Genomic DNA, 136,349 nt, shown 5'->3' with positions numbered 1-136,349 from the left:
ATAAGCTTCAAATGGGCATGGTCTAATTGACTCAACAACAAAAAGACACATATTTAGCTTTCTTAATGAACCTGAAAATCAATGGTTATTTTTGGTTGTTTAACAAAGTTAGCTGGCTAACTCATTGATCCTACTTTGTAATATACCCCTGCTACTATATTTCCACTTATAGCATCTTTAAGATTTCCACTTAAGTATCTTTTGTCTTCATCATCTCTGTTTCTGCAGTTTAAGCCTTTAAGCATCACTGACCTAAACAATGACTGTTAAACAAGCAAATCCATTGAAAAGGTCAGTTGCTATTGACCATCCTCAGTGCTGACCTTTTACTGTGTGGCTGAGCAGTTTGCAAGATGGAAACACCAGCCCAGATATCAGATGACTGACACTCAGCACTCAGACTGCTTAGACAACTCCATCGGTCGCTATGCTCCATGAATGTTCAATAACACCTCCTCTTTAACTACATTTGACATATATCCTTGGTTAGACTGAGCCTGATCTCTGCTTCACTATTCATTGCCAGCTCTTGGAGCTGTAACTCCAGTAACGAGTGCTTCAGATGACGCACAGCGATTGATGATACAATGAGAAAGGAGAAAGAGAAAGAAAGGGTGAGTAACACTTAGAGACAGAGAGAGGGAAGATCTAAGAATCTGTGTTAGAAGGTGGGATGATGGGGGGATGATGAAGGAATGGAGAGAGAGTGGGTGGGGGGTAGCTAATGAGACGGAAGTCATCCGGTAGCTGCTTCCAGGGCTCTTCTCCGCTGGTACTAAAACATGAGTTTAGTGGTGTTGTAGGGATAACACATAGGGACCACCATGTGGATGAACTTCTCAGATCATTGACTGGCCTCTGTTGATTTAATACAGTAAACCTAAACACTAGATGTATTTTACAGCAGTGATGCAATGAGTAGCAAAATGATCTACGTATGTGGTCTGATGTTTAATGCTAACATATTCCAGAATGACATAATGATTGTAAGCGTCTCCCGAGTGGTGCAGCGGTCTAAGAGAATTTGTGCTTGATCCAAAAATGTGGTCAGAGGCACCATAAGGATGGTGTGATGCAATCGCGAAGTCATGTAGAGGCCAAATTGAGCTCCGTACAGATTCGCTGTGCACCTCTCAAATTTTGTAACAATGGGGAGGGCTCCGTATAGCTCCGCATTGACATGATTGGTTGATGGTAGTTGAGGAGGTCCTGTATAAACAGGCTCCTGTATAAACAAGCTCACGTCCTTGACAACTTCTTTCACAACAGCTCTTCTCCGTGAAGAAGTATAAACACCCTGACTTCTGCAGAGACCGTATCACCATAATGCTGCACGGCCACTGCAGATGTTAGATTGACCAAGCAGCGCTTTTAAGGCACTGCATCTCAGTGCTGAGGCGCCACTACAGCCTGGGGTTCAATCCCAAGCTGTGTCACAGCTGGCCGTGACCGGGAGCCCCATAGGGCGGTGCACATTTGGCCCAGTGTCTGGGTTAGGGTAGGGTTTGCCCGGGGGCTTTTACTTGGCTCATCATGCTCTAGCGACTCCTTGTGGTGGGCGCGGTGTCGGAGAGTGACTTCGGTCGTCAGTCGAACAGTGTTTCCTCCGACACATTGATACGGCTGACTTTTGGGTTAAGCGATCGGCGTGTTAAGAAGCAGCGTGGTCTGGGGTCATGTTATGGAGGACGCATGTCTAAGCCTCCGCCTCCCGAGCCCCTTTGGGGAGTTGAAGCGATGAGACAATGTCATAACTACCAACTGGATATCACGAAATTGGGGAGAAAATGGCGTAGAATTTTTTATAAAGAATGATTGTGAGCTTGGAGTGCAATTCATGAGAATATAATGACATGTATTTCTTGTGTCCAGTCCACCATTTAATGTCTTAGCAATATTATAGCCTACTCCGTTTGACAGGCAGGATATGCAGTGATCCTTGGCATCTGCCCTTTACCCTGCCGTGTAATGCTGTCAGGGGAAGTTGTCATAAGCCAACCTGATGGAAATAACCCTCCTCCCACCCCATGTCGCCTCTGACTCCCTGGCCTCATCTGGCTTTCTCCAATAAGAGCTGGTGTCACGGCAAGTGCTCACCCATGGCTAGCCGTGCCAACGCCAATCATCTGAGCTAATCAGAAATAGACTGACCCTGCATTGACCTGGCCTTGGAGCACTGACAGTCTGAGAAGCGCTGTTGCGTACAGTGAGCTCAAGACATATCTAATCCTTTTGTTTTATCTCGTTACCTTCTCTGCCCTTGTCAGAAAGTGACCTGTGGAGATCTGTCTGTCCTACTGTTGGGGACTAGTGGCTCGTCTGGCCTGGCTTGATTAACCCTTGATGTACTCTGCATTTTCCTGTGCCAAAGGGACTTATTGTTTCGGTTGATACGTCATTCATTCACATCGATGACCTTTGCTGCTGAGAAAAATATAGAAATACAATACAATGTTTAGCTAATGTCTGCTTGAAATGGTGAACAGACCATCCCTTTGAAAAGGTTTTTTTTTAATTAAAAGATTCGTCTCGTGTTCATCTTAAGCCCACAGGAGACCAGTGGACTAAGGTCATCCTCTCCTCTGAAAGCTTTTCTCCATTTACAGTGAGGACTTCTGCAGCCATCAATCGCCATTTCTCCCAGCCTCACTGCACATGGTCAATCCAACCACTTACTGACATGACTCTGTTTCTTACTGCAGTGCACTGCAGTGGAGGACCATGGATGCAGTGGCTAAGAGGGAGACAGGGCTCGGTTTTGAGGGTTGAGGGACTCAGAAAAAGGTTGTGCTATTGGTATTCACCTTTTAATGTCACCGCTGGCCTTTCAGAGATGCTATTCCCTATTCACCTGCCGCTCCTGAATCATAAGGAAATGGTTGCCATTGCATTCACCGTGGAAGAATGTACGGCTCTTGCTCACAATCACTGAGAAATATGGATGAAGGAGTTGGTTACAGAGTGTGTTTTGGAGTGATAGGTGTGGAAATAAACGGGGTGATTTAAAAACCCTGGAAGGCTGCCTTCTGGCCAAACAACAAAAAAATATATATATTTATTTATTTATTTTTTCTCCCCAATTTCGTGGTATCCAATTGTTTTTTAGTAGCAGCTACTATCTTGTCTCATCGCTACAACTCCCATACGGGCTCGGGAGAGACAAAGGTTGAAAGTCATGCGTCCTCCGATACACAACCCAACCAAGCCGCACTGCTTCTTAACACAGCGCACATCCAACCCGGAAGCCAGCCGCACCAATGTGTCGGAGGAAACACCTTGTATCTATCAACCTTGGTTAGCGCGCACTGACCCCGTTCCGCCACAGGAGTCGCTGGTGCGGGGTGAGACAAGGATATCCCTACCGGCCAAACCCTCCCTAACCCAGACGACGCTAGGCCAATTGTGCGTCGCCCCACAGACTCCCCGGTCGCGGCCGGTTACGACAGAGCCTGGGCGCGAACCCAGAGTTCGAACCCGGGAGGCTCTACAATTTTGTTTTTACACTGATTTATGAAATGTTAATCAGTATAGTAATGAGGAACATAAGTTTATCTATGATGTCAGCTTCCTTTGCATACCAACACATTTCTGACCACAGGATTCGATCATGGAATGATGAGGTTTTGTATACAAAGTCTTCCAGGGGGATAAGCATGTTGACTTCATAAACGATTACTTTAGGAATTAAGTCAATTCTTGCCTTAAAAAAACTCATGGATAATCAACATTGTTCATCGTTCTTTCATATATAACATGGTGTTCACCAAACAAGAGTGGCTGAGTATCTTCCTCTCCCCCCCAAAAAACCTACAGATTGTGTTTTCTTAAGATGAACTAGTGTACTGTGGAAGAAAACAGTGCCACCAAGACTAGTCGGATAACAAAAGACCAAATGAAAGGATAGCAGACAAAAGTCACAGCTTTCCAAAACAACACAGTACCAATAGTCTGGGGACCCCCAGACAGTAAGATATCTCCAATTTGAATGACCTGAAAAGTCACAAAGAGCCAGTTCCAAATGTGTACTCTAATTTCAAGAGCCATTAAAAAAAAAACGTTTTTCTTTTACAAGAAGAAATTGGTGAAAAGGTCACTGGAAAAAATGACATAACCCATTGTTGTGATTCCACCACCTGCCACTCCTATGTCTACATTCATTAACATCACAAAGGGGATAAATGTTCATTCTACGTTCCTAACACCACAGTACTCTTTCCTTGGAAAAGTCAGCTGGGAAAACCTGTTGTCTCTGTGCAAAACATTTCCTTGAATTCCAGTCAGTCTGTGTGATATCTTTAGATTAAATGGGAAGGCACAGAGATAAGGCCCAAGTGTAATTGGGGGAAGTTGTACAATTATTAACAGCAATTTCCACTTGGCTTAGTAAGGGCTTGGGTCAGAGAAAAGACCTTGCAGACTCTCACACGCACAATACATGTATTTCATCCCCATGTGTCTGAATATCTGAAGTAAATCCCAGGAGACACAGTTCATTTGACTATAATCCTGCATTGACTTTTTTTTTAAGCTGTTCAAATGTGTTACCTTAAATATTTCCCTTTGATCAACGTGCCTGCTGCTAAGAGATTTTAAAGGGAAATAGTAAATGTTGTTTCATTAAATCTATTGTTTGTGATTGAAATGGTTGATATGCTTTGATCATATATATTATTGTCCAGATGAGCAAGTACTATCTCAGCCCAAGTATCCTAACTTTGTTGTTAAAAGTCATTAAGACACAACTGGACCAGACACATTTCTCTTTCCAAAGGCAGAGTCAAATAAGGATAATTTCACTGTCCACAAGTTTTAAAGTTATTACTAAAAACTATTTTTATGCTAAGAATGCAAATGACAGGAATATCGAAAGACGCTATATAGGCAGTTTCCACTGTGAGACTATTTAATAAATGATCATAGGAAGCCTACTTTAAAGTGGAGGAATGTTACCTTAGAAATGTGGGACTGCATCTCAACTCTGTTCAGGACAGATCTCTCTTCCCTCTGTCTGAATAGTGATTCATTCATCCATCCAAGTTCATTAGGAACATTTTAAAGTCACGAACTTCAGGTTTAATAATGGAAAACTATTTTTCTCCCACCATGTGACTGCTGCTGCCCATATTTCTTCCATGTCTACCTACTAGCTCTGTTTGATTGAGTTGTTCTCACTATGGGAAACGGAGTTGGGCTGACCAGCTATGGTGTTCCTCTGACCTGTCAACGTGGCCATTAACCTCATGTCTCCCTTGCATTTAGCAAGTCATTAGACATTCTCTCCAGTGTAGACCTCTAGGGTCATTTAGCCCTACGGAAGTTGAAACAAAAAACGTAAATGGGTTTGTGGTGTCACTGACTGGCATTATCTGACACATTTTCAGCTGAGTTACTGTAAATTACTGAATATGAGTCAGTGATGATGATAAAGTTGACTTTCCAACAATAAAACATGTCGTTAGCTAAGCATCTAAATCTCTGGTTTAATGGCTTCCTGTCATGCCCTGGCCATAGAGAGGCTTTTATTCTCTATTTTGGTTAGGCCAGGGTGTGACTAGGGTGGGCATTCTATGTTCATTTTCTATGTTTTGTATTTCTTTGTTGTTTGGCCGTGTGGTTCTCAATCAGAGGCAGCTGTCTATCATTGTCTCTGATTGAGAACCATACTTAGGTAGCTTTTTCCCACATGGGTTTTGTGGGTAGTTGATTTCTGTTTAGTGTTTTTCACCTTTCAGGACTGTTTTGGTTATTCCCGTTGTTATTTTTGTATTTAGTGTTCAGTGTCAATAAACAAACATGAACACGTACCACGCTGCGCTTTGGTCCTCACCTTCTACCAACAGCCGTTACACTTCCCTCTCAGACAACCATGCTTATGAAAAGCCTAACATGTTCCACTTGAAAATAACCTTTGATCAAGTTGTTTTGTTATGGGGCAAATGAAGAACAAAGGATGAATATCCACTGTGATATGCTTAACTTTAACACTGCAGTCCCAGCATCACGAAGGTGGAATTGACAAAGTATAGAGAGCTCCTCAGTGGAAATGTGTTGAGGAATGGAGGGGATCATGAAATAGTTTGATTTTAACGAGTGGTCTGATAATAAATGGTTATTTAAACAAATATCCACCATTGCAACTGTTTTATGAATATTATGATTGAAATAACAGATTGCTCACTGTTCCTGATTTATTCATTCTCATAAGCTTTGCGATGACCATGTCATTTCAATGTGGAGAATGGGTCATATTTGGTTGATACGTTGATCAATGAGATGACAACCCATTTCCATCCACTCAAAAAGTTTGTTGAATTCTCAGTGTGGTATCACAATGTATAACCATCTAAAAGCTCAAACAAATTCCAATAGGAAATCAACGTCTGATTTTTGGATTAGTTGTCACCATTTAAAATTAAGTTCAAAGGGGAACACAATGTAAGATATTTAGTTTATTTATAGAACAACTTAAGATGTGATCACTGTGCTTGTAAGCAGAACCAAATGACCTGGATCGCAACTGAAATGAAGTACTTGCTGCAAGTGGTCAACGCAGTTTGAGATTCTGCGCAGACTGTTAAAGCACTTGGGAAGATCTTCACAGACCTGCGACATTTGCATGCTATCTTGAACATGCACACTTTCTTTGATTACATTAGAATACATGTATTGTTATAGTAACCTCAAAATGTGACTAGGGATGTGTTACTCATTTTAAAGTTGAATAAATACTGTTACATTAGTTTGTAAAATAGCATTACTTTTGTAATGCAGTAAACAGCCTAAAGTAATTTTGAATTGTGTTTGGTTGACAACGCAAACAAATATCCACATTTAAAGGAGATGTATTCACTACTTAGACAGTTCCATCTGAGCCACTGGCTTTCCTATTCTTGAACATTTATTTTGGGTTGAGATGGAGAACTGAACCCAACATATCTGATAACTGGTTCGACAAACTAATAGGCTACTGTATCGCAAAAGTGATATTGAATTGTGTTTGGTTGTCAACACAACCAAATCTAAACATGTGAAGGAGATGTATCCTTGGATAGTTCTGTCTGTGCCACTGAGTCAGGCTTTAATTCCAATTTGCCTACAAATGATTAATTGATACGTGGGATTCACGTCTCTATTTCAACCAAAAATCTTTAAATGCACTTTGATTAGATTTAGTCATATTCTTTAACTTTCATTTTTGGCAGAGATGGAGACATGAATCCAACATATTTTCTTACTAACTTGTAGATTCCATTTGACATTTAATTTACATTTCATTTGCCCTGACTTTGATAGCAACAGTGAATCTTTAAGTGTATATTTCTCAAACAATCATTCTCACGATAGCACTTTGGTAACAGTCAGTGACAAATATCATAGCTAAGCAGGGTTCGGTTTTGTTAAAACCCTGAATGTGAGACCAAAGGGTACAGCTGTAGATAGATCAACTCTCCAGTAGGAAGTGCTGCCCAGCCTAGTCTTTTTCTTATAATGGATATTAGGTTGAAGAGCAGATGTTGTTTCAAGGATACAAATTCAACATATTTGTCAATGCTAAAAATTGGTTACCATAGTGACATAATACTGTGGTTGAAATTTCACCCTCAAAACAACCGTTTACGTTGATGAGTTTTTTTCAAATCCAATGTATTTTCCACATCATAATACATTGACAAAATCGATCAGAATTGCACTGATCTGTAGGAGAATTCAACAGCCAAGGCACGTAGGGGTACACTGAAATACATGCCTCTAAGATGAAGTTCTCAAAAGCATAGCTGCAGTTTATTGGGTATACTAAAGGCCTTAGAGCTAAGTTCCCAGCCTTGTAGTTAGAAGGATCTTACTGGCATCCATGTTGAGAAACCCTGAAACAGAATGAAAACAACTTGTTTCAATCGGTGCTGTTCATATAACATGTTTCCTCATAATTGGGCAAGGAGTTTAGGTCTCTGATTGCTGGGTGTGCATGGGTATTTTGACCTAACAGAGGCTCTGAGTGTTGTAGAGGTGGGTAGTAGACATCTATCGGACTCTCACCCTGGAAGATGGCTAGATATGCCAAGTAATTGGACCAAACAAGGCCCAGTCATGCCTGACTCATACACAGGGGACCCCAGAATGACAGGGACCACTATAACTGACACCGATTCAGCAGAGCCATAGGAGGGTATTCTATCTGAACTGTGGTGTGGTAGTAGTGAATGATGCTAGGTTAATAGTGTAGCTGTAAAATATGACCAATGAGAGAGACTTCCTGAGTCCTTGCAAAGTGAAGCAACTTTATACATGTCCGAGGTGACACAGTTATATCACAAGGTGAGTGCAATCTTATTCAGTCTTGTCTGAACCCTTGCTCTCTCAGGTTTCACTCCTACATACCCAAGGGATGAATAGGTAGAATCAAAGATGAAGGGTTCTACCTACTCAACATGAAATGTTACATTGAAGTAGAAAGAAAAAACACAAATACAGTATAATGGAACGTACAATGCAATCCAGTGAAATAAGTATTCATTGTCCTGGGAAAAATCTGTTGTTGAAATGACCGAAGAAAGTAAGGTTTACTTAACGAGTGTAGGCTTTGACAGACTGCATATAGACTAACATTTACCATTAAAAATGAGAAAGCATTGTTACTTTTATACTTACATCAGGGACATGTTGTCACGCCCTGACCTTAGTTATCTTTGTTTTCTGCGCCTCGGTCTCCTCGTTATGACGACCGTGACACATGTTAGAATATTTGAGAGTGTTGGAGTAAGTGTAACTGTCTGTGACATTCAGAAAGAGACACAGTTGAAGGAACGAAGAGGCAATGCAGGCACTGGAACTGAGATGCTGCTGTCCATGGTTCTGCAACTGGCTGCTCTAATGATGTATGCCTCAACAATGGGAGAAAGTCCACTTCACTCCCAGATTACGTTTAATGAAATGTCAATCCTATCCTAAGTTATTGTCTTTTCCCCAAGTGGATACAGACAAACATTAACATATGGGATTTATTTTCATTATGCAGCTTCTGTTAATTAGCGACATAGAAATGTAGATGTGTCCACGCTGTACTTAAAAACTCGAGATAATTGTTAGAAAAACAGACACGGCATGCTACTTCATAAAGAATTAGCAAACTGCTTTTGCTGTTATTGAGAGCTACAATATATTCACCACTTGTAGCAAAAGAGGAGCATTGATAATGTCCAACATTCCTACACAACAAGGCTTTCAAGGCTGTTTCGGGCTGTAGCAAATACACTTGTGCCATCATGTCAGCCCATTATACGTTTGTGAAAGTAGCTTGTTCAAAATTGTGTAAGCGTTTAAAAAGTTGTCAGTTTGTTCATGGTTGAATGCCACGCTCACCACATGACCTCACTAACTACAGTATATTTCCGCCATCTATCCCCCCTCCAAAAAATGTCCTGCTCTCCCCCAGGAGCACAATGTGCAGGGGAGGTTGTTGAGGAGACACAAGACAGAACATAATAATGGTGAATATGGGATGTATTTCAGTCAGACGCCCCAACCTGGGTGTCATTCATGTCTGCATCATTTTGTCATTAATGTAAATATAATTATATGTTTTTGGCCTAATCAATGGTTGTTAAATGAGTCATCTTTGATTGACTTGTGGAAGCAGTCTGAGAGGAGGATCTGTGAATGGAATGCAGAATAGGGCTGGGAGCTGGGAAATTGTTAATCCAGGTTGCCATGGTGATTGGAGCTGGATGCAGAATGCCTGAGGAGAGAGGTGGGCCCAGGGGCGGGGGGAGGAGGGATCGAGCCGGTTGTCACTGACTCCTGACAGCACCGATACAAAAATACTGCTCTACCTGTCTCACATACAAAATATCAACTGTCTGGGTTAGACTGGGATTTTTAAATTTATGCATGCAAAAGTAAAGAATCTCTCTCAATGAGGAACTACATTGTTGGTGCCTGTGCTCAAGAAATGTCTCAATATTATGTAATGCATATAAGAAAGAAACATGTTGTAATGATTGCCTACAAAGATGTTCAGAATTATTACGGTAATACAAGTCCCAGACACAACATTTCATAAACTTAAAATGGGAGCCGAAATATTATCTTTGTACATATCCGTTGTAGCTAATTGGATTGACATATAAAGGAAAAAATATAGAATCTCTTCAAAATACAACTCCTTTACAGACCTCATACTATGATTGGAATATCAAAAGCTAATTTCTTTAAACAGTCTGGTGTGAAGTCAGCACTGTTTACTTTCACACCTGTTACTTCCAAAGAAGGCTGATTTCTATGGTGGAAACAGAAGCTATCTGATCATACGATTATACTGGGCTTACACAAACATGTAACGCAGCATCAAAACCAAGAATTGATTCAGAAGCCTTTATTTTCTGAACTATGAATCAATTTATCAAACCCTTTGCTCCATTTTCGCTTTGTTCCTTTTGAATCCACTATATGGTCAGACCGTCGTTCCTCAGAAAGTAGGCAAATAGATAAATCAAACAAACTCTGAAGTCTTTCTTGATAATTCTCTGCACCACAAAAGATTTGCCAAGTGGCAAACATTGTGCAGCTAAGTTTGGCTTTGAGGTTTAGTTTAACACTCTATCGTGTCTTCGTTTTGGATCTGTAGCCATGGCTGTGAAAGTGATCCAAGGAAGGAGTGTCTTTATTCAGGTAGATATGCAGGTTTCCAGCCACCACCTACACACAGCTCCCCAGACAACGCTCACTAAGGAAGATCAGCAGTGACAGGCCTTACTGAGATTCAAATCTGAAAGCCATGAGTGGGTGCTTTGATTGACAGCTGGGATAAAAGTGTTGACTATTCTGATACAGCGTTACATGATATGGGGAATATTACATTGACCCTCTGAAGTGATAACTGGGTAATATTATAAGGTGGAAGCCTCAGAGTAACCCACTGCTGCCACCAATTTAATGTAAGAGGGAATAGTCTAAAGTATCCCATGAGATATTTAGGGATAATGTGTAGTATAGATCAGGGTTGATGAGCAAAAGGAACTACTTTGATTGTATATTACAAAGAAAACAGTGTAGAATCTCCATACATGCAATTACATTTCATCAGCACAATGATCAGTAAAGGTACCATACATGGCATACTGCACATTATCCAGTGTGATATAAAAGGCACATCTGACACAAGCATGTATATATGCCCCCTCTGAGTCCATTACTGATGTGTGTAGCATTGATCAGCTGTTCTCATTACTGCAGCTCCCTTCGTAGCCCATGGGTTCATTGGACAGACAGCACTATGGGCACCATCCTTACACGGGTAGTGTTGTTTGGCTGTGTTGTTCTTTATGTAGTTACAATGACTGGATCAGTGCATTTGTCATGTGCCAAGAAGAATGGCTACTGTTGTTCAAATTTGACAGCACTTTGAAGACTATTGTGTTGTTCGTGACTTTCGGTCTCATCTTTACGTACAGTACACGTCAAGAGATTTTCTTGTCCTCATCGCAGTCCCCGTGTCATACGAAGGTCGTCAGCTGTAAACGTTACTGCCACTCCACATCAGAAAGGAGAAGAGAGATGAGGGAAGAATGCAAATAGTCCCTCACTCCACCCCTCCCTCTCGTCTTCCTGACCAGACGAGCAGTGGCGTACCCAGCCACCTTTTCTTCACTCTCATTTATTTCAATTTGTCATGCTTTGATCTCCCCCTTTGAGAGAGGGAGCGAGCAGTGGAGAGAGATGGGGAGAGAAATTGGTATCTCCACTCTGGCTGTAATGAAACGTTTAGATGCAAATGCAGCTATGCCTCTGCATTAATGGTGCAGATGAAGGGAGATGGTTTTCGGCACCCTGCCCACTCCACCTAAAAACCTTTTAATCCAGGTTAAAGTGGGATACTTCTTGGTAATCAGTACTGGCACTTTCAGAGACAGTATTATGGTAAAAGCTCTCTGAGTGATGCTACAGGGTAGGGTGTGGAGAGGGGGTCTGACAGCCTAGGGAGTCAAAAGGTATATATTTGATATAGATTAATATTGACTTGTTTTTAATGTCAGAGTGGACAGTGAAAGGCTGCTCCAACTGTTCTTAAACATTGTGGAAATGTTCTGAGTTTCATACAGTTATGAATGGACTTGCAGGAGTGGTTTGAGTGCTTGTCTCTCTCCCTGCGTATGTTGATTTCAATTGTGAAACATCATATCCCTGGAAATGTGGTTACATGTATGAGTTGGTAAAGGTTTATGGGATTATAATGATGACAGAGCCATGTGAGATAGTATTTAGAATTTCGTGGTCGCACATTGACATTAGTGGCTGCAAATGTAATCAGCAAATGTGTAATTGAATTTCGCAAACTTGTATCTTGACATTTGAATACATTCAATAAGATTTGCATGTATAATTTATTTTCAGAATAATTACAAGCGATTTATGAGTATGAATATTCTGCTGTGAATCAAAAATACACTTGCAGATTTTGAATATGCACGCGCTCGGAGTTCACTACATGGCCAAAAGTATGTGGACAGCCCTTCAAATGAGTGGATTCGGCTACTTCAGCCACACCTGTTGCTGACAGCTGTCACGACTTCTGCTGAATTCGGTCCCTCTCCTTGTTCGGGTGGTGTTCGACGTCACCGACCGTCTAGCCATCATTGATCCATTTTTCATTTTCCATTGGTTTTGTCTTATCTTCCTTCACACCTGGTTCCAATCCCATTCATTACATGTGTATTTAACCCTCTGTTTCCCCTCATGTCCTTGTCAGAGATTGTTTGTTGTATGTAGGTGTGTTATTTATTCTGGTGTGCGATGGGTTTTGCACCCTTTTATGTTATTTTGTATACTTTGGTTTTCTGAGGTTTTTTTAATGTTTATTAAACAGCTCTGTTTTTACCAAGTTCATTCTCCTGCGCCTGACTTCCCTGCCACCCGCACGCACCGCATTACAACAGCTGTATAAAATCAAGCACACATCCATGCAGTTTCCATAGACAAACATTGGCAGTAGAATTGCACGTACTGAAGAGCTCAGTGACACCGTCATAGGATGCCACCTTTCCAACAAGTCAGTTTGTCAAATTACTGCCCTGCTAGAGCTTCCCTGGTCAACCGTAAGTGCTGTTATTGTGAAGTGGAAACGTCTAGGAGCAACAACGGCTCAGCCGCGAAGTGATAGGCCACACAAGCTCACAGAAAGGGACCGTCGAGCTCTGAAATGCGTAACGAGTAAAAATCATATGTCCTCGGTTGCAACACTCACTACCGAGTTCAAAACTGCCTCTAGAAGCAACGTCAGCACAATAACTGTTCGTCGAGAGCTTCATGAAATGGGTTTCACTGCCTGAGCATCCGCACACAAGCCTAAGACAACCTTGCGCAATGCCAAGCGTTGGCTGGAGTGGTGTAAAGCTCACCATCATTGGACTCTAGAGCAGTGGAAACGCGTTCTCTGGAGTGATGAATCACGCTTCACCATCTGGCAGTCCAACAGACGAATCTGAGTTTGGCGAATGACAGGAGAACGCTACCTTCCAGAATGCATAGTGACAATGGTCAAGTTTGGTGGATGAGGAATAATGGTCTAGGGCTGTTTTTTATGGTTCAGGCTAGGCCCCTTAGTTCCAGTGAAGGAAAATCTTAATGCTACAGCATACAATGACATTCTAGACAATTCTGTGCTTCCAACTTTGTGGCAACAGTTTGGGGAAGGCCCTTTCCTGTTCCAGCATGACAATGCCCCTGTGCACAATGCGAGGTCCATACAGAAATGATTTGTCGAGATCGGTGTGGAAGAACTTGACTGGCCTGCACAGAGCCCTGACCTCAACCCCATCGAACAGCTTTGGGATGAATTGGAATGCCAACTGCGAGCCAGGCCTAATCGCCCAACATCAGTGCCTGACCTCACAAATGCTTGTGTGGCTGAATGGAAGAAGGTCCCCGCTGCAATGTTCCAACATCTAGTGGACAGCCTTCCCAGAAGAGTGGAGGCTGTTATAGCAGCAAAGGGGGGTGAATTCCGGCGCCGAGGAAGGCTTCAGCCTTGGAGCTGGATTGGACACTGTTCCTGGACTGGGCACCGGCGCAGAGGAAGGCTCCTGCCATTGAGCGGGACTGGACACCGTGCCTGGACTGGGCACCGGGGCAGAGGAAGGCTCCGGCCTTGGAGCGGGACTGGACACCGTGCCTGGACTGGGGAGGCGCACTGGAGGCCTGGTGCATGGAGCCGGCACAGGTGGCACCGGACTGGTGACACGCACTTCAGGACGAGTGCGGAGAGCTGGCACAGGACATACCGGACTGGGAAGGCGCACTGGAGGCCTGGTGCGTGTAGCTGGCACAGACTTCACCAGACTGCTGACAGGCTTTTCAGGTCAAATGTTGAGCAGAACACACTTGACCAGCATCTCTCTCATCTCTCAACTTATCCATCGCCTCCACGACAGTCTCTGGCTCTTCAGGGTAAGTACGGGGAGCTGGCACAGATGGCACCGGACTGATGACCCGCTCTTCCACTCTCCGCTGCTCCGCCGACCACCCCTTGTGCCGCCCCCCCCCAAAAAATCTTGGGGTTTCTGTGGCCGCGGTCCCCGGCGTCGTTGCTGTCCTCCCACCTTCCTTGATGTCTCCTTCCAAGGAAGGGTCTCACATCTGGACATGATTTCCTCCCATGTCCAAAACTCTTTAACCTCCATGGTCCTGCGTTGGTGGGATATTCTATCACGGTCGTGTGGAAAGACGGCCCAAGGCGCAGCGTGATTTGAGTTCCACATATTTAAAACAATAAACAAACACCGACTGTGAACAAACGTAGTGCTACATGCACTCACTCAAAACAATATCCCACAAAGTAGGAGGGAGAAAGGGCTTCCTAAATATGATCCCCAATTAGAGGCAATGATTACCAGCTGCCTCTAATTGGGAACCATACAAACCAGCCACATAGAAAATAAATGACAAGAACACCCCCCAAGTCACGCTCTGACCTAAACACCATAGAGAACCGAGGGCTCTCTATGGTCAGGGCGTGACAGTTCCAGCAATCAAATCTCAGGAAGAAGCTCCCAATACGAGAGAGGATGAGGTAAATGAAACAAAAAGGATCTACTTGAAAGTAATCATCTCTTTATCTGTGTTCATCAATCTTTTTTGTGAAAAGTCATGACAGTAGTTTGCTTATCATATTAAATATAATGGTACATGTCAGACAAACTCCAGACCAGCCATTGCATTGACAGCCACTATTGCATTAGCCATCTATCATCCTAGCTTTACTATCAACCGGCTCGCTTATGTGTTTAATTAGACAAGTTACTGACTGACTAGGATTATTGTTATTCATGGTTTTGATGTTATTGCATTTCAGGTGAAGAGGGAGTAAGATCACTAGAAAGCAGCATGCTGTCAAACCACCACAAGACCCTAGAGGTATTATAGTCCATGCTTATGAACTCTTCTTTTTAGTTGAATAGCCCATTTATATCAATGACACTAACAAAATGGTTGGATTGTTCAGCAATGTACAGTAAATGCTAAAATGGCTTTTGTGGTGAAATGTACATAATGTATTTATTGTCATCTCCCGATCAGGTCACTGCATGCTGTGACAAGGGCCTGGAGGGTGACACACATCTGCTTCAAGCTGCATGCCTGAATACTGGGGCCTTCAGTAGTACCTTCCCTTTGATTACAGCAAGAGTCTTCTTATCTCTGTTTTGTAGCCATTTAACATGTAGTGTGTGTAACAACTCAAATTCATAGAAACTACTATGAACACAAGAACTGACTTATATTCACTTGTCCCTGGCTGCGTTTGGACTGGCACAGTGGCGACCTGTCATTCAGGGCAGGTTGGGCAGAGCCTGTTTGAGCCCCACCTGTTTGGCTTTTTGCATGTTATTTTGGCATTATACGTGTCACTTATCAGTTTGCAAACAATGTAAAAAAAAAAAAAGTAATAACTGAGTCAATAAAGCTGCATACAAACATGGTTTATTTTTTGCTTTCTTGAGTAAGGCAGCTCCAAAATGCTGGAGTTTTAGCCTAGCTCAGTGCTTTCTATGGTGGTGGGGCAGCCAGCAGAAAATAGAGGGTTTGGTAATGGCCTCTAGTTATGCCGTGATTGGCTCAGTGTTCAGTCACTCATGGGGACACTGTCACTGCTAAATCTACGGGGAGAGCTCAAAAATGCAAGCCCCTTGGGTGCTGCTATAAAATGACATTAGAAGTGCCAATCCAAGAAGGTTCAAGGTCGTTGGCCACACATAAAATGATGTCAAATCACGTTATAGCTACAGTATCTTTGATTGAACATGTCAACATCATCCTTTCAAATTCTCAGCTAGCAAGCTATCAGTCACCATCATGAATCACGTCAACAATCTACCGGCAAATGCTTTACAACCCTTGTCATATGAAGGGAACTGTCGATAGCTGACAACAGGGCGGCAGGTTTATTGATGTTCTGCTCTACAGTTCCATGGCACAGCAGACTCGTCCGAAAAGTTGCATAGACTATACAATCAATTAACATGTGTTTCCCCCACCAAACAGCGGTGTTGGACATGTGCTTCATGCATTTCTGTTTGAAGGTAGCCTTTATGTGTTTCAAGTTGTACCTTCATGTCTGTAACATCATTCTCACTCTCTTTGACCCGTAAGCCCTCACCTCCCATTGGCCCAGGGCATCTGGCAAAACCCTCTAATCAGTCTCTGACAGGAAGTTACTTCAGGAGTAGACAGGTTAATGGTGTATAGGGCTTCATCACTCTGCATATGCGTGGAGTATTAACTATCAACAGTGCATTTTGAAAGTATTCAGACCCCTTGACTTTCCCCACATGTTATGTTACAGCCTTATTCTAAAATTGATTAAATACATTGTTTTCCTCAATCTACATACAATACCTCATTATGACAAAGTGAAAACAGGTTTCTATACATTTTAGCAAAAAAAAAAAGACAAAAACAGAAATACCTTATTTACATAAGTATTCAGTCACGTTGCTACTTGACTTGAAATTGAGCTCAGGTGCATCCGGATCCATTGATCATCCTTGAGATGTTTCTACAACTCTACCACAGTCCACCTGTGGTAAATGCAATTGAATAGACATGATTCGGAAAGGCACAAACTTGCCTATATAAGGTCCCACAGTTGACAGTGCATGTCAGAGCAAAAACAAAGCCATGATATTGAAGGAATTGTCCATAGAGCTCCGAGACAGGATTGTTTCAGGGCACAGATCTGGGGAAAGGTACCAACAAATGTCTGCAGCGTTGAAGGTCCTCCATGATGAAGGCCTCCATCATTCTTAAATGGAAGAAGTTTGGAACCCCCGAGACTCTTCCTAGAGTTGGCCGCCCAGCCAAACTGAGCAATCGGGGGAGAAGGGCCATGGTCAGGGAGGTGACAGAGAGCTACAGAGATCCTCTGTGGAGATGGGAGAACCTTACAGAAGGACAACCATCTCTGCAGCACTACACCAAACAGGCTTTTATGGTAGAGTGGCCAGACAGAAGCCACTCCTCAGTAAAAGGCACATGACAGCCTGCTTGGAGTTTGCCTAAAGTCATCTAAAGGACTCTCAGGCCATGAGAAACAAGTTTGAACTCTTTGGACTAAATTCCAAGCGTCACATCTGGAGGAAACCTGGCACCATCGCTATGGTGAAGCATAGTGGTGGCAGCATTTTTGTTCCAGAACTTCACTAACACCTCAGCTAATTGTGGTCTAAATTGAACAAAAACTTGCATACAGTTCAGTCCCCTGGGACAGAAATAACCCACGTCTGTATTATTGAATGAGCTTCCCAAGTTACAAGTTTAGCGACAATTCTGCATGATAGAGAATAACATGTGTGGATCCATTTCTATCTAACCTTGTGAATAAACTCCAAGAACAAGATGATTTTCCCAAGTTCTTCAGATCTGTCTGGGTGTTAGCGATGTACTTCAACCTGAGGAAAAGAGCAGAGCGGGGGAAGAAATTAACCTCACTGTTGAAATTTCAGTGCTGGTTCAAGTTGCTGAGAACCCCGACTACCTTTAAAGTGCCATCATTTTGCAAACTGTTTTACATATTCTTAAGTTTTGCTTTTACCTTTCTCTTTCTAAAATGTTCAGTCACCAATGAATCAATCAACAGTTTGTGAAATGTACAGTAGTTTTTCAAGTGTTCAAAAGTCAGTGACAAGATGTGTGCCACCCTCCAGGCCCTTGTCACAGTATGCAGTGACCTGAAAGGGAGATGACAATAAATACATCATGTACGTTTCACCACCAAAGCCATGTTAGCATTTAGTGCACGTTGCTGAACAATCCAACCATTTTGTTGCTGTCATTGATATAAATTGGCAATATGTTACAATATCCAGTTCATAAGCATTGACTATAATATCTCTAGGGTCTGGATGTCGATTATGGCAGCCCCCCCGCACCTCTCTGATTCAGAGAGGTTGGGTTAAATGCGGAAGACACATTTCAGTTGACTGCATTCGGTTATACAACTGACTAGATATTCCTTTTGGTGGTTTGGCAGCATGCTGCTTTCTAGTGATCTTACTCCCTCTTCACCTGAATTGCAATAACAATGAAAACATGATTAAAAATCATCCTGGTCATAATTTGCCTAACTAAACACTGCAAATGTGCACATCAGTCAAATGATACCCAAGCAGCCTAATTGTCTACTTGCAGTGAAAATGGGAGGGGCATTTTTCTTGCCAACTTTTTCAGTCACCCATTCATCAATAAACAGGCAGTGGAGTGAAGTAGTTTGACAAGTGTTCAAAAGTCAGTAACAATTCTTTAAAATATTGCTTCAAATATACAGTATATCATTTTATTTTCTACAAACCTAGCTAACATTAGCTACACTGCAGCGATGGTGGTGAGAGTTAGCTAATTAGTTAGTTAGCTAGTTAGTTAGTTAGTTAATTAGCTAGTTAGTTAGCTATTTAGTTAGATAGTTAGTTAGCTAGCTAGCTTTCCCCCAGCAGTTTCAATTTAGCTAACTAGCTAATTGCATTTATAATTAACTTCATCAATCAGATGGTTAACTAGCAAATGTATTCATTTTCCCCTCGCATCTAAAGCTGCCTGATAAAGCTATCCAGTTGAGAGTAAAGCTAGAATGAATGTCATCTAGCTAACGCAATAGGCTATCAATGAAATGGCTGGCCTTTAAGTTCGTCTGAAATGTATATACCATTATATTTAACATGATAAGCAAACTACTATCATGCCTTTTAACACACACACACAAAAAATCATGAACACAGATAAAAGAGACGATTACTTTCAAGTAGATCCTTTTTGTTTAATTTACTTCAGCCTCTCTTGCTCATGTTGGGAGCTACTTCCTGAGATTTAAACGCTGGAACAATCCAGCCAATGGTTAGGCGATTGTGGTTTTGGCAGAGGGAACTGATTGCCTAGTAAAAGGTCCTACCCCCAGACCGCAAATTACATTTTCACTTGCAAATATCTCTCTGCAAATTTACAAAACGTTTTACAAGTTTACGAATATCTTGGAAACGTGACAACAGTGACAGAACTCTGAGTGTGCACAGATTTCAAATCTGCAAATTTATTTTTGATTCACTCGTTGTAAGTTTGTGACCGTTGTTAAATCTTTCACACATCATGATACAAGCTTGCAAAATTAAATTACACATTTGTGAATTGTACTTGTAACCACTAATGTCAATGTGCGACCACAAAATTCTAAATACTAACTCACATGTGTTCTGTCATCATTATAATCACATAAAGGTTGTCAACTGAATTAATAAGGAATTGATTTAGCGTTTGAATTGGAGCGTTTTCCAAAACAGCAGTGTCCACTTGTGAACTGTTTTTCTCAACTCCATATTCAATTTCCTACTCTGTTTTCCTCAACTTCATATTCTATTTCTCTGCTGTCAATGCATCCAATGATTGTCACACAACTCCCCTCACAGTGTCAAAGGATTTAGAGAGTTATTTGCCTTCAATACCTGTCACATTGAATTTAGTGGCTAGTGTACTGGTGGAGCCTCTGGGCTTACGAACATGATTTGTCTCTGTCTGTCAATTTAATTTGACATACACACACACACTAGTGACCACTGTGTGAAGAAGAAATATAGAGACAGTTTGGGGGAAAATATTAACAATGACATCTGATCTTTACTCATCCACAAAGATGGTTTAACATGGTTGTGTATAGGATTAAATAAACAATTTCATTCATTATTACAGCCGTGACTAATCAAAAAAAGGGTGACACCAAATTCATTAAAATAATAGGCAGAAGTGGATTTTCACAACATTAAATGTGAAAAGTTGCATTAAATGTGGGTGTAACCACTTAAGATGGGCTGTCTGATGAAAGGTTTTTTAATGAAGGCCTAACTGCTCATATTCTTATTTTGTCATGGAGAGACACACTATCTATAACCTAATGGCCACAAGTACCAAATGTCCAACATAATTCTTCCCCAGTTGCCACTGTACTGTCATCTTCAGGTTGCTGTTCATTAATTCCATTTCGGAATCGATTACTTGCCTTGTAACAGATTTGCAGTCCAATGTAGTTTTTTCCCTATCTTTTCAAGCTGGAGGGAGAGAAGTAGAGAGGAGAGACAGTGGGTCATTCAGCCGTGAGCAACAATGTCCTTTTGCAAGGAAAAGTGTTTGTGCAGGGAGAATCAACGTGACGTCGCTCGACGCAGGGGCATGACCTTCCACCCTGAACTGCCTCAATGCATCATGGTCATTATTTGGATGCCTAGAGTGGACTTCATCTCAGGGCAAATTGGAAGCAGATGACTTTAGATTAAAATGCCATTGGAATAGATCAGCTGTAAAACATTTGGTTTACTGTGACTGTGTTTTACAGTGTATATTTGGACATTGGTTTGTCATTACGTGACTCAGGCTACTGGTCATCACCAACTGAACAGGTCAATATGCACTGAACAAGCTAACTTGGTCAGTTGCTGTAAATAGATAGTGATAGGAAGGATAAAGCAGGCCATGTTTTAGTTATGCGCCTGTCTGTGACGGACATGAGTTTGGCCAAGCCAGGAGCGATTTATCAACCATCAGTCTCCCGTTTAATCCTGATGTCAGCTCATTACTATATTTTTTCGGCATCATTGTCTTGTCACGACACATCCATTATTCAACATGAAATATCAATTTCCATGTGTAATCTTCAATGGCCGCCCCTGTACACATTTCCAACTTTCCCTTCACACTTAGGTGTCATTACACTCCACTCGGAGGTTAGCAGCACCACATAACACTTATTACTCATGGTAATGGTGTTGTATGAGAGTAGGGCTGGCCTCCCCTCTCCCTGTTGTCTGTCAGCAGCCTCAATCAATGTGTAATTACCTCAGAGCCGTGTCATATATAACACACCAAGCTCTCCCAAGGTTATCCTTAATTGTGTTATTTATAAATATGAAATGCTTGTAAAGCCTCTGCCACAATGAATTACAATAGCCGGGTGATGAACATGATATATTTCCAATTTACTCTGAAAACCACGGACTGGTCGATGCGCTAAAAGCTTTTGTGACATTGCTTACTAAAAACTTTGGGAACATATTAGTCCATCAGAGGAAAATACAGTAGAGCAGCTCATACATCAATCTCCATTTGGCTCACTGAGGATGGGTTACGTATTAGCTTCTTAATTACATGACAGGAGGATGCTCCCCTTAGCTTTACGCTAGCTCTAAAGACAACCTTTATCTGGTATTCAGTATCCATTCACAGACTGGTTATCATACGTCATGTCATGACTCGTGTATCATGTTTGTCAGAGAAGTGAAAAGAACACATTTACAGTGTTCAGTCCTTTTGACTTTTCCACATTTTGTTACCTTACAGCCTTGTTCTAAAATGGATTAAATTACTGAAATATCACATTTACATAAGTATTCAGACCCTTTACTCAGTACTTTGTTGAAGCAACTTTGGCAGAGATTACAGCCTCAAGTCTTCTTGGGTATGACACTACAAACTTGGCACACCTGTATTTGGGGAGTTTCTCCCATTATTTTCTGCAGATCCTCTCAAGCGCTGTCAGGTTGGATGGGGAGTGTCGATGCACAGCTATTTTCAGGTCTCTCCAAAGATGTTTGAGTAGGGTTTAAGTCTGGGCTCTGGCTGGGCCACTCAAGGACATTCAGATACTTCCTGAAGCCACTCCCGCGTTGTCTTGGCTGTGTGCTTAAGGTCGTTGTGTTGTAGGAAGGTGAACCTTCACACCAGTGTGAGGTCCTGAGCGCTCTGGAGCAGGTTCTCATCAAGTATCTCTCTGTATTTTGCTTCATTCACTTTTCTCTTGATCCTGACTATTCTCTCAGTCCCTGTCACCGGCAAACATCCCCACAGCATGATGCTGAAACCAACAAGCTTCACTGTAGGGATGGTGCCAGGTTTCCTCCATATGTGACGCTTGGCATTCAGGCCAAAGAGTTCAATCTTGGTTTCACCAGATCAGAGAATCTTGTTTCTCATGGTCTGAGAGTCCTTTAGATGCCTAGAGTGGCTTCCCTCTGGCCACTCTACCCTAAAGGCCTGATTGGTGTAGTGCTGCAGAGATGGTTGTCCTTCTGGAAGGTTCTCCCATCTCGACAGAGGAACTCTGACCATCGTGTTCTTGGTCACCTCCTTGACAGGCGGCCAGCTCTGGGAAGTCTTGGCGGTTCCAAACGTTTTCCATTTAGGAATGATGGAGGCCACTGTGTTCTTGGGGACCTTCAATGCTGCAGAAATGTTTTGGTACCCTTCCCCAGATCTGTGCCTCGACACAATCCTGTCTCAGAGCTCTACGGACATTTCCTTCGACCTCATGGCTTGGTTTTTGCTCGGACATGCACTGTCAACTGTGGAACCTTATATAGACAGGTGTGTGCCTTTCCAAATCATGTCCAATCAATTACATTTATGACAGGTGGAGTCCAAGTTGTAGAAACATGTCAGGGATGATCAATGAAAACAGGAGCACCTGAGCTCAATTTCGAGTCTCATAGCAAATGGTCTGAAAAGTTAGGTAAGTAAGGTATTTAAAAATAATAATAATACTGTACATTTGCAGAAAATTTCAAAAAACCTGTTTTCGCTTTGTCATTATGGGATATTGTGTGTAACGTAACAACATGGAAAAGGGGAAAGGGTGTGAATTATTGCCAAATGCACTGTACCTACATGCTATTCTTCAGATTCAATGCAAACAAAATTGTGGAATCACTGTTCACAGAATTGTAGAATTGTACAAGGGATAATGTAAAGCACATTCCTTGGGAAGCAGACAGAGGTAAATGCAGAGAGAAGGAAAGATAAAGCAGTTGGAATAGTATTGGTTATTTAACTTCACAAGTCATCAAAGCTGCTCATCAACAGGGTGAAAATGATTTGCTATGGATGCGACACCACTTACACTTCCTGGCTATATGGCAGCTTGTCAGACCCAATCATATATGGTCACATACCCCCACACACACGCACACGCACACACAACCTCTTGCATGCACAGACCCATGCACACACTCTCTCGCTCGCTCACTCCCACACACACACACAAAACCTCTTGCACGCACGGACACATGCACACACTCCCTCGCTCACGTGCACACACATGCAATCACTCTTGTACACACACACACGTGTACACACGTCAGCAGATTAGAAATTCAATCAGCATACATTCCCTGTGCTTATACCTACAGTATACCTACAGTTCCTTCCCTTTACAACCAATGGAAAAGATAGCGAGCGCTGCATGGCAGTAATGTCCATCCTCTTCCATGGGCCAGACTCTCACCAAGTTGTCCATGTTATCAGCACTGAGGCCCCTGCTCCTTCTCCATTACCCTTGGGGAGCCGTTTCAATCCTTGGCCAGGCTAAAGGGGCTGGCTCCTCTGCTCGCTGGAGGGTGAAATTAGCCCAGGCGGCCAGTAGAAAGAAACAGTCAATGGGGCTTGACCAGCCAGGCCTTACTCTGCCTGCCCTGTTGTAAAGCCCCAGGTGAGATTAATTTAACCCCCACTAAGGGTAGAAAAACAAAGGGTGTCGGATTGGAGTTGAGAAGGTTGCATCAGATGCGGTTAGAATACCCCTCTGTTAGGGACTGTTTGTTATTCTGAGTTCAGGTTCAACCTGGAAATTTGAAATCTCAGGTATACCAACTAACTCTGAGTTCAGCACACACACAGTGTACACACATTTATTCATGTTAGGATTTAATTTCAGCCTCTGAGAAATAAGAAATAATCTCACTTTCTACTTTCCCTGGTAAGGTTTCATGAGAAGTAGACCACCGTCCTATCCAATTATATCAGGTCCCAAATACTGGTTTGGCCCTGTCCAATCACTGATATTTTTCCCCAAAGTGAACAATGCATTCACTGTAAGTGTATTATAAAAGGATTGTATGAGAGAATACTAGCAGTAAAGTGACAAGGGACACATTAAAGAAGCCGGAAGGAAAGTGTCAAACCAAAGCTGTGAAAGGTGACAAAATCTGACATTTTACATTTGAGTTATTTAGTAGACCCTCTTATCCAGAGCGACTTGCAATTAGTGCTGTAAGGGATTTCCTCCTCTTCTTCCGAAGAGGAGAGGCGAAACGGATCAGAGGACCAATATGCGGCGTGGTAAGTGTCCATGGTTCTTTTAATACGTAAATGTACACATGAACAACTGAATACAAAAACAAGAAATGTGAAAACCCAAAACAGTCCTATCTGGTGCAAACACAGAGACAGGAACAATCACCCACAAACACACAGTGAAACCCAGGCTACCTAAGTATGATTCTCAATCAGAGACAACTAATGACACCTGCCTCTGATTGAGAACCATACTAGGCCGAAACATAGAAATACCCAAATGATAGAAAAACAAACATAGATTTCCCACCCCAACTCACGCCCTGACCATACTAAATAATGACAAAACAACGGGAATAAAGGCCAGAACGTGACAAGTGCCTTCATCTTATGATAGCTAGGAGAGACAATAACATATCACAATCGTAGCAAGTACATACTTATTTAAAATACAGAGGCCCGTAAAAAAAAACATTCCAACCGGATTCCTTCTGGATTTGTAATGCAGAATTCTAAATCATACCGATTATAGTAGGGCTTTTGTAAAGGGTTATAGAATGAAAAAGTTTTTTCCCAACATATTCTTCCAAAAAGCAGAGCTGCTCTCAGAAAACCATTACATTTCAACAAGACAGCTCCTGGTGAAATACTGCAGGGTAAAATGCTGCCTGCCTCTCCCACAGGCCACATTGAATATGCTGTTGTTGTCACTTTCAATTGACATCACAATAAAGACTACACCTTTCAGAAAATTTCCCTCCAAATGTCACAGCCATCCTCTAAGGCCTTGAAGGACAGGCAGTCTTAAAAGCAATATAGTCAGTAAACACATAAGAATGGCTGCCAGTTTATCTGTCTCCACCATCAGAATGTGCAGCAGGTGATAATCACTGTGGAGAAATGGCACCTGAAGTGTTTGAACTTTACTTTTCTCATCCATATGTGCTCGGTGTGTCATGTCCATGGCCTGTCTATCCAGATTCCATCCTTTCCTCGAAGCAAACTGCCATTTCAGAACTTATCACCATCTGCAGCTCAATCATGTTCATTCCCCTAGCAAGGAGTATATGGATGCAAGGTTACATGCAATTCAATTAAATGTGTTCACTTACTTTTTGATTGATGTTTCCAACCACATTCACAATTACCCATAAACTCAGATAAACTAAGATCAGTAGATTAATAAAGTGAGCGTTCATATTATTTCTCTGTGTATAAGTTAAACAAACTGAGCCAAATAAAATGTTCTGCTCCCCTCATGGATTCTCAATTTTCTGCACTGAATGGAATATTATTTGGTGTTATTTTGCACACGTTGTTATATCACCATCAAGAAGATGTTGGTGGTTACTGAGAAAAATAGACTAACGCATTAAGCATGCTGAGAAATGGTTCACTTCGCATGTTGAATTTTCTGTCTAAGCTATTTTTGCAAAGAGTCAAAGCAAGTTGCCATGGATACCATTCTAATTAGCCAGCCTGTGGTTGTGTATGTGTTTTTCTTGAACTGTCGTTTTCTTCCCGACAGCTTTCTTTAATGAAAAGAGAAAGCAAGAAAGATAAAAGTGCAAACTATCTTCGCAGCACATACAAACTCTGCTTGGGCACATTCAAATCCTATTCATTCTCTCAAAAAAAGATTACTGCACTTAAGTGAGCTATTTGCTACAATTGGTTGTCATCTTTTGTTTAGTTTACCCACTAAAATAACAACCAGTAAATTGACAGATTGTCTATACATTTCTAGCCATCGGGAAAACAAAGGCTTTCATTCAGTCTGCCAAACGTCTCTTTATTAGGTCTTGTTGGTCTGCCCCATCATATCTCACTCACGACGTGTCACGTAAGCTGCAGTGCATGAGATGTCTAATTTTCAACATGAAAAAACTGTCTTCAGCACATGGGGCTATTAAGGGTGGTGCTCTCCAGCTGTCAATGGGTAGAAAATACTGTATATTCTCATTCCATTATATCTGCTGCTGAACCCATGGCCTTGATCTCTCCTGGGATTCTAGACCCACCGTCACTTCTCTGGCTGTTATAACAGTTATACCATGGTGTCATTCCAGGCAGAGCCCCCCGTCCACATGTTATGTTGAATTATTGTTGTCAGACATTGTTTTAGTCTTGTAGTTTGTATGTATTGAATTTGTATTGCTTATTGTGTTCATGTTTTCTAATTTTGTTCTAATAAAATTGCATTTTTACTAGGAATGATTTGCTTCTGTAATACACATAACAAAACCATATGATGTTTTCATAGACACGTGTGTATTCTTTCAAACATTGTGTAAGTTTCCCATTACATGCTACACCCCCTCCATCACTTGGAATCTGACCTCCAAAGTCCTTTGTTTCATCACCTGAGCTAATTACAATCATCATAATCACTATTATCTTGTCATTATCTTTATGTTAGTTAATTGACCCGAAGATCTAGATTTCCTTTCCTTTTGAACATTTTCACTTTCAGACAATAAAACAGACGGAAATCTGGAGTCAACATCTGCCTGTTGAGAAAAGACTAGTCTGTCAAACTAATGACTATCTCAGCAACTGTACACAATTATCTAAAGTAATTGATGGCTGTCTGACACAATGCCGCCTTTTGTAATTCCAAAGCTAATTGCATGGCAAGAGGGGAAGAAGCAACGTAATTACAGCAATCAAAAAAATGTGGAAATCAACTTGAATTTCAACATCATTAATTCGTGTACAAAAGATTTTAAACAACCCTGGTACTATCGATTTCATGAAGTGAGGATGTCAAGGAAAAATCAGGTGTCAATTATTTTTGCCTAAGTTATTTTCCTCTGCAGTTGCTGTTTTTAGAACCATCCTTGCAAAAACAAAATAACTTCTCAACAAGTGAGGATTGTGTAACCTTCTATGACATGGCATGGCATGGTGACTGGCTGGTTCTTTGACTGCAGATCCTTTTTACAGAGGCTTGTGCTGAGCTGTAGAGGCTGGTGTCACCGATAATAAGCCCCTTTGGGACCAAGTACAGTAGTGAGGTCTGGGAACTGTCTGCATATGAAAGGGGCTTGTGCTCATGTCCTAGTTTTGAAATACGTTTGGGGGGAGGGGGATTTACGGGATAGTGTGGAGAATTAAAATCTAGCCAGATAAAATTCAGTGACGTGAAACCCAACGACACTCAAGTTCAAGGTGACAGAGTATAGAGGATTACACTTTTGAGACATTTAACTTGGTGTTAGGCCTCCTGTACAGTTTGAGACCTTACATTTTGGATTCCACAGATGACTAATAATGCAGACTTTTGCATCATATTTGGTATCATAGTGTGTCTCCTAGAGAGTTTGCACAGGGGCGTTTCCATTGTGATCCCATGTTGACTCAGGTGGGTGTTTCAATAAGGGACAGAGGCTGAGAGTGAGATGAGTAAAGCATTGTTTTATTGATCATTTACTAGACAGGGATTCCTTGTCACCTCTGGGTCAGCCTGTGGGACTGGGGGGAGGTGAGAAGAGAAGGACTGGAAAGGGGGGGTGGAGAGGGGGAGGAGAAGAGGTCCGAGTGGAGGGTCTGTATCTGGACAGAGGATCTGCCAGACCAGCATACGTCTTACGGAGGCCCAAAGGGTCAGATGTCCAGAGGGTCAGGAGCCTTTATCGGAAGGAAGGTCTTATCTGACATTTGTCCCCACACACAGACACACATGCCCGACAGATAATTGGAATGGGATAGTTCTCACTTCTACACATTTATCTGGAGGGCACTTTATGCTTACTGACTGGTGCGTGAGCTTTCACATCTTATCTGAAAGTTTGTCAGCCAGGTTTGGCATTTTAAGAGAACACACACACAACAAACTCAGTGCACCCACACAAGTGTGCATGCACACACAAACAGGATGCATATAAAGAGTTATGTTTAGGGTTAGGATAAGGATTAAGGGTTAGAGCCAGAGTTAGTGGATAGTCTGTAGAGCATCAGATGGACTATCCAAATAAAGTGTTACCAAAATTTCCATCACATGGTTATGGTATCGTAGTAACCAAACTTCAACATAGACAAAACTTTTATAAAATATGTTGAATTTGTACCTTTAAAACAACAGCTGATCTTCAACGTTATATCCACTATTAGAAGAAAAACGATAGACTGGGCAACACCTCCTACTGGATAATTTATCCATCTACTCCCATCCAGAGTTCTAACCATGCCCAGAATTGCTAAGCTATGATATTTGTTGCTGACTATTAGCAACATGCTATTGTGAAGATGATTGTTGTGAGATCTCTGCTTAAAAAAAATGGATTCACTGTTGTTATCGAAGTCATTCCAAAGGTTTAAAAACTTATTCGGGATCGGTGTCCCGTCCAAGGGACGGTTGAGCTAACATAGGCTAATGCGATTAGCATGAGGTTGTAAGTAACAAGAACATTTCCTAGGACATAGACATATCTGATATTGGCAGAAAGCTTAAATGATTTTAAATCTAACTGCACTGTCCAATTTACAGTAGCTATTACAGTGAAAGAATACCATGCTATTGTTTGAGGAGACTGCACAATTCTGAACATGAAAAGTTATTGATAAACAGTTGCACATACACTGCTGCCATCTAGTGGCCAAAATCTAAATTGTACCTGGGCTGGAATAATACCTTATGGCCTTTGGTTTCTTTGTATTATCTTTTATAAGCTCTATTGTGTTATTCTACTACATTCCTTTCCCATTTCCAAAAACTTCAAAGTGTTTCCTTTCAAATAGTATCAAGAATGTTCATATCCTTGCTTCAGGGCCTGAGCTACAGGGTGTGTCATTTTAGGCAAAGAATTTAAAAAAGGAGCGGATCCTTAAGAGGTTTTAACAGAGCAAATGATATATGACCATACTTCATCACAAATATATCAATGATGGTACTTTATTTAGGCCTATATGGCATTTACAAAGTCATCAACAGTTATTGTTTCAATTCAACCCAGAATTCAACAAAAAAATAGATGATACGATAGGCCTATGGTTTCAGGTTTTGGTTGATTTCAAATGCAATGATACTTAGTGATATTGAAATATGATTGGTTGTCAATGCAACCAAATATCATAATTTGAAAGAGATTTATCTTCTGCTTGGATAGTTCCATATGTGCCACTGACATAGTCTGACGTAGTCTGGCTTTAATTCCAGTTTGTCTACAAATTAATCATTTATATATTGGATTCACAGCTACATTTGAAGTATGAAGTTTACATACACTTACGTTGGAGTCATTAAAAATAATTTTTCAACCACTCCACAATTTTCTTGTTAACAAACTAGTTTTGGCAAGTCGGTTAGGACATCTACTTTGTGCATGACACAAGTAATTATCCCAAAATTGTTTACAGACGTTTACATACACCTTAGCCAAATACATTTAAACTCAGTTTTTCACAATTCCTGACATTTAATCCTAGTAACAATTCCCTGTCTTAGGTCAGTTAGGATCACCACTTTATTTTAAGAATGTGAAATGTCAGCATAGTAGTGGAGAAAATAGTTTATTTAATATTTTATTTCTTTAATCACATTCCCAGTGGGTCAGAAGTTTACATACACTCCATTAGTATTTGGTAGCATTACCTTGAAATTGTTGAACTTGGGTCAAACAGTTTGGGTAACCTTCCACAAGCTTCCCACAATAAGTTGCGTGAATTTTGGCCCATTCCTCCTGACAGAGCTGGTGTAACTGAGTCAGGGCCTCCTTGCTCGCACATGCTTTTTCAGATCTGCCCACAAATGTCCTATGGATTGAGGTCAGGGCTTTGTGATGGCCACTCCAATACATTGACTTTGTTTTCCTGAAGCCATTTTGCCACAACTTTCGAAGTATTGGGTTCATTGTCCATTTGGAAGACCCATTTGCGACCAAGCTTTAACTTCCTGACTGGTGTCTTGAAATGTTGCTTCAATATATCCACATCATTTTCCAAGCTCATGATGCCATCTATTTTGTGAAGTGCACCCGTCCCTCCTGTAGCAAAACACCCCCACAACATGATGCTGTCACCCCGTGCTTCAAGGTTGGGATGGTGTTCTTCAGCTTGCAAGCCTCCCCCTTTTTCCTCCAAACATAACGATGGTCATTATGGCCAAACAGTTCTATTTTTGTTTCATCAGACCAGAGGACATTTCTCCAAAAAGTACAATCTTTGTCCCCATGTGCAGTTGCAAACCGTAGTCTGGCTTTTTTATGGCAGGTTTGGAACAGTGGTTTCTTCCTTGCTGAGAAGCCTTTCAGGTTGTCGATATAGGACTAATTTTTACTGTGGATGTAGATAATTTTGCATCTGTTTCCTCCAGCATCTTCATAAGGTCCTTTGTTGTTGTTCTGGGATTGATTTGCACTTTTCGCACAAAAGTACGGTCTTCTCTAGGAGATAGAACGCATCTCCTTCCTGAGTGGTATGACGGCTGCGTGGTCCCATGGTGTTTATACTTGAGTGCTATTGTTTGTACAGATGAACGTGGTACCTTCAGGTGAATGGAAATTGCTCCCAAGGATGAACCAGACTTGTGGGGGTCTACAATTGTTTTTCTGAAGTCTTGGTTGATTTATTTAGATTTTCCCATGATGTCAAGCAAAGAGTCACTGAGTTTGAAGGCAGGTCTTGAAATGCATCCACAGGTACACCTCCACTTGACTCAAATGATGTCAATTAGCCTATCAGAAGCTTCTAAAGCCATGACATTATTTTCTGGAATTGCCCAGGTTGTTTAAAGGCACAATCAACTTAGTGTATGTAAACTTCTGACCCACTGGAATTGTGATACAGTGATACAAGTGAAATAATCTGTCTGTAAATAATTTTTGGAATAATTACTTGTGTCATGCACAGCAAGTTAATGTTCTAACCGACTTGCCAAAACTATAGTTTCTTAGCAAGAAATGTGTGGAGTGGTTGAAAAACGAGTTTCAATGACTCCAATCTAAGTGTATGTAAACTTCAGACTTCAACTGTATAAACTCAGAAAAAATAGAAACGTCCTCTCACTGTCAACTGTGTTTATTTTCAGCAAACCTAACATGTGTAAATATTTGTATGAACACAACAAGATGCAACAACTGAGACATAAACTGAACAAGTTCCACAGACATGTGACTAACAGAAATGGAATAATGTGTCCCTGATCAAAGGGGGGGTCAAAATAAAAAGCAACAGTCTGTATCTGTTGTGGCCACCAGCTGCATTAACTTCTTGATTCACCCATCCCGTTACTGGGATCATTTTTGACAACATCCGCTGAATTGCAGAGTGCCAAATTCAAATTAAATTACTAAAAATATTTACTTTTTATGAAATCATAAGTGCAATATAGCAAAACACAGCGTAGCTTGGTGTTAATCCACCTGGCGTGTCAGATTTCATAAAAACTTTTCGGCGAAAGCATACCAAGCGATGTAAGGACGTCTCTCTCAGTAGACAAAACATTACTAACAGCTAGCAGCCAAGTAGATTGGTCACGAAAGTCAGAAAAGCAATAAAATTAATCGCTTACCTTTGATGATCTTCGGATGCTTGCACTCAGGAGACTCCCAGTTACACAATAAATGTTCATTTTATTCCATAAAGATAATTTTTTATATCCAAAATACCTCCATTTGGTTGGCGCGTTATGTTCGAGCGGTCAAGACCGGGCAGACGAAAATTCCAAATAGTATTCCTAATGTCCACAGAAACATGTCAAAGTTTTTTATAATCAATCCTCAGGTTGTTTTTACAATATGTAATCGCTAATATTTCAACCAGGACTGTAGCTTCTTCAATAGGAGAGAGAGAGAAAATGTCTTCTCCAAACTGTTGCGCATGCAAAACGCTGCTGGCACCCAGCCATCCAATGACGCGATGTGATCTTTCTCGCTCATTTTTCAAAATGAAAGCTTGAAACTATGTCTAAAGACTGGTCACACCATGGGGAAGCCACAGGAAAAGGAATCTGGTTGATATCCCTTTAAATGGAGTGAAGGTAGGCAATGGAACAGAGAGCTTTCAGGAAAAACAGCACTTCCTAGTTGGATTTTCCTCAGGTTTTTTCCTGCAATATCAGTTCTGTCATACTCACAGACAATAGTTTGACCGTTTTGGAAACATTAGAGTGTTTTCTAACCCAATCTGACAATTATATGCATATTCTAGATTCTGGGCCTGAGAAATATGCAGGTTCATTTGGGTACGTTTTTTCATCCAAACATCAAATTACTGCCCCCTACACTCAACAGGTTGTACTGCAGTGCATCTCCTCCTCACAGACTGCACCAGATTTGCCAGTTCTTGCTGTGAGATGTTACCCAACTCTTCCAACAAGGCACCTGCAAGTTCCCTGACATTTCTGGGGGTAATGGCCCTAGCCCTAGCCCTCACCCTCCGATCCAACAGGTCCCAGACATGCTCAATGGGATTGAGATCCGGGCTCTTCGCTGGCCATGGCAGAACACTGACATTCCTGTCTTGCAGGAAATTACGCACAGATTGAGCAGTATGGCTGGTGGTATTATCATGCTGGAGGGTCATCTCAGGATGAGCCTGCAGGAAGCGTACCACATGAGGGAGGAGGATGTCTTCCCTGTAACGCACAGCAATGAGATTGCCTGCAATGACAACAAGCTCGGTCTGATGATGCTGTGACACCTCGGACCAGACCATGACGAACCCTCCACCTCCAAATCGATCCCGCTCCAGAGTAAAGGGTTCGGTGTGACGCTCATTCCTTTGACGATAAACGTGAATCCGACCATCACCCCTGGTGAGACAAAACCACATCTCATCAGTGAAGAGCACTTCTTGCCAGTCCTGTCTGGTCTAGCGACTGTGGGTTTGTGCCCACAGGCGAAGTTGCTGCCGGTGATGTCTGGTGAGGACCTGCCTTACAACAGGCCTAACAGCCCTCAGTCCAGCCTCTCTCAGTCTATTGCGGACAGTCTGAGCACTGATGGATTGTGCGTTCCTGGTGTACCTCGGGCAGTTGTTGCTGCCATCCTGTACCTGTCCCGCAGGTGTGATGTTCGTATGTACTGATCCTGTGCAGGTGTTGTTACACGTGGTCTGCCACTGCGAGGACAATCAGTTGTCCGTCCTGTCTCCCTGTAGCGCTGTCTTAGGCATCTCATGGTACGGATATTGCAATTTATTGCCCTGGCCAGATCTGCAGTCCTCACGTTCATGCAGATGAGCAGGGACCCTGGGCATCTTTCTTTGGTGTTTTTCAGTGACCTTAATTGCCTACCGTTTGTAAGCTCTTAGTGTCTTAACGACCGTTCCACAGGTGCATTTTCATTAATTGTTTATGGTTAATTGAACAAGCATGGGAAACAGTGTTTAAACCCTTTACAATGAAGATCTGTAAAGTTATTTGGATTTTTACGAATGATCTTTGAAAGATAGGGTCCTGAAAAAGGGACTTTTCTTTTTTTGCTGAGTTTATATATATATATATACAGTACAAATATATATATGTGTGTGTGTGTGTCTTTCAGTCTCAAATGGTGAATGAATAGTGATGTAATATTAGGGCTGCCAAAACTGCCAGAAAGTCAGCAGGGAGGAGGGCCCCAGCAGGAGGCCCAGAGGCACCAACCACTCAGCTGCAATGGCACTGCCAGGACCAGTCACTCCCAGTCACACCACAAGGTCTGGATGCCTGCAACACTAAATTTGTGTGATTATGTAGAGCAGAGAGGATGGTAGAACATAAATATAATTCCTAGAAGGGACATTGCCTCTCAGACCATGGTAATTTGACTGACCTCTCATTCTATTTCTATGGGTGAAACAAACAGAGCATCATAGTGTTGTTGTCTTCATGCTTTCATTCATTATGATTTCACAATTATACTCAGTATACATGACTTCCATTGGAAGATGAATTATACTGAATGCAGTGAGGAAGCAGTAATTGCGGCCCAATGGAAATGCTCCGACATCGAAGGATCTGAGGATCGCTGGAAGCAAGATAATGAGACCTCCCTTGGGCAGAAGGATTGATGGTGAAATCAACTTCCATTGAGGAATACAAGGTGTACTAAAGCTATGCAAATTCTTACACGCAAAACGTTACTCCTGCAATACAGCAATATAATTACGTCAGATAATACATTTACTGTCAGTGGTAGTACAACCTTTGCGATCACTGAAACGGCACATTAGGTTGTGGGGCGTTAAAGCTAATAATCTCTTGGGAGATGAGTCGATTCTATCAACTCTATTTCACACAAGTGATTCTTTATTATAAGCTGAACAAAAGACGACCAGATGAAGACGATGGAACTGGGTTCTGTTCCTGTGTTTGTCATTTTCTGCTTCAATGCGGACTGTGCTCTCGTTTTGTTGGGTGGTTGGAGAACAACATTTCTAGGGTCAGCAACATCTAGGCAATTAAAAAGTCCAGTTTTCTCAAATTGCATGAGCCTTTCAAATAGATAGCTAGAAACACGTACCGGTGGTAAATGAATAAACTGATGCCGTTTTCAGCACCATGGACAGAGCCAGAGGCACACAGTACACTGCACAGTAGAACAGGAGGGGTTTCAATTTCAACACCAGTGCTGAAAGTTCATGAGAAACAATGGACAAGGTAACTTGTAGATGTACAGCTCTCCTCATGAGATATGTTATTGAGATGAAACATACAGTAGCTGTAAATGGTGGGGTTTGTGCTCCTTTCCATTGCAGTCAATATGAATGTCTATTTCAGCACTTCTATTTCAAAAGTATTTTCCACTGAGCCCCAGACGTCATGAACATTCCAGGAGGGTCTTCACGCATTGCTGTACATGCAGCACAGTGATAGAGAGAGCGAGAGAGAGGGTGGGGGGGGGGGGGATCTCCTCAACCAATACTGCAGTGGTTGGCAGCACTGTGGGCTGCTCCCTACCCTGTAGCAGGCTGAGCGGTCATTAATAGTCAACGAGGGAAGACCGTGGGGGATTTCAGTGGGAGCTTGATAATTCAATCTGTCAAGAACAAGCTACAAGCTTGGCCAATTAGCTGTCGAGAAGGCAGCTTTGACCCTGGCCATTCCACTTTCCTTCCTTCTCCGTGGAAGCATCCTTGGCGCATGTTAAAGCCGCCTCACCATCTAAAGCCATCATGCCTGCTGAGGAGCAACTAGAGCAAGAGAAGTCCAATTAGGAGAGAAGACCCAGTTTAAAGGGGCTTCTTTTCCCACTGTGGACAATGCACAAGGCAACCGTGAAAGGATTATGAACGTTGAGGTCCAGAGACATTCCCAGAGACATAGAGAAGGTGCTGTAGTCTTATGTATATGTTCTTTACCGAACAATAAGTATGTTTTACATTAGAGGATTTACACGCTCAAGTTATCCTCTCCTCACATACATCAGTTTTCCTTCTTCTGTAGCTGCTCAAAACCATCTACCTACCACTAAATGGTGCGATATGTCTACAGACAAAAACACTATTCCTTATTGAAATGTAGAAGATAATGGTCAGATGAGTCTACTCTTTTGTGATAATGGCTCTCAGTAACATGTTCCAACCCTCATCTCAGGTGCTCAATGCACAGATCTCCGTGCTAAAAAGTACTTTTGAAGTAGTCTGCTGTTTCTAGGCAAGCCAGATGGAAATGTGTCCCTATTACTGTAGGTGTGCTATTCATAGAAAAGGTTGTGTTCGTATACTCTTACATGTCACAAAGTATGTGATGCTTCCTTTCTGACTGCTGGAGTGTGGAAGGTTGCTAATGTAGTAGGGCACACTGATGTGCCTGCTTTCAAACAGTGTTACAGCAGGGGGAAATGTTGCGTTTATAGACAGATGGTCAAGCAAGGACTGGTAATTGACAGTTAATTGACAGATAATTGTAAATGCTTGACAGGTGTACTAGAATGCCAACCAATGAGCCTTTAGTGAGCTCCCTCGCTTTCTCTCTTGCTGTCTGTCAGTCTCATTTGGGGGGAAGAATTCTCCTCTTTTGACTGGCCCTCCCCTCTCTCCCTCTTCCCTCCTCCTCTTGCAGAGCTGATGAGAGCCAAAGGGTCGGGCTCTGCTAAGTGGCACATTCCAATTATCATCCTCCCACATTCTGTGGATCCAGATGCTTCTTAAAGTGATACAAAAGCAACTAATTAAACACTTAAGCGAGTGTGTGTGCCATGCTTGTGAGCGGTTGAATGCTGGAAGCGTGGGGGTTTATGAGAAAAGAGGACATGCTGAATGAAAGACAGTGCGTAGAGAAAGACAGTCCTCCTCCTTTCATCCTCAAGGAGTACATGGGAGAGAAAGAAGAAGAAAAGGTTGACCTTCATATGGGAGGTTGGCCACATACTGGTTCTAAAAAAAAAAATGTCTCCCAAGCAGAATTCTCAGGCTGAGCCGTAATTGATTGAGCAATTATTATGAATTACTTTCAAGATTATCAAATTGACGCGCAATAAACCAGAAACATGCTTTTGGTTTCTTTACTTTGAAGAATTCTGTTCTTTCTCTTCATTTGGGTTTAATTGTGCTGCACACAGAGAGAGGCACGAACATAATGAGCATGTGCCATTCTATTACTATGGATTGGTTCAATTGAAACTAAACCAGCTAAAGCAATCAGCTGCTTCATGCGTGGCTATTGGGGGAGATGCGGGTGGCAGAGCGGCAAACATTTGTGAAACCTCAAGGCAAAGCTTCAGTTGGCACAAGGCTGAAGGAAGCAGTATCTTGGAGCCCAACAGAGTTTACCAAGCTCTTATTTTATCTGTAGATTAAAGAAACAGGAAGAAAAAGAGGTAATGTAAGAAATGCTAATAACCCAAGACAAAGGCTCCCAGCACTGTCTTGATGTGTGTGGCGGCACACACATATTTAACTTGCGTATCTGTCTCTGTTCAATGGATATGCGTGTTTGTGTGCGCGTGTGTATGTGTGTTTGCATGTGCATCCCCACAGCCTTTCAAGCCATCTGTATATTATGACTATCTGAATGCCAGCTCCATCCAGAGACACCAGAAAATAAAGAAATCCCACACACTGGGCTCTGATACATAGTCCCTAACAAAAGCTCTCAGACTAATGATTCTCTACATTTATATTCCCTAACACAAGGTCTTATTTTCAGAAGGTTGTGTCATAACACACCAAGGTCATTTATGTGTTCCCAACATTGCAGTCTGTTGCAGTGTCCAGCACACGCAAGCCGTTGACATTTTGTATTGGAGGAGGCAGGAGACCAGTCCACATTTAAAATGCAGCAAACCTGTTGGGGATGTTTTAATGTACATTTGTATTTGGCAATGAGATTGCCCACCTGTATTTTGGCACACACTGTCTAAAAGAAAAGAGAGCTTGCATAACACCAGTGAGGCATCATGAATATTAACTCCACTGTTTAAAAGCTGGAGAACCATTAGATTTCTAAACACAGACTTCCCAATTAATATGCGATATCCTGTGCCTGGGTCCAGACAGGTTGACTCCACACGTGTGTCTCCATGGTATTACCGAGCCAGGTTCCAGTCTGGAACGATGTTGAGGAAACATCAAAGTGGGGGAGACAGACGATCAAACACAACAGGTACAACAGCTTCATCCCAACCTTTAGCACTAGCAAGGGAAAGACCTGATAAATTGTTTTGTTTTCCATCTTCCATTAAAAAGCATGATTAAGCAGGCTACTTACACCAGTGTTGGCAGAGTTCAGAAATGTGTTGGATGAAAAGGAAAACGTGCTTTTCTGATGATCCTTCACTGTGATCTACATATCTGTGTAGCCACAGCCCTCATTTATGTGCTCTCTGTCACCTGGAGCTGCATGGCAAAAGGTCCAGGAACACAAGGAAAGCACAAAGGACAATGTCCAAGGACTAGTCAGCCCTTCCCCCTCTGAGGGGCCAAAATACATCTGTCTGTTACAGTATCCAGAGGACTGACTATTGAATGTAATATATTAAAATACTATAGTATCCATGTATGGTATCTATGTGAAAGTTGTTCACTGAGGATACCTCTGATGCTGATATGGATGCATTATCTCTGTGGTTACTTGTATCTGTACAGGGTGAACTCTGAATTACTCTACTGTGCAAAGAGGTGTTATTGTCTTCTCAGAAATCCTGTCTTATTTCCATTGGTCTCATTCCACACACAAGTCTTTAAATGCTGTGACACCCTGTGGAGTTTGGGCCTTGGTGGTCTAGTTACACTGTAAACTTGGTATGGGTTTGATTGGTCAGTGGTTCTTGGTTTTGGGTTCTGAAGATTACACCTTCAGATGTTATAAATGGAATGAAATGCCTTTATTCTCTCTCTTATCCTGTATCCAGTCCATGGAGGAAGGTTGTATGATCAATTCTCATCTTCTAGCTTCTAGTCCTAGCTTCTTTGTTCGTGCTTTGTGTTGTAAGTTAACCTTAGAATCTATATGCCTAGAAGTATGCTTTGTAGTACTTGCAACTTAAGCGCTATGCCTTGTATGCGAATCCATTCATTGTACAATGTTAATGAAATATCTGCCTTTAATATAGACAATTCTCAGACCAATTATTGCTAGTCAATGTTAACTTATTGCCTAATGCTTGCTTGCATATTTTAATTATCTTTATGGAGTCAGATGAACATTTAAATAGGCTAATTGATTCGTCTTATTATGAGTCACGTGTGAGGTATATATAATATGCACCCAGATCATATGATGGTCTTCTTGCTTTTATGAACCCGTGTTTTATAGACGGGGATCTTTCGAGTCTTCAGGAAAAAAACACTAATGATTCAGGCATGATGAATTATCTCCTTCACCCAGGGACATACACTTACACTGTTAGTTTGATCCAGTACACTCTAAAATTATTATTTTTTTAAATAAAAGGGATTTACTTTGTCTACATGCAGATAAATCCCAGCTTCAAAGGCAGATAAATGGAAGAGTTTGCAGATGGAAAGAGAAAGAGAGAAAGAGCGAGAGTAAGGCTGACGGGGGAAAGACACCGGAGGTGGGAGGAGAGAAAGAGGAGAGAGAAAGACAGGAAGGGGGTATTCTGTAGAATCTGGACCTCCCTTCATCCTCAGCGGGAGCCTCAGCGAAGCTGACTTTTTGGGGTTAGTGCAGCAGGGACCCCCCCCCCTATGCAGAGAACACCTAAGAGAAGTTAGCTCAGAGATAAAAAGCGAGACACCAGATTAAAGCAATGCACTGCTGCTACTGTATACATGTAAACACTCACACACCAAACAGTGTATCTGCTTAACAGACTCACGACATGATTAGCAAAGCCACGAGGTCTGATTATCTGACTCACACATTCTGTAAAGAAAAAGCATAGACCTAACTAACTGATTCACATGAAACTGTCAAAAAGCAATGCTTACATATTTTGATGGCAAAAGTTTTAATGATATTTTTCCCCCTTTTACTTACAATGCATGAGAGGAAATGTTAATTAGCTGACCCCAGTGGGCAAGGAGAGAGGCTGTCTGAAGCAGTGGAATGTCATCACCCAGCCAGCCCAAATCAACTGCCCTATCTGCTTTGATAACAAAGTGCTGTGTGGTAGCCACAGTCCAGTGAGCTGTTGCTTTAATTTTGAAAAAGGACAAAAGACAAAGTTGTGTAGTTTCTGTTGGTCTCCCTCTGTCTTCTGGGGATACAATAAACCTGAGTTCCGGACGGAGGGACTTGCTATACAACACTACCCAGAATCTGGATCATACCCTTTCTTCTTTATTGGTTTAATAATAGAGACACTGAGCATTATGAAAATACTGTATCCTCCCTCTGAACTCATGCTATGACAAATATGAACAAGTTTGTTTTAGCGTCTCCTGAGAACAAAACAAGCACAGAGATATAATTACAGAGAGACCCCTGGGAGAAGACACCAATCACAAATGAACATACACACACACAAGCATGTGCATACACGAGCCCACGCACACACACACACACACACACACACACACACACACACACACACACACACACACACACACACACACACACACACACACACACACACACACACACACACTGTAGTGTGGAGTATTCTTACTGGTTGTCACATGGGTTAAGATACATTTTCAGCATATTATACTGTGTATGAATGTTACGAAACCCATAACCAGCCTACTGATTATCGTTATGTCTAGAGGTCTTAGGCCTAGTTAACTGGTCTGGAACCTGAATCAATGTGTGCATTTATGTGAGAAATCAGCATATGTTCCTAGGTGTTGAATATACATGTGCCCAGGTAGACAGAAGCCTTATCTTCAGGGTCCAGGGCCAGCTCTGTCTGGACTCCTTTGGGTAGTGGGCCCAAGCGGATTATTAAGTTCAGATGGTGATGGGAACAAATATGCACAAAAATGAAAACTACAAACAGGCATGCCTAACAGTCAAGAGTGTCAGACCAGTAACTAAAAGGTTGCTGGTTCGAATCCCTGAGCCAACTAAGTGAAAATTGCTGCTGTAAGTCGCTCTGGATAAGAGCATCTGCTAAAATGTTGTTGTTTTTTTAAACACAAAAAAAACACCAAGCGAACCAGCAGCCTCACAGTTTACAAGCTGGGACACTGACTGATGATCTTAATTGGCAGCACCTACTGTGCTTATCAAGCCTTGGCTCAGCACCTAGACCCGGTTGTTGCCCCCTGGGGGATGGAGTGTGGAAGTGTATCCTGGATCGTGGGGTTGTCTATGTCCTAACACTAACCTTCCCCCCCAAACATCAGCTGTCTGAGCAGCTTACCGATCACTGTACCTGTACACAGCCAATTTGTAAGTAGCACATCCCCATATTATTACTTACCCTCTTGCTCTTTTGCATCCCAGTATCTCTACTTGCACGTCATCATCTATCACTCCAGTATTAATGCTAAATTCTAATTATTTTCACCTCTATGGCCTATTTATTGCCTACCTCCCTACTCTTCTACATTTGCACACACTGTACATAGATCTTTCTATTTTTCTTTTATTTTGTGTTATCGACTGTACGTTTGTTTATGTGTTACTCTGTGTTGTTGTTTTTGTCCCACTGCTTTGCTTTATCTTGGCCAGGTCGCAATTGTAAATGAGAACTTGCTCACAACTGGCCTACTTGGTTAAAAAAAAAATATATATATATATCATAACAATGAAATGTAATTATTTTTGGGCTGTTACTTATCTCATATGCTAGGAAATTGAAAAGTGCTGTCTTTGTATCTATGGTTGGTGTGACTAGGTGTTTAGTGGCTCAAGTTGCTTTAGGAAGGTTGTTACTTCCTCTGCTTTGAAGTTGAGAGGGCACATGATGTGAGTGAATTGAGTATTCTGTGTAATCTAATGGAGTCTTCCATTTAAATGGGATTGATGCATTGGCACCATGTCTAAAAAATATGATCCATTCCTTCAAACATCTGAACATAAACATACTTTGCTGCAACTACATTAAGGAGAACTCTCCCAATCTGACAAGGTAAAACTCTGTTGTTGTGCCCCTGAGCAAGGCAGTTAACCCACTGTTCCCCGGATGCCGAAGACGTGGATGTCGATTAAGGTAGCCACCCCCACCTCTCTGATTCAGAGGGTTAAATGCGGAAGACACATTTCAGTTGAAGGCATTCAGTTGTACAACTGACTAGGTATCCCCCTTTCCCTTTCTTCTGACCTCAAGGAAAGGCTGTAAGTAACAACTCAAACAAGAAGCGAAGCCCAAAACATTCCCTCCTGGAAACATCGTCATCACTCACAATGGTTCCTCCTTATCTCTCCAGAAACACCTGCCATGTTGGTTCCTACTTATCTGGTGATTACAGCTGTAGTCATTTTGTTGTAATTCACAAAACATTATTTTAAAAATAAATAAATATCATAAAATGCACAGTGGCTATGGCCCGCTGACTGAAACTCTTGAAACATGTTGTTCTGAGTGTAAAATGAATAACTCAAGCTATTGTTGGCTCTGGGATTTTTATTATTCTGAGTTGGTGAGGAAACGAGCAGAACTTCTAGACAGAGATCTGATCGACATTATAATGATTGGCTGTCGTGTTACACTCTATAGACCAAAAGTGAATAATGCCTTTACATAGCCTAGCAATTAAGACAAAGTGAGATTACATCAAGTTTAGATATCTTTATAATTCCCAACTGACACAGGACATACTCTCTGAAGTGCCATTATCGACAGTTCAAACTGTGAACTATGACATCAGAATAATTTTGTTGTGGTGGTTATGAATTTTTGCCTATATAGTGCAAAGAAACTATTTCAGCGTGCATTCTGCTCAGAGATCTCTCACATCAATATATCATCCAAAGAGATACAAAAGAGATGATGTGCTAATTAAAATATGTGAAGGTGAGGAGGAGCATTTACTTCAGGCTATGACACACTGATAATGAAACACATTGAACAGTCTCCATGTGACTGACACTGGAGCACAAACGTAGAGATGCACTTTGAAATAAATGAAGGAAATTAGGAATAAAAATACCACTGATACATCATTTGAATGAATGTCTTCATTGAACAAGTATTCACATAGCCTCTGGGATCTCCTCCTCTGCTACAGAAGCTCAAATCCATCAAACAATAATTCAAAAGACAATTACAATAGCCAGTCCCTATCTACAGTTGAAGTCGGACGTTTACATACACTTATGTTGGAGATATTAGAACTCGTTTTGAACCACTCCACAAATGTCTTGTTCACAAACTTTAGTTTGCCAAGTTGGTTAGGACATCTACTTTGTGAATGACACAAGTCATTTTTCCAACAATTGTTTGCAGACAGATTATTTCACTTGTAATTCATGGTATCACAATTCCAGTGGGTCAGAAGTTTTCATACACTAAATTCACTGTGCCTTTAAACAGCTTGGAAAATTCCAGAAAATTAAGGTGGAGTCAATGTGGATATATTTCAAGGCCTACCTTCAAACTCAGTGCCTCTTTGCTTGACATCATGGGAAAATCAAAAGAAATCAGCCAAGACCTCAGAAAAACAAATGTAGACCTCCACAAGTCTGGTTCATCCTTGGGAGCAATGTCCAAACGCCTGAAGGTACCACGTTCATCTGTACAAGCAATTATAGTACGCAAGTATAAACACCATGGGACCACGCAGCCGTCATACCACTCAGGAAGGAGACACGTTATGTCTCCTAGAGGTGAACGTACTTTGGTGCGAAAAGTGCAAATCAATCCCAGAACAACAGCAAAGGACCTTATGAAGATGCTGGAGGAAACAGGTACAAAAGTATCTATATCAACAGTAAAACGAGTCCTATATCGACATAACCTGAAAGGCCGCTAAACAATGAAGAAGCCACTGCTCCAAACCCACCATAAAAAAAGCCAGACTACGGTTTGCAACTGCACATGGGGACAAAGATCGTACTTTTTTGGAGAAATGGTCTGATGAAACAAAAATAGAACTGTTTGGCCATAATGACCAACGTTATGTTTGGAGGAAAAAGGGGGAGACTTGCAAGCCCGAAAAACACCATCCCAACCATGAAGCACGAGGGTGACAGCATCATGTGGAGGTCTTTGCTGCAGGAGGGTCTGGTGCACTTCACAAAATAGATGGCATCATGAGGTAGGAAAAGTATGTGGATATATTGAAGCAACATCTCAAGACATCAGTCAGGAAGTTAAAGCTTGGTCGCAAATGGGTCTTCCAAATGGACAATGACCTCAAGCATACTTCCAAAGTTGTGGCAAAATGGCTTCAGGACAACAAAGTCAAGGTATTGGAGTGGCCATCACAAAGCCCTGACCACACTCCTTTAGAAAATTTGTCGGCAGAACTGAAAAAGCGTGTGCGAGCAAGGAGGCCTACAAACCTGACTCAGTTACCCCAGCTCTGTTAGGAGGAATGGGCCAAAAATCATCCAACTTATTGTGGGAAGCTTGTGGAAGGCTACCCAAAACATTTCACCCAAGTTAAACAATTTCAAGGCAATGCTACCAAATACTAATTGAGTGTATGTAAACTTCTGATCCACTGGGAATGTGATGAAAGAAATTAAAGGTGAATTTAATCATTATCTCTACAATTATTCTGACATTTCACATTCTTAAAATAAAGTGGTGATCCTAACTGACCTAAGACAGTGAATCTTTACTATGATTAAATGTCATGAATTGTGAAAAACTGAGTTTAAATGTATTTGGCTGAGGTGCATGTAAACTTCCGACTTCAACTGTATATCTTTCACATTACTTTAAAGCCTTAATATGACATGAGCTTGAAAAGTGTTTCAGCAATGGTGTTTACAAGCTCCATCTTGACTTGCAGTGTTATAGGCTACAGGGTGGATTGCTCTACATTCAAGATAGTAACAGGTATATTTTAACATATCGACTACAAAAAAAATCTGCTTCCACTTCTATTCCCAGTTAGACCATGGTTATTCTCAGCATACATTCACTGTAGAACAAGAGCAGTATAATCCCTGACGGTATGATTGATCAACAATTATTAAAAACTGAAAAATGGTTGCCTACGCCTTATTGGGTGTGTCCCCAATTACCTGTGGGGAGGATAATAAGTGGGGAGGATAATAAGGATAATAGGGATAATAAGATCATGCATAGGTAACCAGTCAAGTCACTGCATTGTATAAGGACAGGTATAGTAACAGCAGCCATGAATCCCAGTCCATCTGAGTCCATGTATTCAATCTGAATGTAGTCAATGTATTGTACATGTCAGCCATTACCGACCCTCATTCAATATTTATCTGCAGGTTAAGCAGGTAGAAGTAGAGGATGAATCGAGTTAAAGCTGACAGCCGGAATAGAATATGAACATCTACATTTCTTCTGAAGGATTGTCCCATTTTTGTACCCTTACCTCAAGGAACTTCTTATTGATTCTAACTAGCCATCAACACAAATGGTGAAAAACTGGTTATTGCAATAACCAGAGACGAATACATTAGCATAATGCCTGTTCTTTTCCAGCATATCTTGCATGAAATGCATCGAATGAAAGGGGACTACAGGTTTGTTCGAGTGAGGTGAGGCATGGCAGGAGAGCAGCAGCACCAAGCCTTCATTTACAACTGAACATAAATACAGGGAGCAATATTGCCCTCTGCTGTTCAATTCACATGTAAATATATACTTCATCAAGTAAATGTTTTTTACTTGAAGGAGAAAAGAGAGGAGGCCTACTAGTAAGAAAAGGCATAGAAGCATACATAAAGGTTGACATCGTGGCTTCTCAATCACACATATGATATATATCATTAGAGTTCAGGATTGGACCATAACATAGTATGCGTAGGATTCAGGGACTTCTCAGAAACAGACGTGTTGTACAGATCTGGAACTTGTACCGTGTGCTACAATTAAGGATATACATTGAACAACAACCAATCAAGACATGAATCTGCAATAAATAAAACCAAAACTGCACACAAAACTGCAGACAACTACATTCTATGCATCTGAATGGTACAGTGACTCTTCTGTGTATTTGTTTGAAGCTTTACATTAGTAAACTCATACATCTTGATTGAATTAACAAGTGGTAGGCTAACCCATAAGCCCTAAATGTGCAGAGAATATACTGTATATGCAGGATATGCAGGGAATTCCATATCAACTCCAGTCAAATTAGTGTGTTAGATCTGTTGGTTTCTGTTGTCAAGATGTGGATGGCAGCAATTCCTTGAATGGATTGATTCCTAATCAGACATGACTAATCTTGGCTCGTTCCTGTCTCCGTGAAATGGTGGAATGCATTCAAGTGGCTTCCCTTTGTTTGCCAACCAGTCTCGCTGGGCCCCTGATATTGAGTCAAACCCAAGCCAGCTCACAATGAGGAACAAATCCCAACTCAAATCTCATAGCCTGACGATAGCACCGGCTATTGATTCCTTTCATAACCCTTGTACCATCATAGCAGGGTGTCTCCCTTCCCCCACACCACCTCTGTAAAGTAATTACAAAATATATTATTTTATTTTGCGTCCTCTGTATCAGGTTCTCATCTTTGAAAGCAGTGGCTCAAATTAAATTCTGCCATCTGATAATGAAATCTATTAGGTCCTCCTGGAACTGTCCAGACTGGCAAACAATGCCCCATACAAGCCCTGGTAATATCCAGGAACAATAGAACCTGCTTGTCTTGGCAGCAGAAATAATAAGCATTCTGAACCCTCTCACTTGTTTAAACATTTTCAAAGTTTGAACAATAAAGCAACAGCCGTATACTTGTACTTTGGAATTCCACTTCGGGAATTTCTCCTCCTTTTTGGTCTCCCATCTTAACATCCTTACTGTAATGTGACTGTCAAACCATGTGGTAAGACCACTATAAAAGCACAAGAGCCTCTAGGAATATCCTCAGGAGAAAACGTATCAGTTAAATCTGGCCTTCCAACAGAATGCATACAGAAGGGATCAAAGCTTGAATCTTCAGGTTCATATGTAAAAAAATATATCAATTCATGAATTTGCTCTTAAAATAGCATTTGCTGAGCTGTGGCTAAGGCCCTGTCAGCATTAAGGGCTTGGTAACATTGTTTAATTGGTCTCAGTCGTTCACTCTGTTAATTACTAGATTCCAGGGAGGGGAGAAAAATGCAGAGATGCAGCCAGCTAAAGGCCCAGGGTTGGAGAGAAGAGAAGAATACAAGTGTTGCTATAAGAGAAAAGGTCATGGTTATCACCATAAAGGGCACTGCACAAATGATTAAAGAAGAATAATTGGCTAGAGCTGTTTGTCTAATGGTCACTGCAGGAGGGAAGTAGCCTATCGACAGTGGTGGAAAAAGTACCCAATTGTCATACTGGAGTTAAAGTAAATCAAATCAAATTGTATTTGTCACATGCCCCGAATACAATAGGCGTAGACCGTACAGTGAAATGCTTACTCACGAGCCGCTAACAAACGACGCAGTTTAATTTTAGAAAAAAATAAGGATAAGAATAAAAAATAACAGTTACAAGTCATTAAAGAGCAGCAGTAAAATATCAATAGCAAGACTATACACAGGGGGATACCGGTACAGTAATATGTACATGTAGGTAGAGTTATTAAAGTGACATAATGCATAGATGATAGCAACAGAGAGTAGCAGCAGTGTAAAAAGGGGGTGGGGGGGAATGCAAATAGTCTGGGTAGCCATTTGATTAGGTGTTATGGCTTGGGGGTAGAAGCTGTTTAGAAGCCTCTTGGACCTAGACTTGGCACTCCGGTACCGCTTGCCGTGCGGTAGCAGAGAGAACAGTCTATGACTAGGGTGGCTGGAGACTTTGACAATTTTTAGGGCCTTCCTCTGACACCTATAGATGTCCTGGATGGCAGGAAGCTTGGCCCCAGTGATGTACTGGGCCATTCACACTACCTGTAGTGCCTTGCGGTCGGAGGGTGAGCAGTTGCCATACCAGGCAGTGATGCAACCAGTCAGCATGCTCTAAAATGGTGCAGCTGTAGAATCTTTTGAGGATCTGAGGACACATGCCAAATATTTTCCTGAGGGGGAATAGGTTTTGTTGTGCCCTCCTCACGTCTGTCTTGGTGTGCTTGGACCATGTTAGTTTCTCGCTCCTGAGATGGCATAGCAGTTCAGACGTCTTTTGTCCTCGTCTTGTCGTGTCCTGTATATATATATATTTACAACTTTTTTTTTCACATACATTTTATTTTTATTTTCCATCAACTCATCTTCAAAACACTCTCCTGCAACCCGCCTCACCAATTTATATTTATAAATAAGTATTATTTACCTCAAATCTGCAATCCTCCAAGAAGCTCCAAGAAGCTAGCCAGAAACTAACCAGAAGCTAGCCAGGAGCTAGCTAGAAGCTAATCAGAAGCTAGTTCAGAAGCTAGTTAGCTTCTTTACTGGCAAATCGTTAGTATTCAGCTAACCACGGTTTGTGGTCATCAGCTATCCTTTAGCTCGAAAATCTATCGCCAGTTTTTGTACGGCACGGCTCGGAACGGAACATACCGGACCAATTTTTCTCTCCATGTCCTTGGATTTCGGCTGCTCTCTGGACGTTCATTCCCGGATCTCACAGCTGGCTGGCTGCTGTCCGTGTGTCTGTCTGCTCTCGTCGATTCCGGAGCAAGCATCGGTTGCTCCGGAGCTGGCCAGCTCCGTCAGTCGCTCCTGAGATCCGTCAATCACTCCTGGGCTGCAGTCACCTATCCGGACCCGTTTTACCGCCTACGCGGAGCCCCACCGGGCCTTCACAACTGGACTGCCGACGTTATCAACCCGAAGGAGATCCGGCTGGCTCCTCCGTCGCGAAGTTACCTGAACGCCCATCTGCGGCCTGCTAACCGTTAGCTGTCTTACCGGCTGCTCTCAGAATAGACAATCGGACAATGTATTTATTTTTATTATTATTATGTTTCTTCTTGGGCCTCTATAACTATATCTATTGTTTTTATTTTATTTTTGTTGTTGTGTGATTTGGACTAATCCCCTCTACCACACGGAACCCCATTAATCTACTGACGGAACGCAAGAGGTGGCCAACAACTGACCTCCATCCTATGCTGGCTTGCTACCGATGTCCTGGCTAGCTGTCTAAATCGCCATGACCCCCAAACCAACCACCCCACTCCTTGGACTAAGGATGCCTCTCCTTAATGTCAATATGGCGTATTTCACTATTTCACTGTAGCACCTCTAGTCCTGCTCACTATACCTTATCCAATTTATTAGTTCCACCACCCACACATGCAATGACATCTCCTGGTTTCAATGATGTTTCTGGAGACAATATCTCTCTCTTCATCACTCAATACCTAGGTTTACCTCCACTGTATTCACATCCTACCATACCTTTGTCTGTACATTATACCTTGATGCTATTTTATCGCCCCCAGAAACCTCCTTTTACTCTCTGTTCCAGACGTTCTAGACGACCAATTCTTATTGCTTTTAGCCGTACCCTTATTCTTCTCCTCCTATGTTCCTCTGGCGATGTAGAGGTGAATCCAGGCCCTGCAGTGCCTAGCTCCACTCCTATTCCCCAGGCGCTCTCTTTTGATGACTTCTGTAACCGTAATAGCCTTGGTTTCATGCATGTTAACATTAGAAGCCTCCTCCCTAAGTTTGTTCTATTCACTGCTTTAGCACACCCTGCCAACCCGGATGTTCTAGCTGTGTCTGAATCCTGGCTTAGGAAGACCACCATAAATTCTGAAATTGTAATTCCAAATTACAACATTTTCAGACAAGATAGAACTGCCAAAGGGGGCGGTGTTGCAATCTACTGCAAAGATAGCCTGCAGAGTTCTGTCCTACTATCCAGGTCTGTACCCAAACAATTTGAACTTCTACTTTTAAAAATCCACCTCTCTAAAAACAAGTCTCTCACCGTTGCCGCCTGCTATAGACCACCCTCTGCCCCCAGCTGTGCTCTGGACACCATATGTGAACTGATTGCCCCCCATTTATCTTCAGAGCTCGTGCTGCTAGGCGACCTAAACTGGAACATGCTTAACACCCCAGCCATCCTACAATCTAAACTTGATGCCCTCAATCTCACTCAAATTATCAATGAACCTACCAGGTACACCCCAAAGCCTTAAACACGGGCACCCTCATAGATATCATCCTAACCAACTTCCCCTCTAAATACACCTCTGCTGTCTTCAACCAAGATCTCAGCGATCACTGCCTCATTGCCTGCATCCGTAATGGGTCAGCGGTCAAACGACCTCCACTCATCACTGTAAAACGCTCCCTGAAACACTTCAGCGAGCAGGCCTTTCTAATCAACCTGGCCGGGGTATCCTGGAAGGATATTCATCTCATCCCGTCAGTAGAGGATACCTGGATATTTTTTTAAATGCCTTCCTAACCATCTTAAATAAACATGCCCCATTCAAGAAATTTAGAACCAGGAACAGATATAGCCCTTGGTTCTCCCCAGACCTGACTGCCCTTAATCAACACAAAAAAATCCTATGGCGTTCTGCATTAGCATCGAACAGCCCCGTGATATGCAGCTGTTCAGGGAAGCTAGAAACTGTTATACACAGGCAGTTAGAAAAGCCAAGGCTAGCTTTTTCAAGCAGAAATGTGCTTCCTGCAACACTAACTCAAAAAAGTTCTGGGACACTGTAAAGTCCATGGAGAATAAGAACACCTCCTCCCAGCTGCCCACTGCACTGAAGATAGGAAACACTGTCACCACTGATAAATCCACCATAATTGAGAATTTCAATAAGCATTTTTCTACGGCTGGCCATGCTTTCCACCTGGCTACTCCTACCCCGGTCAACAGCACTGCAGCCACAACAGCAACTCGCCCAAGCCTTCCCCATTTCTCGTTCTCCCAAATCCATTCAGCTGATGTTCTGAAAGAGCTGAAAAATCTGGACCCCTACAAATCAGCCGGGCTAGACAATCTGGACCCTTTCTTTCTAAAATTATCTGCCGAAATTGTTGCCACCCCTATTACTAGCCTGTTCAACCTCTCTTTCGTGTCGTCTGAGATTCCCAAAGATTGAAAGCAGCTGCGGTCATCCCCCTCTTCAAAGGGGGACACTCTTGACCCAAACTGCTACATACCTATATCTATCCTACCATGCCTTTCTAAGGTCTCCGAACGCCAAGTCAACAAACAGATTACCGACCATTTCGAATCTCACCATACCTTCTCTGCTATGCAATCTGGTTTCAGAGCTGGTCATGGGTGCACCTCAGCCACGCTCAAGGTCCTAAACGATATCTTAACCGCCATCAATAAGAAACATTACTGTGCAGCCGTATTCATTGATCTGGCCAAGGCTTTCGACTCTGTCAACCACCACATCCTCATCGGCAGACTCGACAGCCTTGGTTTCTCAAATGATTTCCTCGCCTGGTTCACCAACTACTTCTCTGATAGAGTTCAGTGTGTCAAATCGGAGGGTCTGCTGTCCGGACCTCTGGCAGTCTCCTATGGGGGTGCCACAGGGTTCAATTCTTGGACCAACTCTCTTCTCTGTATACATCAATGAGGTCGCTCTTGCTGCTGGTGAGTCCCTGATCCACCTCTATGCAGACGACACCATTCTGTATACTTCCGGCCCTTCTTTGGACACTGTGTTAACAACCCTCCAGGCAAGCTTCAATGCCATACAACTCTCCTTCCGTGGCCTCCAATTGCTCTTAAATACAAGTAAAACTAAATGCATGCTCTTCAACCGATCGCTACCTGCACCTATCCGCCTGTCCAACATCACTACTCTGGACGGCTCTGACTGAACAACTACAAATACTTAGGTGTCTGGTTAGACTGTAAACTCTCCTTCCAGACCCATATCAAACATCTCCAATCCAAAGTTAAATCTAGAATTGGCCTCCTATTTCGCAACAAAGCATCCTTCACTCATGCTGCCAAACATACCATTGTAAAACTGACCATCCTACCAATCCTCGACTTTGGCGATGTCATTTACAAAATAGCCTCCGATACCCTACTCAACAAATTGGATGCAGTCTATCACAGTGCAATCCGTTTTGTCACCAAAGCCCCATATACTACCCACCATTGCGACCTGTACGCTCTCGTTGGCTGGCCCTCGCTTCATACTCGTCGCCAAACCCACTGGCTCCATGTCATCTACAAGACCCTGCTAGGTAAAGTCCCCCCTTATCTCAGCTCGCTGGTCACCATAGCATCTCCCACCTGTAGCACACGCTCCTGCAGGTATATCTCTCTAGTCACCCCCAAAACCAATTCTTTCTTTGGCCGTCTCTCCTTCCAGTTCTCTGCTACCAATGACTGGAACGAACTACAAAAATCTCTGAAACTGGAAACACTTATCTCCCTCACTAGCTTTAAGCACCAACTGTCAGAGCATCTTACAGATTACTGCACCTGTACATAGCCCACCTATAATTTAGCCTAAACAACTACCTCTTTCCCAACTGTATTTAATTAATTTATTTATTTTGCTCCTTTGCACCCCATTATTCTTATTTCTACTTTGCACATTCTTCCATTGCAAAACTACCATTCCAGTGTTTTACTTGCTATATTGTATTTACTTTGCCAACATGGCCTTTTTTGCCTTTACCTCCCTTCTCACCTCATTTGCTCACATTGTATATAGACTTGTTTATACTGTATTATTGACTGTATGTTTGTTTTACTCCATGTGTAACTCTGTGTCGTTGTATCTGTCAAACTGCTTTGCTTTATCTTGGCCAGGTCGCAATTGTAATTGAGAACTTGTTCTCAACTTGCCTACCTGGTTAAATAAAGGTGAAATAAAATTTAAAAAATAAAATAAAGTTTGTTGGTGATGTAGACACTAAGGAACTTGAAGCTCTCAACCTGCTCCACTGCAGCCCCGTCTATAACAATGGGGGCTCCTCTTTTTCTTGTTGTCCACAATTATCTCCTTTGTCTTGATCATGTTGAGGGAGAGGTTGTTGTCCTGGCATCACACGGCCAGGTCTCTGACCTCCTCCCTATAGGCTGTCTCGTCATTGCCGGTGATTAGGCCTACCACTGTTGTGTCATCGGCAAACTTAATGAAGGTGTTGGAGTCGTGCAGTCATGAGTGAATATATCACTAGCCACTTTAAACAATGCTACCTTATATAATGTTACTTACCCTACATTATTCATCTCATATGCATACGTATATACTGTACTCTACATCATCGACTGCATCCTTATGTAATACATGTATCACTAGCCACTTTAACTATGCCACTTTGTTTACTTTGTCTACATACTCATCTCATATGTATATACTGTACTCGATACCATCTACTGTATGCTGCTCTGTACCATCACTCATTCATATATCCTTATGTACATATTCTTTATCCCCTTATACTGTGTATAAGACAGTAGTTTTGGAATTGTTAGTTAGATTACTTGTTGGTTATCACTGCATTGTCGGAACTAGAAGCACAAGTATTTCGCTACACTCGCATTAACATCTGCTAACCATGTGTATGTGACAAATACATTTGATTTGATTTTGATTTGATTTTGATTTGAACAGGGAGTACAGGAAGGGACTGAGCGTGCACCCCTGAGGGGCCCCTGTGTTGATGATCAGCGTGGCGGATGTGTTGTTACCTAACCTTACCACCTGGGGGCGGCCCGTCAGGAAGTGCAGGATCCAGTTGCAGTGTTTAGTCCCAGGGTCCTTAGCTTATTGATGAGCTTTGAGGGCTCTATGGTGTTGAACGCTGAGCTGTCGTCAATGAATAGCATTCTCACATAGGTGTTCCATTTGTCCAGGTGGGAATGGGCAGTGTTAAGTGCAATAAAGATGACATCATCTGTGGATCTGTTGGGGGGGTATGCAAATTGGATTGGGTCTAGGGTTTCTGGGATAATGGTGTTGATATGAGCCATGATCAGCCTTTCGAAGCACTTCATGGCAACAGATGTAAGTGCTACGGGTCGGTAGTCATTTAGGCAGGTTACCATAGTGTTCTTGGGCACAGGTGGTGACCACTATGGTGGTCTGCTTAAGACATGTTGGTATTACAGACTAGGACAGGGAGAGGTTGAAAATGTCAGTGAAGACACTTGCCAGTTGGTCAGCGCATGCTTGTAGTAGATGTCCTGGTAATCCATCTTTTAAATGTTGACCTTTTTAAAAGTCTTACTCACATCGGCTGCGGAGAGCGTGATCACAGTCTTCCAGAACAGCTGGTGCTCTCATGCATGTTTCAGTGTTATTTGCCTTGAAGCAAACATATAAGTCATTTAGCTTGTCTGGTAGGCTCTTGTCACTGGGCAGCTCTCTCCTGTGCTTCCCTTTGTAGTCTGTAATGGTTTGAAAGCCCTGCCACATCCAACAAGCGTCAGAGCCGGTGTAGTACGATTCAGTCTTAGCCCTGTGTTGACGCTTTGCCTGTTTGATGGTTCATTGGAGGGCATAGCAGGATTTCTTATAAGCTTCCGGGTTAGAGTTCCGCTCCTTGAAAGCGGCAGCCTTTAGCTCAGTGCGGATGTTGCCTGTAATCCATGGCTTCTATTTGGGGTATGTACGTACAGTCACTGTGGAGACGACGTTATCGATGCACTTATTGATGAAGCAAATGGCTGATGTGGTGTACTCCTTAATGCCATTGGAGAAGTCCCGGAACATATTCCAGTCTGTGCTAGCAAAACAGTCCTCTAGCTGCTTCATCTGCTTCATCTGACTCCTTTTTTATTGATCTAATCGAGGCTTAAATTTTTGCTTGTAAGCAGGAGCCAGTAGGATAGAATTATGGTCAGATTTGCCAAATGGAGGTCAAGGGAGAGCTCCGTATGCATCTCTGCGTGTGGAGTAAAGGTGGTCTAGAGGTTTTTTTCCTCTGGTTGCACATTTAACATGCTGATAGAAATTTGATAAAACGGAATTAAGTTTCCCTGCATTAAAGTCCCCGGCTACTAGGAGCGTCGCCTCTGGGTCAACATTTTCTTCCTTGCTTATGGCGGAATACAGCTCATTCATTGGTGTCTTAGTGCCAGCATCTGCCTGTGGTGGTATGTAAACAGCTACAAAAAAATACAATAACTCTCTAGGTAGGTAGTGTGGTCTACGGTTTATCATGAGATACTCTACCTTAGGCGAGCAATAGCTCGAGACTTCCTTAGATATCGTGCACCGGCTGTTATTTACAAAAATACATAGTCCGCCGCCCCTTGTCTTACCAGTCGCCGCTGCTCTATCCTGCCGGTGCAGCGTATAACTTCTTGAGTGTAGGGGGCAAGATTTTCGTTTTTTGGATAAAAAACGTACCCATTTGAAACGGCCTATTTCTCAGGCCCAGAAACTAGAATATGCATATATTAGTCAGATTAGGTTAGAAAACACTCTAAAGTTTCCAAAACGGTCAAACTATTGTCTGTGAGTATAACATAACTGATGTTGCAGGTGAAAACCTGAGGAAAATCAAACCAGGAAGTGTTGTTTTTCCTGAAAGCTCTCTGTTCCATTGGATCCATTTAAAGGGATATCAACCAGATTCCTTTTCCTATGGCTTCCTCAAGGTGTCAACAGTCTTTAGACATAGTTTCAGGCTTTAATTTAGAAAAATGAGCGAGAAAGATAACATCACGTCAGTGGATAGCTGGGTGTTCATAGAGTTTTGCTTGCGCAACAGAGTGGGGCAGCCATTGTCTCTCCTTCTCCTATTGAAAAAGTGACAGTCTCGGGTTGATATATTATCGATTATATATTTTAAAAACAACCTGAGGTTTGATTATAAAAAACATTTGACATGTTTCTGTGGACATTACGAATACTATTTGGAATTTTCGTCTGCGATGATGTGACCACTCGAGCCTGTGGATTTCTGAACACAACGCGCCAAACAAATGGAGATATTCTGGATATAAAAAGTATCTTTATGGAATAAAAGGAACATTTATTGTGTAACTGGGAGTCTCGTGAGTGCAAACATCCGAAGATCATCAAAGGTAAGCGATTAATTTTATTGCTTTTCTGACTTTTGTGACCAATCTACTTGGCTGCTAGTGTTTGTAATATTTTGTCTACTGAGAGAGATGTTCTTACATAAACGCTTGTTATGCTTTCGCCGAAAAGCTGTATTGAAATCTGACACGCTAGGTGGATTAACAACAAGCTAAGCTGTGTTTTGCTATATTGCACTTGTGATTTCATGAAAATTAAATATTTTTAGTAATTTAATTAGAATTTGACGCGCTGCAATTCAGCGGGTGTTGATGAAAATGATCCCGCTAAAGGGATGGTTGCGTCAAGAAGATAACCAGCCAGCTGTATGTCGATACTGTCGTCGTTCAGCCACGTCTCCATGAAGCATAAGTTATTACATGATTGCATGTTGCATGTTTGCTAGGAGATTGGAAGGAAGTGGGGGTCTATTTGATCGCCTACGAATTCTCAGAAGGGAGCCCACCCTCTGGACTCTTTTTCTCCGCCTCCTCTTCACGCAAATCATGGGGATCTGGGCCTGTTCCCGAGAAAGCAACATATCGTTTGCGTCGGCCTCGTCAGACTCGTTAAAGGAAAAAAAGGATTCTGCCAGTTCATGGTGAGTAATCACGGTCCTGATGTCCATAAGTTTTTGGTCATAAGAGACGGTAGCGGCAACATTATGTACAAAATAAGTAAAAAAATAAGTTACAAACAACACAAATAGACGAGCAAAAAACACAATCGATTGGGGAACAGTAAAACGTCTGCCTTCTTCTCCGGCGCCATCTTACAACTAGATACAGTAATAGACAAGTAGAGTAATAATAGTAATAGTAATACAGTAATAGACTCAAGCCAAAGTGAAAGTCATCCAGTAAAGTTTAACTTGAGTAAAAGTCTAAAAGTATTTGGTTTTAAACATAATTAAATTTACCTTTGATAGATACACTACCGTTCAAAAATTTGGGGTCACTAAGAAATGTCCTTGTCGTTGAAAAAAAGCCATTTTTTTCGTCGATTAACGTAACATCAAATTGATCAGAAATACAGTGTAGACATTGTTAATGTTGTAAATGACTACTGTAGCTGTAAACGGCTGATTATTTTTTGGAATATCTACATAGGCGTACAGAGGCCCATTATCAGCAACCATCACTCCTGTGTTCCAATGGCACGTTTTGTTAGCTACTCCAAGTTTATAATTTTAAAAGTATAATTGATCATTAGAAAACCCTTTTGCAGTTATGTTAGCGCAGCGGAAAACTGTTATGCTGATTAAAGAAGCAATGAAACTGGCCTTCTTAGACTAGTTGAGTATCTGGAGCATCAGCATTTGTGGGTTCGTTTACAGGCTCAAAATGGCCAGAAACAAAGGACTTTCTAATGAAACTCGACAGTCTATTCTTGCTCTGAGAAATAAAGGCTATTCCATGTGAGAAATTGCCAAGAAACCGAGGATCTCGCACAACGCTGTGTACTACTCCCGTCACAGAACAGCACAAACGGTCTCTAACCAGAATAGAAAGAGGAGTCGGAGGCCCCGGTGCACAACTGAACAAGAGGATAAGTACATTGGAGTGTCTAGTTTGAGAAAACAGACACCTCATAAGCCCTCAACTGGCAGCTTCATTAAATAGTACCCACAAAACAACACCAGTCTCAACGTCAACAGTGAAGAGGCGACTCCTGGATGCTGGTCTCCTAGGTTCTTAACTGACTTGCCTAGTTAAATAATGGTTCAATTAAAATGCGGAGAGAAAGAAAATAGAGAAATAATACAAAAGTAAAATAATAAAAGTAATAATAATAACACAATGACTAACGACATCCTGGCTATATAAACAGGGAACCAGTAATGAGTCAATGAGCTGGGGTACAATGTCATTTAGGTAGATATGTGCATACTGTACAGTGCCTTCAGACAGTATTCACACCCCTTGACTTTTTACACATTTTGTTGTGTTGCAGCCTGAATTTAAAATAGATTAAATGTACAGTACATGTTGTGTCATCATTGGCCTACACAAAATACCTCATAGTGTCAAAGTGGATTTTTTTGTTGTTGAATTTTTGTACAAGTTAATTAAAAATGAAAAGATGAAATATTTTGAGTCAATAAGTATTCAATGCCTTTGTCACAGCAAGCCAAAGTAAGTTCAGGAGTAAACATGTGCTTAACAAGTCACATAATACATTGTATGGACTCACTCTGTGTAAAATAATAGTGTTTAACACGATTTTTGAATGACTACTTCCTCTCTGTACCCCACACATACAATTATCTGTAAGGTCCCTCAGTCAAGCAGTGAATTTCAAGCACAGATTCAACCACAACGAGTTTTTCTGTTGTCTCGCAAAAAATGGCACCAATTGGATGGGTAATTTTTTTAAAAGAAGACAATGAATATTCCTTTGAGCATGGTGAAGTGACGTTATTAATTACACTTTGGATGATGCAGAGATGGTTGTCCTTCTGGAAGGTTCTCCCATCTCCACAGAGGAACTCTGGAGCTCTGTCAGAGTGACCATTGGGTTCTTGGTCACCTCCCTGACCAAGGCCCTTCTCCCCCGATTGCTCAGTTTGGCCAGGCGGCCAGCTCTAGGCAGTGTCTTGGTGGTTCCAAACTTCTTCCATTTAAGAAAGATGTGTGCCTTCCAAAATCATGTCCAATCAATTGAATTTACCACAGGTGGACTCCAATCAAGTTATAGAAATATCTCAAGGATGATCAATGGAAGATGCAGCTGAGCTTAATTACGAGTCTCATAGCAAAGGGTCTGAATACTTATGTAAATAAGTCACACTACTGATCTAAATTATTAGAACACCTACTCATTCAAGGGTTTTACTTTATTTTGACTATTTTCTACATTGTAGAATAATAGTGAAGATATCGAAACTCTGAAATAGTAGAGTAGTAGTAATCAAAAAAGTGTTAAACAAATCAAAATACATTATATATTTGAGATTCTTAAAATAGCCACCCTTTGCCTTGATGACAGCTTTGCACACTCTTGGCATTCTTTGAACCAGCTTCATGAGGTAATGTAACGTCTGCATCCAACTTTTTTGGTTACTACATGATTCCATATGTGTTATTTCATAGTTTTGATGTCTTCATTATTATTCAACAATGTAGAAAATAGTACAAATTAAGAAAAACCCTTGAATGAGTAGGTGTTCTAAAACGTTTGACCGGTAGTGAATTTCTGTTCTTTATTTGAATACATTTTAAAACATTGATGAAAAAATTGTGTGTATATTGGTGAGGACATTTTTTTATTTAATCAATTTTAGAATAAGGCTGTAACGTTACAAATTGTAGAAAAAGGGAATGAGTCTGAAGACTTTCTTTAGGCACTGTCAGTAAAGTAATTACAGCAAAGGCACTGCAAAACATACTGTATCAGAGCTAATGAGCTTAGTGCTGTTTTTAGCTTAAGGGAAGGAATTGATATCCTACCATGGAGCAGTGTTTGTATTTTTTGTATTTATTAAGGATTCCCATTAGTTCCTGCCAAGGCAGCAGCTTCTCTTCCTGGGGTCCAGCAACATTAAGGCAGTTATGTACAATTTAAAATATTACATGACATTACATTTCATAACACTTTATGGAATACATTTAGTGTTCCCTCAGGCCACTACTCTTGTCAAGATGTGTATGAAGATGAAGTCAGGTGCAGGAGAGCGAGTATGATTAAATAAAGCACACTTTATTATAGTTCCAAACCGGGAGCACAACAAAACAAACGCGCTCAAAAAACAGAATAATAAAGTAAAGCGCTAAAGGAACATCACTAGACATGAAAACAATTACACACAAAACATTGTAACGGCATTCAGAGGTGGAAGAAGGGTCGGACCAAAGCGCAGCGTGGTAAGTGTTCATGATGATGTTTAATTAAAACTCTGAACACTAAACAATAAATGACAAGGTGAATTTACCAAAACCGAAACAGTACCGTGTGGCCCAAACACTCACATGGAAACAAACACCCACAAACCAAAAGTGAAACCCAGGCTACCTAAGTATGATTCTCAATCAGGGACAACAATTGACAGCTGCCTCTGATTGAGAACCATACTAGGCCGAACTCAAAACCCAACATAGAAAAACAAACATAGACTGGCCACCCCAACTCACGCCCTGACCATACAAAAACACAGACAAAAACAAAGGAACTAAGGTCAGAACGTGACAAACATGATGGCAAACAGAGGGTTAAATACAAGTAGATTGATTCGGGAAATGATAACCAGGTGTGTATGAAAACAAGACAAAACAAATGGATAGATGAAAAATGGAGCGGCGATGGCTAGAAAGCCGGTGACGTCGATCACCGAACGCCGCCCGAACAAGCAGAGGAGCCGACATCGGGGGAGGTTGTGACAACTCTTCTATCACATATGTACAATACAACATCCATGTGTATGTGTAGTGTGTGACTTATCATGTGTATGTGCAGCAACGGACACACTGCCTATTTCACTAGCGCTAATACAGTATCATAACATATTTAAACAAGAAGCAGAGTTGAACACTATGTATTTAAACATGGAATTTCCAAAGGTATGAGCAAGAGGAAAATCACAGGAGGCCTAATAGTTAGAAAAGATCAATACATGTAACACACACTTGCATGGCATTTAGTCAATGCCTAGCAATATGAGGTGGATCACATTAAATGTCATAGGCACACAGTGGTGAGTTAATTGTCTGTATATTCCTCATGTTGCTTATGATAGCTAATTAGGGTATTGTACTTGTTGGTGGTCCTACACTGAATGCATTTATAAAAACTGAGGTTCCAAGACTGTATAAGCAATATAATGGCACTATAATGACTTTAATACAGGTTGTATTTAAGACACAGACAATTGAATAATTCCTCATAATTGTGAGAATGTGAGGGAATTTAAGAATGGTCAGTAATACCAATATTGTAACATTGAGGCAGTAAAGCCTTCTTGAATCATTGAAACACTCCCATCTGTTGTCACAATGGGTGGCACTTAAAGGTAATGCATCATAATAAACGTAATGCTTTCATTTAGATCTAGCAAAGTGGAAGCCAGAAAACAGATGGTAGATCTGTATTCACATTTTCAACACAACCTTAGTGTTGCGATTGGGACTTGAGATTGTGCCTGTTTTTGTTGGTATCTAGCCTACTTGCATAGAGATTCACCTCCTGCCTTGTGTGAGATAACACATAGAAAAGACACATCGGCAGTTGTGAGAGAGATAATGTAGGAGGCTCCACAAATGGCATAGATTCCCAAGTGATGCTCCTGATGTTTCTACTCTCATTGAAATGTGTTCTACAGAATGATGGTCTGGAAAAGATCATATATTTTCATATGTCATATTTTCAGAGACAGAGAGAGGCAGAAAGAAAGAGAAGGCCGGCGAAGGAAAATATGAGAAAAGCTCTGAGAGTGAAGCGTAGAGAGACTAGAGTGAGGAGCCCAGGAGTATTGTCATGCAGGAGATTCAGTTTCCCTCCTGGTGGTGGTGGAGGATGAGTCGCATGTCCAATGGAGCGTCACAATGCATTTTGAAGCTCTCACTGTTTGGAGATGACTGGCTCACTCCAGTGTCTTCTGCAAACACAGTGAACATTGTTTTAACGCCTGGTGTCCTGGTGGGATCCAGTTATTAACCCACACCTTCTGAAACACAAAATCCTCCTGTCACACTATGTTCCAGCCACAATCATTCCCTCCCACCAAAACAATCACCTCTCTCCACATATCACTCTGCTACTGTTGTTGACATACAGTCTAATGAATAGCTGTATCAATCTGTTCAATCTACATCATTGACATCATAAGTGGCACCATGTTAACAAAATGAAGAGAACAAAACAACAGTATCAGACTAGACCCTGAGGTACTGAGGTGGCAGGGTAGCCTAGTGGTTAGAGCATTGGACTAGTAACAGAAAGGTTGCAAATCCCCGAGCTGACAAGGTACAAATCTATCGTTCTACCCCTGCACAGGCAGTTAACCCACTGTTCCTAGGCCGTCATTGAAAATAAGAATTTGTTCTTAACTGACTTGCCTAGTTAAATAAAGTTTTTTTTTTTTTTTTTAAGACCACAACCTCATCAAATTCATAATATTCAAACATTAGTCTACATGAGCATATCCACCTGGATCCTCAGAGCAGAAATGTATGGTGTAAGTGTGTGGGGGATACATCCACATAGTTGTACAGGCAACCTGTCATGAAAATGTCCTTTCTTTTGATGAGCCGTCATTTACAATGCATCAGAGACAAGACGATGATGGCAATTTCATTCAGCTCGCACCATCCATGCAAGGAAAATCCCCATTCTAATTAACATCCCCACTGACCCGAGGATAAACATTTATTTTCCCATCTTCTGCAGACGGCAAAGTTTTTTCACATTGTCCTTTGATAGCTTCTGATTTACATTTTCTCCTTTTGCAACATTCCACACTCCGTAATTTATGCATACAATTCATGCATAATTAATTTTGAATTTACCACTAAGTTTTAAAATACCAAAACTAATTCTCTAATAATAGAGGTGTGTAGGACTCCCTCATTAGAAAATGTTTCCATTTTATTTTTGGGGAAAATACAATAACATTTTGGCATAGTGCACACTGACAATTATTCATTTCCAGTGACAAGACTCTGTGAACTATACATTTGATTATTTAACATTTAGGAAGGCACCAGTTCAGTGTCAGATAACAAACTGTCTCAACACTCAGCAGCACTACAATTTAAAAAGGCCAATTCCGTCCACTTCCATTCCAAAGTGAGCACATGATTATGTATGTATGTTATTATGTAATGTAAATGTAAATGTAAATGTTATTATTATGTATGTAAAATAGAGGACAAAGTGTCCCGTTAAAGGAAACTGACAAGAAAGAAAATGTGTAGACACATTTTACCAGGATGCTGCTGCAAACACCTGTGTGAAAAATGCCTTGCTTTTTTTAATCTAACAATTTGTGTCACAAAAGCTCAAGGGAATCTCCCGGACCTCTGGACTTCCACGGGTGTTTATCACAGAGCTAGTGGCTGTCCTGTTCTCCGTTTTGATTACTAAGCAATTGCGGTCACAAGCTCCACTGATCTAAACCCATACGTTAAATAATCATAGTGGGAAGTGAGCATACCCCTGTGAGCATACCCTGTGAGCAGACCCCTGTGAACACATGCACATTCTGTCCCAGGAAGGCTGTTAGGGTATGGAAATCCTTAAGGGGCTGTTTTCACAGTTTTCCTTTTTCTGAGAATAATCACAGCGTTTTAGAGAGTAATGTTACACTCAAGCATACCATGAAGAGAGTGACATGAGTGTTCAAAAAAGACACTTGTCATCAGTATGGCCATCTCTGTCCTCTCCGGTCAAATAATATATGCACTATACTGCAATACCACTGCTTCTGCATGTACAGCAGTCCTATGAGTATGAACTGTATGAACTGTAGGTCATTGAAGTCAGTCTATCGTATACTATGTCCCCTTATATAGGGGCACATACCTTACCAATATTGAATGTGACCTTGAACAAAGAAATGTTCAATTAATAACCAAACGATTAACATATAGTAATAGCAGCATCAATACAATAACAAACCATGTTGAGTCTCTTTCGCCTGTTTAGACTGTGGGGATGATAAATGAAGGTGAAAGTCAAACTGGCTAGTATGCTGAGCAGGGATGGAATTATCCCCACCAACACTACGAGTCAAATTAAAGCAGTCATGTGTCATAACTTGGCAATTAATAACCCCTCTTCCTGTGAGGCTTTAATGGAGCAGAAGATTTATCAAGCATTAAGAGCTTAACACTTCCTTGTGGGGCACAGCTATTTGTCAATCACCAAATAACTATTTTGCACTTGCCAACTTTTCTCACTTTCTTTACTTGAATGTTACATTAAATTAATTTGAATCTTGTGTGATCAAACGTTTCCTTCTGGCCTGTGACCGCTGCTGTCCTGCCCTCTCAGTTTGTCTTGTTTGAAATGTTGAGGCAGGGAAGAGGATATATATAAGGGGAAATTGTGTTTAAATAGGAGATTGGACATCATTGTAAACGTATTGCAAAACCATTTTGCCTTGAGTTGGAATTACTTTGAAATTAGTGCCAATTCTGGAGGATTTACCTACTGTAAAGCTGAAGTGAGTTACTGTATAAAATGAAGTGTTGGTGTGGGAGAGGTTACAATTCCATTCGTCTAAACAGAAACTGAACATACTGAGAGAATAATAATGTATTCAGAGTAGTGCTGAATAGAAAAGATAAAGCCTGGGGGAAAAACAGATTTACCTCAGCAGATTATACATTTCCATGAAGCTTTATCTTCCTAATGAGTCGAAATGAACTTGGCATTAGTTTGTAGATAGGTGAGGTAATGTACATTTAAAGATAGTGAAGAGAAACACAAGCCGATAGGGGTAAAACATCATTTTTCCTCTTTACCATTACAATGCCATCTATTTACAATTAATATGTGTCACACCCTGATCTGTTTCACCTGTCTTGTGCTTGTCTCCACCCCCCAACAGGTGTCTCCTATTTTTCCCCATTATCCCCTGTGTATTTGTACCTGTCTGTTGCCAGTTTGACTTGTCATGTTGTCCCAGCTTGTTTTCATCGGTCTAGTTTTGTTTTCCTAGTCTTCCCAGTTCTGACCATCCTACCTGCACTGAGCCTGCCTGCCATTCTGTCCCTTCTTGACTCTGCCTTGGATTACGACCCTCTGCTTGACCTCGACCTGCCCTTTTGACTGACTCTTTGTGATGAATATTCTGAGAACCGAACCATCCGTCTCCAGTGTCTGCATCTGGGTCATACCCACGTCACGATATGGGCATCTCTGGTGTCAGCAAACACGTGGAGCAGGGAAATAAATGCAAATATCCCAACAACGCAGCGCCATGCTTTTCCCTGCACCAGCGTGATGCATTGTGCGCAAGACTAAAACTGCCTTCCTGGACCACAAGACCCATTTTAATTTCCCACATAAAAGCAGTGGGTGCTTGGCGGCAGTTTGTCAAGATTACATGGTGCAAGGATTTAGTTTAAAATTTGATTCATTGTTTTCTGCTGGGTAGACGAGCAATGTTCAATGAAGAAGGGACAACCTATAAGCAAGCGAGACAGGAAGTCAAGATAGTGTTGGAAGAAAAGTGTCAGAAAATACAATGTTCAAGGCTGTTTCTTTGAATGAAATCTTCAATAAGTGTATGGTAGTCTATAATTATTTAAATAAATATTTGAATACCCTGTTAAACCATGTATTACAAACACTGTTTTACTACAGCCTTTGCTGTTGAGCCTATGTTGTACGCATTGCATCAAACAATTGTTGCTTTCAAGTACAAACTTCAAAATAAAAGACATGTCAATCACTTAGGAGTCACTGTTGGTTTGGATGCTTTAACGTGACGTCCACTTAATTACTTTGACCTTTGACGTTGTGAACTAAAGTAACCTGGTTTGGTTTAGCCAGTTACATTGTTGGGCCAATCACGTGATCTCTGGTGCACGGAACTTTCTGGCGCAAGGAACATTTTTAGATTTGTGATTCTGCTCGAGACGTGAGAATGGAGACAACACTATTTATTTAGCTGGAACTTTTACATCCGTGACAATACGAATTGCATTTAGAAAAATGACTGTTGCTTAATCTTATTCACCTGTTACAACTCTACCTTTACCTTCATTCTCCTTCTGTGTGGAGGATTATCTGTGGTTCCTCCATATGTAAGACAACAGTTGATAGAGGTGTTGTTAGAATGATATATTATTGGATGTAATGTATTTGTATTGTTAGTGAATATTTGTATGGTGCGAATGAGCATGGATGTTGCATTATTGTTATATTGATGTTGATTAATGTGCGCTGTCCCTTTTATAAATCCATTAGCCATCGTCGATTCAACATCAATATGGTTTCGTCGGATCGGGAGCTGTGGAGGAAGGCTTTGTTCCGAGAGAGCTGAGGACTTCTTTCGTGACGCTGGACATCTCTTCTGCAGCAAGGCATTTTGCGGCATGAATTATAGATAGGCATTGGCCTTAGAATTATTGTTTCAGGGAGCTTTGCTTCGATACCGCGAGTGACGTTGGGTTTCCATTCATTTTCTTGAATGATTCCTCACATCTTTATTGAGCTCCAACACGGGTACCAACATTGTCAGTGGTGGTTTTAATCAGCAGTTGAAACAATAGCAATGTTTTCCCCACCCATTTCAGTACAAAGCTGAGGGATAGGGCTAGAAAAATGTCATCAATCTAAAATTCATAGACAGAGCTATGATGCAAAGACTGACCATCCATGATATAAAAATTATAGTTTTAACCATATTTTGAGGCTACCGTATATATTGTTTGTTTACATTTGCTTTGTTTAGAAACATTGGAGTGAAACAGGCTTATATTTTGGGTTCTGATGGGGTACGACAGTTGAACTAAGCTCATGATAAATTGATCAGTTATATTATTCAAGAATCAATGGGTACAATTAATTCAGAAGTACAAAAATGGATGACGCAACTGCAGATGGCCCCTTTAAGAGTGCACTCAATACCCTGGGGTTGTTTTTCTTTTCCATATACTGTAATTGGTTGTATTGATCAAGTTTTTGGGAGAGACTGTAAACCATAATTGGTCTGCGAGGACAAGTTCTTGCCTGGTTTAGATCTTATCTGTCAGAAAGATATGTTATTTTCTGTGGATGGTTTGTCCTCTGGCAAATCAATGGTAAGTTTAAGTGTTCCTCAAGGTTCTGTTCTAGAACCACTATTCTTTTCACTATATACGCTACCTCCTGGTGATGTAATTCGCAAACACAATGTCAACTTTCACTGCTTTGCAGATGACACAGCTGTACATTTTGATGAAACATGGGGAAGCCCCCAAATTGCCTATCCTGGAAATCTGTGTTTCAGACAAATTCATGCTTTGTCACTTCAAGATTAGACTACTGCAACGTTCTACTCTCTGGCTACCCGGATAAGATGTGATCATGTTACTCCAGTGCTAGCCTCTCTATACTGGCTTCCTGGCTAGGGATGATTTCAAGGTTTTACTGCTAACCTACAAAGCATTACATGGACTTGATCCTACCTATCTCTCCAATATGGTCCTGCCGTACATACGTACTCTACGGTCATAAGACGCAGGCCTCCTTATTGTTCCTAGAATCTCTAAGCAAACTGGAGGCAGGGATTTCTCCTGTAGAGCTCCATTTTTATGGAATGGTCTGCCTATCCATGTGAGAGACGCAGACTCGGGCTCAAACTTTAAGTATTTACTGAAGACTCATCTCTTCAGTAGGTCCTATGATTGAGTGTAGAGAGTCTGTCCAGGCGTGATGAACCACCCTGGCTGTCTCTGCCTGGCCGGCTCCCCTCTCTCCACTGGGATTCTATGTCCCTATTACAGGGGCTGAGTCACTGGCTTGCTCGTGCTCTCCCATCCTTCTTGTATTCGGGCTCGTGCGGTGGGGAGATCTTTGTGGGCTATACTCGGCTTTGTCTCAGGGTAGTAAGTTAGTGGTCTGTTTTTATCCATTTAGTGGTGTGGGGGCTGTGCTTTGGCAAAGTGGGTGGTGCTATATTCTGCCTGGTTGGCCCTGTCTGGGGGTAACCTTGTTGCACCCTCTATAACCACTGTGATTATTATTTGACCCTGCTGGTCATCTTTGAACATTTGAACATCTTGAAGAACAATCAGGTCTTAATGGCCATGTACTCTTCTAATTTCTACCAGGCACAGCCAGAAGAAGACTGGCCGCACCTCAGAGACTGGTTCCTCTCTAGGTTTCTTCCTAGGTTCCGGCCTTTCAAGGGAGTTTTTCCTAGACATTGTGCTTCTACATCTGCATTGCTTGCTCTCTGAGGTTTTAGGCTTGGTTTCTGTATAAGCACTTTGTGACAGGAAAGGAAATGGGGATACCTAGTAAGTTACACAACAATGCATTCAACCAAAATGTGTATTCCGCATTTAACCCAACCCCTCTGAATAGGAGCGGTGCTTGGGCTACCTTAATTGATGTCCATGTCATCAGTGCCCACCGGAGCAGTTGTTTGTAGTTAGCTGCCTTGCTCAAGGGCAGAATGGCAGATTTTTCGATCTTGCCAGCTCGGAGATTCAAACCGGAGGCCTTTCGGTTACTGTCCCAATGCTCTTAACCGATAGGCTACCTGCCGCCCCAACTGCTGATGTAAAAAGGGATTTATAATCAAATGTTATTGATTCATTGATTGATACTAGATAATACATCCAAGTTAAATTGCATTCAGTGTGTAGTTGTATTTTCAGTTCATTCTTGTTGCATGAGAGAACATTCCTGAAACAGTAATCTAAGCCTTTCATATATTTATAAGTAATATCCCTTACCTCTTGCATTTTCCCCTAGCGAGTCATTATCATACAAGTTAATTTACTGAGCTGTTCTTTTCACCAGTATTCCCATGATGATTTATCTGAGTTGTGGTGAGCGGGTCACAAAAACACTGATATAACATGTTAAACAACTGATGTCAGGAGTCATTACAACCGATGTGCGGTTCATATGGCAGTGAGGGTCACGCTAGTCGTCATAACAGAAGATGACATAACCACAACATAAGTGGCCCTTTTTATTGGTCATAATGGCCTATTGAACTCCTAATTAGCTAGCACATTTTTGAATGAAGACTCTGAAAGTAAAATGTGAAAGTAATAGTTGATAATTCCCATTTAAACTTTATTCAACTTGCACTTGCCATGGTCAACTTAATGTTTGTCAGTTGCCAATAAGCCATCGAAAAATAGGTATTTAGTTTAGGGGTATCATCAATGATTTTTTTTCCATTACTAAATTGTGTCATGAAATTAACATTTGAGGAAGAGTGAGCAGAAAAGGATCATAATTTAAAAAAAGCTTCAAATGTCGGTTCAGCTAGCTGAAAGTTCTCTCCCCACACTCATGTCATTATATATCTGAGTTTTATAATCCCTAACACCACTTCCAATGAATTGCTTATGCTAATAGCAAGGATAAAAATAACTTGGCAATTGAGCAATTGCCCCCTGAACAAAGTCATGGATACAAACAAAAATCACACCTGTTTTGCCCTTCTCCCTATTTTATTGTATTTTATTTTAAATTATACCCCCTTTTCTCCCCAATTTTATGGTATCCAATTGTTAGTAGTTACTATCTTGTCTCTCATCTCTGGTGGCACAGCTAGCACTGCGCTGCAGTGCCCTAGACCACTGTGCCACCCGGGAGGCCCCCCTTCTCCCTATTTTAAACCTCTTGGACGACATGTTTGAGAAAACAAGAGACATTTTACAGTATGCTAACTTTTGTTACGTTCGTCGTTAAGGGTAGACCAAGGCGCAGAGTGATTTGAGCTCATCATATTTTATTAAAATGTGAACCAGCAAACAAACAATAAACAATATAACGAACGAAAAGCTTCGTCGTGCAAAAATACATGCAACCAAACAAAGACAAGATCCCACAGCTGAAGGTAGGAAAAAGGGCTGCCTAAGTATGATCCCCAATCAGAGACAACGATAGACAGCTGCCTCTGATTGGGAACTATACTAGGCCAACAAAAAAAAAGAAAACATAGATATACAAAAACTAGAGTACCCACCCTAGTCACACCCTGACCTAACCAAAATATAGAGAATAAACAGGGATCTCTAAGGTCAGGGCGTGACAACTTTCCTCTATTTGCCTATACAATACACTCTTAGAAAAAGGGTTCCAAAGTGTTCTTTGGCTGTCCCCATAGTAGAACCCTCTGTGGAAAGGGTTCTACATTGAACCCAAAGTGTTCTACCTGGTACCATTAAGATTCTACATGGAACCAAAAGGGTTCTTCAAAGGAATCTCATATGGGGACAGCCAGAAAACCCTTTTAGGTCCTTCTGTAGCACAGTTGGTAGAGCATGGCGCTTGTAACGCCAGGGTAGTGGGTTCGATTCCCGGGACCACCCATACGTAGAATGTATGCACACATGACTGTAAGTCGCTTTGGATAAAAGCGTCTGCTAAATGGCATATATTATTATTATTATATATAATAGATAGGCTACAATCTTAGAAAAAAAGGTGCTTTCTCACCATTCAAAAGTTTTTGCCCTCCCTACACCCACTCTCTCTCTCTCCTCCACTAATCTCTCTGTCTTTCCTATAGAATCTTCCTTGGACTAGCCTTCCTCTTCCCATCTGATAGACAGATATGACTGGGAAGAGCAGAGCTAAGTGCCATGTCCGCCTCCTCTTCCATCAGCCATCTCCCCTGAGACAAAGGAAAAGTGGACATGTCGCTCCTCAACAGCACTGCTATGACATCGATCCTCTTCCTACCTCGTCTCTTGCAACTGATTATCATTACATTGAGCCACTTTACTTGACTGTTCTTTTTTAATTTCCCTAAAGCTCATTCTCTATCTCTGGCACAAGCACCGCCAACTCCAGAGAATTTGGTAATCAAGAAGCTTATTGATCCAATGCATTATTTCTTCCTTGTTGTAATGGATGTAATACTGAATGCAATATTGGTTACTGGATTATAAAATCAAAGAACTATATACAGTATATAAAAATGATATACAACCCTTGTCTTTTATTATCTATGAATATCTAAAGCTACTTATTTTTTCTCACACATATAAACATAGGTCAAGTAATGTCTGTTCTATGAATTTGTTTTTCACTAAGTGAATGTGAATCTGGTGAAATCTGTTATGGTAGGTGGCATTGTTTTCTATCACTCATACCTGTGCCTGCAGGGATTGGAGGGAGATAAAGATCCTGCTGTTATTCCTCGCGCACAAAGACATGGGGGCCGTTCAACTAAACAAACACAGCAAAGCTCAACTCATTAGAGACTATATCAAAAGGCTAATGGACCATTTACTTTGTTTATATTCACAGAGATTTTATTTTAGCTTGATTTTGTTTGCTGCAGGTTTATAGCTGTAAATGTGTGTGTGTTTGTGTGTCAATGTGAATGAGCGCGTGTGTGTGTGACGCGTGTCTTTGCACATACATTTATGCATGTGTGTGTGTGTGTGTGTGTGTGTGTGTGTGTGTGTGTGTGTGTGTGTGTGACGCGTGTCTTTGCACATACATTTATGCATGCGTGTGCGTGTGTGTGTGCGTGTGCGTGTGTGTGTGTGTGTGTGTGTGTGTGTGTGTGTGTGTGTGTGTGTGTGTGTGTGTGTGTGTGTGTGTGTGTGTGTGTGTGTGTGTGTGTGTGTGTGTGTGTGTGTGTCTGTGTGTGTGGCACAGTTTGTTCTAAATTGGACTATTCCACCATCCCTAGTCACTGTAGAGCTGTGAATGTAAACTTCAGCATGCGTGTCTCTTGTGAACAAAATGTCAGGAGTCAAGCCGTTCTTCTCAATCTCCTTCTCCCTACTGTACAGTTTATTGTGTGTCCACACTGAGAGATGGGTCTCTCCATGTTGAGGGCTCCTTTGAGGAGGCTAATCCGTTTAGGTTGGCAAAGCCTTTTGTTGCAAAGCCCCGATGAGTGCCCACTTCACTCCACCTGTCAGATTAGCTGATTTAAGGCTGTAATTGAAGTTGGTGAGCCAAACTATGCCGAATATGTACTTTGTGGCCAGAGACTGCCAGCTCTGAGGCCCCCAGTTGACATGAAAGGTGATTCCTCCTGCGTCTAACTCACTGTTGTCCTGAATACAAATGTAAGTTAAGCTTTTTCAGTTTAGAGTAGAGACATTAGAAAATTGTGCCTTAACATGCAGTACATCACATACAGATTGTTTAATCAGCTCTCCTCAGATGTAAAAGGACTGATGCTGAGTGAAAGGAACCTCTTAGATCCGCCACACAATCAACACTTTACTGAACAACAGTAGTCTCTAGGTCTAATGTCTATAGAATGATGAGCGGCTTTTCTAATCTACAAATGTCTTTTTTGATCTGCAATGAGTAATGACTTCATTAATGTAATAGGATTCTACTGTGTTTGTGTGTGTGTTTGTGTGTGTGTGTGTGTGTGTGTGTGTGTTTGCACGTTGATGTACGTGTGTGTGTATGTGTTTGTGTGCTGCAGTAAGTGCTTGGTCGCATCAAATCCCTGTCAAAGGCACAGAACTTTACCTATGACTTCAAGAGAAGAGGGATTTCCTTGACTAGCGGTCGGTGTCTTTCATCACACAACTTTCCTAATCTCCTTATGTTCATTTCTAAACCTGCTGGAATGAGAGTACATAAAGCATCAGCGCTGGTGCTTCTAGGTTTGTTTTATAGTGACATGAAAGTGTAAATAAATAATATTAACGATCGAGAGTCACCTCTTTAAGCCTGAAAGCGCTTCAGATTGTGACACAACCATAGGCCTCTTTGTTCTCACTTGTCAACCCCAAACGTAATCCAGCCCCTCCACCTAAGAGCTTAGTTTTAGGTGTGATTCTGGCTGAGAATGATTTAGTCTAGGTTTGACTTAGCATTCATCCTCATTTTACACTGCTCTCCTCTCTCTTTTTAACCCTTTCTCTTTTTCTGTAGACCCTGTTTTCATGTTTCTTTACACGTTGTTGTTTAACTGGTTTAGGATGTAGTCTGGTTTGACATATCTTTGGCCTTGGGGTACGAACTGTTTGACTTGAGGCATCAAAGGTTTTGTTATGGATTCCTACAATGCAATGTCCTCTGCCACTCATGTACAGCAATTGCTTGGGTTAAAGCTCATGGGTTTGTCATCCATGGCAGATGAGAGCACCCAGAAGGTGAGAAGCTCAGCTTAAGTTATTTCAATTGTGAATCAACTACATGTAAGGTTATCAATCCTGCACACTCAAAAGCAATAGCTGCCACCACCCCCCAATGAACATTAATCATTGTCACAGTTGTATATATTATTATTATTTGTATTTTTGTTTCATCCACTTCTCCTTGACCTGCATTGTTGGAGCTCGGAGCATAAGAATGTCACTGTACCCTGCTATTACATCTGCAACCCTGTGCATGTGACTAATAAACTCTAATGCGGTCAGACCATCACATAATGGGCATAGATATTACTATTACAGAATTTTCACGTGGGCGAGGATATTGGAAATTTAATCAAAGCCTATTGGATGATAATTTGTTTTTAACTAGGACAGAAGAATTTATAACTGACTTTTTCCGACATGACATATACTACTGTTCAAAAGTTTGGGGTCACTTAGAAATGTTCTTGTTTTTGAAAGAAAAGCTCATTTAAAATAATTACAAATATATCAGAAATACAGTGTAGACATTGTAAATGTTGTAAATGACTATTGTAGCTGGAAACGGCAGATGTTTTTAAACATATCTACATAGGTGTACAGAGGCCCATTATCAGCAACCATCACTTCTGTGTTCCAATGCCACGTTGTGTTAGCTACTCCAAGTTTATAATTTTAAAAGGTTAATTAATTGATCATTAGAAAAACCTTTTGCAATTATGTTAGCACAGCTGAAAACTCTTGTTCTGATTTAAAGAAGCAATAAAACTGGACTTCTTTAGACTAATTGATGTGATTCCATGTGAGGAATAGCCAAGAAACTGAAGATCTCGTTTAACGTTGTGTACTACTTCCTTCACAGAACAGCGCAAACTGGCCCTAACCAGAATAGAAATAGGAGTGGGGGGCCCTGGTGCACAACTGAGCAAGAGGACAAGTACATTAGAGTGTCTAGTTTGAGAAACAGACGCCTCCCAAGACTTCAACCGGCAGCTTCATTAAATAGTACCCACAAAACAACACCAGTCTCAACGTCAACAGTGAGAGGCGACTCTGGGGGATTGGAAATGATGCAGACAATTACATTGATGGAAGCTACAATCTATCCGAAATGTTAAAGATGATCTATCCCCCCAAAAATACTAATATAAAAAATCTAATCTAATCTAATCAAGGGCACCAAATGTGCAGCACCTGTCTGGGCCACCTCCAATACAAAACCATTTCATATTGTCTTCAAATACCATTCCAGAAAGTAACAACCATTTTCTTTGTTCATCCTCAGAGAGATGGTAGAGGAAGATGATCTTGCCAAGTGCTTTATTGTCTTCCCCAGAGTGCTAGGAGCGAACACGTTTTGGGGACACAGTATTGATTTATAAACTCAATGTTCCTGCAATCCAGAATGGAGCGTCGCGACTGGGAGATAAGGGATCGCTCCAATGTGGCGAGGCCTTTTGCCGGCTTCACATCAAATGGAAAAGCTCAGAGTTTAAGAAAGATTTGTACATTTGTGTATTATTATTGTGGTGTTTCACCACTGCATGGTGCATTTTGGGACAAATAAAGGTCATGGATTGTATTTGAATAATCTGCGACAACAGTCAACACAACATCCCAAACAAATGTTATAATGTAGCTTGTTATAATGTAGCGTGTTATAATGTAGCTTGCATTCGTGATTAGAATTGAATTCTATTTCTATGATTACACCAACCGTTTTACTTCTTTAACGGCTGCAAAGCCTCTTCTTTTTCTTCTTCCTGGCTGATGACCCTGTATGACCTTGACTCAGAAACGCCCAGCAGGTAACCAATCTATCTGTTCAAAGTATGTTCTTCTTCCTTCTTGTTGTTGTTGTTCTTCTGGAATAATGAACAAATTCTATAACACATGAAATACATTGAGTCTTAGTTGGAATAACTGCAATACATCATCAAGATTTCCCCAATGTAAGTTCAACGTAAAGGGGAAGTTCTGTTGGAGTAGTTTGATTCAAAGAAAAAGCACACCTCTGATAAAACGTGTGTTATGGAGCAATGCCACAGCCGTGTGGACATGAGTAGTATTGATGACACAACAGCTCCAATTCATGTCTTAGCCGTCTTGTAACTTACAGTTGACTAATGTTGTTGTTGATATTTTAATTTGAGTCATCATTAGGCTACAGTGTTCACTTCCTTGTTGACTGTTGTGGCAGGTTGCCACAGAGTTGGGGGCCTTGGCTCGTATTCAAAACCGACTAGTTTAAATTTAATTCATACCAGGATTCATTTATGTTATAATATTTCTGCAATAACTGAGTAGCCTACTCTGAAAAACTGACCTTTAATTCATTTGAACTTGGCATCCTGACATGGCATATGGGCATCATTGATCATTGAACAGCTGGTCGGCAGGGTACCAGATACTACACCTGTTGATATGCAACCACCAGTTCATTCTTCAGATAGGATCACAAATTTCACCTGTTTGAGAAACCAGACCCATTTGGAACAAACCCACCTCATTCATTTGGTCAACTGGAACATTTGTAAATTACTCAAAAATATTTGTCAGGCATATGTGTATAGGTGGCAGGGAAGTCAGGCGCAGGAGAGTCAAACGGAGTGTAAAATGGAGTCTTTTAATAATGTCCTAGTAACATGCTCCATAACACTAAACAGGAAAAGAACATAAACAAAATATGGGTACGAAGACCCGTCGCGCACCTATACAAGAAACAACACTACACTGACAATAAACAACCTCTGACAAAGACATGAGGGGAAACAGAGGGTTAAATACACAACAGGTAATGAATGGGATTGAAAACAGGTGTGTGGGAAGACAAGACAAAACCAATGGAAAATGAAAAATGGATCAATGATGGCTAGAAGACCGGTGACGTCGAACGCCGAGCACCGCCCGAACAAGGAGAGGCAACGACTTCGGCAGAAGTCGTGACAATATTGTTACACTGGACTTTGTGCAAACTGGAAACCTCATGTCCTGAGTCTGCATTTATTGTAGATGGAGACTTTAATAAAGGGAAAAAAAAATGAAGAAAAAAACAAAAAAATTATATCAACACATCTCCTTTGCTACTCGCAGTGTGAACATTCTTGACCATTGCTACTCTCCCTTCCGGGATGGCTACAAGGTCATCCCCCGCCCTCCCTTTGGGAAATCTGACCACGCTTCCATCCTGCACCTCCCCACCTATAGACAGAAACTTAAGCAGGAAGCACCTGTGATAAGGACTGTTCAACGTTGGCCTGACCAATCGGGATCTACTGAATGCTTCAAGATTGTTTTGATCACGTGGACTGGGATGTGTTCGGGGTTGCATCTAGGAATAATATTGGTTAATACACTGACTCAGTGACTGGGTTTGTCAGGAAGAGCCTAGGGGATGTTGTTCCTACTGTGATTATTAGAAGTTATTCTAACCAGAAACCGTGGATTGAAGGCAGCAATCACCCAAAAGTGAAATCAAGAACCACTGCATGTAACCACGGCAAGGTGACTGGGAACATGGACATGTACAAACAGACCAACTATGACCTCCGTAAGGGAATCAAAGAGGCAAAACGTCAGTAAAGAGACAAAGTGGATTCACAATTCAATGGCTCAGACATGAGACACATGTGGCAGGGACTCCAGACAATCATGGATTATAAAGGGAAAGAAAACCAACGCCTCGCTTCCTGAAAAGAAAAACACTTTTTGCGTGAGATTTGAGAGAGCATGCGCCCATTCCCAACGATGGGCCACAGTAGAGAGGATCAAAACCTTCAAGTTCCTCGGCATGCACATCATTAATTAAAGACCTTAAATGGTCCATTCACAACAACAGCGTGGTGAAGAAGGGGTAGATCAGCTTTAATATTGCAGATAGAACCCACAATCTATCTATGTAATTGTCTGCATCATTTCCAATCCCCCATATTTTTATTATTATTTTTATTATTATTGAAATTCAGCCACACCCGTTGCTGACAGCTGTATAACACCGAGCACACAGCCATGCAATCTCCATAGACAAACATGTAAATTAGAATGGCCTTACTGAAGAGCTCACTGACTTTCAACATGGCACCGTCATAGGATGCCAGCTTTCCAACAAGTCAGTTCGTCAAATTTCTACGATGCTAGAGCTGCCCCAGTCAACTGTAAGTGCTGTTATTGTGAAGTGGAAAAGTCTAGGCGCAACAATGGCTAAGCCACAAAGTGGGAGGCCACACAAGCTAACAGAATGGAGTGTTGCAGCGTGTAAAAATGGTCTGTCCCTGGTTTTAACACTCACTACCGAGTTCCAAGCTGCCTCTGGAAGCAACATCAGCACAAAAACAGTTCGTCAGGAGCTTCATGAAATGGGTTGCCTTGGCTGAGCAGCTGCAGTTGGACTTTGGAGGAGTGGAAACACTTCTCTGGAGTGTTGAATCATGTTTCACAGTTTGGGGAATGCACTTTCCTGTTTCAGCATGACAATACCCCGTGCACAAAGCTAGGTACATACAGAAATGGTTTGTAGAGATTGGTGTGGAAGAACCTGACTGGCCTGCACAGAGCCCTGACCTCAACCCCATGGAACACCATTGGGATTAATTTGAACACAGACGGCGAGCCAGGCCTGATCGCCCAACATTAGTGCCAACCTCACTAATGCTCTTGTGGCTGAATGAAAGCAAGTCCCCGCAGCAATGTTCCAACATCTAGTGGAAAGCCTTCCCAGAAGAGTGAAGGCTTTTCTAGCAGCAAAGAGGGAGACCAACTCAATATTAATGCCCATGATTTGTTCGACAAGCAGGTGTCCACATACTTGTGTCTCTGAAAACCATCCAGTTTAGATTTCTAATTGCCATATATTAATCATCTGTGCTGTGATGCTTCACAAAAGTTCTGAACCTTTCTATGCTCATAGTTTCTACAATATTGTAAATTAAAGATGAAAATTGTTATATTATTGCTAGATTGAATATGGCTTTTCAAGTCACCTAGCAGTGCTATTTGAAGAGTTAGCTCCAGATAAATGTTGCAGTTCTTTGGCCTTTCCTGAACCTGCAACCGGAAACAAGCTACATACATTGGCAGCAGCTAATGGGGATCCCTAATGTATGTAAATATTTTCTGAGAAGTAGCCATAATTTACAATTTTACACCTGGTGTTACTATTCATAACTTGAATCCATTGTATAAGAGATTCTCCAAAATGAAAATAGTCATAATATATATATATATATATATATATACTAAATTCGGCCTTTTCAAAATCAGCTTTGAATACCAGGCCTGGTTTATCACATTTTACTGGGTTGTATTGTTTCCCGTACTTGTCTTATGTCATCTCCAATGTATCGTCGATGTAAAAAAATGCGGATGATTAGGATGAATAATATCCGACAAGACCTTTTTAATTCTATGTCCTATGCATTTTGCTACAGTTTTTGCACCACAACACTGAAGTGTAAGTGGCCTCCAGTTTTTTAGGTGGACTGGATTTTTACATTTACCACATGGGTCCTTTTTCAATAATAGTGAAATCAGACCTTCTTGCTGAGTATCTGCAATAGTACAGTTTGTCAAATTTGAGACGCAATAGCCAGTATACACTACTTGTATTTATGAGGTATTGACATGTTGAAAGCACCAAGCTGTCTGTTTAAACAACTAGCACACAGCTCAGACACCCATGCATACCCCAAATCATGCCACCAAAGGTCTCTTCGCAGTCCGAAAGTCCATAACAGACTATGGGAGGTGCACAGTACTACATAGAGCCATGACTACATAGAACTCTATTCCACATTAGGTAATTGATGCAAGCAGTAGAATCAGATTTTAAAAAACAGATAAAAATACACCTTATGGAACAGCTGGGACAGTGAAGCAACACAAACATATGCACAGACACATGCATACACACACACATGATAACGTACGCACTATACACTCACGTACACACTATACATTCACGTACACGTGGCTTTTGTGTTGTAGATACAGTATGTGGTAATGGAGTAGTGGCCTGAGGGCACACAGTGTGTTGTGAAATCTGTTAGGAATCTATTGTAATGTTTGTATAACTACCTTCATTTTCCCAGACCCCAGGAAGAGTAGCTGCTGCCTTGATGGCAGCTAATGGGGATCCATAATGAATACAAATATAAAAATGCAAATACACTTTCTCAAAATAGTCACGATGAATCTATGATAACTCAAGATCTCTGTCATTCATTTTGACATGTTTTGCAGAGGAGATCTTAGTCGAGATCTTAGTATGTGAACCCCTTGTGCAATTAAATATATTGTTAGTTTTTACCATGAAATCTGAATTGAATCAGAACCAGTCTTTTTGATCTGACATAACAGGTTTATATTTACCGATACCATATGTTGGTGTAGAGGAAATCATGCAAGTAGTAGAAAAACTCAATTAAAAAGGAATCGGCAGAGAAAAAATGTGTGAACCCCAAGTTGCATTGGTTAAATCAAGTAGGTAAGTAGAATCAGGTGGGTAAATAATTAGGTACCAAATTAAGCAATCAACGGAGAGATTGTTAGGAAAGAGTTTAGGTGGGACTCTGGTCAGTTTGGTGTTACCCAAAGCACACCATGCCGAGAGGAAAGGTGATCTCAGAGGACATCGGGACTAGGGTAGTGAGAGCACATCAGTCTGGGGAAGGCTATAAAATCATTGAGCTCCATCAGTCCACTGCGAGGCAAATCCTTTACAAATGGAAAGCATTTAACATGACAGCAACTTGGCCTAGAAGTGGACGCCCTTCCAAAATATCCCCAACAGCCACAAGAACAATAATAAATCAGTAAAAAAGTTAAAACACTGCCTACCTCCGAAAGAACCTTATCCCAACAGTCAAGCTTGGTGGTGGGAATGTCAAGATCTGGGGCTGCTTTTCCTCCTCTGGACCTGTATGACTCAGCATCATTAAGGGAACCATGGATTCTGAGGTGTACCAGGAGATTCTGGAACAGAATGTCAGGTCATCAGTCAAGCAGCTAAAGCTGGGCAGGAAATTGGTCTTCAATCAAGACAACGACCCAAAGCACTGAAGCAAATCTACCAAAGAATGGCTCAGGAGAAAGAACATTTGTGTTTTGGATTGGCCAAGTCAAAGTCCTGACCTAAATCCAATTGAGATGCTGTGGCAGGACCTGAAACTGTTAGTTCATTCCAGACACCCCTCAAACCTCACTCAATTAGCTGAGTTCTGTAAGGAGGAGTGGGTAAAAATCCCTCAAAACAGATGTCAGAGACTGATTACTGGCTATAGGAGACGTTTAATCCAAGTTATCGCTGCTAATGGAGGTGCCACAAGCTATTGACTGAAGGGGTTCACGTGTTTTTGCACACATAAAATCTGACTTTCTGTTAAATAAGCCACTTTTGTTATACAGTATATATATATATAATATTTTACTTCAAATGTCTTTATTAGGATTTGGGGTTTAGGTTTCGGATGGGAAGCATGTGGACACGTTTTAACCCTCACTAATGTCTACAAATGCACCATTGAGAGTGTTCTGTTAGACCACAGGGCTCTCCAGAGGATGGTGCTGTCAGCCAAAAGCACCATCAGGGGCACACTGCCTTCCCTCCAGGACATCTACAGCACCCGTTGTCACAGGAAGGCCAAGAACATCATCAAGGACCTTAGACACCCAAGCCATGGCCTATTCACCCTACTAACATCTAAAAGGTGGAGACAGTACAGGTGCATCAAAGCTGGGACTGAGTGACTGATAAAGAGCTTCTATATCAGACTGTTAATCAGCCACCACTAGACAGCCTCCAACCATACCCTCCTCTGCCCATTAGTCACAAGCCGGCTACCACCGGTTACTCTACCCTGCACCTTAGGGACTCCTGCCCTATGTGCATAGTCATTGAACACTGGTCACTTTAAGACACTTGCCAGCTGATCATCGTAAGTTCTGAGAACGCACCTTTTGGTAGGTGGGTATAAAAATAGAAAATAAGATAAGATCCCTTTAAGTATGGTGAAGTTCTTAATTACATGTTGGATGGTGTATCAATACACCCAGTCATTACAAAGACACAGGTGTCCATCCTAACTCAGTTGCCTTAGAGGAAGGAAACGGGTCAGGGATTTCACCATGAGGCCAATGGTGACTTTAAAACCTTTACAGAGTTTAATGGCTGTGATAGGAGAAAACTTTGTAGTTATAACCAACATTGTAGTTATTCCACACAATACTAACCTAAATGACAGAGTGAAAAGAAGGAAGCCTGCATAGAATTTAAAAAAATTAAAAGCAAAACTGCAAAATGTACTTCATGTCCTGAATACAAAGCGTTATGTTTGGGGCAATACATCACGGAGTAGTACCACTCTCCATACTTTCAACCATAGTGGTGGCATCACATAATGGGTATGCTTGTCATCGGCTAGGGCTAGGGAGTTTTTTTAGAATAAAAATAAACGGAGTAGAGCTAAGCTGAGGAAAAAGCCTAGAGGAAAACCTGGTTCAGTCTGCTTTTTAACAGACACTTTGAGACAAATTGTCACGCCCTGGCCACAGAGAGGCTTTTATTCTCTACTTTGGTTAAGCCAGGGTGTGACTAGGGTGGGCATTCTATGTTATTTTGTTACTTGTTGTATTTAGTGGTCAGTTTAATAAATAACATGAACACGTACCACGCTGCGCTTTGGTCCTCACCTTCTTCCACCAACAGCCGTTACAGAACAACCCACCACAAACAACGGACCAAGCAGCGTGGTAAGGAGGAGCAGCGTGTTCAGGATACATGGACTTGGGAGGAGATCCTGGACGGTAAGGGACCCTGGAGGCAGGCTGGGGAGTATCACCGTCCACAGGAGGAACTGTAGGCAGCTAAGGCTGAGCGGCAACACTACGAGGAGTTAACATGGCTGGCAAGGAAGCCCGAGAGGCAGCCCCAAAGAGGTGAGCGAAGGAAGCGAAGCCGAGAATGTGAAGGAGTTTATTGGGAGATTGGTGGAGAGAGCAATGAGAGAGCTGCTGTGTTGGTGCATGAGGCACGACATCCGCCCGACGGAGCGTGTCCGCGATTTGATGTCACCTGAGTCTGCTCTCCATACTCGTCCTGAGGTGCGTGCTAGCCGTCTGGTGAAGACTGTGCCAGCCCCACGCACCAGGCCTGCTGTGTGCCTCCCTAGCCCTGCACGTCCTGGGCCAGCTCGGCGCTACAGCTCTCCAATACGTGCTCTGAGCCCGGTGCGCTACATTCCAGCTCCACGCATCTGCCGGGCTAGGGTGAGGATCCAGCCAGGAAGGATGGTGCCAGCCCTGCTCTCCAGACCGCCAGTGCGTCTCCTCGGGCCAGGATATCGGCTCTGCGCACTGTGTCTCCTGTGTGTCTGCACAGCCCAGTGCGTCCTGTGCCTGCACCCTGCACGTCCTGGGCTAAAATTACCATCCAGCCAGGACGGGTTGTGCAGGCCCTTAGTTCGAGACCTCCAGTGCGCCTCCACGGCCCGGTCTATCCTGTGCCTCCTCCAAGGACCAGGCTGTCTCTCCGTCTTCTCCCTCCAGAGTCGCCCGCCTGTCCGACGCTGCCAGAGTCGCCCGCCAGTCCGGCGCTGCCAGAGTCACCCGCCTGTCCGGGGCCCGCTGCGAGGGTCTTCCGCTCCAGAGGTGCCACCTAAGTGGGCCAAGCCTAAGGTGGAGCAGGGTCCTAGTCCCGCACCAGAGCCGCCCCCATAAAGAAGGCCCACCCGGACACTCCCCTTTAGAGTCAGGTTACACGGCCGGCGTCCACACCTTTGGGGGTACTGTCAAGCCCTGGCAATAGAGAGGCTTTTATTCTCTATTTTGGTTAGACCAGGATGTGACTAGGATGGGCATTATATGTTCATTTTTTATGTTTTGGATTTCTGTTTTGTTTGTCCGGGTGCGGTTCTCAATCAGAGACAGCTGTCTATCGTTGTCTCTGATTAAAAACCATACTTAGGTAGCCTTTTCCCACCTGTGTGGTGTGGGTAGTTCATATCTGTTTTGTGTTTTGCACCTGACGGAGCTGTTTCGGTTGTTATTTTGTTACTTGTTGTATTTAGTGTTCAGTTTAATAAATAACATGAACATGTATCACTTTGGTCCTCACCTTTTTCCACCAACAGCCGTTACACAAATTCACTTTTCAGCTGGACAATAACCTGAAACACAGACTTTTCAATTTTGCTTACCAAGACGAAATTGAATGTTCCTGAGTGACCAAGTTCTGAATGAAATCGGCTTGAAAGTCTATGGCAAGACTTTTACAACCAATAATGGGCAAATATTGTACAATCCAGTTTTGCAAAGCTTTTAGAGACTTGCCCAGAAAGACTCACAGCTGTAATTGCTGACAAAGGTGATTCTAACATGTATTGACTTAACATGTATTGACTAAGGGCTGTCAATAGTTATGTCAATTAGATATATCTGTATTTAATTGTCTTTTTTTTACACTTCTAGAAACATGTTTTCACTTTTCCATAATGAGGTATTGTGTGTAGATGGGTGAGAGAAAAAACATATATTTTGTATTCAGGTTGTACCATAAAAAAAGTTGGAATGTGTCAAGGGGTATGAATACTTTTTGAAGGCACTGTACATGTTTCAAGCAGACGACAATAGTCCCTGTGCCCAAGAATGCCAAGGTAACCTGTCCAAATGATTATCGCCCCTTAGCACTCACATCTGTAACCATGAAATGCTTTAAAAGGCTGGTCATGGCTCACATCAACACCATCATCCCAGACACCCTGGACCCACTCCAATTCACATACCACCCACAGATGACGCAATCTCTTTTGCACTCCACACTGCCCTGTCCCATCTGGACAAGAGGAACACGTATGTGAAAAGGTTGTTCATTGACTACAGCTCAGCCTTCAACACAATAGTGCCCTCCAAGCTCATTACTAAGCTAAGGACCCAGGGACTGAACCCCTCCCTCTAAAACTGGATCCTGGACTTCCTGACGGGCCTCCCCCCAGGTGGTGAGGGTAGGCAACAACACGCTGATCATCAACACAGCGTCCCATCAGGGGTGGGTGCTTAGTCCCTCCCTGCACTCCCTATTCACCCACGACTCTGTGGACGCGCTCGAATCCAAAACCATCATTTAGTTTGCTGACGACATGACAGTGGGACGGAGTTGATCGTGTACTACAGGAAACAGAAGGCAGAGCACACCCCCTTACACATTGATGGGGCTGTCGTGAAATAGGTTGAGAGCTTCACACACACCAACACAATTGTGAAGTAGGCACGACAATGCCTCTTCCTCCTCAGGAGACTGAAAAGATGTGTCATGGGCCCTCAGATCCTAAAAAAAATGATACAGATGCACCAATGAGAGCATCTTGACTGGTTGCATCACCGATTGGTATGGCAACGGCTTGGCATCTGACTGCAAGGCACTACAGAGAGTAGTGAACATCACCCAGTACATCACTGGGGCTGAGCTCCCTGCCATCCAGGACCTCTATACCAGGCTGTGTCAGAGGAAGACCCTAAAATTGCCAAAGACTCCAGCCACCCAAGTCATAGACTGTTTTCTCTGCTACCGCACGGCAAGCAGTACCGATGCACCTGGAACCAACAGTCTGGAGTCTGGAACCAACAGGACCGTAAACAGCTTCTACCCCCAAGCCATAAGACTGTTAAATACTTAACCAAATAGCTACCCGGACTATCTGTACTGACCCCCCTCTTTTGACTCATCACATTATTATCTTATTATCTATCCTGTTGCTTAGTCATTGTTCCCCTAACTATACCCCTACCTACACTACATGTACACGGCCAACAGGATATGGACACCTAATTGTTGAACATCTCATTCCAAAATCATGTCCAACAATATGGAGTTGGTCCCTCCTTTGCTGCTCTTCTGAGAAGGCTTTCCACTAGTTGAAGGCTTTCCACTAACATTGCTGCGGGGACTTGCTTCCATTCAGCCACAAGAGCATGAGTGAGGTCGGCACTGATGTTGGGCAATTAGGCCTGGCTCGCAGTCGGCATTACTATTCATCCCAAAGGTGTTCAATAGGGTTGAAGTCAGAGCTCTGTGCAGGCCAGTCATGTTCTTCCACACCAATCTCGACAAACCATTTCTGTATGGACCTTGCTCTGTGCACGGGGCATTGTCATGCCGAAACAGAAAAGGGCTGTTGCCACAAATTTGAACGCATAGAATGGTCTAGAATGTCATTGTATGCTGTAGCATTAAGATTTCCCTTCACTGGAACTAAGGGGCCTAGCCTGAACCACGAAAAACAGCACTAGACCAGTAATCCTCCACCATCAAACTTTCCAGGTAGAGTTCTCCTGGCATCCCTCAAACCCAGATTTGTCAGTCGGACTGCCAGATGGTGAAGCGTGATTCATCACGCCAGAGAACGCGTTTCCACTGCTCCAGAGTCCAATGGCAGCGTGCTTTTAAAAAATGTTTACGAGTTACGCGCTTCAGCACTCTGCAGTCTCGTTCTGTGAGCTTGTGGGGCAGAAATTTGAGGTGCCACGTTGAACATCACTGAGCTCTTCAGTATCCTGCCATTCTACTGCTAATGTTTGTCCATGGCGATTGTATGGCTGTGTGCTTGATTTTATACACCTGTCAGCAACCGGTGTCGCTGAAATAGCCCAATCCACTAATTTGCTAATGTATTGTGTGTGTAGATACTGTATCCACCTAAATGACCTCCTCCCCTGCACATTGACTCGGTACTGGTACCCTGTGTAAATAGCCAAGTTATCGTTATTTACTGTGTATTTATTCCTCATGTTACTATCTTTCTAGAATTTTTCTATGTTTCTCTCTACATTGCTAGAAGGGCCCGTAAGTAAGCATTTCACTTAGTCTACAAATGTTGTTTTCGAGGCATGTGACAAATACAATTTTATTTTAGTTGATCAAGCTGTGGGATGAACAGCGCTCTCTGCTGGCTGAGATGCTGCTGGACTCCTTTCTGAACTGTGCCTGTTTCCTCAACCCCCTGGAAGACCTGCTAGTGGGCTTCAACCTCTTCAGACTGTCCCACCATCGTCTGCTGCACTCGACCCTCAGGAAGTCCTCTGCCTCACAGACCTCACTCACATATGAACAATGGTATTGATCTGTGCTTTGGTTCTTCTGGAACAACCAACATGTAATTTCCCCAAAACACTGTCTGTTTGCAACATCACAGAATCCCTGCTTGACCGACAATAAGAAGTTAAGGAAGGAGATGGATCCTATTGACATAGAAAATGACATTGTATGAGTGAACATCAGTTTGACTTCACTAGCCAGTTCACTCTTCAGCCACTAGAGGGCCCATATTTCTCTTAGGAGGATGGGCAGGAGGTTGTTTGAATTCTCTCTCTCTCTCTCTCTCTCTCTCTCTCTGTCTGTCTGTCTGTCTGTCTGTCTGTCTGTCTGTCTGTCTGTCTGTCTGTCTGTCTGTCTGTCTGTCTGTCTGTCTGTCCGTCCGTCCGTCCGTCCGTCCGTCCGTCCGTCCGTCCGTCCGTCCGCCCTGCTCGTCACACCTGGACAGCCCACCAGAGCCCTGCTCCTCACGCCTGGACAGTCTACCACTGACCTGCCTTGACCCTGCTCCTCACACCTGGACCTGGAGAGCCTTCTGACCTGCCTTGAGCCCTGCTCCTCACACCTGGACAGTCTACCACTGACCTGCCTTGAGAGCCCTGCTCCTCACACCTGGACAGTCTACCACTGACCTGACCTGCCTTGAGAGCCCCTGCCTTCAGAGCCCTCACACCTGGACAGTCCACCACTGACCTGCCTTGAGAGCCCTGCCCTGGACAGTCCTGTCCTTCAGAGCCCACCTGGACAGTCCACAACTGTCCTTCAGAGCCCTGCTCCTCACACCTGGACAGTCTACCACTGACCTGCCTTGAGAGCCCTGCTCCTCACACCTGGACAGTCTACCACTGACCTGCCTTGAGAGCCCTGCTCCTCACACCTGGACAGTCCACCACTGTCCTTCAGAGCCCTGCTCCTCACACCTGGACAGTCTACCACTGACCTGGCTTCAGAGCCCTGCTCCTCACACCTGGACAGTCCACAACTGTCCTTCAGAGCCCTGCTCCTCACACCTGGACAGTCTACCACTGACCTGCCTTGAGAGCCCTGCTCCTCACACCTAGACAGTCTACCACTGACCTGCCTTCAGAGCCCTGCTCCTCACACCTGGACAGTCCACAACTGTCCTTCAGAGCCCTGCTCCTCACACCTGGACAGTTCACCACTGATCTCGCACAGATTTAGATGGTGTTTTAAATATATCGGTACCAGACAAAAGTTAGCACACACCTACTCATTTAATTGTTTTTTCTTTATTTAGACTATTTTCTGCATTGTAGAATAATATTGGCATTTCAATTAAAAGGCGTGCATTGTTGAAAGTTAATTTGTGGAATTACTTACCTTCTTAATGTGTTGTGTTGTGACAAGGTAGGGTAGGGGTATATAGGGAGAGCCCTATTTGGTAAAAGACCAAGTCCATTTTATGACAAGAACAGCTCAAATCAGCAAAGAAAAATGACAGTCCATCATTACTTTAAGACATGGTCAGTCAATACGGAAATATTTCAAGAACTTTGAAAGTGCAGTCGCAAAAAACAAAGTGCTATGATGAAACTGCCTCTCATAAGGATCACCACAGGAATAGAGGACCCATAGTTTCTTCTGCTGCAGAGGTGAAGTTCATCAGAGTTACCAGCCTCAGAAATTGCAGCCCAAATAAATGCTTCACGGAGTTCAAATAACATACACATCTCAACATCAACTGTTCAGAGGAGACTGGGTGAATCAGGCCTTCATGGTCAAATTTCTGCAAAGAAACCACTACTAAAGGACACCGATAAGAAGAGACTTGATTGGGCCAAGAAACACGAGCAATAAAAATTAGAATTCAAATTGAATGATCACGAAAATCCATCCTTTGGTATGATGATTCCAAATTTGCGAATTTTGGTTCCAACCACCATGGAGAAGGAGGTGTGATGGTGTGGGGTGCTTTGCTGGTGACACTGTCTGTGATTTATTTAGAATTCAAGGCACACTTAACCAGCATGGCTACCACAGCATTCTGCAGAGTTACGCCATCCCATCTGGTTTGCTCTTAGTGGGACTATCATTTGTTTTTCAACAGGACAATGACCCAACACACATCCAGGCTGTGTAAGGGCAATTTGACCAAGAAGGAGAGTGATGGAGTGCTGCAGCAGATGACCTGGCCTCCACCATCACCCGACCTCAACCCAATTGAGATGGTTTGTGATGAGTTGGACCATAGAGTGAAGGAAAAGCAGCCAACAAGTGCTCAGCATATGTGGGGACTGTTGAAAAAGCATTCCAGGTGAAACTGGTTGAGGGAATGCCAAGAGTGTGCAACACTGTCATCAAGGTAAAGGGTGGCTACTTTGAAGAATCTAACATCTAAAATCTATTTTGATTTGTTTAACACTTATTTGGGTTACTGTATGATTCACTATTTTTCTATAATGTAGAAAATAATAAAAAATAAAGAAAAACCCTTGAATGAGTAGATGTGTCTAAACTTTTGACTGGTACTGTATATCTATACTGACATGTAAAGTGTTGGTCCCATGTTTCATGAGCTGACATAAAATATCCCAGAATTGTTCCATTCGCACAAAAAGCGTATTTCTTATTTGCCAAGATAATCCATCCGCCTGACAGGTGTGGCATATCAATAAGATGATTAAACAGCATGATCATTACACAGGTGCACCTCATGCTGGGGACAGTGCAGTTTTGTGCCGTTTTGTCACACAATACAATGCCACAGATGTCTCAAGTTTTGAGGGAGCGCACAATTGGCATGCTGACTGTAGGAATGTCCATCCAAAGCTGTTACCAGATAATTAAATGTTAATTTCTCTACCATAAGTTGCCTCCAGTGTCATTTTAGGGAATTTGGTAGTACATCCAACCGCCCTCACAACCGCAGACTTTGTGTAACCACGTCAGCCCAGGACCTCCACATCTGGCTTCTTCACCTGCAGGATCGTCAGAGACCAGCCAACCGGACAGCTGATGAAACTAAGTATTTCTCTATAATAAAGCCCTTCTATAGCAAAAAGAATCATTCTGATTGGCAGGTCCTATGCCCTCCAAGGCCCACCCATAGCTGCAACCCTGCCCAGTTATGTGAAATCCGTAAATTAGGGCCTAATTAATATATTTCAATTGATTAATTTCCTTATATGAACTGTAACTCAGTAAAATCTTTGAAATTGTATGTTGCATTTATATTTTTGTTCAGTGTACTATTTACTTTGTACTTTTCAGTAGATTATATAAAGGTACACTTTAAAGATGTGTTTAATGTTCAAACTATATTGTCAATCTATGGTTGTGCTCTCCGCTTATGAGTCGTAAAGGCATACTTTAATGATCGCCTTATGCCTTAGCATTGATGTGGCACAGTAGAGTACCCAAAACATGAGCACCAACTCATTGCTGTTATCACAGTAAACATCTTCCCAGACCTGATGTTGAGAAAGATAATGATGCTAATGAATCTTTGTTTTCCTGGGAGGTCCAATCAGAAATCCTACAGTTGGCTGCTGCATGTAGCCTTCAATCAGAGTGCATTACAAGTAGAGCGACCAGATTCTGAGAAAGAGGAACAACCTCCCACATTCCTCCAATCACCAGTCACGGTACTAACACTTTTTCCTTTTTACTAACAGGATAATGACCAGTAGCCCTTTCCTGCAGTCAAATGACCTAGTGGACTCATGGGTGGAATGTTATTCATATTTTTCATAATATCATAATTAAACTTACTTTTTTATGCAGAAAATCTGGTGTTTCTGTTTTTTATATTTCAGTCTTCTGTGATGTCTGTATATAAAGTGTCATTTTGGGATGTAAACTGAACACATTTTATCTCCATATCTGACAATGTACAGTTGTCTTCTTTTCTTTAAGCCCATAACCATGTGTGGTGTATACTTCTGTTTCAAAGTAGATTTGTTAAAGACTACCAAGAAACACGGTGTGTGACCCTGATTTAGCCCACTGCAGTTAAAGGTTAAACAAAACTATTCCTTAATTAATGAAGGAGTGTTGTGTAATCAGATGTGTTAGATTTATTTTACTCCATGTTACATTTCTTTGGCACGGTTAGATTGTTAGATCATAGCCTCAATGGCACTGGCTAGTGTGTGGAACAGAGCTGAGGTAATGTTTGGCCTAACGTAGCACAACATTTGGCAGATATCCCCACCAGCAGAAGCAGTGGAGCACATTTTGCTGATCTTTGTCCCGAAACGGCATTGTGAAGGAGCCGCCTGCCTTGCGCTTTGTGAACATCCTCATTACCTATCCCGACATTCCCAAACCCACTGTCACTAATAGGTCGCTGTCTGCCATCCTCTGTTTCAAGGCTGTCCATCAACATTGTCCTCAATGTTTTTTATTGCGAAACTGAAATCTCAACAATGGAGTCTTTGTTTGATCCCACAGATGTTCCCAGACCACCACCTCTTCATGCTCTAGCTCCTCCAGCTGCAGAGCCCAGAAGCAGGACCCTGAGTCACAGGCTCCCCGCACCTCCCTACAGAGGCCACGTACATTTCCCATACACAGCTCATGTCAGCTCCACACCCTGGCCCTTTGTTATGGCTATTACAGAGTCATTATGTGTATTCCTTATCATTGACATTGTGTTTAAGGGGTTGGGGGGCTGTTTTCATGTCATCTAACCATAGCACTGCCTGGAGTTTGCTAAACGGCATCAGCACTTGGATTGAAACCAGTGCTGTGGTCATATGACACAAAAAATCGAGGTCTTTGGCCACACACACCACTTCTGGGTTTGGTCTTTGAAAGAGAAATGTGTATGCAGAAAATACCTCATCCCTCCTGTAGAATATGGTGGTGTCTCTTTGATGTTATAGGGCTAGTTTGCTTCCACTGTACTTGGGGCTCTTTTTAATGTCAACTGGGGTGGCAGGTAGCCTAGTGGTTAGAGCGTTGGGCCTGTAACCGAAAGGTTGCTAGATTGAATCCCCGAGTTGACAAGGTAAAAATCTGTCGTTCTGCCCCTGAACAAGAAAGTTAACCCACTGTTCCCAGCCTGTCATTGTAAATAAGAATTTGTTCTTAACTGGCTTGCCTAGTTAAATATAAAAAAATAAAACAGCATCATGAACTTCAGCCAAAAACCTGTTTGCCTCCGACAGGAGGCTGAAACTTGGTCAGAAGTGGATCTTCCAGCAAGACAATAACACCAAGCACACATCAATGATCTGGAAAGATTCTGTATGGAGGAATAGTCTAAGGGCTTCACAGGCAAAAAGGGCTTCACAGGCAAGGATATTGCTGTCAGTAAGATTGCACCTAAATCAACCATTTGTCGGATCATCAAGAACTTCAAGGAGAGCGGTTCAATCAGATATGCAGCTGTTCAGGGAAGCTAGAAACCATCATATACAGGCAGTTAGAAAAGCCAAGGCTAGCTTTTTCAAGCAGAAATTTGCTTCCTGCAACACTAACTCAAAAAATTTCTGGGACACTGTAAAGTCCATGGAGAATAAGAACACCTCCTCCCAGCTGCCCACTGCACTGAAGATAGGAAACACTGTCACTACTGATAAATCCACCATAATTGAGAATTTCAATAAGCATTTTTCTATGGCTGGCCATGCTTTCCACCTGGCTACTCCTACCCCGGTCAACAGCAGTGCACCCCCAACAGCAACTCGCCCAAGCCTTCCCCATTTCTCCTTCTCCCAAATCCATTCAGCTGATGTTCTGAAAGAGCTGCAAAATCTGGACCCCTACAAATCAGCCGGGCTAGACAATCTGGACCCTTTCTTTCTAAAATTATCTGCCGAAATTGTTGCCACCCCTATTACTAGCCTGTTCAACCTCTCTTTCGTGTCGTCTGAGATTCCCAAAGATTGGAAAGCAGCTGCGGTCATCCCCCTCTTCAAAGGGGGGGACACTCTTGACCCAAACTGCTACAGACCTATATCTATCCTACCATGCCTTTCTAAGGTCTTCGAAAGCCAAGTCAACAAACAGATTACCGAACATTTCGAATCTCACCATACATTCTCTGCTATGCAATCTGGTTTCAGAGCTGGTCATGGGTGCACCTCAGCCACGCTCAAGGTCCTAAACGATATCTTAACCGCCATCGATAAGAAACATTACTGTGCAGCCGTATTCATTGATCTGGCCAAGGCTTTCGACTCTGTCAATCACCACATCCTCATCGGCAGACTCGACAGCCTTGGTTTCTCAAATGATTGCCTCGCCTGGTTCACCAACTACTTCTCTGATAGAGTTCAGTGTGTCAAATCGGAGGGTCTGCTGTCCGGACCTCTGGCAGTCTCTATGGGGGTGCCACAGGGTTCAATTCTTGGACCTATTCTCTTCTCTGTATACATCAATGAGGTCGCTCTTGCTGCTGGTGAGTCCCTGATCCACCTCTATGCAGACGACACCATTCTGTATACTTCCGGCCCTTCTGTGGACACTGTGTTAACAACCCTCCAGGCAAGCTTCAATGCCATACAACTCTCCTTCCGTGGCCTCCAATTGCTCTTAAATACAAGTAAAACTAAATGCATGCTCTTCAACCGATCGCTACCTGCACCTACCCGCCTGTCCAACATCACTACTCTGGACGGCTCTGACATAGAATACGTGAACAACTACAAATACTTAGGTGTCTGGTTAGACTGTAAACTCTCCTTCCAGACCCATATCAAACATCTCCAATCCAAAGTTAAATCTAGAATTGGCTTCCTATTTCACAACAAAGCATCCTTCACTCATGCTGCCAAACATACCCTTGTAAAACTGACCATCCTACCAATCCTCGACTTTGGCGATGTCATTTACAAAATAGCCTCCGATACCCTACTCAACAAATTGGATGCAGTCTATCACAGTGCAATCCGTTTTGTCACCAAAGCCCCATATACTACCCACCATTGCGACCTGTACGCTCTCGTTGGCTGGCCCTCGCTTCATACTCGTCGCCAAACCCACTGGCTCCATGTCATCTACAAGACCCTGCTAGGTAAAGTCCCCCCTTATCTCAGCTCGCTGGTCACCATAGCATCTCCCACCTGTAGCACACGCTCCAGCAGGTATATATATCTCTCTAGTCACCCCCAAAACCAATTCTTCCTTTGGCCGCCTCTCCTTCCAGTTCTCTGCTTCCAATGACTGGAACGAACTACAAAAATCTCTGAAACTGGAAACACTTATCTCCCTCACTAGCTTTAAGCACCAACTGTCAGAGCAGCTCACAGATTACTGCACCTGTACATAGCCCACCTATGATTTACCCCAAACAACTACCGCTTTCCCAACTGTATTTAATTTATTTATTTTTCTCCTTTGCACCCCATTATTTTTATTTCTACTTTGCACATTCTTCCATTGCAAAACTACCATTCCAGTGTTTTACTTGCTATATTGTATTTACTTTGCCACCATGGCCTTTTTTGCCTTTACCTCCCTTCTCACCTCATTTGCTCACATTGTATATAGACTTGTTTCTACTGTATTATTGACTGTATGTTTGTTTTACTCCATGTGTAACTCTGTGTCGTTGTATCTGTCGAACTGGTTTGCTTTATCTTGGCCAGGTCGCAATTGTAAATGAGAACTTGTTCTCAACTTGCCTACCTGGTTAAATAAAGGTGAAAAAAAAATGTTCTGAAGGCTTGAGGGCGCCCAAGGAAGTCAAACAAGCGCCAGAACCATCTCCTAAAGTTGATTCAGCTGCGGAATTGGGGCACCACCAGTACAGAGCTTGCTCAGGAATGGCAGCAGGCAGGTCCAGCTGCACGCACAGTTAGGCGAAGACTTTTGGAGGATGGCCTGGTGTCAAGAAGGGCAGCAAAGAAAACATCAGGGACAGACTGATATTCTGCAAAAGGTACAGGGATTGGACTGCTGAGGACTGGGGTAAAATCATTTTCTCTGATGAATCCCCTTTCCAATTGTTTGGGGCATCCGGAAAATGCTTGTCCGGAGAAGACAAGGTGAGCGCTTACCATCAGTCCTGTGTCATGCCAACAGTAAAGCATCCTGAGACTATTCAAGTGTGGGGTTACTTCTCAGCTCACTCACAATTTTGCCTAAGAACACAGCCATGAATAAAGAATGGTACCAACACATCCTCCAAGAGCAACTTCTCCCAACCATCCAGGAACAGTTTGGTGACGAACAATGTCTTTTCCAGCATGATGGAGCACCTTGCCATAAGGCAAAGGTGATAACTAAGTGGCTCAGGGAACAAAACTCCCCAGACCTTAATCCCATTGTGAACTTGTGGACAATCCTCAAGAGGCGGGTGGACAAACAAAAACCCACAAATTCTGACAAACTCCAAGCATTGATTATGCAAGAGGATGTGGCCCAAAAGTTAATTGACAGCATGCCTGGGCGGATTGCAGAAGGCTTGAAAAATACCTTTGAAATAGCCTTTGACACTTATGAAATGCTTGTAATTATACTTCAGTATTCCATAGTAACATCTGACAAAAATATCTAAAAACACTGAAGCAGCAAACTTTGTGGAAATTAATATTTGTGTGATTCTCAAAACTTTTGGCCACGACTGTACACTAGATGCTTTAGACCCTAGCATGGGTAACACTTCATAATAAAGTTAATAAACCATTTATTAGGCATGCAGAGTTCTCACCAAATGTTAAGCTAGTTATTTACACAAACACGTTTAAATTACGTATTAATGATTCGTAACACAAGATCATTTATAAAGATGTTTAATATAGGTCCTTATAAACCGTTCCCTAATCATTAGCAGTCTTTTTGCAGTCACTAATCAAAATAATTTAATCTACAGTGCATTTAATATCGTAACACACTACATAAAGTAGACAAAATATAGACACATGAATATAGGAATTAACGTTCATTTTAAATGAACAGGATGAAAAGCTAATACAATAAAACAGTAAAACCAAAGAACAATAAAATGATTGGAAGAAGGCGTGTTTGATATACAATCCTCAATGGTATTGTAGATACCCCTACCTGTATTCTCCATCAAATAATAAACAGAGCAAGTGCACTTCTGTCAAGTCAAATGTTGTTTGCATTGTACTCAGTCCGTCCATTAGATTTACAAACCCTCCTTGTGTTAAGCAATTCTAATCAGTATCCGAGATTTAAGGAACTTTTTTGGTAAGGTGCATTACAGTGCAATGGAACATAATTTGACAAAAAAAGTATTACAGTCTACTAAACATATTTATTTAAGTAGAATGCATTATGAAAAAACAAAACTCAAATATTAAAATCAAAAACGCTAAATCCACATTTATTCACAAAGCATTTTTGCAGTTTGGGTTGAGTACTTTCTTATGGACCATGTCAATGTTCAACTCTTACAATATCAAACCATGCAACCTGTTTGGTCATCCCTGTTATTGACTGTCTAGAATCAGGGCTATCCAACTCTGTTCATCGAGAGCTGCCGTCCAGGAACAGGGTTAGAGAGCCCTGGTCTAGAACTTTAACCAGGTAGACCGTATCCACCTGAGACTGCCCCAAAAAACATGTTTTAGTGAACACAATAATTAACATCATAGTGTAAACATAGCTTCATACAACACAAAAGGGCTGCATTTAGACAGGCAGCCAAATGCAGATCTTTTTGTCACTAATTGCTCTTTTGTTTAACCAGATCAGCTCTGAAAAAAGATCTGTCAAGAGATGTGATTGGTCAAAAGACCAATTAGGGGAAAAGATATCAGTATTGGGCTGCTTGTGTAAACGCAGCCTATGGTACATTTAAACATTGCTTTATACACCAACTGGAAACAAATAGAATGGGAACAAAAGTGCCCACTATACCACAGATCATTCCCCTTAGGCTTTGCTGTAATAACTATGTACATACTAAATGATTTTCATTGTGATGAGCAATGATACAGTGCTGAACCGATAACTGACTCTGCATATCCCCTCTTGCCAAGTCAAACTATGAGAAAAAAAAAACAGTATTTTTCTCAAAGTTTTCACAGTTCAAGCATTAGAATGAAGATCCAGAGATCCCCACTTTCCCAAATGCGCACCTCAACTAGTTGATTATTGTGGCAGCTGCAGTGCAGAGATTGCCATCTTTTTTAGTCGAGCTTGATCTATGAAGCCTTTTGTGCCCTCTCCTCCACATACAGTTGCATCTAAACAAAGAAAATATGTTGTGACATACAAATTTGACACAACATGAAATTATTCACATTCAAACAATATTACCGTCTATTAGTATGGGCTTTCATACAAGTGTCGTAATCTTCACAAAGAACCATGCCATTGCTTACTTTCACAATGTCTGATGTCATGGTCTTCAGGGGTATGAGTCTGGGCTCCTGCATGTGTACTTCCTGCTCATCTGCAACTATCCATGGAAAATCCTGGAGGGGAACATGACAACATCACATGTGGAGTGTACAGGCCCACACACTAGAATACAACATATATGATTGAATGTAGGTACACAAACAAGTCAGTGTATTACAATAAACACATACAGTATTGAAACGTCATGTTTGTGACAACACTGACCTTGATGACCTGAACCTTCTCCATGTTGCGGGTGGCAGCCTCCCTGGTGTGGACCAGCACTGTAAACGTACATCCTGGGACAGTGGAAAGTAAATAGACATATTACAATACTATGACTGCTGCTAGACAACAACTTAACAGAAATTGTATACTGTATGTATAATGTGTATTATTATATTGTATAATAACAGGGCACATTTGGAAAAGAGACCTAGGTCTCAATATGACTTCCCTGTCGGAACGCAAGACTTATATAGCAGCAGACCTCCAGCTATCGATTTTCACACAGAGATGTTTCTCACTGAGTGTCTCTCCATTCTTCCATCTTACCCGGTGGGTTGTTTTCCAGAACTGCATCACATACACTGATCTTCAGGATAACCGCCCTCAGTAACTGTTCCACGTGTGACAGCAATGTATCAGAGCTGTAGAGCCAGAAGAGTAACTAGTATAAGCTCAAGGTATCGAAGAGGGCTATCCAACAACAAACCATATTAAATAAAATACAATTGTATTCGGCGCATGTGACAAATACAACAGGTGTAGACTTCACCTCGAAATGCTTAATTACGAGCCCTAAAAAGTAAGAACATTTGAGAAAAAAAAAACGTAAAGGAAAATAGTAACACATTAAAATAACAAGGCTACATACAAGGAGTAACGGTACAGAGTCAATGTGTTTGGGGTACAAGGTAGTTGGTGATTGAGGTAATATGTACATGTAGGTAGGGGTAAAAGTGACTAGGCAATCAGGATAGATAATAGCATTAGAGTGTGTGAAGAGTGTGTCTATGTGTGAGTATGTGGCGTCAATATGCATGTGTTTTGTGTGTGTGAGCATATGTAGTGCGTGTGTGTGTTTGTTGGAGTGGCAGAGTAGTGTGTGAGTAGATTCCAGTGAGTGTACATAGAGCCAGTGTAACAGAGTCAGTGAAACAAAAAAAGGGGGAAAATGCAAATAGTCCAGGTGGGCATTTGAATAACTGTTCAACAGTCTTATGGCTTGGGGGTAAAAGCTGTTCAGGATCCTTTTGGTCCCAGACTTGGCGCTCCAGTACCGCTGCTGTGCAGTAGCAGAGAGAAAAGTCTATGACTTGGGTGGCTGGAGTCTTTGAAAGAGGTTTGGGCCTTCGTCTGAAACCGCCTGGTACAGAGGTCCTGGATGGCAGGGAGCTTGGTCCCAGTGATGTACTGGGCCGTACGAACTACCTTCTGTAGCGCATTACGGACGGATGCCAAGCCATTGCAGCCAGTCAAGATGGTCTCATTGGTGCAGCTGTATAACCTTTTGAGGATGTATTTCAACCTTCAACCTTCTGAGGGGGAAGAGGTGTTGTCATGCCATCTGCACAACTGTGTTGGTGTGTATGGACCATGATAGGTCCTTAGTGATGTGGACACAGAGGAACTTGAAGCTCTCGACCCACTTCACTACAGCCCTGTTGATGTGAATGGGGGTGTGCTCAGCCCTCCATTTCCTGTAGTCCATGATCAGCTCCTTTGTCTTGCTGACGTTGAGGGAGAGGTTGTTGTACTGACACCACACTGCCAGGTCTCTGACCTCCTCCCTGTAGGCGGTCTCATCATTGTCAGTGATAAGGCCTACCACTGTGGTATCATCTGCAAACCGAATGATGGTGTTGGAGTTGTGCGCGGCCACAGTCGTGGGTGAACAGGGAGTACAGGAGGGGACTAACGAGCTTAATGATGAGCTTAAAGGAAAACTATGGTGTTGAACGTGATGAGCAGTAGTCAATGAACACCATTCTCACATTGGTGTTCCTTTTGTCCATGTGGGAAAAGGACAATGTGGAGTGCAATATAGATTGCATCAGAGATTGCATCATCTGTGGATCTGTTGGGGTGGTATGCAAATTGGAGTAGGTCTAGGGTGTCTGGGATGATGGTGTTGATGTAAGCCATGACCAGCCTTTCAAAGTATTTCATGGCTACAGATTATTTTATTTCACCTTTATTTAACCAGGTAGGCTAGTTGAGTACAAATTCTCATTTGCAACAATCGATGGCGGTTATGATATCGTTTAAAGAAGGTCGTTTAGGACCTTGAGCGTGGCTGAGATGCACTCATGACCAGCTCTGAAACCAGATTGCATATTGGAGAATGTACGGTGAGATTCAAAGTAGTCGGTAATCTGTTTGTTAACTTGGCTTTCAAAGACCTTAGAAAGGCAGGGTAGGATAGATATAGGTCTGTAGCAGTTTGGGTCAAGAGTGTCTCCCCCTTTGAAAAGGGGTATGACCGCGGCAGCTTTCCAATCTTTGGGAATCTCAGACGATACGAAAGAGAGTTTGAACAGGCTAGTAATAGGGGTTGCAACAATTGCGGCAGATAATTTTAGAAAGAGAGGATCCAGATTATCTAGCCCGGCTGATTTGTAGGGGTCCAGATTTTGCAGCTCTTTCAGAACATCAGCTATCTGGATTTAGGTAAAGGAGAAGTGGGGAGGTTTGGGCAAGTTGCTGTGGAGAGTGCAGGGCAGTTGACCGGGGTAGGGGTAGCTAGGTGGAAAGCATGGCCAGCCGTAGAAAAATGCTTACTGAAATTCTCAATTATTGTGGATTTATCAGTAGTGACAGTGTCTCCTAGCCTCAGTGCAGTGGGTAGCTGGGAGAAGGTGCTCTTATTCTCCGTGGACTTTATAGTGTCCCAGGACCTTTTTGAGTTTGTACTACAGGATTCACATTTCTGATTGAAAAAGCTAGCCTTAGCTTTCCTAACTGCCTGTGTATATTGGTTCCTAACTTCCCTGAAAAGTTGCATATCACGGGGGCAATTCGATGCTAATGCAGAACGCCACAGGATGTTTTTGTGCTGGTCAAGGGCAGACAGGTCTGTAGTGAACCATGGGCTATATCTATTCCTGGTTCAAATATTTTTTAATGGAGCATGCTTATTTAAGATGGTGGGGAAGGCAATTTTAAAGAATAACCAGGCACCCTCTACTGATGAGATGAGGTCAATGTCATTCCAGGATACCCCGGCCAGGTCGATTAGAAAGGCCTGTTCACTGAAGTGTTTTAGGGAGATGTGAGTGCTACTGGACAAAAAGTAATTTAGACACATTACCTTGGCGTTCTTGGGGACAGGGACTACGGTGGTCTGCTTGAAACATGTAGGTATTAAAGACTAGGGTTGTCATGATGCCATTATCGTGATACGATACTGGATTTTCCATGGCAAAAAGGAAAACACAAAGCAGACTAAACACTTTGGTCCTTTAAAAAGAATCTACTGTACGTAAAATATTATGTTCTATTTCTTGGAAAATGAATGTGATTCTGGGTGACAACATAAAGCTTTCCAACATTAAGACTGTTTTCCTCAGAAAATGTTGGCCGTTTCACGTTTTTTCCCCTTGCCATGACACATCGGAGTATCGCAATACTGGTATCGTGACAACCCTATCAGAGAAGTTGAACATGTCAGTGAAGATATACACACTCACCTGATGGATAAAAGAGGAGGCTGTGAAATCTCAAAGACAAATCTCTCAACTGGATGATGCTCTTTGTCCATGATGACCACAACCACTTTTTCTGCATCATTCTGAGGGAGAAATGTAGAACTTCATGCGAGTAATATGTACTAAAAAAAAGGTGTGCCCTCATGCAATAACATATTTAGCATGGTGAGCCATTGGGTTTGCAAAACTATGTCAATCATATGTAGACTAATGTATTCTCTCACCTTCTCAATGAGGGGTTTTACACAGTGAAGAGTATCATGGATGTATTGGTTCAGCTCTGGGTGGCATGACATCTAGAAGGTAATGCAACATAAGTGATGGATATTTTGCAGATAACCGTTAATAGTAGCTGAATAGTTATTACCCCGGTGATATTATAACCTTACCTGTACAGGTACATTGTATTTCTTTCTCTTCTGGAATATTCCAGATGGGTACACCTCCCGTACATAGAGGATGAGATGAATAGCCACTTCCAAAAACTCACACAAGATGTCAGCCACCACTGCAAAATAAGACAGGCAGTAACGAAGCTTGAGTCTATATGAAAATTTAATTGTTAATTGAAATGCACATTTTACAGGTCGATGTAAAATAATTTATATAGCTAGCTACCTTGTCCAAAATTGAGGTCTTGTCTTGTTAGCGTTGTCATTTTCTGGTGGCTGAGAGATGAGAACACAAATAATGTCGAATGATATGAGGCGAACGTTTCAAACGTCAAAAAAAGGAATTGCAACATGGAACAATTCAACCTCTGAAAAACGTAAGACTGTCGTTTGTAAATCTGTTCTCAGAATTTAATCATAATATACAGCAAAGATGCGAATAATACCTGCAACGTCTGTATATTTGTTTACATCCACTGCTTCTTGTCGTCGCTTGGTTATGACGTTTATATGGCGCACACTGATATCTTGAAAACACACTAGGTGACGTATTGTATGCGCTGTGTTGAAACCTCCGTTCCCCCATCTTGGCACTCCCCCACCACTCTAAAAACATATTTCGGAAGCTATAGAATACATTTATTAATTTCTACATTCGTTTTGCCACATTTATTATATTACAGATCCCTTAATGCATACCTTAAAATTATAGTATGTGATCTAAGCATATGCATATGCTTAGCTCACATATATACACTACCAGTCAAAAGTTTGAACACACCTACTTATTCAAGGATTTTTCACTATTATTTACATTGTAGAATAACAGTGAAGACACCAAAACCATGAAATAACACATATGGAATTATCCAGTAACCCAAAAAGTGTTAAACAAATCAAAATATATTTTATATGTGAGATTCTTCAAAGTAGCTACCCTTTGCATCGATGACAGCTTTGCACACTCTTGGCATTCTGTCAACCAGTTTCATGAGAAGTCACCTGGAATACATTACAATGAACAGGTGTGCCTTGTTAAAAGTTCATTTGTGGATTTCTTTCCTTCTTTATGCATTTGAGCCAATCAGTTGTGTTGTGACAAGGTTGGGGTGGTATACAGAAGACAGTCCTATTTTGGTAAAAGACCAAGTCCATGTTATAGCAAGAACAGCTCAAATAAGTAAAGAGAAATCACAGGCCATCATAGCTTTTAGACATAAAGGTCAGTCAATATGGAGCATTTCAAGAACTTTGAACGTTTCTTCAAGTGCAAAAAACATCAAGCGTTATGATGAAACTGGTTGAACGTTTCTTCAAGTGCAAAAACATCAAGCGTTATGATGAAACTGGTTCTCATGAGGACCGCCACAGGAAAGGAGCGAGAAGCATTCATATATAAAATATCTCCATAGTTGTCACGCCCTGGCCATAAAGAGGCTTTTATTCTCTATTTTTTTTTTTCCAGACCAGGGTGTGACTAGGGTGGTCATTCTATGTTCCTTTTTCTATGTTTTTGTATTGCTTTGTTTTTGGACGGGTATGGTTCTCAATCAGGGACAGCTGTCTATCGTTGTCTCTGATTGAGAACCATACTTAGATAGCTCTTGCCCACATGGGTTTTGTGGGTAGTTGCTTTAAACACAAAATTTTGTGTCTGCACCAGACAGAACTGTTTGCAGGGTCATTGTTTTGTTAATCAGTGTTCAGTTCCATTAAGAAAAGGATGAATATGTACCACGCTGCACCTTGGTCCTCACCTTCTTCATGTTTCGGTCGTTGTTTTGTTAATCAGTGTTCAGTTCCATTAAGAAAAGGATGAATACCGTTACAATAGTCCAGTAAGGGTATTAATGTAGCTGATAATAGCCTCCTTCTGGCTTCAAATGAAAAACAGGCCTTATTCCTAAAATAAAATCAATTTCAGCTTCAATTTTTTTGTAAGTTGTTGAATATGCAATTGAAAAGAGAGGCCGCCATCAATTAAAATTCCAAGATATTTGTATGAGGTTACAACCTCAATCTCCTTGCCCTGACAGGTAGGAATAGGTGAAAGGTTCAGAGGTCTATTTCTTGCTTTAGAAAACACTGTTAGTGTAGTTTTGTCAGTATTGAGGATAAGCTTAAAATTGACACAAGGTATGTTGAACAGTATAAAATGTGGTTTGTAAGTTCTGGAAATCTTTTGTAAGAGATGAGGCACAAAAGTAAATAACAGTATCATCAGCATAAAAATGAAGTTGTACATTTTGGACATTTTTGTCTAAATCATTTATATAAATAGTGAATAAGAGAGGACCAAGTACAGAGCCTTGGGGCACACCATTAATGACAGACAATTTAACAGACATAAGCCCATCAAATTGAGTACACTGAGTTCTATCATACAGATAGTTAGCAAACCATGCAACTGCATGCTCTGAAAGACTTACACTTGACAATCTTTGCATTAGCATAGCATGATCAACTGTATCAAAAGCCTTAGAGAGATCAATAAAAAGTGAGACACAGTGCTGTTTTTTGTCAAGGGTTTTGATGTCTTCACTATTATTCTACCAGGTAGAAAATAGTACAAATTAAGAAAAACTCTTGAATGAGCAGGTTTTGTATAAAACCATTTAAATTAAAGTATACTTTTTTTTAGATTACTGTTACTGTCCCTACCACAAAAACATATATACTTAAAATAGATATAATTTTGTCCTTGAAACATTGATTTGAAATACTGTATAATTCCATGAATTTCTTTGGAGGACTGCTCCTACTGGGGAATGCCAAATTATGGCCGACAGGTTGTTTCAAAGCCTCTCAATGGCCAATATACTGTATAGCATCAGCAATCTAGGGTTATATCCATCATTAGCACACAAAAATAGCCAATGCACAAAAATGACTACACTTTTGAGCTCCATGGGGGCATTCTCATGTGGTAGAGAGAATCCCTGGTCACCTATAGAGACCTGCTAAGAGGAAGGATGTTAAGTTCCACATGCCTTTCAATGCATGACTTTGAACACCTTGAAATGTATTTGTTGTAAGAAATGTGCAATATAAATCAAGTTTGATTTGATTGATGACATTACAGCAGTAGAATAGAGGACAAGTGCAGTTTTTCCATAAACTAATTGATAACTTGGGATTTTATCACTTGACATATAAATCACATAGTGGGAAGGATCCTACAAATTAAGACTGTGTGAATGCATGTACCACTTCAAATAAGCAAATACAGTTCCTTTGAATATTTGTCTCTGGTCATGAAACTACAACACAGGTTGGATGTCTAAACAAAGTCCATTCTGAATGTCAATAGATTTTTAGATCCCTTATGATCCATGACAACATTCTAGAACTGAGTTAACACTCATCTAAGTCTGGTATCCGGGGTAGTCTCGTTAATATTAATAACATTGATTAAGTGTCTCTTTCCTTGTAGAATATTGACAGCAGTATAGAACACATTGTATTTTCTAAGATGCTCAAACATAACATAATAGCTACACTCACCGACACAGGATAAACTTTATCCCTCATGCTGGCTCTGACTAAACCGGTAAGTTGCCCCTCACAATAGCTGCACTTCTCCACATGGCCAGACTTTTAGTGGTCTTCCCCTTTTAATGCTCTAATGCGCATCCTTGAAAAATGTCATAAGGTCTGAAATAAAAGTCAACATACTGTACAAACAATTATCTAGGCTAAGTAATACAATATTATTTTTTTGATCTACTGTTCTACTAACTAGCTAGCTAAAGTGTCGTCAGTGGCTAGCTAAGACAGAGAAAGGAGACGGAAGAGGTTCAACACTTTATTAAATTAATTTTAATATAGCACATGGATTCATCATAGGTTGGGCAAAGGTCTCTGATCGTGCTGGTGAATGGTATCTGACAATGTCGGCTAGAGATGACGTGAGGAGCTTCCTGCAGGAATTTGTAGTCTTACTGAGGTTTTCTCTGTAGCTAATTAGCATTTGTTTTAAAGTAAATTGAGGCAAATATATTGATAAAACTCACCTTGCCTGAGAGATAATTAAAGTGATTATCAAAACGTCACGCTAAGCTAAGCCTACACTAAACACATACTTAGTTTGAAGTGTTTGTAAAGTTCACTATGTGAAAAATGAATGGTGAAAAACAACTCAAACCATCGAGAAGGATAGAATAATGTTTATCATCATTGGAAAGAGCCATATAACTACTATCGCATAAGCCTTATCAATTTATGACCAGGTGATGAATGCTGACCTTGATGAAATCATGAACTTTGTTCAAGGCTTCATAATTATAGAGCAAGAGGCACACTTTTCAAGACTATCTGCCTTCAGTCCTCGATAGAGCACAGTGCTGCTGACTGTATAATATAATAACTGACTTCCAGTTATTTTCAGGTTAATTTGGGTGACTAACGTGCTGACCACACTGCTTGCATCACGTGAGCGAGCGTTGAAAAATAAAATGTACACATACATGTTATTCAATCATTGCACCCACACTGCTTGTGCTTGTCAACTAGTGTCTGCGTAGCCAGGCGCTCAAATAGAACTTGGTTCTTGAAGGGCTGCAAGTCCCGCCTCTCCCATCCCTTCATTGGTTTTTAGGAACATATACCGACGCGCCATCTCCTCATTGGTTTTTAGGAGCATATATCCACTTGGGTGATTGGAAGATAAACTGAGGTCCAAACTCCAGTCCAGTTGGTGTGGGTAATGCACCTTAAAGTTGGTTTCCAACCACCATATAAAGTCCAAAGAAGAAAAGAAGCCTGAAGGAGGAGAGATTACTAGAAACAAAAACTTATCTGTGGATTAATTATATCCTTTTATCATTTGATTAATTGTCGGAAGACCTTGTGCATTTCAGGTAAAATAACACCCAATGTTTATGTCCCAGGACAAATTATCTAGCAACAGCAAGCTAGCTAGCTAAATTGCCATAAATGTTTAATGGTTTTCGACCTGTCCCCAAATTATGGTTGGTTCAGAGTTCATTTTGATATTTCAACCTGAGTGTCCTGATCGCGTCTGGTGTGGGTGGACAAAATCAACATGCGGACGCGCTCGAGTATCTGGGCAGCATGTACTGTAACAACAGGAATCATTTCCAGCGGATAATTTTTGAGCAAGCAGATCAATGTCCCGCAGCTCCAGACACCTGTTTTGAGTTTTAATGTGTCATAGAAATACTTATTTTATGATACAATTACATATAATAAGATACACAAAATGTATTGACATTTAAGTTGGCCTGAATGGGAGGAGGGACTGAATTGGTCTAAATTGATTGTGGTAAGACAATTGAAAGACGTGTAAAAATGTCTTATGAAGCTGTTACCTATTCTGTGTCCATATTGCCTAACTCCATCACTATCTTCTCTTCACAGGCTGTTGAAGAAGTATTTGCAGTATATAACGTTTAGGGAAGAATGACTTCTGAAACGGACCCCAACACTGCTGGTGTTCAATACAACCGCTGGAATGAAGACAACATCAACCTGAATGTGGCTGGAACAGGTGTAACGGGGTAAGCTGTGAATAAGACACTTACTTTACTTTCAATTAAGGTGTATCACATTAAAATGATAGTCAGTGCACATTGTTTTTCCTCCATTAAATCCCATTTGATTAACTTCTCCACATTCTGACCTCTTGAGTTTACTGATAGTGTATGTAACTGACCCCAACAGTAATCACTGGCCATATTTATTACATGACATGTTCTGCTTATCAAAGGCTCTACAACAGGGTCTGCACTGGCACCCTGGGCATTGCTATCAAGGTGGCCGGAGCTTTGGCTGCACTAGTGGCTGTTTACATCATAGGATACCTCATTGGATATTACGCCCACAAATGCTGACCAGCCACTGACCGAAGGACCCTTGTTCAGAGAGGAAGGACCCTCAATGGATGGAATTATGTTATGTATCAATTATATATGGTTTTTTAAATGACCAAATAATGGCTGTATGAGAGGATCAAAGATTATTGGAGCCACACTTTCAATAATAGTCAGGATGTTTTGTTTCCTTTTTTAGAAATGTTGGGATTGCAGTTTGCTTGTTGTAATGTGATTTTACAGCTTCCCCACAGCTTTGTCTTTTATGTGAAATGCCAGGGCAATTAGGCGATTAAGTCCAAAAATATGAACAAAATGTTTGACTTTTGGTATTCAATATGTTCTTCTCATTAAGTGATATTACAGTGCCTTCAGAAAGTATTCATACCCCTTGACCTATTCCACATTTTGTAGTGTTACATTCTGAATTTAAAATGGATTACATTTTTACCACATAATGACAAAGTGAAAACAAGTTTTGACAAAATTGTGCTCATTTACTGAAATACAGAAACATTTCATTTAGGTAAGTATCACACCCCTGAGTCAATACGTTAGAATCACCTTTGACAGCGATGACAGCTGTGAGTCTTTCTGGGTAAGTCTCAAAGAGCTATGAACATCTGGATTGTACAATATTTGCACATTACAATTTTTTTAATTCTTCAAGCTCCCTCAATTTGCTTGTTGATCATTTCTAAATACACTTTGACATTATGGGCTATTGTATAAGCCAGTGACACAAAATCTCAATTTAATACATTTTAAATTCAGGCTATAACAACAAAATGTGGAAAACGTCAAGAGGTGTGAATACTTTGAGGGCACTGTATTAATTTCTGTAGTTTTAAGATTGTACTATTGGGCATGTTTTGTAAGCCTATTCAACTGTGCATCAAGGTCATGTGGCTTCAATATTTATATGAAAGGAAACAGCGAATACTAATAGTAATAAAAAGGTTGTTGAAAATATCTTGATTCCATGTGTTATTCAAACAAGATGTTTTCCTCTTGAAAAGGACTGGAAACAATGTTATTCAGGTAGATGTACAATTGATTGTAATCATCTGCAAATATCAAACCTCATCTTTACAAAAATACACTTTAATATGTTTAGTTTCAGCCTTTTCTCACTTAAAATCTGCCAAGTTCGCAAAGAGAAATATCTTTATAATCAACCTATCATGCAGATTTTAAAAATCCTGTGCATTTGAGCCCTGGAGCAGGGGTGTAATTTCCAGGGGGAAAGTGGGGATATGGCCCCCTCTCAATATTAGAGGCAAAATTGTCTTCTGCAATGGTCCCCTCCTCAATGTTGAAGTCAACCTATGCGACTGCTCATATAGAGAGTGTAATATCCACAATGTCAATGATGACTGTGAAAAATAAAATATCTGTCATCTATTTTGTTCTTTCTCATTTACAACTGTGACTTGGCCAAGATACGTAGAATGCTTATTGAAATTCTCAATTATAGTGGATTTATTGGTGGTGAGTGTTTCCTAGCCTCAGTGCAGTGGGCAGCTGGGAGGAGGTGCTCTTATTCTCCATGGACTTTACAGTATCCTAGAACTTCTTTTGAGTTAGGCTGAACATTTCTGCTTGAAAAGATAGCCTTAGCTTTCCTAACTGCCTGTGTATATTGGTTCCTAACTTCCCTGAAAAGTCGCATATCAAGGGGGCAATTCGATGCTAATGCAGAATGCCACAGGATGTTTTTGTGCTGGTCAAGCGCAGTCAGGTCTGGAGAGAACCAAGGGCTATATCTATCCTGGTTCTAATTTGTTTAAATGGGGCATGCTTTTTTAAGATGGTGAGGAAGGCACCTTTAAAGAATAACCAGGCATCCTCTACTGACAGGATGAGGTCAATATACTTCCAGGATACCCCAGCCAGGTCGATTAGAAAGGCCTGCTCGCTGAAGTGTTTTAGGGAGCCCCATATACTACCCACCACTGCGACCTGTATGCTCTCGTTGGCTGGCCCTCGCTTCAAACTCACTGGCTCCAGGTCATCTTCAAGTCTCTGCTAGATAAAGCCCTGCCTTATCTCAGCTCACTGGTCACCATAGCAGCACCCACCCGTAGCACGCGCTCCAGAAAGGTATATCTCACTGGTCACCCCCAAAGCCATTTCTTCCTTTGGCCGCCTCACCTTCCAGTTCTCTGCTGCCAACGACTGGAACGAAGTCAATTTAACTCTACCTACTGTACATGTACATGACTCAATTGCCTCGTCTAACTGGTGCCACCACACATTGACTCTGTACCGGTACCCCTATATAGTCTCACTATTGTTATTTTACAGTTGCTCTTTAATGATTTGTTACTTTATTTTTTACTTAACACTTGTTTTTCTTAAAACTGCATTGTTGGTTAAGGGCCTGTTGTATTTGGTGCATGTATCAAATACAATTTGACATGTAACAGTACCCCTGTGCTTTTCTAGTTAACCTGTAAATTCCCAAGCTGTTTTACAATTCAGTCAAATGGCCGTGCACAATGCATGCACAGTAACTGACCATGGAGGCATTTATGAAACCAACTTTCAGGGGTTTCCTGTGTTATTGAGGCCAAACACGTTTCTACGTAGAACAATGCACTGGCTTTCAACATGTGCAATAAAGAAACGCATAACCACTGCTACCTTCAAGGTTGAATTTATTTGAGAGATCTTTTAAATATTAAACATTATACACATTCCCTGCCCTTAACTAATTAAAGAGAGGAATGGAAAAAGGTTGTACACTTGTTTCAATGGTCATTATGTCTACACTCTACTGATCACAGGCTCACTACAGGCATATACAGTTATTGTACATGTCAAAATAATAATAATCTTAAACAAACGAGTTGCCTTTAGTGTGAAACAATATAAAAGTATAAAAACATATTTTAAGTTGGGTAGGTAGTTTAATTATTTTATACCTTAAAATAGCAGAAGCTGCAAATAATAATCAAGAACATTAAGCAAGGCTATAATACACTATTTCCATGTTTGAGAAATAAGTGGCTGTAATCGATAATGCCACAAAAGAGAACCTGGCAATCCCAACACATTGAACATCTCACATACAGTACTGTGATTTTAACTGTGTGAGACTATAATTGTATAAATCAAAAAAGGTGCAACTGTGGCACAACTACCAGATGACGTTCAGGTTGCCGACATCCGTGGAGAGGTCCGTTTTGGACGGGTAGACGACCTTGAGGTTCCCGTCAGGGTCCACGGTGCGAACCTGCTGGATGATCAGCTCTCCTGAGGTGGTACCATCTGAGGCGGGGTCTGGGGGTAAGTCTGACTCCCCTCTGACCCAGCCTCCTCTCTGTGCTCCAACGTGAACTTGTTCAGCTCTGCCATTTTCTGAGTACGGAACAGAGACAGATGTGTTAATTGCTGACCATTGGAACAATGTGGTTAAGGCCTATTTGAGGAAGGAACTATGTGGAAAGGAACGCCTAGAGCCCTCATATTCAACTTTGGATCTCAAAGCCAGTTCCACTTTTTTTTTTATTGTCAGGGACTGATGCAGATGTGGGACACCAGGTGTATGCAATTAATTATCAGGTAGAATGATGTTGTGTCTTTGGCTATGCCGGATTAAGTGATATGACATGCTATTCTATAAAATAATTTATCCGTAATTAATATTACCTGATTGAGCTAATCATGTAAATGTCACACCCTGACCATAGTTTGCTTTGTATGTTTCTATGTTTTGTTTGGTCAGGGTGTGATCTGAGTGGGCATTCTATGTTACACGTCTAGTTTGTCTATTGTCTAGTTTGTCTATTTGGCCTGATATGGTTCTCAATCAGAGGCAGGTGTTAGTCATTGTCTCTGATTGGGAACCATATTTAGGTAGCCTGTTTGGTGTTGGGTTTTGTGGGTGATTGTTCCTGTCTCTGTGTTTGCACCAGATAGGGCTGTTTAGGTTTTCTCACGTTTATTGTTTTGTTAGTCTATTCATGTGTAGTTTTCTTTATTGAAGAACCATGAATAGAAACCATGCTGCATTTTGGTCCGCCTCTCCTTCACCGCAAGAAAACCGTTACAGTAAATGTAATTAAGTAGAGAGTCAGGCACCACAAAATAATATGTATAGACCTGTTATCTTCCGAATAAACTCTTAAAGACCTAGTAATATTTTACATCAATAGCAGTCAATATTAATCGTCATCTTAATTCAGTCTCATCTGAAAGTTGTAAATTCTTGGTTATCTGCACGAACCCTGGCTCATAAGTTGAATCAGCAATACAAAATTGAGTTTAATTATTTATTTACTAAATACCTAACTAATCACACAGAATTACACATACACATAATTAAATCATAACTTGATTATAAATTATGTCATAAAGGAAAACGTCCCTAGCGGGCAGAACAGATATGATAGATTGTTACATAAAAGAAAAGGGGCTGGGTGAAAGTGAAAGAGCGGGAAGACTGAGGAACAAAGGGCGAAGCTATGCTATCGTAAATACAGTATCTTATGCATTCTAAATTACCGCCCATTTGGAAAAGGTAAATGCAATAAATATTTACTCTGAGCTGCGCTTCGGTAGGTTGGTGGTAGATGGAAGGCCGTGTTGCCCAACCGAGTCCTTTGAAGACTGTCTCTGGTTGTCAGTTGGATACGTTGTAATAACGTCGTTGGGTGATAGACGGGATACTCTGTCTGTTCCTTCCTAACCCTCGTTTGCATCTGCTGTTGCTAACTCAATGGCTTGGAGGTATCACTTCTGTAGTGAATAAGAGTTCAAAGTTCATACCATTCGCAACCAAAACTCACGCTGATGTTGGCTTCGTTCTGTAAATATTATCTGTACCATTCTGACATTGGACCGTCGTCCTCACATCCTCGGAACAGGAGGTTATATTGTCGTCAAGCGCTTATATAAGAAGGGAGAAGAGGGCGTGTTTGAAAAGTTTTATAGCCCATGTCCCTTCACAGGGGCAGGCCACGGATTGAGCAGAGCCCTATCTTATGAAAACCCAAATCTCACATTTTAGAAGCTAAAATCACATTTCATCCTATCACGAATAATTTCATATTCAAACATTTAAATTGAACAACAATTCCATGTGAATCCAATAACTCTGATGCTTAGACTTCCACTGTAGAGTTTATGTCATCTTATCATTGATGAGAGTGTCTCAGATGACAACCGAACCGACATCATATTCATTAAGTACCACCGCATATGTTCCATTGGTCGGATTACCAGAATATAGTTAATTTCCCCCATCTTCTGATGTTCCCAGAATCTCTAAATCTAAAACCAAGGGTTTTGCAAATGTAACCTCAGTAGGGTAGAGAGAGGAAAAAGGGGTGAAGAGGTATTTATGACTGTCATAAACCTACCCCCAGGCCAATGTCATGACAACACCAAACCAGCAGGCTCCAGTGTAAGAATTTAATACCCCTGCCATAGAGATTGGTTGTTGAATAGAGATTTAAAGGCTGGATTGAAATCTGTACACATTCAATTGAAAAACAAAATAGATAATATGTATAAACTCAAAGTCTTTACATTACATTTACTTTCTTATGAAAATTAGGGTAATGTAAAGACTGAGGTTATACATACTGTATCATCAATTTTGTTTTTCTATTTACACAATGAAATGTGTATGGTGGCAAATTGGGTTGAAGGTTTTCTAAACTTCTCACAGACTTACCCTGCTCAACTCCTGTTTGCTGACACGGTAAATTATTCAGGGGGACATATATATGATCTGTCAGTGAGATTGTGGAAATACAGGACATGCATTCCCAGAGCAGAAAGTCGCATCTCAACAGCGCAGAGTTTTACCTTTCAAGTCATTCTCCTCCAAATGCCCTCTCTACCAGTCAATTCAAGTTCAGCTAATTTCAGTTCCATTTCAGTTAGTCATTTCAGGAAATGAATGATTCAACACATTCACTAAATTCTCAAGATCAACCCCAAACTGACCTTCCAGCCTTCCATCACCACACCAAATCCAAAATGTACCCTACCACAACGGCTATTCTAGAATACGGGATAAAGGTACAGTACATCAATTGCATGTAATATTGTCTACAGCTAGAGCATCAAACTATTTTTTATTATAAAATCGATTAAATATGTAAAAATATATGAACATGTACAGTACCAGTCAAAAGTTTGGACACACCTACTCATTCAAGGGTTTTCCTTAATTTTTTACTAAAACCAAAATCATGTATTAAACAAATCAAAATATATTCTTCAAAGTAGCCACCCTTTGCCTTGATGACAGCTTTGCACACTCTTGACATTCTGTCAACCAGTTTCATGAGGTAGTCACCTGGAATGCATTTCAATTAACAGGTGTGCATTGTTAAAAGTCCATTTGTGGAATTTCTTTCCTTCTTAATGCATTTGAACCAATCAGTTGTGTTGTGACAAGGTAGGATTGGGATACAGATGATAACCCTATTAGGTAAAATACTGCGCCCATATTATAGCAAGAACAGCTCAAATAAGCAAAGAGAAACGACAGTCCATCATAGATCTAAGACATGAAGGTCAGTCAATACGGAACATTTCAAGAACTTTGAAGGTTTCTTCAAGTGCAGTCGCAAAAACCATCAAGCGCTATGATGAAACTGGCTCTCATGTGGACCGCCACAGGAAAGGAAGATGCAGAGGTTCCTCTGCTTCAGAGAATAAGTTCATTAGAGTTACCAGCCTCAGAAATTGCAGCCCAAATAAATGCTTCACAGAGTTCATGTAACAGACACATCTCAACAACTGTTCATAGGAGACTACGTGAATCAGGCCCTCATGGTGGAATTGCTGCAAAGAAACCACTACCAACAAACACCAATAAAAAGAAGAGCCAATAAACATGAGCAATGGACATTAGACCGGTGGAAATCTGTTCTTTGGTCTGATGAGTCCAAATTTGAGATTTTGGTTCGAACCACTGTGTCTTTTGAGATGCAGAGTAGGTGAACAGATGATCTCCGCATGTGTAGTTCCCACCGTGAAGCATGGAGGAGGAGGTGTGATGGTGCTTTGCTGGTGACACTGTCAGTGATTTATTTAGAATTCAACGCACACTTAACCAGCATGGCTACCACAGCATTCTGTAGCAATACGCCATCCCATCTGGTTTGCGCTTAGTCGGACTATCATTTGTTTTTCAACAGCACAATGACCCAACACACCTCAAGGCTGTGTCAGGGCTATTTGACCAAGAAGGAGAATGATCGATTGCTGCATCAGATGACCTGGCCTCCAAAATCACCTGACCTCAAGCCAATTGAGATGGTTTGGGATGAGTTGAACCACAGTGACAACAAGTGCTCAGCATATGTGGGAACTCCTTCAAGACTGTTGGAAATGCATTCCAGGTGAAGCTGATTGAGAGAATGCCAAGCGTGTGCAAAGCTGTCATGACGGCAAAGGAGGGCTACTTTGAATAATCTCAAATATAAAATATATTTCGATTTGTTTAACACTTTTCGGTTACTACATGATTCCATATGTGTTATTTCATAGGCTTGATGTCTTCACTATTATTCTACAACACATATGTCAGAGTCAAATAGTAAAACATCCGGCCCGCGAAAGGTTTTTACGGCCCCTGGGATGATCTTGATTTATTATTAGAACCAAACTTTTGACCGGTAAGCCGGCAGCCCGCAGATCTTTTAAACCAATACTACATTTCCCACAATGCAACGGTGACGCACAGCAGTAGGCTGCTTCATTTCAATATTTATTGACAGCAGTTGTCAGCATCACAGTAAAATTAACTTTCAGATACCCATCAAAAATGGCAAACAGAAGGTGGACACTGAGAACCGGGGTTTCAAACAAGGTGGGAGTCGGAGTATTTGTTCACGGAGGTAGCTGGAAAACCTGTGTGTCTTCTGTGTGGAGAAAGTGTGGCGGTACTGAAAGAGTATAATCTGAGACGACATTATGAAACGAAACACGCGGACAAAAACAAGAATATGGACATGGAACAAAGGCTACAAAAGGCAGAGGAATTAAAACGAGGCCTCAAATCTCGACAGGCTCTGTTCAAAAGCCAAATCACAAGGCCAGGCTGCTGTCAAGGCCAGTTTTATTTTGGCAGAAGAGATCGCTAAATCAGCCCGGCCATTTACGGAGGGGGATTTCATCAAAACTGCATGATTAAAGTTTGTGACGAAGTTTGCCCAGAAAAAAGGCAACTCTTTTAAATGTGAGTCTGAGCAGAAACACCATTGCCGAGAGAGTAGACCAGTTGTCCATCAATCTAAAAGAGCAGCTTGTGAAAAAGGGAAAAGATTTCATTGCATATTCCTTGGCTGTGGATGAGAGCACCGACATTTCTGACATTGCCCAGTTGTCAATTTTCATCCGCGGCATGGACTCCAGCCTAAGCGTGACAGAGGAGTTTTTGGCTTTACGTCCTATGCATGGCACAACTATATGATTTGTATGAAGAGGTGTCAAGATGTGTAAATGAGATGGAGCTGCCTTGGGAAAAACTTGTGGGTTTGACAACCGAGACCTGCGATGTGTGGACACAGGAGCGGACTGGTGGCGAAGATACGGGAAAAGATGCAAGAGGAAAACGCGACAGGTGAGCTGACAGCTTATCATTGTATCATACACCAGGAAGCGTTGTGCAAAGCCTCCATGTAATGAGCATCATCACGCTGCTTTATCAGAGCCAAAGGTTTGAATCACCGCCAGTTCAAGGCATTTCTGACGGAGTTAGAAACGGAGCATGGTGATTTGCCTTATCACACAGAGGTGCGATGGCTAAGCCAGGGAAAGGTGCTTCAAAGATGTTTCGAGCTCATGTTCTTGGACAAAATGGAAAGACACAACACAACTCCGAGACTGTTTCTGTGTGAAATGGCTTTTCTGTGTGACATTAAATCTGAATGCAATGAACTTGCAGCTGCAGGGTCATCGTGCCATCCTGATATGTACAGTACAGTGAAGGCATTTAAAACCAAACTGACTCTGTGGGAGACCCAGATGCGGAAAGAAAATTTGAGCCACTTTCCCAGCTGCCAGACCATGAAAGAGAAGCTCTCTACCAGTGCGTTCCCGAGCGCACAGTTGGCTGATAAAATAGGTATGCTTGCCGCTGACTTTCGACGCCGATTTGCTGACTTTGAAGCACAAAAAGCAGGTTGGAACTGCTCGGTAACCCATTTGCTGTTGACGTGGAAAGCTCACCACCAAACCTCCAAATGGAGTTGATTGACCTCAATGCAATGATGCACTGAGGGCAAAATATGCGGCAGTGGGTGCTGCGGAGTTCGCCCGTTTCCTCCCGACACAATGCCCCAGCTGATCATCCAGGCTGCTCAAACGTTGTCTATGTTTGGCAGCACATACCTGTGTGAACAACTGTTTTCTTTGATGAACTTGAACAAAACATCACACAGAAGTCGACTTACTGCTGAACACTCCACTTTCTGATTTCCTCAGCTCAGACTTCAAACATTGATGAACTTGTGGAAAAGATGGGACACCACCAAGTATCACCCTCAACCTCAAACAAGTGAACATTACTGTGCAATCACATATTTAGTTTTTACTCAGTTCAAGTTTAAAAGTTAAAGTTTAATATTTGTTTTCACTGCATGTTACTTCTCCTTAAACAAAGTGTTGTTTTTGATTAATAGATTTTTGCACTTTATTTTATTGTATTTCAATCCAATTATATTTTAAAAATATTTCAGTTGAGTGGATGAAGAAAATTGCTATTATTGTTTTTTTCTTTGAAGTAAATTTAGCCCACTTTTGCTAAAATAGAAAATATAGGCTACTGATGGTGCCTTGAATACCGGTTTCTTTCATTTAATGTTCATGTTATGGGGATTTTTATATAAAGGAAATTTGTCTTTTGTGTCTGTTGAAAATTAAAGATTACTGACAGAGCCATAAGAAAATATTGCTTTATTTATCTGATCATATTGGAATATATTTGTTAGGTTTTCAGTAGGTTCAATTAGGTTCACTAGACTATATGCGTCATTTAAAAATGTTTCTGAACATTCGAACAGTCCGGCCCTCGGCTTGTAGCTAAATTTTTATTTGGCCCTCCGTCCATTTGACTTTGACACCCCTGTTCTACAATGTAGAAAATAGTAAAAATATAAAAAACCCTGGAATGAAAAACTTTTGACTGGTACTGTATATATATTTTTAAATATATAATTTAAAAGAAAAAAATCTGGGAGTGCTGCAGGACCCTCAGCACCCATACTTCCCGTGGGCAATATGCTCACTCGCACACACACTTTACCTTGGTTTTCTCGCTGTTGGTGATTGGTGGAAATGAGATCACATGATCCTCTGCATCCACTAGACATGGGTAGAGTTCTTTTCCATCAAGAAGCTGCCGTGGTATATTGTCCATATATCACAAACCCCCAATGTGTCTTATTGCGATTATAAACTGGTTACCAATGTAATTAGATCAGTAAAAAAAAACATGTTTTGTCATACCCACGGTATACGGTCTGATATACCACGGCTTTCGGCCAATCAGCATTCAGGGCTCGAACCACATAGTTTATAATAGCCAATATAACCCTTTCATAACAGCATAGTGTTAGTATAAGGTCCACACCTATACTCATTGTGCAGATTGAAACCAAATGAATGTGACAGTGGTTTGAGGTTTTTTTAAACCTCCCCAAAATACTGTGGCATGTTATTTACAAGTTGTTTACTTAGTCAACCTTACCTTTTACCATATCTAATCTTATTTACTTTATCTAACTGAAACTAAGGAATTGCTTGACAAAAACGATGTATAAATGAGTAGGAAACCACACCAACATACTGTAAATGGAAAATGAAATAATATAAATGTTTAATTTAAGAAGACCAAAAGAGGCCACTTTTCGTGAATTTGTTTTTTTGCCATCTCCCTTTAATAATAAAAAGAAAGAATTATGCCCACACCAGCAGTCATGACCCCTGTAAAATTCCACGTGACCGCATGGTAATCTGCTTTTATGCACTCTGGACATCCGTTGGTAGTACCCAACTCGCTAATGAACATCAGGTCACTAGTGGTCTGGTCCTCCGCCCTGATTGTTCCTCTAACCACTCACGTCAATGCAAATGTAAAATCACTTCAAACACTTATCATGAAAACAGTATTGTGTTTTTAAAACTCACCTACCTCACTGTGATCAATCAATTTGAAGAAAGAAGTTGAAACGGAGTGGAAAACATGGTCGTTGTGGATGTTGTTTCAAAGTCTTAACAAAAAATGACATCGCTTTTCTAAGGTGATGATTCATTCAACACCCATATGCATATTGCAGCTTATGAGCCCAAGCCTGAAAACAACTGAATTAAAATAATGATTATGCAGTTATGAAATACATAGGCTGCCACATATTACGCACGTCAGAATAACCTAAAAATATGGCTTTGGTACAAAATTAAACAAATAAAACACCTTTGATTGTGGATTGTATTATTATACATACTTATGCTACGCTCCACACGTTCTACCCATGAGTCTGGGAGAGAATGTATAGGCCTAAGTGATGCTGTTGGTTCATTGATTGTGCAGGGCGGCATAGAGTTAACCTGCAATTTGTATTTGATTTTAAATAGCCTATTAATAGGGCATTTTTTATATTTTCCTAATTAATAGGCTGACACATTACCTTTAACTACAGAATATCTCACCACCGTGCGTTTCCATCTCCGAGAAGCTGCATGCTCCTCAAACAGTGGTTGATGGAGTTAAATACGTGTTTTTATAAGGCCAGACATTTCTATATGCAATCCCGTGTGAAAGCAGAGTTTTCATGGTTGTCACTAAAAAGATGCTATTATATTTATTTATCATTTGCTCATATTAAGCACATGCTCTGCTATAAAAATGGAGTAGCCTACAAGGCATGATTGAGAAACGAACAAGCAGGAAGCACGTCCATTCACCTTTCTAGTGCCTATGGATGACATCTTTTTATCTCCTGCCTCTGTTCCTTCCCATTTGATAATGGCCATTCTAAATCAAAACTAACTATACATATTAGTAAAGACTAGATTCATTGATAATAGTCTGATGGATGAAAATATGATCACTTGATGAGAGAACAGCGTGTGCAGCCTGAGGAAAGGAACAGAGTGCAAGCTTTTTTGTGTGTCTTCTCAAATCATCAATACCCTATAGTCGCATCATGCAGCCCATATATCTTTTGATTTCTAAGTCATTCTAAGGTTTGATACCAATTAATGCTAAATTAATGCGAGATGCTAAATGTGTTCATGTTAATGAATGATCAATTACCGTTAGACCGGCAGTCTTTTGCATGACAGTAACCAGCTGACAAAATTTCATGACCACCACAGCCCTATAGAGCCCCACAGCGGAGGTGCCATAATACCCATAAAACCTGGCGGTGAAACAGGGAAATGGTTCCAATCGTTTTTCCACCATTCCTTTTTCCCATAGAGGATATTAGAAATACATAAAATAATGATTGTGTTTCGTGTAAGCTTACCCTGGCATGACGTTTTGATAACCATGTAAATCTCTCAGGCATGGTGTCACGAGTCCGACCGAGGGTGTTTCCCCTTCCCGGGCGGGTGGAGCTTGGCGGTCGTTGTCACCGGCCTATTAGCTGCCACTGATTGTTTTTCCTCCCCCTCCTTGCATGTTTAGTGGTAGCACCTGTTCATGTTAATTAGTTTGTCTTTATTAGACAGCCGGCCCGCCTGGTTGTTGTGCGGGATTATTTCATTGTATTCTTCGGCTCTGGTGTAAAGGTACGTGTTAGTGCCTGGTCGTGATTTTTTCCATTGTATTTTGTGATTCCCTGTGTTTGGGAACGTAAGTTTTGTGAGCACCCTGTGGTGCGTTGGTGCTATTAAAAGACGCACAGCATTGAACTCTGTCTCCTGCATTTGACTCCACACCCACGACACACGGAGCATTACACATGGTGACTTTTATCAATATATTTGTCTCTCCAGCCGACACTCCACATCGTTTTGCATAAAAAGTGTAGCTAGTTAGTGCTGTTTGTTTAGGCGATTTTACAGCTATCAATTTAGGAGTCTACAATCTCACCATGTTTTTATTTAGTTCTGTCCTTGAGCTGTTGTTCTTTTCTATGAAAGGGATACTTCGGAATATTGGCAATGAGTTTCAAGGAAGTTACTAACTAACGCTAGCGTACAGTATGGGTATCTACCATAGACTTCCAGTTTTTTTAAACTAATGCTAGTTAGCATTGTCTCGCAAAACTTTAACGTCCTTCATACAGGACAGAGACATAAAAATGGTATCCGCTAGTTTATCTGATACTGGGGAAGTACGTAAAGGCCTCATTGACAAAATCCCAAAGTATCCCTTTAATGTTCTATATTATGTCATGTTTCAAGTTTTGTATGCACCCCAGGAAGAGTAATGGGGATCCAAATAAAATAATGGGGATCCAAATAAATGACCAAATACGAAATGTTCAACCTGCAGATCGATGTGCCTCGCAGAGTAGAGTCTGACATTCCCAATGACCATGCAATGGCACCATGCAATGCACCTTGGACTGAAGAGGCAGACAAATAGGAGAAATGTCGTGAAACCTCGTTAAATTACACATTTACACATTTCTCGAGGTAGGAAAAATATGATCAATGGCTTATTCGAGAGAAGACAACATCCTATGTTATGACGTCACCCAGCATTGAAATCTGACATGTATGATAGACGCTTTTGCAATCTAAAAGTCGTATTCCTATTAACTTCCAGTGTAGTGAGAGACGCTTTATCGCAATGCTACATCATCCCTGTCAAATGTCTGCCTGCTTGAGTGGCAATAGTTCAGAACACATGAAAACATGAAATGACCCCGGGAATCGACAGAACATTGTTCAGAGATGCACAAGAACAATATAACATTCAAAATGGGTGAATCTTTCCTTTAAAGACAGGTGCTAATACTCACTTGTGGAGGCCAGAAACATTCTGCCTCTTCCTCAGTTACCTCTGGTCCTCTCCCACTCCAGCTGCAACTGCTCCACCGCAGTCATCTCCTTACGGGCCAGGGGGACTATCTAGTGAACAACAGTTTGAGAGAGTTGTGCTCCTTTCAAAATATTACTTGCTTGTTTGAATGACCTTGAATGGAACTGAAATGCATTGACACAAACCTGAATGCAGTTTTTGAATACAATGATTTGCCAAGAGTGACAGACAACTAGCAACAATGTTATTTTGTGTTCAAACTGTTGCTGTGAAGACATATGCAGGTCTTTGAATAAGACTGATAATACTATTAACAGGTGGTGCGTTGCCTGGCTTTGGCATAACATACGGAAAAAAGGATAATGTATTATTAAGAATGGAATAATGTGATGGCTCACAATTGCTGATTAGAGTGTCCTTCAAAATACTGGATTCTACTAAAGAAAACGGAGTTACCATGTCCAATAGCCTTCTCTAGAGACCTTTATAAGACTGTCTGCATAAACTACTTTAACAAAGACACGGGACAAGGTCCTGAGAAATGTCATCATAAACCAATCAAATGCAAAGAGTTTGAAATGCATAGCTAAATAGCTCAAGCGAGTTGATTTGAAAATTTGTGGCTGTGGAACGTGGTATGAGGAAAATGTCATGCAATGTTGCATCATACCTTTAATATGGGAGGACGCCTGGCATCATACACGAGAGGTCCCTTGAGTAGCTGCATGTCGTGAGTTGCGTGTGTTGCAGTTGTCCTTTTACCACATAGGTCATCGTGAAGTTTGGTCTGAACCACAACAGACAAGAGAGAAAGAGTTATGAATAATGCAAAAGAGGCTCTTGAGGATGGTGAGTTTATGTCCATTTATGTGCTTGAGTTTATTTTGTAGACTTTTCTTAATCTGGGTCCCATACTGCACTAAGAAACTTTGAGCCTACATTGTTACCTTGCCAAATATGACTGTCAAAGACAGCAACGTAAGCGTCGGCTAACGCAGAAACAGACTGGCTCCTAGATGAACATGTTCTCATCTCAAAACAACGTTACTTGAGCAGCCAGGAATCTCTTAAGTACATTCCTGGACCTGAAGTTCATGCCTCTGACCACACAGCACACCAAGTATGGCCTCACATTCTCCAGCTCGTTGGCCACCTTTACAGTGAACACCCCGGGGTTGTCAGAAATGTGAAGCACCTTCACCACCAGCCGGTTCAACTTATCCACCCCCTCCTCGTCTTCCTCCTCCTCCTTCTTCTTCTGCTTGTGCTGCTTTTTGGTCTGGGTCTTCTCTGCGTTCCGGCCCCCGTCGGCCTGCTTGCTACCTTTGCCTCTGCCACCGGCCCGAAGGTAGTCCAGGATGGACTTGGTCTGGCAACCGTTGACCATCTTCTCCAGCCGCTTGTCTTTTAGTTTGTTTCCCTTGAAGTTGTTCTCCTTCAGCCTGAAGCAGTCACTCAACTCGTAGGGGATGTCACGGAGCTTGTTGTTGGATAGGTCCAAAACCTGGAGAGGAACATTTCATATTTTTGTTGTTTTTAGTTCATGTTATTACATTCAGTGTTACATGCATGTTACTGCATTCAACTAAGATGAATAACCAAACGGGGATTCATCCAGGTCTCAGTTGTCTCACCATCTGAAAGGCCTTGTGCAAGGAAAATGTCACGACAGTCTCAGGTCCGTTCAATGCATTGTTGATGAGTAGAACTGAGAGAGGTACCTTGTCAATCATGACCATAATAATGCAGAAGGAATAGACAAGATGCAAGAATGCATATTTTAGGTAGCAGTACAATATATGACCCATATATTTTAGTCACACACCTTTAGAGCAGAAAGCATGTGAACATTTCCACTCAGGTCTTCAATGCAATTCTCAGAAGCAACGACAGTGCTGAGGAGATCCAGGCAATAGAAGTCATCAGGGAACCGAGTGATGCCATTTTTTGATATGTTGATGATGGAGAGCTCCGTGCAACGACACAGTCCACCTGGCAGTGACTGATATTGTTGCAGCTCACGTTGAGTGTATTGAGCTCGCTTAGCTGGGTTATCTCATCAGGCAAAGCTTTCAGGGTGTTGACTGAAATGTCGAGGACTTTTAGTCACTTTAAATTTCCAATTATTTTTGGAATAGAGGAAAGCTTATTCCTACAAACAATCAAGCTTGTAAGGGTGGTCAGATGTTTTATGTCTCCATGAATTTCTGTCAAACTCGGGCATTGGATGATTTCTAGGTCATTTAGGAGCTTGAGAGAATAGATTGGGGAACACAGACCTCCATTCGAGGATATCTTTTCATCGATAACTGCACCTTGCAGGACCAGTTCGCGTCTCTTCTCTTTTGCGGCTTTCTCTATTTCTGGCCAACTCTCTTGAACATCCATGATGCTATACCAGACCCGGAAGAAAGCGAAGTCATGCCACCCGGAAAAACTTGAGCACAGACTCTTTAAAACGTTTATATGCCAAATGGAAGACGCAGTGAAACATGAAAGCAGCAGTGGAGATACAAAATGCACAGGGCACGTGCAGACTGGACGCTCCAAATGTTTTGGAAGATGTAACGGACTACAGTCCCACACGCACCTAGGTGGACTAGTTGTTGTTAGCGGTGGTTATAGAGATGAAATGGGACATGAGCAAGCTGTATTTTTTTTATTTCAATGTTCATGGCAAGATATACTTGATATATTAGTAGTTATACCATACTTTAATAGAGAATACTTTGTATTAAAACTGTGGTTTTATTGTGTGTCAGATTTTTACAATTCTAAATAGAAAAACTAAACATATTCCTTCCCACCGCAGGGACGTCAAACGCAAACGATGCAATACCATAGGTAATAGTTTAGAGCATTTAAATGTATGCTACAGTATTTCACTCTTTTGAAGGGGCATACATTCGACATTTGAAAATATTATGGCAGAATGATTTCCCAGGTTAGCCAACACATCTATGCTAGATCGTAATATTCAGATTATCCATATAGCTATGTCAAGTCATTGTAGAGTGTAGTTAGCTATCAAGGTTTATCCAAATCCCAGGATGAAGATTTCTTCCATGGTTTATGAGTTTAAGTAGCTAGCTAATTAAAGTGTAGCCTATCTATTTGATAGGGAAAGGTGCTTCAGATAACGCAGGTGATATTCAGTGGTAGATTATGTTAATGTTTCTCCATATTTGATAGTGTGCAGCAGCAAGATGCCCCGGAAGATAGAATTCACAGTGGTCTTCGATCACGAAGATATATTTAGTGCCAAGGAGCTGATGGTCCATGCACCTACTGTCAATGGATGGACATCTGCCAGGTAGACACACACACACACAATTGTCTCAAAATTCTGCTTGGCTGAGCTGGAATACCAGAAATTAATGTAACAAAATGATGGGTTTTAATGGTATATTTACTAGGCCCACTGATTACACATGTAATGATAAAAAAATGTTTTTTTAATAAAAGGGCAAACATTTCACTATTAAACAATTAATGTGCCACAGTGGAGCACATTCTGGAGAGCTGAGTGCATGCATTCTGGAGAGAGACACCCATATCTTCACCACACATTCCTCCTTGTCTCAACATTAAATAATAATAATATCCCTAGACACATTATCTTAACACATTTAAGGTGCTTTTCACTGACAGCTGCAACTCAATCAGCTAGGCCTATTGCCACGCGAGGTGCCCAAATTGCTGGCTTCCCAAATAGGTATAGACCTATGCACTTGTGATTTGAAACAATCCACAGGAAAATACATTTAAGAAATGAATGATCTTCTGTGGCTACGTCCAGCTCTCTTGTAAGGTATTTTGAATGATTTTATTTAGACAGGAGTAATTATATAATTTTGTCAAAACATGAATTTACTTTGGGAGAAGCCTATAATGACGACATGCTCATTTCTCCGCCCTAGCAATGAGAGTCCTTCTCCCAAAGGCGTGAATGCAGGCGACAAGCTTAGGCCTTCATATTATTACAGATTTTGGCAAGAGTGAGCACCGACTCTGCCCCAGGGGTCCGTAAGTTGCAGGTGCTGGACCACCAGTACCTGATCTCAGGCAGGATAGAGTTCCACATCGGTGACAGGCTACCAGAGGCCCACTCACCTAGTCTCTTTGGAACCCTCTGCAGATTAGGGTGAGTCAGTAGAATCAGCGAACAGCGATGTCTGACCAACACGAACAGGGGTCATATCCATTAGGTACCAAAATGAAGAAAATGGACTGAAACAGGGAGGTGACCTGACCTTGTCCCATAGAAAATGTGTCCCCTGATGTACATGTGTCTGGCTTACTTGGATGGAGCATGTAGCCTGGATTTCAGTCTGTTTCTGCTGTTCTCTATGTTGTTGTTGTGGTTATGATTCTATGGAGCATGGTGGTGGGAACACCAAGGTTGTAGGTTCAATTCCCACTTGACGCACATATAGTGATTGAACATGGTGAACTTCAGCATTGGTTATTGCTAAGTAACTATATTACTATTATGATATACACTGGGCGTACAAAACATTAGGAACACCTTCCTACCCTTTATCCCTCAGAACAGCCTCATTTCATCGGGGCATGGACACTACAAGGTGTCGAATGCGCTCCAGAGGGATGCTGGCCCATGTTGACTCCAATGCTTCCCACAGTTTCACCTGGATTCACCTGGTTAGTCTATGTCATGGGAAAGCGTAGGTTATCCAAAGGTTTTGTCCATTCAGTGTGTAGGTCTACATTTTCATCATTTACAGTATTTTTGTGACAAGAAATGTTCACAGTAGTAGGAATTGGTATGCACATGTTGCCATAGGTATGTTTCTCTTCATATGTTTCTCTATGTTTCTCTATAGTCTGTTCACATGGATGCCATTGGAACTTACCTCCGGGTAACCTTTCACAGAAACCATGTCAACCGCTACAACCTTTACAACCAGGTACTCCACTATGTCACACTCACAGTCAATCATTACCTACCAGTACTACACATGAAGTAATTCCCCATAACCTGTTGATTGAACTTAGGTACTACCACATTCATATAATTTAATTGTTTATTCAATTTTTTTCATAGGCTTTTGTTTATCATTTCAGGTTGCATTGGTTGCCATAAATGCTTTGGGAGATTTTGTGGATGGCAATGCTATTGACACTATTGTAAGTGGCTGTTCTTTCATGTTTTATTTGACTGGATATTTAAGGTGCAGTACTACTGTGACACACCAGATAGAGCTGCTGTGTTTGTGAGGTTGCCAATGTGAAGTCATTATTGTGTCCGAATACCCATACTAGTGTACTTAAGTGGGTGGCAGGTCGCCTAGCGGTTAACAGCGTTGGGCCAGTAACCGAAAGGTCGCTGGTTCCGAGCCGGCAAGGTGGAAAAATCTGCCGTTCTACCCTTGAGCAAGGCAGTTAACCCCGAACAACAACGGCTCGGGCTCCGATGACGTCGATTAAGGCAGCCCCCCGCGCGCTCCTCTCTGATTCAGAAGGGTTGGGTTAAATGCGGAAGACACATTTCGTTTGAATGTATTTTTGTGCAACTTTCCCAAAAATAATGTTTTATAGTATGTTGACATTTTGAAAATAGTACTCTGAATGGATCATCTAATGTGCGATTGCATTGACTCTCACCATTTGTTCATTATGGTACAGCGCGTAACTTTATCTGATTATCAGCTGTACATAAGTCGGATAATACGAGTGATTATTAAACACAGAAATGTAGTACTCTAGTATGTGTATTCCGACACAGCCATTTACATGAGACATTATCTCTCATTATCTCTATCTTTTATTGACATGACTGATTACATGACTTGTCCACAAGCATTTAACCCAGGACAGTGAGTGTAGCACATGAAGTGTTAGTCTATGGTACAGTAAAATCAAAAACATTTTGAGTTTCATATAACTATAACCATATACACATTATAGGCCTACATTGATCTGCAGATAATCATAGTTGATATTTCTGAATATTATTGATGTTATAATATGCATCCATAATGTGTTTATGTAAAAAAAACAATAGAAAAATAAATGTTCCACTGTTTATGTAACTGTGTGTCAGTGTATGTTTACAGTATGCACACAGACACAGTTTTTCTTCTGTTAGAATGTTGCCTGGTTCCATGGTGGTCACTGTGTGTGCCTGTATTGCCGTGTGTATGCGTGTGTGTTTGCCCTGACGGACATGGGACAGGAATGTGGTAATCAGACTCAGAGGGCAGAGTAATCACAGAGGAGGCCCTAGCCAGTGTAATCAGATAGACCTGCAGACGGACAGCCCCTGGAGGAGAGTGGCCCAGCTCAGGGTTGAAGTTTCCCCTAGCTGCAGATCCAAGATCAGCTTCCCCTCCCCCAAGCCTAACCTTAACCATTAATTAGGAAAATGCTAAACTGACTATAGATCAGCATCTAGGGGTAACTTCACCCTACAACAAGTGGTCCAGCCTTACCTCTCCAACACACAGGAAGACAGATTCCACGGGACAAGCTCCACATTGTTGCTCTCTAAACCCACGCATAAGTACCTCCACCATGGCCACAGTGTTAGCTGGCCTGGTTATCTCTCAGGGTTTTAGTGTTCTCACTGTTCCATGTATGTTGTGATTGTACACATGAAACCTATAGAGTGACATATTGAAGTACATTGAGTGCTGCATGCAGTACTAGTTCTGGTCATATCATTGAGATGTGTAGATATACGTGAATTGACGAGACTACTTGTGGTAGATTACTTAGCTCTGATGACTTGTCTCATCTATTATATACAGAGTTGAGTAGTCCTCATATCGTCCATGTTACTGTTAGTTCTCTAATTTACAACTGGAATATGCCCCATTTGGCTTTCCATAATAATGAGTCAGTTGGTTGTGATTGTTGTGCTTTACTGAGCAGATGACCTTTTCGCTGTGTGTTTTGAGACCTGTCATTGAGAGAGGTTAATTGTACCTCTGTTTGCCCACAGCTAAGCAAAGAGAAGCTGATTGAGCACTACCTTAACAGCAGTCAGCACGTGACAGCCTTGGTTGCAGAATACATGGGGTAAGGTTGAAAGCTCATTGGCCTGTGAAGTGCTTTGTGACAATGCTGTTTAATAAAAAATAAAAAACATTAGCCTGGAAGTTGACATGATCGCTACTAGAGGTCTTTACGGGTCCACCCGAACCCGAGTACCTGAGACCCGCTCCGGGACACAAGGCCCGGGTCCAAAATTGTTACTTTTCCCTCGGGTTTGATTGTCATCGGAGCTATGTAACTACAGCTGATAGACCCGAATGGACCCGACCACGGCTCTGCATAGCCTGTAGCATATTTATTTTACGCTAATAAGGTGAATTAATTCGCTTATAGAAGGGCTAGTCAACATATAAAGACAGTTTCATTAACCAGAAGAGCAACTTGGCGTATAAACATTGTCAGTCGGGTCTAGATTGTTTTTGGGTACGAGAAGACCTCTAAATCACCACTGTTTGCCATTTCGATTGTTATGTTTTTCTCTTTAGCTTGGGCTACAGTCTGTTAATAGAAATGGCTAACGTAGAAGCCCAGGAATCCTGGCTAAAGAGAAACACAAATGACACTTAAATTGGAACAGTTGTGAAATAGTTACTCTGAGACTCATTCAAATGTATAAAAAAATAGCAATATCCCATAGAGGTAAAAAAACAAAAAACAAAAACATCAACAACATGTAAATGACTGTACTAACAAGACTCTGTACATTTCAAATGTACAGAATATTTGTTTACCTAATCAAACAATTTCAGGTAATATTTTGAATATCTAATTTGGCTAATACCTAATAATCTATGAGGCTACAGTATGTTCTATGCATGAAAAGCGGCTCTATCCCATTGTCTCTTTCAGTAAGTGTGAGTCCATCTCTCCTCTGGATGACCTGGCTTTTGACATGTACCAGGACCCCGAGGTAGCCCACATCATCCACCTACTGGATGACAAGAAGCAGGGGATGGTCCGTCAGGAGAGATAAGATTTCGCCAAAACAATCATACAGGCAATCGCTGACCTGCAGAAGGTGCTTCTAGGGTCTTTCTGTGTGGAAATGGAATAAAATACCCAGTACCCTATTTCCCCATGGAACTTGTGTAGATCTGAAAATATGTATTGCATAGTTAGATATACATTGTAGAATATTAGTGAAGAAATCAAAACTATGAAATAATATGGAATGAAGTAGTAACCAAAAAACTGTTAAACAATCAACATGTATTCTATAATTAAGATTTTTCAAAGTTGCCACCCTTTTCCTTGATGACAGCTTTGCACACTCTTGGCATTCTCTCATCCAGCTTCATTAGGTAGTCATCTGGAATACATTTCAATTAACAGGTGTGCATTGTTAAAAGTTAATTTGTGGAATTTCTTTCTTAATGCATTTGAGTCAGTCAGTTGTGTTATGACAAGGTAGGGGTGGTATACAGAATATAGCCCTATTTGGCAAAAGACCAAGTCCATATTATGGCATGAACAGCTCAAATAAACAAAGAGTAACGACAGTCCATCATAGCTTTAAGACATGAAGGTCAGTCAATACGGAACATTTCAAGAACTTTGAACGTTTCTTCAAGTGCAGTCACAAAAACCATCAAGCTCTATTATGAAACTGGCTCTCATGAGGACTGCCACAGGAAAGGAAGACCCAGAGTTTCCTCTGCTCCAGACGATGAGTTCATTAAGAGTGAACTGCACCTCAGATTGCAGTCCAAATAAATGCTTCACAGAGTTCAAATAACAGACACATCTCATCATAAACTATTCAGAGGAGACTGCGTGAATCATGCCTTCATGGTCGAATTCCTGCAAAGAAACCACTACTAAAGGACACCAATATGAAGAAGAGACTTGCATGGGCCAAGAAACACGAGCAATGGACATTAGACCGGTGGAAATCTGTCCTTTGCTCTGATAAGTCCAAATCGTCTGTCCTAGGTTGCAACACTCACTACCGAGTTCCAAACTGTCTCTGCAAGCAACATCAGCGTAATAACTGTTCGTCGGGGGCTTCATGAAATGGGTTTCCATGGCCGAGCAACCACACACAAGCCTAAGATCACCATCCACAATGCCAAGTGTCATCTGGAGGGGTGTAAAGCTCGCCGCCATTGGACCCTGGAAACACATTCTCTAGAGTGATGAATCACACTTCATCATCTGGCAGTCCAACAGACGAATCTGGGTTTGGTGGATGCCAGGAGAATGCTACCTGCCCGAATGCATATTGCCAACTGTACAGTTTTGGTGGAGGAGGAATAATGATCTGGGGCTGGTTCTCATGGCCCCTTAGTTCCAGTGAAGGGAAATCTTAACGTACCAGCGTTCAATGACATTATAGATGATTCTGTGCTTCCAACTGGCAACAGTTTGGGGAAGACCCGTTGTTGTTTCAGCATGACAATGCCCCCGTGCACAAGCAAGGTCCACAAAGAAATGGTTTGTCGAGATCGGTATGGAAGAATTTGGCTGGCCTGCGCAGAGCGCATCCCTTCGGGATGAATTGGAACGCCGACTGTGAGCCAGGCTTAATAGCCCGACCTCACTAATGCTCTTGTGGCTGACTGGAAGCAAGTCCCCACTGCAATGTTCCAGCATCTAGTGGACAGCCTTCCCAGAAGAGTGGAGGCTGTTATAGCAGCATAGGGGGGACCAACTCCATATTAATGCCCATGATTCTGGAATGAGATATTTGATGAGCAGGTGTCCACATACTTTTGATCCTGTAGTGTAGAGACACTATCATTGCATTCCAAATGTACACATACAGTATACTCAATATCAAGTCTTTCAATTCATCTTTTGATTGTTTCACTTCCTTATTCATTTGCAATTTTGCAGTCTGATTTTGTCCGTGTCTGTAATCGTAGTCATTAAACATTGTTCAGATTCCTGTTACCAACCACCTATGTGTACTCGGTCGTCATACCAACCATGAATACTTAATAAGCACAACAGCTGCGGTGAAGTCCAGTGAGTGTTTTTCTTTGTTGTGACAAACCAGACGCTAGCCTGTAACCAAAGAACGGTTTCTTTCCAACCCAAACGCCTCTTAGCATTACATACACTGCTGTTGCCAAGGTTATCTAGCCTAAACTCTCTCCATAGCTCCTTGATGGCTTAACTCACACCTATGCAGGATTGATAGAAAAAGATATTACTTCATATTGTCACATACTTGAAATATGTCTACTACTAATTGTCTGTCACAGTAGTAGCTAATCCAGTAACTTATATAAATATATGTGTTACCAGTCCCCGACTAGCAAGCTCCCTCAGTTCTATGAAATTTCCCAGTAAAATTACACATTGGACTTACTGGAACCTATGGCCTGTGTCAAAAATGGCATCCTATTCACTATGTAATGCACTACCCCATGGGCCCTGGTCAAAAGTAGTGCACTATAAAGTAAATATGGTGCCATTTGGGATACCAGCTAGTAAACATTAACAATTCCGTCCATGTAATACCGTGATGCTCTGGGGTTATGGCAATGAACTGTTGCATAGTAACCACAATTTAAGGAGGACTTAACTATTTTTTATAGTGGAACGTCTCGGGAGGTTCCGGACCGTGGACCGTCGTTGGAGGTTCCGGACCGTGGACCGTCGTTGGAGGTTCGGGACCGTGATGTCGCCGGAAGCTCTGGACTGGGAACCGTCGCCGGAATCTCTGGACTGGGAACCGTCGCCGGAATCTCTGGACTGGGAACCGTCGCCGGAAGCTCTGGACTGGGAACCGTCGCCGGAAGCTCTGGACTGGGGATCGTCGCAGGAAGCCTGGTGCGTGGTGCCGGCACTGGTGGTACCAGGCTGGTGACATGCACCTCAGGGCGAGCACGAGGAGCAGGCACAGGATGTACTGGACTGGGGACACGGACTTCAGGGGCAGAGTGACACGCACTTCAGAGGAGCAGGCACAGGACATACTGGACTGGGGACACGCACTTCAGGGAGAGTGTGAGGAGCAGGTACAGGACATACCTGACTGGGAAAACGCACTTGAGGGAGAGTGTGAGAAGCAGGCACAGGACGTACCGGACTGGGGACAAGCACTTCAGGAAGAGTGCGAGGAGCAGGCACAGGACGTACCGGGCTGTGAAGGCGGACTGGAGACCTGGTGCGTATAGCCGGCATCAATTGTACCGGAACTTTAACACAGGACCAGTACGGGAGCTGACTCAGGTGGCATCGGACGGACTAACACGCTCCTCAGGGCGAATGACGTGCATACTACGCCAAACCAACAGCTCTCTCGCTTCATTCTCCTCCAATTTATCCAATAACTCCTCGACGGTCTCTGACTCACTCCTCAGCTCCGCCGACCAACCCATGTGCTTCCCCCCCAAAAAGTTTTTGGGCTTACTCTGTGGCCACGAACCCCGGCGTCGTCGCTGTCCTTCCTTCACCGCCTGCGTCTCCCGCCATGGAAGGCGATCCTGTCCTGCCAGGATTTCTTCCCAAGTCCAGGATCCCTTCCCAACCAGAATCACTTCCCAAGTCCAGGATACTTCCTCCTCCTGAGCACACTGCTTGGTCCTTTGTTGATGGGATATTCTGTCACGTTCGTTGGAATTAATATTGGACCAAGGTGCAGCATATGTTGAGTCCCACATACATGTAATTTAATAAAGAATGTGAAAATTAGCAAAGACAAAAACAAATAAACAATAAACTAATAACGAACCGTGACTACAGAGATGCTACGTGCACTAACTCATAGCAATATCCCATAACACAAAGGTGGAAAAAAATGCTACTTAAGTATGATCCCCAATTAGAGACAACGATAGCCAGCTGCTTCTAATTGGGAATCATACCAAAAGAACAACATAGAAAAAACAAACTAGAACCCCACATAGAAAATATAAACTAGACTAAACCCCTAGTCACGCCCTGACCTACTCTACCATAGAAAATAAAGGCTTTCTATGGTCCGGGCGTGACATACGAGAAAATGTGGAATAAGTCGTGGGGTATGAATACTTTCTGAAGGGGCCGTATGCTATAGTAAAAAGCATGACGTGTTGCTGGGCAACACGGACTTTCAACTCCCTCCAAAGATTTTCTATGGGGTTGAGATCTGGAGACTGGCTAGACCACTCCAGGACCTTGAAATGCTTCTTACGAAGCCACTCCTTCGTTGCCCGGGCGGTGTGTTTGGGATCATTGTCGTGCTGAAAGACCCAGCCACATTTCATCTTCAATGCCCTTGCTGATGGAATGAGGTTTTCACTCAAAAGCTCACGATACATGGCTCCTTTCATTCTTTCCTTTACACGGATCAGTCGTCCTGGTCCCTTTGCAGAATAACAGCCCCAAAGCATGATGTTTCCACCCCCATGCGTCACAAGAGGTATGGTGTTCTTTGGATGCAACTCAGCATTCTTTGTCCTCCAAACACGACGAGTTGAGTTTTTACCAAAAAGTTATATTTTGGTTTCATCTGACCATATGACATTCTCCCAATCTTCTTCTGCATCATCCAAATGCTCTCTAGCAAACTTCAGACGGGCCTGGACATGTACTGGCTTAAGCAGGGGGACACGTCTGGCACTGCAGGATTTGAGTCCCTGGTGGCGTAGTGTGTTACTGATGGTAGGCTTTGTCACTTTGGTCCCAGTTCTCTGCAGGTCATTCACTAGGTGGTGGTTCTGGGATTTTTGCTCACCGTTCTTGTGATCATTTTGACCCACGGGGTGAGATCTTGCGTGGAGCCCCAGATCGAGGGAGATTATCAGTGGTCTTGTATGTCTTCCACTTGTATGTCTCCCACAGTTGATTTCTTCAAACCAAGCTGCTTACCTATTGCAGATTCAGTCTTCCCAGCCTGGTGCAGGTCTACAATTTTGTTTCTGGTGTCCTTTGACAGCTCTTTGGTCTTGGTCATGTAGTAGTTGTAGTTGAAGTGTACCTATGATGAAAATTACAGGCCTCTCTCATCTTTTTAAGTGGGAGAACTTGCACAATTGGTGGCTGACTAAATACCTTTTTGCCCCACTGTATCTGTTGGTCACAGATACCTTAACAAAAAGGTAGGGTCTTGGATCAGAAAACCAGTCAGTATCTGGTATGGCCACCATTTGCCCCCCTCCTCTTCAATGGCTGTGCAAAGTTGCTGGATATTGTCAGGATCTGGAACACACTGTCGTACACGTCGATCCAGAGCATCCCAAACATGCTCAATGGGTGACATGTCTTGTAAGTATGCAGGGACTGGAACATTTTCAGCTTCCAGGAATTGTGTACAGATCCTTGTGTTATCATGCTGGAACATGTTGTGAGGGCAGCGGATGAATGGCACAACACTGGGCCTCAGGATCTCGTCACAGTATCTCTGTGCATTCAAACTGCCATCGATAAATTGCAATTATGTTCATTGTTCGTAGCTTATGCCTGCCTATACCATAACCTCACCACCACCATGGGGATCACAATGTTGACCTAAGCAAACCGCTAGCCCACTCAACGCCATACACGTGGTCTGCGGATGTGAGGCTGATTGGAGCTGGCATATAGTAGAGAAATTAATATGACATTTTCTGAAATGGCAACAGCGATGTTGCCTGCAGTCACCTGCAGTCACCATGCCAATTGCACACTCCCTCAAAACTTGATAAATCTGTGGCATTGTGTTATGTGACAAAACTACACATTTTAGAGTGGCCTGTTTTTGTCCCCGGCACAAGGTGCACCTGTGTAATGATCATGCTGTTTAATCAATTTATTGATGTGCCTCGGGTGGAGGAATTATCTTGAAAAAGGAGAAATGGCTACTAACAGGGATGTAAACCAATTTGGGCACAACATTTTAGAGAAATAAGCTTTTTGTGCGTATGGAAAATTCCAGGGATCTTTTATTTCATCTCATGAAAAATGGGAACAACACTTTGGATGTTCCGTTCATATTTTTGTTCAGTGTAGTTTAGTATGCCTGTTTTGGGAATTTTCCAAATGGATTAGCAATTCCACTTGAAAGTAAATTTAGGGAGAAGAACTGTGTGATGCTTGGCTTGGAACACTAGAGTCAGAGCAAATTAGCGTTGTCTTCAAGAAGACAAACATTTTCGGGCCCAAGTTTCACTTGTCCGTTTGTGTAGCCACTAAGCACATTCCACCAAATAGTTTTACATTATGTGAAAAAAAAGTGATCTTTGGTTAAAGTTTTGAGTTTTGATGTCTGTTCGAGTACTCGATTACTCATGACCATCCCTAACACCGGGGCCCTCCTTTTAAGCTGCAGAGGTGTTTGGAACGATCAAACATGGGATTATGACCAAGCGTTTATATGGTTTACTCACCAGTGTGACCACAGACAGATTGACTTTCACAATTTAATTAAAAGTGTGAAACAGTTGGGTGACTTTAGAGCGTGCCAACCTGGCTGGAAGGCTCGGCTTTTAGCCTTTTACAGAACAGGAGCATTGTGCCAGTTGGCTGGCAGAGTTGTACTTGGAATATTATACCTTGGCTCTTCATAGAGGGAGTACTATAAATCATGATATATTCAATGACATTATAGTTAATGAAAGCCACATTTGTTTTAGTAGATCATCTAATCCAGTGGCTCTCAATCCTGGTCCTGGGTTTTTTCCCTAGCACTACACACTTGATTCAAATCATCAAAGCCTGAAAAGGAGTGTACTGCTAGGGGGAAATACAAAAATGTGCATCCCTTTGGGTCCCCAGGACCAGGAATGAGAACCACTGATCTAATCAATCAATCTTTTCAAGAGGCCTTTCTTTCACCAGTCTTTCCAGCTCAGTCTGTTTGGTCTCTTACATGATCTGTTTCTCTTGAACACGGAACATTTCTCAACACTTGAGATATATTGGTGTAATAAATGTAAACATGCTTAAATGTTCTATCTACATCTGTATAGAAACATTATCTAAACTAATCTCTCTGCCTTAATCTTTGGATCTAATTTTCCACAACAACATTAATAAAACAAAAGTTATACATTTGACATTGGTGTCCCATTGAATGACTATATTCACAGCTCACCGCCCTGCCTTATGACAAGAGACCTCTACCTGCCCTGCAGAGGAAAGGGGGTGACAGATACATTATATAAAGAATGACAGTAAAAAGCTTTGAGGCACCTTAAATTTCATTTTGGGTAAAAAAGCCAACTCGGCTCCTTCATTCATAGAATCAGATGGCCCATTCATCACAAAGCCCACTGATATTGCCTACTACTTTAATTACTTTTTCTTTGGCAAGATAATAAAACTTAGGGATGACATGCCAGCAACAAACGCTGACACTTCACATCCAAGTATAATTATGAAATACAAGAATTGTACAGTGTGGAAGAGTGTGTTCAGTGTGGAAGAGGTGAAAAGCTGTTGTCTATCAACAAGCCACCGGGGACTGACAATCTGGATGAAAAATCCCTGAGGATAATAGCAGAAGATACTGCCACTCCTATTTGCCACATCTTCAATTTAAGCCTAATAGAGAACGTGTGCCCTCAGGCCTGGGGGGAAGCTAAAAGTCATTCCGCTACAACAAGAATAATAAAGCCCCCTTTACTGGCTCAAATAGCTGACCAATCAGCCTGTTACCAACCATAGTAAACTTCTGGAAACAATTGTGTTTGACCAGATACAATGCTTTTTCACAGTAAACAAATTGACAACAGAATTTCAGCATGCTTATAGGGAAGGACACTCATCAAGCACAGCACTTACACAAATGACTGATGATTGGCTGAGATAAATAGATGATCAAATAATTGTGGGGGCTGTCTTGTTAGACTTCAGTGCAGCTTTTGATATTATCAATCATAGTCTGCTGCTGGAAAAACGTATGTGTTATGGCTTTACACCCCCTGCTTTAATGTGGCTAAAGAGTTACTTGTCTAACAGAACACAGAGGGTGTTCTTTAATGGAAGCCTCTCAAATATAATCCAGTTAGAATCAGAAATGACCTAGGGTAGCTGTTTAGGCCCCTTGCTTTTTTACATTTTTACTAACAACATGAGTAAAGACAGTGTCTATGTATGCGGATGACTCAACACTATACTCGTCAGCTACTACAGTGACTGAAATGACTGCAATACTCAACAAAGAGCTGCAGTTAGTTTCAGAGTTGGTGGCAAGGAATAAGTTAGACCTAAATATTTCTAAAACTAAAAGCATTGTATTTGGGACAAAACACTCACTAAACCCTAAACCTCAACTAAATCGTGTAATAAATAATGTGTAAATTGAGCAAGTTGAGATGACTAAACTGCTTGGAGTAGCACTAGATTGTAAACTGTCATGGTCAAAACATATTGATGCAGTAGTAGCTAAAATGGGGAGAAGTCTGTCTATAATAAAGCGATGCTCTGCCTTCTTAACACTATTAACAAGGCAGGTCCAACAGGCTCTAGTTTTGTCACACCTGGACTACTGTTCAGTTGTGTGGTC

General features: G+C 41.7%; 2 protein-coding genes, 3 long non-coding RNA genes and 1 pseudogene across 7 annotated transcripts; 3 read left to right on the top strand and 3 right to left on the bottom strand.

The window, feature by feature from the left end:
* The first annotated feature begins 14,955 nt into the window (after positions 1 to 14,955).
* On the top strand, positions 14,956 to 15,843 carry LOC118359514 (uncharacterized). Its single transcript, XR_004820689.1, has 3 exons — positions 14,956 to 15,064; positions 15,347 to 15,408; positions 15,571 to 15,843. It is a non-coding gene; the product is annotated as an uncharacterized LOC118359514 (long non-coding RNA).
* Positions 15,844 to 59,619: 43,776 nt separating this feature from the next.
* Positions 59,620 to 79,073, bottom strand: LOC118359453 (uncharacterized). The gene is made up of 3 exons (XR_004820668.2): positions 78,732 to 79,073; positions 74,377 to 74,524; positions 59,620 to 61,516 (listed from the first exon to the last, which is right to left on the bottom strand). It is a non-coding gene; the product is annotated as an uncharacterized LOC118359453 (long non-coding RNA).
* Positions 79,074 to 94,910: 15,837 nt separating this feature from the next.
* On the bottom strand, positions 94,911 to 118,591 carry mad2l2 (mitotic arrest deficient 2 like 2). Of its 3 annotated transcripts, none has more exons than XM_035738586.2 (10): positions 118,452 to 118,591; positions 100,570 to 100,729; positions 100,350 to 100,399; positions 100,121 to 100,239; positions 99,956 to 100,027; positions 99,714 to 99,814; positions 96,577 to 96,671; positions 96,247 to 96,320; positions 96,003 to 96,095; positions 94,911 to 95,864 (listed from the first exon to the last, which is right to left on the bottom strand). In XM_035738586.2, exons 1-10 carry the CDS (start codon positions 118,474 to 118,476, stop codon positions 95,823 to 95,825), a joined length of 831 nt encoding a protein of 276 aa, XP_035594479.1. In that variant the 5' UTR covers positions 118,477 to 118,591; the 3' UTR covers positions 94,911 to 95,822. The 3 variants fall into 3 exon arrangements, with proteins under 3 accessions (XP_035594479.1, XP_035594477.1, XP_035594480.1); XM_035738584.2 differs by having other exon boundaries at positions 100,570 to 100,749; positions 118,452 to 118,553; XM_035738587.2 differs by lacking the exon at positions 100,570 to 100,729.
* Positions 104,830 to 106,906, top strand: LOC127912517 (uncharacterized). Its single transcript, XR_008083037.1, has 3 exons — positions 104,830 to 104,982; positions 105,503 to 105,642; positions 105,852 to 106,906. It is a non-coding gene; the product is annotated as an uncharacterized LOC127912517 (long non-coding RNA).
* A 27-nt stretch (positions 118,592 to 118,618) lies between the features above and the next one.
* cep104 (centrosomal protein 104) lies at positions 118,619 to 129,779 on the top strand. The gene is made up of 5 exons (XM_035737970.2): positions 118,619 to 118,716; positions 124,762 to 124,845; positions 125,003 to 125,065; positions 126,882 to 126,958; positions 127,784 to 129,779. Exons 2-5 carry the CDS (start codon positions 124,771 to 124,773, stop codon positions 127,905 to 127,907), a joined length of 339 nt encoding a protein of 112 aa, XP_035593863.1. The 5' UTR covers positions 118,619 to 118,716; positions 124,762 to 124,770; the 3' UTR covers positions 127,908 to 129,779.
* On the bottom strand, positions 120,874 to 123,108 carry LOC118359451 (leucine-rich repeat-containing protein 47-like; annotated as a pseudogene).
* Positions 129,780 to 136,349: the final 6,570 nt, after the last annotated feature.

Source organism: Oncorhynchus keta, chromosome 27 (assembly GCF_023373465.1).
Source record: "Oncorhynchus keta strain PuntledgeMale-10-30-2019 chromosome 27, Oket_V2, whole genome shotgun sequence".
NCBI lineage: Eukaryota > Metazoa > Chordata > Actinopteri > Salmoniformes > Salmonidae > Oncorhynchus > Oncorhynchus keta.
This window is presented reverse-complemented; position numbering and strand designations above follow the sequence as displayed.

Excerpts from the sequence above, each read along its gene's own strand:
- cep104 (XM_035737970.2), top strand. The coding sequence starts at position 124,771 with ATGGATGCCATTGGAACTTACCTCCGGGTAACCTTTCACAGAAACCAT. Across the intron at positions 124,846-125,002 it reads GCTACAACCTTTACAACCAG|GTTGCATTGGTTGCCATAAA; the intron begins GTACTCCACTAT and ends TTATCATTTCAG. Across the intron at positions 126,959-127,783 it reads TTGGTTGCAGAATACATGGG|TAAGTGTGAGTCCATCTCTC; the intron begins GTAAGGTTGAAA and ends TGTCTCTTTCAG.
- mad2l2 (XM_035738584.2), bottom strand. Across the intron at positions 99,815-99,955 it reads TAAAACCCCTCATTGAGAAG|AATGATGCAGAAAAAGTGGT; the intron begins GTGAGAGAATAC and ends TTTCTCCCTCAG. Across the intron at positions 96,096-96,246 it reads AGAAGGTTCAGGTCATCAAG|GATTTTCCATGGATAGTTGC; the intron begins GTCAGTGTTGTC and ends GTTCCCCTCCAG.